This window comes from Schistocerca cancellata, chromosome 3, assembly GCF_023864275.1.
Source record: "Schistocerca cancellata isolate TAMUIC-IGC-003103 chromosome 3, iqSchCanc2.1, whole genome shotgun sequence".
NCBI lineage: Eukaryota > Metazoa > Arthropoda > Insecta > Orthoptera > Acrididae > Schistocerca > Schistocerca cancellata.
The window spans coordinates 480229905-480374083 of record NC_064628.1 but is presented as its reverse complement, the minus strand read 5'-3'; the positions used below and the strand labels follow the sequence as shown (position 1 = coordinate 480374083).

Below are 144179 nucleotides of genomic sequence, written 5' to 3'. Positions count from 1 at the left end.
TAACAGTCGTCAACAGTCCAGTGTCCGTGTCGACGGGCCCTGGCGAGGTGTAAAGCTTTGTGTCGTGCAAGCATCAAGGTTACAAAAGTGGGCCTTCGGCTCATAAGCCCACATCGACGATGTTTCATTGAATGGTTCGCACGCGGACGCTTGTTGATGGCCCAGAATTGAAATCTGCCGCAGGGATTGCACTTGTGTCACGTAGAACTTTTCTCTTCAGTCGTCGTTGATACCGTTCTTGCAGCACCTTTTTACGACCGTAGTGATTGCCGAGATTTGATGTTTTACCGTATTTCTGACATTCACGGTACACTCGTGAAATGGTAGTACGTGAAAATCCCCACTACATCGCTGCCTCGGAGATGCTGTGTCCCATCGCTCGTGCACCGATTATAACACTACGTTCAACCTTAAACCTTGATAACGTGCCATTCTAGCAGCAGTAACCAATCTAACAATTGCGCTAGACACTTGTTGTCTTATATAGGCAGTGCTGACCGCAGCAGTGTAGTCTGCCTGTTTACATATCTCTGTATTTGTATACGCATGCCTATACTAATTTCTTTGGCTCTTCTGTAGTGGACTGACAAGACAGCCAGTCCACAGTGACGGGTAACCGAAAGGCACGCGTTTACACACGCCGGCTGGCGTTAGGTCTGAAACAGGATACGTAATGAATGCTATAAAGAAAAGTACGTAGCTGCTGGAATACTTAACTTTAATCCATCATTTGTATACAGCATTCTTGATGATACAATTGAGACTCTCTCTATAAATGGTTAATGGCGCCTTGCTAGGTCGTAGCCATGGACTTAGCTGAAGGCTATTCTAACTGTCTCTCGGCAAATGAGAGAAAGGCTTCGTCAGTGTAGTCGCTAGCAAAGTCGTCGTACAACTGGGCGAGTCCTAGTACGTCTCTCTAGACCTGCCGTGTGGTGGCGCTCGGTCTGCAATTACTGACAGTGGCGACACGCGGGTCCGACATGTACTAATGGACCGCGGCCGATTTAAAGCTACCACCTAGCAAGTGTGGTGTCTGACGGTGACACCACATCTTCAGTGTATAAGAAGTACAATAGGAGAATAAACAGAAAGACGTAGCAATCTAAGGTCACCTAAGAAAAAAAATGCACATTGTATCAACTTTTTGTAAACGAAGAACGCTGACATAATTCTCAAGAACTGAAATAAATATTCTCCTGTCACGGTGTTAATAATATCTGTGTATGTCGAACACTTTTCCCAACTCCATTTTCAAGCTCTGATTAATATTCTTGAGAGTTGAATGTGATTCAGTTTACCACTGCATGTGCTGGTGGGATAGTTTCGCCGTGATCAGTCACAATTAGTATGTCTCCATCGCTAACAATGTCAGTTCATGTAAAGAAGCACTCTTGATGTAGAATTACCATCCTTGATAACAACTATCTGTTGCAGCGCGTGTTAATAAATGTTCAAAGATGTAGCAGTAAGGTGATGTGAGTCTGTAAAACCATAGAGGACACATACCACACCTTCATGCGTTTGATACTTCATACATGAGAGATCAGAGCTTCATCGACCGTGTAGCTAAGACTAGTAGGTGTCCGTAGCGGAGAGGTGGCTCGGTGCCGGCAGGTCGCGAATGATAATTTTTTTGTGGACGCGTCGGCGGAGAGGACAGTAACTCGACCCGCGGGCCACACACAATGCAGCAGCAGCCAATAAACGCGGGCCTCAGACACACGAGACGGCCACGAGGCGCATACCTGCCGCTCACGTCCCACCGCCGGTAGTCTGCTGGCCCGTGCATCCGGCATAACGCGCTGGGAACACACGGCTGCGCCAGCCGCCGCTTCCAACCGCTACGTTAGAGACCAACGCCGCATAGAGCCACTGAAAGTCAGAGATACAGTAGTCGCAGGCAGAACGTCATTGTCAAAATAACTGGCAGTGGTGCTCAGCAATATTCTATAACTATGATACTTAGATGCCTCGTTTCGTTCGTGAAATCCAGAAGGCAGCAGACAGTTGTAAGTTTCTTCATAGCTTGTCAAAAGTAATCTCGTAGGAGACGGGTGAGGTGATTGGCAAGGTGCTTCGCACATTAAATTAAGAAGCACGTAATTTAATACGCTTTATTAAATCCATAATTAATGCACACTCGACCCAAAACAATACGGGATTAATCAACACGGAAAACTTAAAAATACTACTTTATCAACATGTAAATCTTGGAAGTTATCATTACAGTATATTTTGGCGAATAAGACGACCTTCAGATAAGACGAGGTATAAATTTTCGTCAAAGATACGTTGTTTCACCGTATTCCTCTCTTATAAGACTCTCCCCAAATCATCAAAAAAAAATGGTTCAAATAGCTCTGAGCACTATGGGACTTAACTTCTGAAGACATCAGTCCCCTAGAACTTAGAACTACTTTAACCTAACTAAGGACATCACACACATTCATGCCCGAGGCAGGATTCGAACTTGCGACCGTAGCGGTCGCGCGGTTCCAGACTGTAGCACCTAGAACCGCTCTACCACCCCGGCCGGCCCCAAATTATCAATTGCTTCTAAATTTACTGGTCATCTGGATAATAATATGCGCGCTGATTCGGACAATGACCCTAAGTATTTATAAAACCGCCATTTGGACATACCCGCTGCGTACTATTAAACAATTGGTACGGTTGCACACATCATAAATCAAAAGCCTCCTTCAGCACTGTTACGGTTTTGCCTGTGGAAGAACGTGGCGAATAACGAATGAAATCGGCGTAAAATTTACAAAGCGTGTGCTTCATGACGAAATCAACCAAAAGAAGGGAAAACGAAGGAAGATCCAAGTTAAAGGTCATAAAAGAGGCTAACGAATCGAAAGACTGTTCCACGGCAAGGGCTTTCGATAAAACAGAGAATATGGTAAGAGACTGGCGAAAGAACGAAGATGCTATTTAAAAAATGCCAATGAAAAAGTATCGTCTGAGGAGAACAAGAGCTTGCTAGTCAGATTTAGAAAACAACGTTGCAGAATGGATGCAAGAAGAGAGTCAGAGTTTTTTTTTTGTTACAAGAAATGTGATTAGGGCTTATGCATTGGAGCGGGGAAGAGACAATCCAGAGTACGGCAAAGAATTTAAAACTTCGGTAGCTTGGCGAAATCCTTTCATGAACAGAAAAAAAATCTGGTAATAAGACAAAAAACAAAAATTGCACACAAATTATCAAAAGATCTTGACCATAAAGTTACGAGATTAGATAAGCTTGTTATTCGTATGAGGCAAAAACACAACTTTCCACTATCTCAAATTGGAGATATGGATGAAGCATCGATGAACTTCGATACGATAAACAATAGAACTGTGGAAACAAACGGCGTAAAAACTGTTCAAGCCAGAAGGACAGGCCATGAAATGAACAGATTTACAGTAGTATTAACATGTATGGCAGACGGACCAAAGTTAAAACCTATGGTCATTTTTAAGCGGAAAACCATTCCTAAAATAAAATTTTTACTAGACATTTCTGTGAATTTTCACGAAAGGAGATGGATGGACGAGAATGATGTAAAATTGCGGATGGAAGATGTGTGGCAGCAATGGGGTAATTGGATGACGAGTGGTCAAAGTCGTATACGATAGGTGGAGCTATGTGGGCTGCATCAGTTGATTTTTTGTTTGATTTCGTGATCAGATCACGGGATCAAATGAAAGTGGAAACAGTGATCAAATCTTTCAAGAAGTGTGGCATTTCTAATGCTATGGATGGCACTGAGAACGATTTGTTATGGGATACTGATGATGAGGCGGAAGTCGATTCACGAGGTGCAAAGTGGGACCCATATGAGGAGCTTCTCAACAACGAAAATGAGAATGTCCTCGAGGAACTGCTTTCCTTAGACGATGATTGTGAGGATTTTGCAACGTTTTAAATACACTGGTGAGTGATTTATTTTATTTTATAATGGTTTTTATTTATATGAACTCACCTGTCTTATAAATTATATCTGTCGTATAAGAAGACCTCGCTCGATTTTGGGTGCCTTTATTTGTGCTTCAAATATCATCTTATCTGCCGAAATATACGTCATATAACTCATTAGGCAAAAGGTTAGTTACAGTGTTAAGCTGCAGATATAAGAAAATATTTTTTTCCAACACTCGCGCTCATATAACTCTGTCTCTAGACTGACTGACCTTTAACAAGTTTTGTATACAATACCATAACAGTTGATCCTGTTCAGAACAATACAACAAACGACTCGGCATAATGCAACTACACTGCTGCTGCCACGGCTCCACGGCCCGCAACGAAGGTATCACATTAAAAAATAAAAAATAATTAAGTAGTTCAATTGAGAGGTAATCAAGTTAATCAAGTTCTAGACAAGTCTCACAAGTAGCGGTTAACTATTCTAAGGGTCAGCGGACATTTTTAGAGCCGGAGGGAAGAACTTTCAGGACAAACAACCATCGTTGAGAAAAATCTTGATTTTACTTACGTAATGTAAACCTAAACTGGCATGAGCTTTAAACGTGACGCAAGTCACTTTAAGCAGTCAGTCCAATAGACAGGAAGCAGTAGATGACAGTCACTTTAAATAATGGCCTAAATACTCTTTACACAAGGAGATAAACAATCAATCAGCAAGCTATACCTGTTTATGCTATTTAAGGGAAAGAGTACAGAGTGTTAATTTTTGGAGGCACCAACTAAACGAGGATAATAATACTGGTTACTGAAGCAGAGAGGTGTCAGAGGCAGTTTTAATCATGTAAACCCTTATTCAAAGCAAAGGCCAACAGCCTGTTTTAAGTTTGAGAAAAGTAAGTGACCCAACATAGTAAGTAACAACAGGATCGATTACAGTCATAATGTAATAGCCTACTGCTAATGACGTGGTAATTAAGATGTCAGTAGATAATTGCACCAACACAAAATCAAGAAATCAGACGCGCTATTTACAACGCACAACCTTTGAAATAAAAGGGGCACAATAGTATGTGAACACGTTAAGTGGAGGAAAACGTACGTCAATGCAAGCAAGTAATGGTACCGACAACAACACATTTAATAATAATGGTATGGTATCTGCGCATGAAAACACAAACTCTGTGGGACTTTGGACTATGATCCGTCTGTCAGATGCACGTGTTTAGCTCACTGATTCCTTAAGTGCTATTGGAGATGGCTACTGAAATCGTGGTAGGTGCTCTAGGTTTCCTAGTTTCTCTTATCGTCACTTGGTCATTACGCTCTACAGATCTTTATCTGAGTCATTTATCTAAGTTATACTTAAATCACAAACCACAAATAATGTTCTCGGACAAAAGAGAAAATCCCAATTAAACAGCTCAATCTGTTCTTCGGGTATTCACGATGAATAATGAATGACTTCAGTTTGTGGCACTTGCAGAGAATCACGCAGAAGGGATAGTGTAACCAAAATAAATTTCACGGGTGTAAAGTGCATATGATGCTATTTAAATGATTACAGAATAGAGTCAAAATTACCAAGAACTTGGTAGCATGAGCTCACTTATCAGTGCGACTTCAATCAACTTCTGATTCTTACGTATGCATCGACTGAGCTGGGAAGGGAGTCGTGAAGTCGTCGTATCCTCTCCTGAGGCCAGCTGGATTTCGTGATATCCTGGAGAGTGGCAGTGGGGCAGAGTTGAGTCCGAGCTGGTCCGCGACATGTTCTATCGGAGACAGCCTGTGTACCTTGCTCGTTACATGAATGTTTCGACGTCATCCAGACAGTTCATAGAGACACGTACTGTGTGTGGATGAGCATTGTCCTGTGGAAAAATGCCACCACAATAAGGTCGCATGAGAGGAAACACACGAGGACGCAGGATGTTCGTGACATACCGTTGTACAATCAGAGTCTTTTCAGTTATTACCAGTTGCGATGTGAAGTCATACCCTACGGCACCCCACACCATGACGGAGTGACATCGCTGTTATTCTCCAAATAATTGGAAGAATGCGATCTCTCCCCAGGTCGCTGCCATACGCGCCGACGATGGTCATCTGCGGTAGCGTACAACCGCGATCCATTGCTGACCACAAGGTGTCGCCATGAATCAGCAGTAAATGCTTCGTGGTTGTGCCATCACCCCAGACGCAGTCGCCTCTGTTGTTAAAGATTGTTGAAAACCATGACACTCTATTATTGACCACGTATTGTGTTACGACCGGTTTCGTTAAACATCTTCAGGTGTGCTAAAGTCATGGCACAAATCGTCATGTTGTCGTATGTATTGTTAAGGACCGAATCAAAAAAACACTGCTTATAAGCATTCTGCCGACTGCCGCCGGTAGTTTGACGAGTAGACACAGCACTTCAGTTTACTGTCTGCTAGCAGTCGCCAAAATGTTTATGAGCAATACTTTAAAGATGGACACTTACAGTCTCGACCACAAAAACATTTATTTTGATGATAGCTGGTTATGATCAGTTTTAGAGCATCCTCAGACCCTCATACCATGATGGTAGGCGGTGGCCGGGAATGGAACTCCCGCCGCCGTCAAGGTATGAGGGTCTGAGGATAGTAAAAATTCACCTAAACCGATTATCGTCAACATAAATGTTTTTTCGGCCGAGACTGTTTGTGTCCATTTCTAAAGTACTTTTCTCCAGACCACTGCTCTCCACGAGGCATGTTCTCAAAAATTACTTTTATGATAAGTGTTTTTGGGCTTGGTCTTTAACTTTCCACACGACAACCAAACCATTCGTGTCATGACTTTGGCACTTTTCGCCAGCCTGCAGATGTTCAACGGTTCGTACTGGGAGACAACAAATGTGTAATAATATGCGTGGGTTTTAATTAATCATTAACATTAGTGTCAGCTGTAGTGATCAATATGGTCCCGATTGTTTGTGTTGTGTTAACGACTGCTTCAACGACCGCCTACACAAGGTTCGGTAATTCCCTGGATCGGCTGCTGTTAGTCTCCATAAAACGGTGTGGGATGACACAGAATGTTGCATTGCAAGTTCTCGGATGGTTTGCATACATGTGAAGCGGTTACAACGTGCTTAGAAGACCGTACAGCGATGATGCCTTGTTGTGGTCAGACGTGTTCAACGGGAACCTTGACAACGAGTGTGCCTACCCTCACGTTCCCGTATCGTCTACTATCGGGCCAGTCTCACATCTGAATGCCCCACATATCTCGATTTTCCCCGATTCAAGCAGCAAAATGGAGACATGGAGACCAACAACGCGGCCACTTTCAAATGGTCAGGAACGCCACTTTCATATTGTCACGAACGCTGTGTCACACGAGTACACGACGTTTCTGTGACCTCAGTTATTACTCAACTTTTAACATTGTTCAAACCTTATATAACCTTCCAGGGTTGCTAACAAAACTAAACGCGTACAACTCTAATGTGCTTCGATAGCCATTCTACATGTCACAGAGACTTGCACCTGTTATCATTTACATACTCAATGAAGATGTGTACGTGTAAGAAGTTACACTGACATCCGATCATGTCTTCTGGATGCTTCATTTTCTTTTGTCGGGAAGTGTAGTTTCGGCTATGTAGCCATCATAATCATCATCATCATCATTAAGGACTGATTATGCCTTTCAGCGTTCAGTCTGGAGCATAGCCCCCCTTATACAGTTCCTCCATGATCCCCTATTCAGTGCTAACATTGGTGCCTCTTCTGATGTTAAACCTATTACTCCAAAATCATTCTTAACCGAATCCAGGTACCTTCTCCTCGGTCTGCCCCGACTCCTCCTACCCTCTACTGCTGAATCCATGAGTCTCTTGGGTAACCTTGCTTCTCCCATGCGTGTAACATAACCCCACCATCTAAGCCTGTTCGCCCTGACTGCTACATCTATAGAGTTCATTCCCAGTTTTTCTTTGATTTCCTCATTGTGGACACCCTCCTTCCATTGTTCCCATCTACTAGTACCTGCAATCATCCTAGCTACTTTCATATCCGTAACCTCAACCTTGTTGATAAAGTAACCTGAATCCACCCAGCTTTCGCTCCCATACAACAAAGTTGGTCGAAAGATTGAACGGTGCACAGATAACTTAGTCTTGGTACTGACTTCCTTCTTGCAGAAGAGAGTAGATCGTAGCTGAGCGCTCACTGCATTAGCTTTGCTACACCTCACTTCCAGTTCTTTCGCTATGTTGCCATCCTGTGAGAATATGCATCCTAAGTACTTGAAACCGTCCACCTGTTCTAACTTTGTTCCTCCTATTTGGCACTCAATCCGTTTATATTTCTTTCCCACTGACATTACTTTCGTTTTGGAGATGCTAATCTTCATACCATAGTCCTTACATTTCTGATCTAGCTCTGAAATATTACTTTGCAAACTTTCAATCGAATCTGCCATCACAACTAAGTCATCCGCATATGCAAGACTGTTTATTTTGTGTTCACATATCTTAATCTCACCCAGCCAGTCTATTGTTTTCAACATATGATCCAAAAATAATATGAACAACAGTGGAGACAGGTTGCAGCCTTGTCTTACCTCTGAAACTACTCTGAACCATGAACTCAATTTACCGTAAACTCTAACTGCTGCCTGCTGCCATTCACAATTATAATGTATTACTCGATATTCGTATGTATCGTGGTTACAGTCACCGTACTTGTTTAACTCACACAAGTTAAAATGAAAACGTGGTCGGCTGTAGCGAGCTACACTGACAGTACGCGTGCCAGTACGTCCGTTTCCATAGTCCAGAAACCACTATCGCCACCTACAAGACAGGTTCGTGACTGTTACCGCATACTAAATGTAGAGTTCTCAAACTACAATCTATCCAACAGTGATCGTCGTATACGCGTTATAAATTGAAGAGCCAAAGAAATTAGCACACCTGCCTAATATCGTGTAGGGCCCCCCCCCGCGAGCACACAGAAGTGCTGCAACACGACGTGGCATGGATTCGACTAATGTCTGAAGTGTTGCTGAAGGGAACTGACCCCATGAATCTTGCAGGGCTGTCCATAAATCCCTAGTTGTGAGCACTACGCGACTTAACTTCTGAGGTCATCAGTCGCCTACAACTTAGAACTAATTAAACCTAACTAACCTAAGGACATCACCCACATCCATGCCCGAGGCAGGATTCGAACTTGCGACCGTAGCGGTCGCGCGATTCCAGACTGAAGCGCCTAGAACCGCTCGGCCACACTGGCCGGCGCAAGGGGTGGGTCCGTTATGAATCGCCAGTAGTACGAGCACGTTTGAGAAAATTACTCGCGATACGAATGTGCCGAGGAGTCGGAAATCTTTGACTGCTCTTATTTCTGTGAATCGGGACGGTCATTCACTGCGTCCCTCAAGACATTTAGTTATCGAGCGGCGAAGATGAGCATTTTTGGCTTCAGTTGGAGACCTGGAGTCTGAACGCACTTAAACACGATTCTCGAGAGCTTAGATGTACCTCAAATGTCTTCGAAAAAACGACAGTGCCAACCAGATAGCAAAGACACGTCAACTATTTAAGATGGTGAAGCAAGTTGGCCATCATACATCCGAAGGTGACTGCAGCGTTATATAGTCCAAACGGCATAACTGATCCCATAGAGGCTTTTAGGAATTATAAAGGCATTTCCTGGTCACCTTCGTCAACTTCGGTTTACTGGTAGCTTGGCTGCGTGTTCGCAGTTGAGAAATACTTCGATCTTTTCAATCAGTATATTGTGTTATCAATGAGCAGGAGTGGATAGACATCTTTCTTCATGATTTTGTTCAGTCGCCGGTAGTCGACGCAGAAGCGCCATGCGCCACCGCTCTTCTCACGAGGACCACGGGCAAGGACTAAGTACTCTATCAAGGTTCAAAAATGTCATCTAGCAGCATTTTCTCAACTCCTTCCGTCATTATCCGTTGTTCAACTGGCATTACTGTATATTAGCTGTGGCTGGTTGGTAAATGATCTCCGGTGTCGATACGGTGTTTTACCGTGGGCCACTTGGCCTGTCTTTTCTCCACTACGGATTTGAAAGCGTCTGAAAATTGGTGCAGAATTGCTATCATTCGCCGTTGTTGTTTCTCGGTCAGACCAGAACCTATTGGCAGCTCGATAATAGCTTACTCTCCTGCATTGTCGGTAGCGGAACACTAAACTGCCCTTCCTAGGCTGGTTCAGCTGCCCCTATGCACATACATTTAAGGATGAATTGCAGATGTTCGCGATAGTCATCAAAGTTCTCTTTGACCACTTGCATTGCTTATAATCGCTTCTAGCATGTAGATTTGTTCTATATGCCCGAGCATCTTTTTGCAGTCGACAAAAGCGTAACAGTTTAACTGCGCATCTAGACTGACAACTATAGCTCTTATCATTAATGATGGCAGACAACCACCCAGACCAATATTTGTTATGTGTGCTTGCTGGTATAGCTTCGTTAATCTAGGACTCCACTGTTTATAACAGCTTGTGATGTCTGCAAAAAGTATCATCGGAGAATAAAATTGTGACTACATTGCGTTAAAATGATACATTTGTAGGGTTGAGTTGTGTCTTTGACAGCTATTCTTGCAATACATGTTCCTGGTGGCTGGATGTATTTCCCATCTGCAATCTTCAGCACAATCGTATTCATTCAGTCTTCTTAAGGTGAGTCGAGAAACATCTGACATTACAGCAAAGGAATCCCTTGAGCCCTGAGTCGGCTAGTGCCTGGATAGGTTGGTCGCCGATGAAGAGGTCAATGAGATCTCCTGACGTGTTACTAACTGTCGTCCATGGAATATTTTTATCTGTGGTGATCTCGCTGAGTTATCCTGAATTTGGCGGTTAAGTAAGCGACTCGTATCTCTGTACGGCGACTGGGGAGGGCTATGGTGAGTTGGAGATCGTCTTCAATTGACTGGCGGGGACTGCTACGACCGTTGACATCTTGCGGCTAATGATCTAACACTCGTCTGGTTTTTAATCAGTAGCGCACAACGCGTTCAGTAAGTCCAAAGTGAAAACACTCAGGTTTGTACCCCTCCGTCTTCCAATCTGTTGTTCTGCGGGGCGCTATACTTGGTGGAGGAGTTGGCTGTTCCTCAGCTTGGCGGTCGTTGGATCGCCGTTTGACAACAGTGGCATTGGTTCGAATTGGCCGAGTCATTCTTTACGGCACGTACGGCTGGCGGTAGATATTGGTGCCAGTGAACTGTATAACTCTTCTTCAAGAGCCTGTAATACCTCCTGACGTTGTGGTAGTCCGCCGCTCGTGGTCTCGCGGTAGCGTTCTCGCTTCCCGAGCACGGGGTCCCGGGTTCGATTCCCGGCGGGGTCAGGGATTTTCACCTGCCTCGAGATGACTGGGTGTTTGTGTTGTCCTCATCATTTCATCATCATCCAGATAAGTGGCGAAATTGGACTGAGCGAAGATTGGGTAATTGTACGGGCGCTGATAACCACGCAGTTGAGCGCCCCACAAACCAAACATCATCATCATCACCTCCTGACGTTAGCGGACGACGTTCACGGCCGCTGAGTACTTGGTCCAACATTTCTGGCTGCCACACACTACTGTACCTCCTCATATGAAAGACGATCCAAAGGTGGTCTTCCACAACTGCCACTGCGATCAATTTCAGCAGATGTCCATACTTCTTTCGTTCCATTTTTTTTCTGTGGCATATCCTCGATTCGCTGGGACCACATGACGAGTTGCTGTGTCGTCGTGACATACTTTACCAGAAGAGCTTGGCGCATGTCTTCAGCGACTCCTTTCATCAAGTGAGAAATATGGTCAGCTTGTGTCACATTCGGGTACAGCCTGTGGCAAAGCACCAAAACATTTTGTATTTACGAGTCTCCCGTTTCTCCGCGACGTTGGGCCCATTTCTTCAATTGTTCTTCCTCTAAGTGGTCTTGCTCTTGACTGACGCTAAACATTACGTTCATTTCGGCCTGGAATTTGTTTTGTGCTTCTTTTCATTGCCTTCGAACAACTGCTGGACTCTGCTGTTCAAGCAGAAGTATATATTCGCCAAACGCATCAAGTTATCCCGTCTGTTGTCGAATCGTTTCCGCCATTTCACCTAGCCGTGACCAGCGTCTCCGAATACTCTGGTGGCTACCTGATGTGCGGCTGACTTACTGCAGTTTTGGAATATACTGATATGAGGAAAGATATATTGCTTATATTGCAGTTCCTGTTCATGTGGACGAAGCCTTGTACATTGTCTAATTGGAGCCATGTGATGTAGATGTTCTGCAGCATACTGCGGCTCCACCAGTGTCACGTCGAAACATAAGTCCACATCCACTTGAAACTGAAAATATGTTTTTTACGAACGTCAGTGTATGGATAGAACGGAACTGAACTCATGGACGGAGAGGGCAGATATTTATACAAACATCGAATAGCCCAGAACGCTAGTCTTTATACAGTCACAGAATATTCTAGATATACAAACTTAATGGCATAAACGCATACAGTTGAAAGTAACGATACTAGAAGCAAAAGAGTCTCAGTAAAGATAAGGTCGAAAATGCATACCTTAAGATCTACAAGCAATTTTTCATCTTTGATACTGTGAAACAGATCTCTTCCACTGCAATTTCTTTGCTTTCCATATTTTGGGAACTGGTAGTATGGACCAAAATAAGAAAAGAATGCCAGGCTGACGTACAGATTTGCAATCTTGGTGCGTGGGATAATCACGAGAGAGCTCTTGTTGTCGTGGCATTCATGAACAGAATTCCAGTGGTGTTTTCCAACAGGATAACGCTCGCCCACATACCGCTGTTGAAATCCAACATGCTCTATAGAGCGCTGACATATTGCCTTGGCCTGCTCGATCAGCAGAACCGTCTCCAATCGAGCACATACGGCACCATTAATTGTTCCTGTCTTGAGCTACCAAGTGGAACAGGTACGCAACTCCATCCCACAAAATGACATCCGGCACCTGTACAACACAATGCATGAACGTTTTCATGCCTGCGTTCAACGTTTTGGCGGTCACACAGGTTAATAATGTACCAGAATTTCGCATTTGCAACGGATGTCTCACACTTACATTAACCTGTGATCTTACAATGCTAATCAGTTAATATGTTACCTAGACAAATGTATTCCCGAAATTTCATTACTAAGCATTAATTACTTCTTGGTGTTTCGATCTGCTTCCCGTTAGTGTGTCTAGTGATAACCCGTCTTTACCTATAGTTCACATCCATCGTTATGAGAACTTAGAACATCTTACTTAATTTCACGCAGTCGAACGCTTTTTCTAGATCAACAAATCCATTGTGAGTGTCTCGTTTCCATTACCAAGTGTAACCTTTGCAATGCATCACTAGTGCCTTTACTATTTCTAAAGCCAACTTATAAATTTTCTTTTACAGTATGTATATTATTCATTGAGATGGAAGGGTTGACACAGGAGAGGAATTCGTGGCGGGCCGCATCAAACAAGACGGAAGACTGATGACTCAAGGAAAGAAAGAAAAAAATATTATTCATGTTGTCACCCGTTTTCCGGGGAACCTCATCATCCCTTACTTTATCAGTCCACCTAATTTTCAACCTTCTTCCGTAGCACCACATCACAAATTCTTCGATTCTTTTCTGTCTCGGTTTTCCCACTGCCCATGTTTCACTACCACACAATGTTGTGCTCGAAACGTAAATTCTCAGAAATTTCTTTCATAGATCGAAGCCTATGTATGACACTAGTAAATCCTCTTGGCGAGGAATGCCCTTTTTGCCAGTGCTAGTCTGCTTTTGACGTCATCCTTGCTCCGTCAGTCGTTGGTTATTTTGCTGCCTAGGTTGTAGAATTCATCTGCTTCGTGCTCGTCTTCTCAATCTATTTCCTGTTCGCATTAGAGTGTTCATTTCATTCAGCACATCAAGTAATTCTTCTTCACTTTCACTCAGGATACCAATGACGTCACCGAGTCATATCACTGGTATCCTTTCACCTTGAAATTTAATCCCCCTCCTAAACCTTACTTTTATTTCCGTCATTGCACCTTCGATGTATAGATTGAGCAGTAGGGGTGGAAGTCTACATACCTGTCTTACTCCCTTTTTAGTCCGCACACTAAATTCTTCAATTTTCTTTCTCCATTCTTGTGTACAGGGTGGTCCATTGCACCCGTACCATATTTCTATGCACCAGGAATTGCATGGCGACGACTTTGAACGTCGAGTACAGTTCTGCCACTGGGCACAAGAGAAATTACGGGACGATGACAGATTTTTTGCACGCGTTCTATTTAGCTACGAAGCGTCATTCACCAACAGCGGTAACGTAAACCGGTATAATATGCACTATTGGGCAACGGAAAATCCACGATGGCTGCGACAAGTGGAACATCAGCGACCTTGGAGGGTTAATGTATGGTGCGGCATTGTGGGAGGAATGATAATTGGCCCCCATTTTATCGATGGCAATCTAAATGGTGCAATGTATGGTGCACTGAGGCTAACGGATATCATTTTGAGCATTTATTGCATTAATGTGGTATTTACAGGTAAGCACGCTATAACAGCTTGCGTTCTCAGAAATGATAAGTTCACAAAGGTACATGTATCACATTGGAACAATCGAAATAAAATGTTCAAACGTACCTACGTTCCGTATTTTAATTTAAAAAACGTACCTGTTACCAACTGTTCGTCTAAAACTGTGAGCCATATGTTTGTGACTATTACAGCGCCGCCTATCACAAAAAAGTGGTCCAACTGAAACGTTCATATTTATTTACGTACTACGCGAATACGTAATAAAAAATGGGGGTTCCTATTTAAAAAAAAAAAGCAATTGTTATCCGTTTGACCTGTGGCAGCGCCATCTAGCGGGCCAACCATAGCGCTATCTGGTTTCCCCCTTACAGCTAGACAAGTTTCATTCTTTGTAGTTTTTTCGTTTGATGCTTATTTCGTGATATATTTGGCCCGGTCACGATCAATGGACCACCCTGAATATTATTCTCGTATCAACATGGATGCATGAGCTGTTAAGTTGATGGTGCGGTAATTCTCGCGTTTGTCACCTCTTGCAGTCTCCGGAATTGCATGGATGATATTTTTCGGAACTCAGATGGTATGTCGCCAGACTCATACATTCTACACTCCAACGTGACTAGTCGTTTTGTTGCCACTTCCCCCAATGATTTTATAAATTCTGATGGAATGTGATCTATTTCATCTTAAGTCCTCCAAAGCTCTTTTAAATTCTGATTCTAATACTGAAACCTCTATCTTCTCTAAATCGATTCCTGTTCCTTCCCCTGTCACGTAAGATAAATCTTCCCCCTCACTGCGGTCTTCAATGTACTCTTCCTCCCTATTCGCTCTCTGCTTTGCAGTTAACAGCGTTATTCCCTTTGCTCTCTTAATGTTATCACTCTTGCTTTTGATTTCACTGAAGGTTGTTTCGGCTTTGCTGTATGTCCTTCTCAAAATCATTTCTTTTCCGATTTTTCACATTTTTCATGCAGCCATTTCGTCTTAGCTTCCCTGCACTTTCTATTTATTTCATTCCTCGTCGACTTGTATTTCTGTATTCCTGAATTGAACTTTTTAGAACTTGCTTCTTTCGTAGCTCAACTAGTGCCTTTTCTGGTACGCGTGGTTTCTTCGTACTTATCTATTTTGTACCTATGTCTTTCTCTACAACTTAAGTGATTGTCCTTTTTAGATTTGTCCATTCCTCTTCAACTGAACTGCCTAGCGAGCCATTCCTTAGCACAATATCTATAGCCTTAGAAAACTTCAAGCATATCCCTTCATTCCTTAGTACTTCCGTATTCCAGTTTTTGCACATTGATTCTTCCTGTCTAGTCTCTTTAACTTCAGCCTACTCTTCCTCACTACTACACTGCGATCTGACTCTAAATCTTCTCCTCGGTACGCCTTACAATCCAGGATCTGATTTCGGAATCTCTGCTCGACCATGATGTAATATAATATTGCCATATCTCCCAGCCTTTTCCAAGGTTCCTCCTCTTGTTGTGATTCTTAAACAGAGTATTCCATATTATATTTATTGCAGAACTCAAGTAGTCTTTCTCCTCCCTCACTCAAGCGCAACTGTTCCTTCTGCTCCTTTCCCAACGACATCACTCCAGTCCACCATGACTATTAGATTTTCATCTCCCTTTATGTACTGAATTATCTGTTCACTATCCTTGTATATTCTCTATCTCTTCATCTTGAGCTTGCGAGGTTAGCGTATGTATCTGAACTATCGTTGTCGGTGTTGGTTGACTATCGTTTCTGATGAGAACAACCATTCCCTGCACTGTTCACAGTGACAGGGTCTGCGTCTTATCTTCCTATTCATAACGAATCTCCAATCATAGAAACTGAAAAGAAAAACACAAGTGCAAAGAAGATAACTGCAAAGAAACCACGAGTAACAGAAAAAGGACTTTAGTTGATCGATGAAAGAAGGAAGTACAAAAATGTTCAGGGAAATACAGGAATACAGAACTACAAGTAACTGAGGAATGAAATAAATGGGAAGTGCAGGGAAGCTAAGACAAAATGACTGCCTGAAAAATGTGAAGAAATCGAAACGATTGCGGAAGGACTGACTCAGCATATAGGAAAGGCAAAACAGCGTTCGGGGAATTCCACTGCTAAATGCACAGGAGATAGTAGATAGGTGGAAAGAGTACATTGAAGGCCACTAGGGGGGGGGGGGGGGAGGAAGATATGCTTGATGTGATAGAAGAAGAAACAGGAATCGATTTGGAAGAGATAGGGTATCCAGTATTAGAATCAGAATTTAAAAGAGCTTTGACCGATTTAGGATCACTGGAGGCATGTTACAAAACGCCTTCAGTCACAACTTTCCGTATTTTGTTAAGTACAAGATGCACTTCGGACCCTGTGGGTCCATCACCAGGTGTAATTTGCCTTAACACATGATTTATTTTTTCCCTTGAATGAGGGGAAATGCATATTCCACATAATCCAATAAAAGCGGTCATAAATTTTTAGCTCCAGCATACACTCATTTCTCCATCGTTTACATACATGTCACTTCATTCAAGAGGCACGTTTGAAGCTGTGAAATACATGATAAAATTAGAATTAAATAAGGCAGAAGGGGCAGAAAAAATTCCATCAGAATTTGCACACTGGGAAAAGTGACAACAAAACGAACATGTTGGTGTGTAGAATGTATGAGTCTGGTGATATACCATATGACTTCCGGAAAAATACAATCCACGCAATTCCGAAGACTGCAAGGGCTGAAGGGCTGTCAATTGCGAGAATTATCGTATAACCAGCTTAACAGATCATGCATCCAAGTTGCTTACAAGAATAATTTACAGAAGAATGGAAAAGAAAATTGAGGATAGGCTAAATTACGATCAGTTTGGTTTTAGGAAAGGTAAAAACACCAGAGAGGCAATTCTGACGTTGCGGTTGATAATGGAAGCAAGACTAAACAAAAATAAAAACGCAATCATAGGATTTGTCGACCCGGAAAAAAGATGTGGGAAATTCTGAGAAAAATATGGGTAAGCTATAAGGATAGCCGAGTAATATATAATATTTATAAGAGCCAAGAGGGGGTAATAAGACTGACTGACCAAGAACGAACTGCTTGGATTAAGAAGGGTGTAAGAGAGGGATGTAGTCTTTCAACCCTGCTGTTCAATCTGTACATCGAAGAAGCAGTAACGGAAGTGAAAGAAAGATTTAGGATGAAAGGTTATCAGTGATACAAATCGCTGACGACATTGCTATCCTGTGTGAAAGTAAAGATGAATTACGTGATCGTCTGAATGGAATGAATGTTTTCATGAGTGCAAAATATGGACTGAGAGTAAATCGAAGAAAGACGAAAGTTATGAGAAGCAGCAGGAATGAGAACAGTGAGAAGATTAATAGCAGGATTGATGATCACGAAGTACACTCCTGGAAATTGAAATAAGAACACCGTGAATTCATTGTCCCAGGAAGGGGAAACTTTATTGACACATTCCTGGGGTCAGATACATCACATGATCACACTGACAGAACCACAGGCACATAGACACAGGCAACAGAGCATGCACAATGTCGGCACTAGTACACTGTATATCCACCTTTCGCAGCAATGCAGGCTGCTATTCTCCCATGGAGACGATTGTAGAGATGCTGGATGTAGTCCTGTGGAACGGCTTGCCATGCCATTTCCACCTGGCGCCTCAGTTGGACCAGCGTTCGTGCTGGACGTGCAGACCGCGTGAGACGACGCTTCATCCAGTCCCAAACATGCTCAATGGGGGACAGATCCGGAGATCTTGCTGGCCAGGGTAGTTGACTTACACCTTCTAGAGCACGTTGGGTGGCACGTGATACATGCGGACGTGCATTGTCCTGTTGGAACAGCAAGTTCCCTTGCCGGTCTAGGAATTGTAGAACGATGGGTTCGATGACGGTTTGGATGTACCGTGCACTATTCAGTGTCCCCTCGACGATCACCAGTGGTGTACGGCCAGTGTAGGAGATCGCTCCCCACACCATGATGCCGGGTGTTGGCCCTGTGTGCCTCGGTCGTATGCAGTCCTGATTGTGGCGCTCACCTGCACGGCGCCAAACACGCATACGACCATCATTGGCACCAAGGCAGAAGCGACTCTCATCGCTGAAGACGACACGTCTCCATTCGTCCCTCCATTCACGCCTGTCGCGACACCACTGGAGGCGGGCTGCACGATGTTGGGGCGTGAGCGGAAGACGGCCTAACGGTGTGCGGGACCGTAGCCCAGCTTCATGGAGACGGTTGTGAATGGTTCTCGCCGATACTCCAGGAGCAACAGTGTCCCTAATTTGCTGGGAAGTGGCGGTGCGGTCCCCTACGGCACTGCGTAGGATCCTACGGTCTTGGCGTGCATCCGTGCGTCGCTGCGGTCCGGTCCCAGGTCGACGGGCACGTGCACCTTCCGCCGACCACTGGCGACAACATCGATGTACTGTGGAGACCTCACGCCCCACGTGTTGAGCAATTCGGCGGTACGTCCACCCGGCCTCCCGCATGCCCACTATACGCCCTCGCTCAAAGTCCGTCAACTGCACATACGGTTCACGTCCACGCTGTCGCGGCATGCTACCAGTGTTAAAGACTGCGATGGAGCTCCGTATGCCACGGCAAACTGGCTGACACTGACGGCGGCGGTGCACAAATGCTGCGCAGCTAGCGCCATTCGACGGCCAACACCGCGGTTCCTGGTGTGTCCGCTGTGCCCTGCGTGTGATCATTGCTTGTACAGCCCTCTCGCAGTGTCCGGAGCAAGTATGGTGGGTCTGACACACCGGTGTCAATGTGTTCTTTTTTCCATTTCCAGGAGTGTAGATGAAGTTAAGGAATTCTGCTTCCTAGACAGCAAAATAACGAATGACGGACGGAGCAAGGTGGACATCAAAAGCAAATTAGTGCTGGCAAAAAGGGCATTCCCGGCCCAGAGAAGTCTACTAGTATCAAACATAGGCCTTCATTTGAGGAAGCACAGTATTGTATGGTAGTGAAACACGGACTGTGGGAAAACTGGAAAAGAAAAGTATGGAAGCTTTTGAGATGTGGTGCAACAGACGAACGTTGGAAGTTAGGTGAGCTGATAACGTAAGGAATGAGGAGGTGCTGCGCAGAATCGGAGAGGAAAGGAAGGTTGTCACAGGAGAGGAATTCGTTGCGCACCTCATATAACCAGTCAGAAGACTAAAAAACAAAAAAAAGCGCTAGAGGTATTTGTGAGCTACATGGTTTTGAATTTTTTTCCTTGATTCAACAACCTTCTGACATCGAGACCGTTCGCCACGGATATCTCTCTGTTGCTAGCCTCTTCATCTCAGAGAAGAACTTACACCCAACGTTCTTATGTTTTTGAATGTGCTTTAATTTCTGTCCTCCCTTCAGCACCCACTAGTACCATGGACGTTATTTCCTGATGTCTCAACACTCGTCCTAGCATCCTGTCCTTTCTTCTTGTCAGTGTTTTCCAATATGATCCCTTCTTCGCCGATTCTTCGGAGGATCTCCTCATTACTTATCAGTCCACCTAATTTTCACATCCTTCTGTAGCACCACATCTCGATTCTATTCTTTTCCGGTTTTTCCGCAGTCCATGATTTACGGTACTCCAAACATACATTCTCAGATATTTCTTCTTGAGATTAAGCCAGATGTTCGATACTGGAAAATTTATACTGGTCAGAAATGCCCTCTTTGCCTCTGCTGATCTGCTTTCTATGTTTTCCTTGCTTTGAAAATCTACCGTATTATACAGACACCATCAGCTTGGGAGAAAACGGTATTCATCACTTAATGAAGGAACAAAAAAACAAACAAGCACAGAAATTAAGGATAATTAATTCACTTTCAGGAAAGATATTTTGAGAAGTGCAATTCTAGGCAGCTATGCAAGAAAGAAGATCAAGACAGGAAAGACAGTGCAAGATGAAGTTATACAAATGCTAAGCTTCGCAGCGGACAGAACCCTTCCGTATGAAAGGATGGAGTACTGCTACTGACAGAAAGATCCTGCTTAGCGCTGAATTACGGTTAAGGATAAAAATGAATAGAAAATGAGAATAAATAAATCGAATGCAAAAGGCCCAACAAAAATAGCCTGCTTAACATCACGACTACGAAAAGTATAATAGAAGAAATCCTTAAGGTGGTTATAGTATCGGAAACCCAATGAGAAGGCTGGCATACGTGAGGAAAGGAAAGTTTTCTTCAACTGAAGATAGCTACAGCAGTCAAAACATTAGCAGAAAAGCAGTAAAAAACTGTTGAAAACAATACATTTTTAACACAGCAGTGTAGGGAGGTCAATGTGGAAAATGGCAAAACAGAAAAAGGAGAAACTGAAGGTAGTGGGAAAGGGATGATGCACAATGTTATAGGAAAGAAAATAGGTAAATTACGTAATAAAGATCTATTCCATAATGCACCCTGTTAGAGGAAAGAAAATAGGTAAAGTACGAAATAAAGATCTGTTCCACAAAATAAACGAAGAAAGGAGTCAGTGGCTAATAACGGAAGAGAGGATAGATATGTTAAGTATTTGTAAGACTGCTCAGGTCAAATTAATTCGACGATGGACGTAGCAGTTGTTTCAAATGTGTTGTACAAATAAAAGACTGTAAAGATCTTTGTATGTGTCAGAAGCTATTAGGGGCAACAGGCGCTACAGGAAAGTGGAAAACCAATTATTATCAAATGCAAAAACGACGCATAATGTAACAACACTCTAAATAATGATTTAAAAAATAAGAATGGTATGGATCGTGGGCTGAGCTTTTAGTTCGTCTCTGTTGTGCAGCTATCTCATTCTATTCGTGGCAGCCACGGCGTCACACGCCGACAGTTAAGCTGATTTCCTCTGCCGAGGAGTGACGTAAAGTCAGATTACCTGTAATGCTATTAACCGCTCGGCTGTGACCACTGCCGCAACCAACTACACTGAAGAGGAATGAGCTCTGCAAATCGTCATGGCTGCAGGAAAACATTGACAGTCTGCCATTTTCCTTGAGTGGACCTCATAAAAACTACTCCATCTGAAAAGTTGAGCTCACGAAAAAAATAGTCAGTCTACACAAAACTTGTCTATACAAAACTGGTCTTACATGTCACAAATTCGTGCGCAGAGATGCGTGTCATACCGTCAGCAGGGACAAGCGATTGCAGTTTGTACACCACAATTATTCTCTTCTGGATTTTCTACAAAGAAAAATTTGTATTTGTACGGAGAAGGCTGGGTACAAGTCGAAAAAATCCTTCTCAAGCTTGATCTATAGACGACCAGTTGGGCCTTTCAGGATTTGCTCAATACCGATTTGTTTCCATATGAGGCATGGACGGCATCCTCGTGCAATAGAACCACATCCCCGAGTTTTCGGTCTATCTAACTGTTGTAGGTAAATTCACGTGAACTTCGAAGCACCCATAGTATTTCATTTCCTATCGTATCCAGAAAACTCTTGTAACTTTCTATTTATGGAGAACCAACTTCCACAAATCTATCGGTGCCTTAAGATCCGAGGCGGTAGATTTCAGATTTTCTCCTATAACACTAACTGTGCAGGTGACTGAGAGGTAGCCCTCAGTTGACGACCGAGAGCAGCGGCGTTTGCGTATTTTCGTCAGTGTTAATATACTAGCAACACTTCTTGAAATAATTGCAGAAATCAATGTGGGGCGTAAGAGGAACTTATCCGGTAGGACAGTGCGGCGTAATTTGACATTAATGGAGTATGGCAGCTGACAACCGACGTGAGTGCCTTACCTTTGCTAACAGCATGACATCGCCTGCAGCGCCGCTCCTGGGTTTGTGACCATATTGATTGGACCTTTTTTTTTTGAGGCTTCAGTCTTCTGACTTGTTTGATACGGCCCGCCAGGCATTCTTGTCATGTGCTAATCTTTGTGTCTCTGAGTAGCACTCACAATACATCTACTCAATTATTTGCTAATGCGGTGGAAGTCCTTCCCTTATTTCTTAACAGATGTCCTATTATCCTTCTTCGTGTTAGTGTTTTCCACACATTCTTTTCCTCACCAAATCTGATGGGCACCTCCCCATTCCTTACATTATCAGTCTACCTAAATTTTAGTAATCTTCTGTAGCACCACATATCAAATGCTTCTATTCTCTTCTGGTCCGATTTTCCCACAGTCCATGTCTTACTGCTGTACAATGCTGTGTTCCAAACGTCAATCTCAGAAATTTCATCCTCAATTAAGGCCTATGTTTGATACTAGCAGACCATAAATTCATTTTTTGCCCGTGCTAGTCTAGTTTTTATGCCCTCCTTACTGCATCCGTCATGGGTTATTTTGCTGCCGAGGTAGCAGAATTCCTTAACTTCGTCTAATTTGTGATCACCCTCAGACCGTGGTAGCCGCCGGTTGGACATTACACGATTGGAAAACCGTGGGCTGACCAGGCGAGTCCCACCTTCAGTTAGTATTTGCTGGCAGGGCTCGAGTGTGACGCAGACCCCAAGTATTTACAAGGGATGGACTGGTTCTTCTGATCCAAATGAACAGATCATTGACTGTAAATGGTTATGTTCTACTACTTGGAGACCATTTGCAGCCATTCATGGACTTCATGTTCCCCATCAACGAGGGAATTTTTATGGATGACATGTCACGGGGCCGCAGTTGTTCGCGATTGGTGTGAAGAACATTCTGGGCTATTTAAGTGAATGTTTTGGCCTCCCAGATCACCCACCATGAATCCCATCCAACATTTGGGAGATACAGTCGAGAGATTAGTTCAGGCGCAAAATCCTGCACCGGCAATACTTTCGCAATTACGGACGGTTATACAGGCAACATGGCTCAATATTTCTCTAAGAGACTTCCAACGACATGCTGAGTCCATGCTACGTCGCGTTGCTGCAATACGCTGGGTACAAGGAGATCTGACGCGATATTGGGTGGTATCCCATGATTTTTTGTCACTTCAGTGTACGTAAAGTTATTTAGTAATGTCAAAAATGGGTTTCTTGATGCCTATCGCGATACTTGGCGAGGCACAACTCAAGACGTCTGAAGTACGGAGTGAGGTACACACATTCCAGGCCAACATCAGTAACATTTACGGGGTCATGAAGCTCCACGCATCATTAGGAATATGATGTTAGTTCCTTTTCAGAAGGCACTCTCGAATGTGTGTATCTGCAGGACTAGAGGAGTGAAATAAGTGCGATGGTTATGAGTTACGTGATTTGTGTTACTCGAAGCTCAACAATATTTTTCCAGAAATTTCATGTTGCTTTGTACCCAACTACACTCCTGGAAATTGAAATAAGAACACCGTGAATTCATTGTCCCAGGAAGGGGAAACTTTATTGACACATTCCTGGGGTCAGATACATCACATGATCACACTGACAGAACCACAGGCACATAGACACAGGCAACAGAGCATGCACAACGTCGGCACTAGTACAGTGTATATCCACCTTTCGCAGCAATGCAGGCTGCTATTCTCCCATGGAGACGATCGTAGAGATGCTGGATGTAGTCCTGTGGAACGGCTTGCCATGCCATTTCCACCTGGCGCCTCAGTTGGACCAGCGTTCGTGCTGGACGTGCAGACCGCGTGAGACGACGCTTCGTCCAGTCTCAAACATCCTCAATGGGGGACAGATCCGGAGATCTTGCTGGCCAGGGTAGTTGACTTACACCTTCTAGAGCACGTTGGGTGGCACGGGATACATGCGGACGTGCATTGTCCTGTTCGAACAGCAAGTTCCCTTGCCGGTCTAGGAATGGTAGAACGATGGGTTCGATGACGGTTTGGATGTACCGTGCACTATTCAGTGTCCCCTCGACGATCACCAGTGGTGTACGGCCAGTGTAGGAGATCGCTCCCCACACCATGATGCCGGGTGTTGGCCCTGTGTGCCTCGGTCGTATGCAGTCCTGATTGTGGCGCTCACCTGCACGGCGCCAAACACGCATACGACCATCATTGGCACCAAGGCAGAAGCGACTCTCATCGCTGAAGACGACACGTCTCCATTCGTCCCTCCATTCACGCCTGTCGCGACACCACTGGAGGCGGGCTGCACGATGTTGGGGCGTGAGCGGAAGACGGCCTAACGGTGTGCGGGACCGTAGCCCAGCTTCATGGAGACGGTTGCGAATGGTCCTCGCCGATACCCCAGGAGCAACAGTGTCCCTAATTTGCTGAGAAGTGGCGGTGCGGTCCCCTACGGCACTGCGTAGGATCCTACGGTCTTGGCGTGCATCCGTGCGTCGCTGCGGTCCGGTCCCAGGTCGACGGGCACGTGCACCTTCCGCCGACCACTGGCGACAACATCGATGTAATGTGGAGACCTCACGCCCCACGTGTTGAGCAATTCGGCGGTACGTCCACCCGGTCTCCCGCATGCCCACTATACGCCCTCGCTCAAAGTCCGTCAACTGCACATACGGTTCACGTCCACGCTGTCGCGGCATGCCAACAGTGTTAAAGACTGCGATGGAGCTCCGTATGCCACGGCAAACTGGCTGACACTGACGGCGGCGGTGCACAAATGCTGCGCAGCTAGCGCCATTCGACGGCCAACACCGCGGTTCGTGGTGTGTCCGCTGTGCCGTGCGTGTGATCATTGCTTGTACAGCTCTCTCGCAGTGTCCGGAGCAAGTATGGTGGGTCTGACACACCGGTGTCAATATGTTCTTTTTTCCATTTCCAGGAGTGTATAAACAATGACTGAATCGCTGCATACAGTAGTCTTTAGAAAGTCATGGTAGCTTGGCAGAGACAGCCTTGTACGTCTAAATGATGGCACTGGTTTTGGTTGTTGCATAATAAATTTTTATGACAGCCAGTCTTGCCAAATAGCATGCCAGATGAAATGTGACAATGTCATTGTTTTTCAACTGAAAGTCGGAGAGCTACGATGCCCATTGCGTTACAGTATCATTACAACATCGCACTAATCATACTTGGAGAACTGTGAGCTGTTACAGCGTGTGAAACGTATTTGAGAAATAAGCGCGAGAGAATTTGAGTATTAGCATCACGATTCAATATCTACTTTCAATAAATAATCGAAAATAGCTTCGGCGTAAGGCCTGTCTGATCGGCAAATCTATGACTATCTGATCTCTCTGTTGAGAAGCAAAAGACGAACAAGAACTATGTACAGATGTTGTATTTAGTTGTTATGAACACATGCAAATTGGGAGGTTACAGACACTGAAAATTTCCGCAATTTTTTTTTTCTACAATGTTTTCATAGTATAAGACGAAAGACTGCAGAATCCGATACGTAAGACTACCCCAATACGAAGATACTTTGAGAGTCCTCTTAAGCTGTAGTGGTATGTTCTGTTTCAGTAGCTGCATACGTAGGTGTTGTGATGCTGCACGGTCTCTAATAGAAGCACGCAATACTGTACATTATTTTTGATTAGGCTCAAACTGTGTAAAAATCCACGCTATACGTCGTCCAGTCACATTAATGTTGTCACCTGTGAAAAGCCTGAATAACAACATTTTGCAGCGTGGACTGCTGCGACACGTGCAGGTAGAGAGTCAGTGAGGTTTTGGGAGGTACCGTCAGGGATGTGGAACCATGCCGACTCCAGTGCAATGGCAAGCCGCGCTAGGTTTCTCAGTTGAGGATCCATGGCGCAAACAACAACATCGAGGTAGTCCTAGAGATTCTCGATTGGGCTTAAATCCGGAGAATTTGGTGCCCCGGGGAATAAAGCAAACCCATCCCGATTCTCTTTGAACCATGCACGTACACTGTGAACTGTGTGACTCGTTGCATCGTCCTGCTGGTAGGTGCCATCGTGCCAAGGAGAAAAAAACTGGATGCAGATGTAGACATGGTCCTCAAAAATAGAAGTATACTTGTGTCGATCCGTTGTGCCTTTCAGAATGGCGAGATCAACCAAGGAATGCCACACAGCAACATTTCCCAGACCATAACGCTCCCTCCTCCAGCCGGGATGGTCGCAGGGTGTTTGCTTTTAGACTTTTCACGCCGTACACTCAATGGTTATCTCTCAGATGGAGCACGGTTGCGGTACTGGCGTGCAAATTCCAGCCTTCGTCGATGATGAACAGCAGTAAGCATAGGTGCATAAACCAGGAGCCTGCTGCAGAGACCCAAACGCAGCAACGTTCCTGAATGGCCGTTGACGAGACACTGTTAGCAGCCCCTCGGTTGATCTGCGCGTTTAGTTGCTCAACAGTTGCACATCTGCTCGCCTGTACGTATAACCTCAGCCGCTGTTCACCCCCGTCATCTATGACTCGTGGTTCACCACAGTTGCATGAGTGCCGACTTTCGATGGCGCCAGTTTTAACCATGGCGATACAAGAACAAATCAAAAACTGAGTTATTTCGGAAATACTTCCACCTCTGGCTCGAACACCAATGATTGTTCCCTTTTAGACGTCAGATAAATCGCTCTGTTTCCGCATTACGACAACGATTGCACTGTTTTTCCCGGACACGCTTTAGATACCCAGCACTGCTAGTGCTGCCACGCACCGTGTGCGTTGAGCGTAGGTGTTGGTCATATTAAACGTTTCGTTAACAGCCAGGATCCATGCTAACGTGTTACTTTATGAGCCTGATATAGGTGGTGTATCCCCAGCAGCATTAGTGCGATGGGTGATCTTTTACGTACATTGTACACTTGTTGGTAGCTTCAGGTAAACATCCACTGCAGTTTGGTTAGTGTTACTGAACCATTCTTGCGATGGGTGATTGTGAAATGGCCGTGGTTGGTAACTACCTGGCTAAAGACATCGCTGTTAATGCTACATATGTGAGTATACATACCGACGTCGCAAGCTGAAGATGAAGAGATAGAGAAAGTATATAAGGATATTGAAAGGGTAATACAGTACGTAAAGGGAGTTGAAAATCTAACAAAGGGCTGGAATGCAGTTGTAGGAGAAGGAGTAGAAGAAAACGTTACAGGAGAATATGGGATTGGGAAAAGGAATGAGAGAGAAAAAAGACTAATTAAGTTCTGTAATAAATTTCAGCTAGTAATACCGAATACTCTGTTCAAGAATCACAAGAGGAGGAGGTATACATGGAAAACACCGGATGATACGGGCAAATTTCAGCTAGATTCCATCATAGTCAGACAGTAACACCGTAATCAAATACTGGAGAGTAAGCCGTACCCAGGAGCAGATATAGGCTCAGATCACAAAGCAGAGAGTAGATTGAAGTTTAAGAGATTAGTCAGGAAGAATCAATACGCAAAGAAGCGGGAAACGGAAGTACTAAGGGATGACGAGATACGCTTGAAGTTCTCTAAGGCTATAGATACTGTAATAAGGAACAGTTCAGTAGGCAGTGCAGTTGAAGAGAATGGACATCTTTAAAAAGTACAATCACAGTAATTGTGAAGAAAAACATACACTATGTGATCAAAGGTATCCGGACACATGGCTGACAATGACTTACAAGTTCGTGGCGCCCCCCATCGGAAATGGTTCTAAATGGTTCAAATGGCTCTGAGCACTATGGGACTCAACATCTTAGGTCATAAGTCCCCTAGAACTTAGAACTACTTAAACCTAACTAACCTAAGGACACCACACACACCCATGCCCGAGGCAGGATTCGAACCTGCGGCCGTAGCAGTCCCGCGGTTCCGGACTGCAGCGCCAGAACCGCTAGACCACCGCGGCCGGCATCGGAAATGGTGAAATTCACTCTGGTGTTTGCCCATCCTTAGCCTTTATGGCAGCTTCCACTCACGCAGGCGTACGTTCAATCAAGTGATGGAAGGTTCCTTGGCAAATGGCAGCCCCTTCTTCACGGAGTGGTGCGTTGAGGAGGGTATCGATTTTGGTCGCTGAGGCCTGGCACGAAGTCGGCGTTCCAAAAAATGGCTCTGAGCGCTATGGGACTTAGCGTCTGAGGTTATCAGTCCCCTAGAACTTAGAACTACCTAAACGTAACTAACCTAAGGACATCACACACATCCATGCCCGAGGCAGGATTCGAACCTGCGACCGTAGCGGTGGCGCGCTTCCAGACTGAAGTGCCTAGAACCGCTCGGCCACACCGGCCGTCTCGGCGTTCCAAAACATGCCAAAGGTGTTCTATAGGATTCAGCTCAGGACTCTGTGCAGGCCCGTCAATTACAAGGATGTTATTGACGTGTAACCACTCCGCCACAGGCCGTGCATTATGAACAGGTGCTCGATCGTGTTGAAAGATGCAATCACCATCCCCGAATTGCTCTTCAACAGTGGGAAGCAAGAAGGTGCTTAAAACATCAATGTAGACCTGTGCTGTGACAGTGCCACGCAAAACGACAAGGGTTGCAAGCCCCCTCCATGAAAAACACGACCACACTATAACACCACCACCTCCGAGCTTTACTGTTGGCACTACACTCTCTGGCAGATGATGTTTACTGGACATTCGCCATATCCACAGCCTGACATCGGATTGCCACATTGTGTACCGTGAGTCATCACTCCACACAACGTTCTTCCACTGTTCAATCGTCCAATGTTTACGCTTCTTACACCAAGCGAGGCGTCTTTTGGCATTTAACGGTGTGATGTGTGGCTTATGAGCAGCCGCTCGACCATGAAATCCAAGTTTTCTCACCTCCCGCCTAACTATCATAGTGCTTGCAGTGGATCCTGATGCATTTTGGAATTCCTGTGTGATGATCTGGGTAGATATCTTCCTATTACACATTACCACCCTCTTCAACAGTCGGCGGTCTCTGTCGGTCAGCAGACGAGGTCGGCCTGTACGCTTGTGTGCTGTACGTGTCCTTTCACGTTTCCACTTCACTACCACATCGGAAACAGTGGACCTAGGGATTTTAGGAGTGTGGAAACCTCGCGTACGGACGCATGACACAACTGACACGCAATCACCTGACCACGTTCGAAGTCCGTGAGTTCCGCGGATTGCCCCATTCTGCTCTCTCAAGATGTCTAATGACTACTGAGTTCGGTGACATGGAATACCTGGCAGTAGGTGGCAGCACAATGCACCTAATATAAAAAACGTATGTATTTGGGGGTATCCGGATACTTTTGATCACATTGTGTAGGTACAAAGGAGGTAGCTGCGAAGGAAGCGTAAGTGACAGAAGAAATACTTCAGTTGATCGATGAAAGAAAGAAGTACAAAAATGTTCAGGGAAATTTGGGAATACATAAATGCGTGCAGGGAAGCTAAGACGTAATGTCTGCATGAAAAAAGTGAAGAAATCGAAAAAGAAATGATTGTTGGAAGGACTGACTCAGCCTATAGGAAAGTCAAAATAACCTCCGGTGACATTAAAAACAATGGTGTTAACATTAAGAGTGCAACGAGGGTACTGTGCTAAACATAGAGGAGAGGCCGGATAGGTGGAAAGCGTACATTGCAGGCCTTTATGAGGGGAAGATTTGTCTGATGTGACAGAAGGATCTGTCGACTTGGAAACAGCGTTCGAGAATGTCAAACGGTGCAAGATGTTCAAAATTCTGAGAAAACTAGGGGTAAGCTGTAGGGAGAGACGGATAATATACGGTATATACAAGAGTCAAGAGGGAATAATAAGAGTGAACGACCAAGAATGAAGTTCTCGTATTAAAGAGTGTGTAAGCCAGGGATGTACTCTTTCGCCCCTACTGCTTAATCTATACACTGAAGAAGCAATGACGAAAATAAAAGAAAGGTTCAGGTGTGAAATTAAAATTCAAGATGAAAGGATGTCTATGATACGATTCGCAGATGACATTGCAATTCTAAGTGAGAGTGAAGAAGAGTTGTATGATATGCTGAATGGAATGAACACTCTAATGAGTACAGGAAATAGACTAAGAGTAAATCAAAGAAAGGCGAAAGTAGTGAGAAGTAACAGAAATGAGAACAACAATAAACTTAAAATCAGGATTGATAGTCACGAAGTATTTGAAGTTAAGGAATTCCACTAGCTAGGCAGCAAAGTAGCTAATGACAGACGGAGCAAGGGGAAATAAAAAACAGACGAGTACTGGGAAAAAAGAGCATTCTTGGTGAAGACAATTCTACTAGTATCAAAGATTGGCCTTAAGTTGAGGAAGAAATTTCTGGGAATGTACGTTCGGAGCACAGTATTGTATGGTAGTGAAACATGGACTGTAAGAATACCGGAACACAAGAGAATCGAAGCATTTGGGTTATGGTGCTACAGGTGAATGTTGAAAATTAGATGGACTATGTGGAAAACACTGACAAGGAGAAGGGACAATATGATAGGACATCTTTTAAGGCCTCAGGCTGCGCTGGATAGCCGCGTTGTCTTAGGCACCTTGCTACGGTTAGCGCGGCTGATCCCGTCGGAGGTTCGAGTCCCCCCTGAGTATGGGTGTGTGTGTGTGTTGGTCTTAGCGTAAGTTAGTTTAAGTTAGTCTAAGTAGTGCGTAAGCCTGGGGACCGATGACCTCAGCAGTTTGGTCCTATAGGGACTTATCACAAATTTTCAAGACATCAGGGAATGACTTCCATAGTACTAGGGGAGCTGTACAGGGCAAAGACTGTAGAGGAAGACAGTGACTAGAATATACGAGCAACTAACTGAAGACGTAGGTTGCAAGTGCTACTCTGAGATGAAGTGGTTGGCACAGGAGAGGAATTGAGGAATTCGTGGCGGTCCGCATGAAAGCAGTCAGAAGACTGATGACTCAGAGAAAAAGATGAAAAACACATGAGGCACAGATCTGGTAGTGTTGGATATTGACGCTACTTCTCCCATGTGGCGTCCATTACGTTGTTCCTTGGGGACTGTATACGTTTACATGGTCTTGCCATAAATTAACCTTCAGTGTCTTTGTTCAGTGTAAACAAACAGATGTGATACATACACACATTTGCAATTATAGATCGTCTGAAGATCTTTGCCAAAAACGGGAACAAATCGCGATGGTTGCAAAGAGTGGTAATGCGGAGATCTGATGAGAGTATTTATACCTGCTGTTCCAGATCTTCAGCGTCAAATATGTACAGACTCTTGATGATCCTAAATCATTTTGAGGTGAGGAGCCAATGGCCTGAAATAAATAATGCGAGCAGTAGGAGCTCTTGAATGACCACTGTGTGGTTGTAAACTGCTTTTGTCTGGTAATAAACAACTACCTTCTACATCTACGGTGGTAGTGGTTTCTTAAAAAACCATACAAAATCGCTAGTGACTGATCTTCGATCGAGCGTATCACTGTTTACATTTAACCACGTATTGTCAACCATTAAGCAATAGTCCTTACAGGCATTTCCTGACATGCATTTACCGTTTAATTTAGCACGATGTTGTTGCTGAATAGTTATACGAGTGAAATGAGGGAAATTCGAAACAAGTGTCATTCAGTTAGGAAGAAATTTCGCGTCACGCATGGAAAATTATGAAAAACTGGTTCTTTTAAGAGAAAGAAAGTTGACCAAGGATTTCTCACTGTTGGACTAGAATGAGAGGTCCTGTCCCATGACCAGCGCGATTGCCGGATATCGCTGCTCTGCATTCTTTCCTATTGGTTTACTTGAAATCGTTAGTATATGAAACTCCAACATGAACTGGAGAGCAACTAACTGAGCAGTCAGTAGGGTATTTTTAAGAGTGAGGAATTTTTATGCACCATTATAACGCTTTATTTGAAACTAGCGGTCGTCATTTTGAACAGCTGCTGTGAGTTATTAAAGGGTATAGGTTGAGAACGTAAATATTCATTTCCTACCAGTAGTCCTTTATCTCAAAAAACTCAGTTTAGGGCTCTCTATATAATTTGTGGGACAATCTGTGTAGTGAAGGACTTGGTATTACATTCCAGAACGTCCTGGACAATTTATGACTGTGTATAGATAGTATTGGTTTCACTCTATTTTGGTTGTCTGATGTAGTAACCGCGTATGAATATTTTTGAATATAATACTCTTGGTATCAAAACTGTATTTATTAATAACAATTACGCTTTTCGCCCTTGTAAGGCATTATCACATTATCTGGAAAAAAGAGAACAGAAAATTAATGTGACAAAACAGAAAATAGAATGAGACATCCAGCCAAGCATACGACGGACAGTAACACACGCACATACTAACATAACAACGTGGTAGGACAAGCTTCGTCCGTCAATTGCCGCTGAATAAGAAGCGTCATGATACAGTATGGAGTACTCAATTGTCTTCTCAAATACGTAAGGGATCTAAACTGAAAATAAAAGTAGAAAGTAAAATTAACTAAGATTAATAGTGGGTGGTAGGAGAAATGCTGTTCTACAATAGATAAAATACTAGAAGAATTAAGTACCTTATTTGTAGGAAAGCAGGCTTCACAGCATAGAGCCACGCGTGCAAATACAAAGGAAATGGGCTCGATGGCACAAAGATTCAAACGTAACAGAGTACAGTAATTACATTGCTTAAGGCCAACAATTTAAAAATTATTAAAATATATGCGATATCACATTAAAGAGGGAACAAATCACATTGCACTTACAAAACTCTGAAGAACTAACGGAAACTTACTAATAACTGTTAAACACACACAGGAAGTGTATAGTCCAAGAGGAATCTGTGCGCATCCAAGAATGCTCATAGTATCAAGATAAACGTAAATACAGCAACGTTAGCAAAGCATCCGTAAATGCGCAAGGGAGTCTTATGACTTGGCCGAAGAAACAACCTGTGCGTCGTATGCCTCACAAATGTCGGAAGGTCTTGGACTGTTACACTACAGCATTAACGCCGATTACGGTTTAACATGATTGAGTACACTCCTTAGCTCAGTTTTTATAAATTGACGACGAAATGTTTATTATGACATGATAACAGTGTACTATTCATGGTCTTATCACCTGATGATAACGATTTTATACTTCGTCAACGTAATGCTGTGAATACCTTTATGAACCATGACAGACGAGTGAAAATCGTTGTATAAATACAACTACATCCACATCTACATCCATACTCCGCAAGCCACATGACGGTGTGTGGCCGAGGGAAGTGGCTCTGAGCACTATGGGACTTAACTTCTAAGGTCATCAGTCCCCTAGAACTTAGAACTACTTAAACCTAACTAACCTAAGGACATCACACACATCCATGCCCGAGGCAGGATTCGAACCTGCGACCGTAGCGGTCACGCGGTTCCAGACTGAAGCGCCTAGAACCACACGGCCACATCGGCCGGCCTGAGGGAAGTATGTTTGCAGCAGCTCCGGGTGGTAGTTCTACATTTTTCATGTCTCTTTCTGTTTACCGCTTTCTTCTAGTGTCCCCAGATTATCTGATGATGCCTTACAAGGGCGAAATGAGTAGTTGTTATTAACAAATACAATTTTGTAACCGAGACTGTTTTATTCTAAAGAAGAGACTGTGTATAGTGTTCAGTTAGAAGTAACACTGACAATTGATTACTGACTCTGGTATCCTACAAGTTCACACCGTGAGGCATATTGACTCTTCTTTGGCCCTCGCTGTGACGAGACTGTAGCTGCCTATACAGGAAGTATGACAAGAAACAAATGGAGTTTCTCGCAGTGCTAACGAATTATTGACGTACAATACTGCCTCGTGACTATTTTTCGACGAGGATTGTGCCTTTGCGAAAGTAACTAATCTGGAAATGATTTTACACCACCTGTATATTTGAGGACATGTACTGGCGTAGATTGAAGTAGAGCAGAGAGTAAAAGAATAAGCCTTACGGAAACAAAAGGAGAAATTTTACTGTGAAATAACGGCAATCGTTTGAGAATTGTGCATCTCTACATATCTTGGAAAACACAAGCAGGTGCTGATTAATATCCTGTATCACGACGCACTCTTGTCACGATTGGGTCTCCTTTGGCATGCTGGAAACAGTATTGTGGCTCAAGTGTACTACCTCCCCTATACCTCCCCCCCCCCCTCTCCCTGCCACTCCCCGCCTCCTGCGTTCGTCTATTGTATGTGACAAATATCAGCTAGCCCAAGAATGATTAGTCGGGTTCATGGCAATATATACCCCATTCCGCTCCGTTCGTTTGATTCCTGCAACTAGGAGGAGGTGTACATCAGGTGGTCCCGGTTTCTGGTGTATTGTTTTCTAGAATGACGAATTCACCATCCAAATATTGACTGTAGAGCACGGAAGAAATTTGAAGAATGCAATAACATTACAGCACACTCCTCAAATTATCCTCAGTAGCGATGAGAAGTCCGACATCCGTGCATGATACCGGCCAAAAAGATAACTCACCCTCATCCTTGCTGAACCCATGGGAATGCGTCTTTAAGATTACATCGGTAGATGGCCGTCGTGCATACTTTTCTATGTCGATCATCAGGTGTGAAAAGTTTACTGCACTCGACGCAGGAGTGGAACCGACCTCTAATAACCCAGGTTCCATTCTATGTTCTTCCTTACCCGCATTCCGCTTAGTCCACCATGAAACTGATGGACTGTGCTGTTATTCGTAAAGGACGGCAAGAGCAAAATCCGATTAAGTCCGGAGGTGTCTGTGTAATGTCTCGTTCAGTTCGCCTCTCGCAGTTGCCTCAAAAATTTCGTACGTAGTTGTTTTGCGCACCTACAACACACCGAGGTGAACAGAGTCATGGGTTAACGATACGCACATATGCAGATGGCGGAAGTATCGCGTACACAAGATATAAAACGGCAGTGCATTGGCGGATCTGTCATGTGTACTCAGGCAACTCATGTAAAAAAGTTTCCGACGTGCTTATCTAGATCTAAATCTACATAGATACTACGCAAATCGCACTTAAATGCCTGGCAAAGGCTTCATCGAACTAGTTTCACAATAATTCTCTATTTTTCTAATCTCGAACAGCGCACGGAAAAAACGAACACCTATATCTTTGCGTGCGAGCTCTGGTTTCCCTTATTTTATTATGATATTTGTTTCTCCATATGTAGATCAGCGTCAAAATATTTTCTCGTTTGGAGGAGAAAGTTGGTGCTTGAAATTTCGTGAGAAGATTCCGCCGCAACGAAAAACGCCTATGTTTTAATGACGTTCAACCCAAATCCTGTATCATGTCCGTGACACTCTCTTTTCTGTTTCTCAATAGTACAAAACGTACAGCTCTTCTTCGAACTTTCTCGATGTACTCCGTTAATGCTCTCTGGTAAGGATTCCACACCGGGCAGCAGTATTCTAAAAGAGGACGTACAAGCGTAGTGTAGGCAGTCTCCTCAGTAGATCTGTTAATTTTTCTAAGTGTTCTGCCAATAAAACGCAGTCTTTGGTTTGCCTTCCCCATTTTCTATGTGTTCTTTCCAATTTAAGTTGTTCTGAATTGTAATTCCTAGGTATTTAGCTGAATTTGCGGCCTTTAGATTTGATCATTTATCATGTAACCGAAGTTTAACGGATTCCTTTTAGCACTCATGTGGGTGACCTCACACTTTTCTTTATTTAGGCTCAATTACCAATTTTCGCACCATACAGATATCTTGCCTAAATTGTGTTGCGACTTGTTTTGACCATCTCACGACTTTACTAGAGATAAACGACAGCATCATCTGCAAACAACCTAAGACGGCTGCTCAGATTGTCTCTTAAATCATTTATATAGATAAGAAACAACAGAGGGCCTATAACACTACCTTGGGAACCCCAGAAATCACTTCTGTTTTACTCGATGACTTTCGGTCAGTTACTGCAAACTGTGACAATATTCTATAAGCACGTAATTTCACTTGTACAGTGTCAAAAGTTTTCTGGAAACCTAGAAATACGGAATCAATTTGAAATCCCTTGTCAGTGGCACTCAGCACTTCCTGTGTGTAAAGATCTAGTTGTGTTTCACAAGCACGGAGTTTTCGAAATCCATGTTGACTGTGAGTCAATAGAACGTTATCCGCCCCGATAGCTGAGTGGTCAGCGGGACGGATTGCCGTCCTACGGGCCCGAGTTGATTCCCGGCTGGGTCGGAGATTTTCTCCGCTCAGGGACTGGGTGTTGTGCTGTGTTAACTATCATTTCATCCCCATCCGACGCGCAGGTCGCCCAATGTGGCGTCGAATGTAATAAGACCTGCGCCAAGGCGGCCGTACCTGCCCCGCAAGGGGCCTCCCGGCCAATGACGCCAAACGCTCATTTCCATTTCCAATAGACCGTTCTCTTCGAGGTAATTCATAATGTTTGAACACAACATATGATGTAACATTCTGCTCCATATCGACGTTAATGATACGGGCCTGTAACTTAGTGGATTACTCCGACGATCTTTCTTGAATATTTGCGTGACTTGCGCAGCATTCCAGTCTTTCGGTACGGATCTTTCGTCGAGCGAGTGGTTGTATATGATTGTTAAATATGGAGCTATTGAATCAGCATACGCTGAGAGGAATCTAATTGGAATACAATCTGGACCAGAAGACTTGCTTTTATTAAGTGATTTAAGTTGCTTCACTACTCCGGAAATATCTGCTTCTGAGTTACTCATGGCGGCAGCTGTTCTTTATTCGAATTCTGGAATATTTCCTCCGTCTTCTTTGGTGAAGGAATTTCGGAAAGCTGTGCTTAGTAAATCTGCTTTGGCAGCATTGTTGCGATAGTATTTTTATTGCTATCGCGGACAGAAAGCAGTGATTGTATCTTGCCACTCGCATACTTTACGTATGGCAGAATCTCTTTGGATTTTGTGCCAGGTATCGAGACACAGCTTCCTTGTGGAAACTATTATAGGCATCTCGCATTGAAGTCCGCGCCAAATTTCGAGCTTCTGTGAAAGAACGTGAATTTTGGAGATTTTGCATTGTTTAAATTAGGCGTGCTTTTTCCGTTGTTTCTGCAACAGTCTTCTGACCCATTTTGTGTACCATGGGGGATCAGCTCCGTCGTTTGTTAATATATTTGATATGTATCTCTCAACCGCTGTCGATACTATTTCTTTGAATTCAAGCCACATCTGGTCTACACTTACATTGTTAATCTGGACTGAGTGGAGATTCTCAAGTGAATTTTTATCTGCTTTTTTGAATAGGTATATTTATTACGGTCGCAGGACGTGCCGGAATTACACTCTTTGAATGCGGAATGTGAGATTACATTTCGGAAATCGTTAGGAAATTCAGTATTCCGAGATCTATAGTGTCAAGAGCATGCCAAGAACGCCAAATTTCAGGAATTGCCTGTCACTACGGATAATACACTTGCCGACGGCCTTCACTCAACGACCGAGTGCAGAGGCGTTTGAGTTGTCAGTGTTAACAGACAAGCAACATTGAATGAAATAACCGTAGAAATCAATGTGGAACGTTTGAAAAACGTATCCTTTAGGACAGTGAGACGAAATTTGGCGTTAGTGGGCAGCAGAAGACCGAAGCGAGTGTCTTTCCTAACAGCGTTCCCTGGTCTCGTGACCATATCAAAATGGCTCTTAGCACTATGCGACTTAACTTCTGAGGTCATCAGTCGCCTAGATCTTAGAACTAATTAAACCTAACTAACCTAAAGACGTCACACACATCCATGCCCGAGGCAGGATTCGAACCTGCGACCGTAGCGGTCGCTCGGTTCCAGACTCTAGCGCCTAGAACCGCACGGCCACTCCGGCCGGAGTGACCATATCGGTTGGGCCCTAGAGTACTGGAAAACGGTAACCTGGTCAGATGAGTCCCAGTGACGGTGTTAAGAGATGATGGTAGGGTTGGAGTGTGACCAGACCCCACGAAGTCATGGACCCAGGTTATCAACAAGGCACTGTGAAACCTGGTGGTGGCACCATAATGGTGTTGGCTATGTTTAAGTGGAGTCGACTGGGTCTTCTGGTCCAAATGAACCAGTCGCTGACTGGAAATGGTTATGTCCGGCTGCTCCATTTGCAGCCATTCATGACATTCATGTCCCCAAACAACGACGCACCATGTCACCGCGCAATAGTTGTTCGCGATTATTTTGAAGAACGTCGTGGACAGTTGGAGCGAATGGTTTGGGCCCCCAGATCTCTCAATATGAATCGAATCTGACATTTAAGGGACGTAATCGAGAGCTTATTTCGTGCGTAAAATCATGCATCGGCAACACTTTGCAGTTATGGACGACTATAGAGGCAGCATCGCTCGGTAATTCTGCAGGGGACCTCAAACGACAAGTGACGTCGATTGCCGCATTGCGCGGGCAAAAGGAGGTCCGACAAGATGCTGGGAGGTAGCGCATGACTTTTGTCACCTCAATGTAAAATAACTTTCAATACAGTCGTGTTCACATTAGTTTTATGCTTGAATATGAACGCTTTTGTATAATTCTGATCATCTTCAGAAAACGGTCTCGTTTGTTACGCCTCTCTTATTTGGTAGTGTTACGATAATTACAGTAATGCTTTCCTATATTTACTATGGTAGAATTTTCCTTTATAAAATTTTTATGTCATATACGTCTCATCTGTATACCTTCCAAAATAAAGAGCTATTCCACTGATATAAAATAATGCAAGTAAGAAATCAAATAAGCACTGGATATCAATGATATCGACGATAAAAAAAGATGAGTGCTCTGTCAGTGATTTTAATTTGTGGTGACGATAGCGATGACAGCTATCGGAAGCTCGAGTGTTTTATTCGAAGTAAACCTAGAAGATTTTATCGCAGCATGCCACCGCTGTAGACTTAGACACTACTGAGAATGCATATTCATCATAACGAAACTTACTAGCGCATTGAATACATCGTTTGAAGCCACGCGTAAACAAATTTGTATTATTATTGCCATACAATCATGAGTGTACTACAGTGGAGAATATTCTAAGACAGATGCACAAAAATCGATTGATGTTTAAATTAATTGCGCGTATTTCTAGAAGTTCTGAAGTCTGTATAGTTGCCGGTTTTTTTACTAGTATCCGCTGGTGTAGTTTGCTGGACAAGAAGCAGGAGCGTCAGTGGAAGTCATGCAGTTGGCCAGATGCAAACCAGCGCTGGCTGTCTACCGAAAGTGGGAAAGACCGTTGCCTGTGGCATCTCTGGCTTCAAAAATGCCTCTGGCCTGACTTGACATCGACTTGAAATGGGCGTCGATGACAGATACGGTTACGTCATTTCACGTTGCTTAATTTCTTTTCCAGAGTTCTTCAACCATAGTGGCTGATGAATCGTGCGTGCCAGTTTTCGGCACACAAGCAGAAACATTGCAGAAGAGTAAACCACAGTCTCGACAGGCCTAGATCCTGCACTGTCAAATTCCGACATATGCTGGTACCCGTTTCTCGTTTCTATACTGGGCGTACAATGCTCTTCTTACAAACACATTCAAATCAATTTCTGGATGAGAAAACAGCTTTCTAACCTTTTCACATACACTCCTGGAAATTGAAATAAGTACACCGTGAATTCATTGTCCCAGGAAGGGGAAACTTTATTGACACATTCCTGGGGTCAGATACATCACATGATCACACTGACAGAACCACAGGCACATAGACACAGGCAACAGAGCATGCACAATGTCGGCACTAGTACAGTGTATATCCACCTTTCGCAGCAATGCAGGCTGCTATTCTCCCATGGAGACGATCGTAGAGATGCTGGATGTAGTCCTGTGGAACGGCTTGCCATGCCATTTCCACCTGGCGCCTCAGTTGGACCAGCGTTCGTGCTGGACGTGCAGACCGCGTGAGACGACGCTTCATCCAGTCCCAAACATGCTCAATGGGGGACAGATCCGGAGATCTTGTTGGCCAGGGTAGTTGACTTACACCTTCTAGAACACGTTGGGTGGCACGGGATACATGCGGACGTGCATTGTCCTGTTGGAACAGCAAGTTCCCTTGCCGGTCTAGGAATGGTAGAACGATGGGTTCGATGACGGTTTAGATGTACCGTGCACTATTCAGTGTCCCCTCGACGATCACCAGTGGTGTACGGCCAGTGTAGGAGATCGCTCCCCATACCATGATGCCGGGTGTTGGCCCTGTGTGCCTCGGTCGTATGCAGTCCTGATTGTGGCGCTCACCTGCACGGCGCCAAACACGCATACGACCATCATTGGCACCAAGGCAGAAGCGACTCTCGTCGCTGAAGACGACACGTCTCCATTCGTCCCTCCATTCACGCCTGTCGCGACACCACTGGAGGCGGGCTGCACGATGTTGGGGCGTGAGCGGAAGACGGCCTAACGGTGTGCGGGACCGTAGCCCAGCTTCATGGAGACGGTTGCGAATGGTCCTCGCCGATACCCCAGGAGCAACAGTGTCCCTAATTTGCTGGGAAGTGGCGGTGCGGTCCCCTACGGCACTGCGTAGGATCCTACGGTCTTGGCGTGCATCCGTGCGTCGCTGCGGTCCGGTCCCAGGTCGACGGGCACGTGCACCTTCCGCCGACCACTGGCAACAACATCGATGTACTGTGGAGATCTCACGCCCCACGTGTTGAGCAATTCGGCGGTACGTCCACCCGGCCTCCCGCATGCCCACTATACGCCCTCGCTCAAAGTCCGTCAACTGCACATACGGTTCACGTCCACGCTGTCGCGGCAGGCTACCAGTGTTAAAGACTGCGATGGAGCTCCGTATGCCACGGCAAACTGGCTGACACTGACGGCGGCGGTGCACAAATGCTGCGCAGCTAGCGCCATTCGACGGCCAACACCGCGGTTCCTGGTGTGTCCGCTGTGCCGTGCGTGTGATCATTGCTTGTACAGCCCTCTCGCAGTGTCCGGAGCAAGTATGGTGGGTCTGACACACCGGTGTCAATGTGTTCTTTTTTCCATTTCCAGGAGTGTATATCGGCATTGCAGATAGCATTATTTTTACTCAGTGCGGTTGCATCGGAACTTTCTATCCAGATATATAATACACTTCGTGTCAATTTACGTTCGTCACACGCCACCTTCATGATGTTCCAATGCAGTGATCATTATCCTCTTGTGTTTTCCAGTCTTTTCCATTTATTCAGCTTTATTTATGGAGTTACAGAAAGATGTCTACTACGATTTGTTAAAAGGTACTTTAGTAGCCTAGAAGCCTACACTCTCTACGAACCACTCTACTTTTTCCTTAAGAGAATAAGATGATAATCTTTTTATCACCACCTTCTCGTGATGAAATGCTGTACAACCGTACAGTGGCGTTGGCTTTGATTTCCTTCAAGTCAACTGACCTTTTGTTAGCATCACAACACATTTTGTATCTGCGATTAGTATTCATGAAACATCATTCTCTGATTCTGCACGGTCCATTCACGTTATTGTGATCTCTTGTCGTACGCCTGAATAGCCACCTTTTGCAGCCCAGACGGACATCTGTCCGATGGAGCATAACATGTGATTCATCCGTAAAGACTATCCGTCGCCATTTAGTAGTCATCCAGTTTCGGCGTTGACAGCCTGGATACATGAAGCAGGCACCAGCTGTGGAGGGCCATATGCAGCAACATTCAACGAACGGTCGTTGTGGAGACACTGTTGGTAGCCCCTTGATTCATCTGGACAGTCAGTTGCTCAACAGTTGCCCGTCTATTCGCCCTTACAGATCATCACAGCTGTCGTACACCTCTGTTGTCTATGGCGGGTGGTGCACCACCGTTGGCTCGGCAGCGGATTTCAACAGTGTCATTTCGCTATGCTTAGTCTGCTGTAACCACGGCGGCACGCGAACAGTTTATAAATTTAGCCGTTTCGGAAATGCTTCCACCTTTGGCCTGAAAGCCAATGATTATGTCCTTTTGGACGTCAGATAAATGGCTCAGTTTGCGCATTACGACAACGACTGCACTGTGTTCCACATTTCCCGGACACGATTTACATGTCCTCCACTGCTAGTGCTGGCACCTGCCATCTGTGAGTGGTTGTTGCACTTGCCGTTAAACATAGGCTGTGGTAACATTAATGTGACTAGACCGTGTAGTCGCCGATGCTGTATAACGATTTGGGCAGAACTCTCAGGATCCTGTCACTGTCTTCAGGTACACCAATTCACTAACCCAAATAAGTCCACCTTCTATGTCTCTCTCTCTCTCTCTCTTCACATATTGCAAATGGTTCAAATGGCTCTGAGCACTATGGGATTTAACATCTGTGGTCATCAGTCCCCTAGAACTTAGAACTACTTAAACCTAACTAACCTAAGGACATCACACACATCCATGCCCGAGGCAGGATTCGAAGCTGCGACCGTAGTAGTCGCGCGGTTCCGGACTGAGCGCCTGAACCGCTAGACCACCGCGGCCGGCTCACATATTGCAGTTTAACTAAAAAAGTCACTCTTATAACATTCCACCTGTGTATTAACATCTGGTTAATCTCATTCATTGTCATTCACATAATTTCCACCTATATTATGTTCTTCTGCTGTATACATCGATGTGACTACCGTATATTTAAGTGCATATTTAAATTCATTAGGCCGTCCTCTTGGTGTTTTCGGATCTTCTGGAATACAGTGAAAAACTTTTCGTGTGCCATGTACCATCCGTTTTCCATCTAGCACGCCCATCTGCAGTTTTTTTCTCTCCAGTCATAATCACATCTATCACTGCAGTCTGTTCCCTGACTCATTTGTTTGTTTACCTGTTTCTCCCAGCAATTTCACCACGTATCTCTCCATCTATCAGCAATTCTCTTTTTCTTTCTTTTTTTTTTTTTAGTGTTTCCAAATTAAAAGTCCCCTTTTCACAATCATAACTGGTAATAAACACTGATTTTAAACTTTCTGCGCTTCAGTTTTTTCTGTCTCCATGTACTGAGGTGCGCACTAGTAAGTCCAAACGAGCAGTTATGTTGACGGACGGCCTTATTGTCTTGCAGGGTAATGTGCACCCACATGCTCCCAAGGTTGTTTCTACTGTGCTGCAGAAGTTTTTCTCGGTAGGCGATTTCCATATCTTTGAAGACACGAAGAAAGATAATTATGGTCACGATTTGCTTCATATGAAGAGATGCACGCCTGGGTACGATCAATGCTACGCAGGCAAACGCAAACATTTTTCCGTGACTGCACTGATCGTCGTGTCTCACAGTGGGATAAATGTACTAACAGTCATGGAAATTAAGTTAGAAATTATAAACAGTTTACTTACTTTTTCCGCTTGTATTGTTTTCATTCGACTGCCCCATATAGTTCCGAAAACTTTTTATAATGTACCAAAAAATTGCTGCTTTTCTTTTTGTTGCTTTTGCTGTCCACCCAAGCTTTGTCTTCAACTGCCTCAAGACCAAAAATAAATAGCACTTCCAATCATCTAGTTCTGTAACTTCTTTATTAATTTGTATTGTTTTTCAGAGTGTTGGTTTTACATTATTGTGAGGGTACTACAGATATCTGTCAAGCCTACAGTAAAACTAGCTGTATTTTTCCATTAGTTGGTGAAGTTCGCCTGTCCTAGCAGCAAAAGGTACTGCCTCATCAGAAAAGCAAATGTTGGTTCACATATGTTCCATTGAACATTCAGTCTTTTGAGAATCTGGACATCTTATTGGCTTGTCGAGAAGAGTTTTGTTGGTACGGAATCTCCTTGCACTAATGAATTTCTCACTAACGTGATGAAATCTAATAAAAGTAGTAACACTGACATACCAGTTTCCCTTTACACTATCAATTCACTAAAAGTCAATCGTTTTTACTACGCAGTTGCTGGTAATCTTAACGAATACCTTTATGTATTAAGAAAAAGAGTCAGACAGTTGTCTACGTTTTGTACGTCTCGTCTGACTCCTTTCTTGAGAAATAGAATATACCTTTTTCAGTTCTGATGTTTTATTTACGACCGAAGTTCAGTAAACAATTACGAAAGGTTCTATTGAACTTGTCTCTTATTTTAAAATTCTGTTGAATAGCTATCAACTCTGACCCGTCTTCATTTTCTTTATATTTCTCGTTGTTTCAATCACCTCATCTAGCGTAACGTACTGTAGGTCAGTATTTCTTGTATTAACTATGGTATATAATTTTTTATTCATCTCTCAAGGTACACAAATATTGGAAAAAATTTTGGAATGCTTTTATGATTTTCTGTCTTTTGTTAGTTGCTATGAATTCTCATCTGATGGAAAGAAGAGCCTTCCGAACATAAGTTTCGATTTTATTGACCTCACAGTATTATCGTTATTTTCCTTTCCAAATTTTCATTGACTGTAACTTATCAAATCGTTTGGAAGATTGAGACTATTGTTGTTTATATATCCGAGCATAATATTTCGAGATCATTTTCAGTTTCAACAAAAAGTTTCTTACTTGTAACCATGGCGTTCAGTTGTAATGATACAACACAACGACGCATAGTCGGAAATTTTTTGTTGAGTGGTTTGTGCTGAATATTGTTACTACTCTGGTTGTCAATCATAGGTGTTAAGGCAACTTCTGGAGTACTCCATGGCAGTCTTATAGGGCCATTACTATTTACAACGTCTGTAAATGAGCGATTGGATCACGTAAGAAACTTGAACAGGCTTTTCAATAATACTGCTCATTGGAGGAAGCGCCAAAGCCAGAAGGGTGAAGAGAGATGCAGGAATACTTGCGTAGGATCGATCATCGTTGTGCGGACTGGTAGCTGACCGTGAACATAAAAAAATGTAATATGCTGCAGATAAATAGGCGAAGAGATCCAGCTGCACGTGAAGCGCTATTCTTCAGCGTGATTGACATGATTAAATTGCAAATGGAAAACTATTAACTTTATTTCATATCAATTTTTCCGTTGCTTACGTTTATTCACTATAATTTTAAGGCGTATATATAGTTGTAGAATAAAAATACTAGAATATTGTTAAAATATTTTGAACGTATATGTGCGTGATGTTTATATACACTACTTTCTCATGCTGCTGTTTTTCGAATAGAATAACTTGAATGTTCTCGAACAAGATTTTTTAAAACAAATTGTGCTGATGTATCCACCTCCCACGTTTTCTTCCCTAGCCTTCAAAATCCCACGAATGAGAGGGTTATGATTGTCACTTTAGGTACAGTGCTTAGAGCCTTGGCATTAGGTAGTTATAGCGGAGCGCAGAGACTGATAACTGGTGCGCGAGAAAATTCAAAATCTGTACTTTCAGGAGGTCATAACTGTGTACATTTGAATCATGGCTTAAATTTTCGGGAGGGATCGATATCGGGCGGGACTGGTGTCTTGCTAGTGCATTTTTTTTCCCATGGAAATATGGGGTGAAGTTGGTGATGTTTCCATCTTAGGCTGGTTGGGTATGATTTCTCGACGCGACAGTTGCGCCGTTACGGGTATGCTGAGCTTGTTTAAGATAAAAAATGTGGTATCTTGATAGCCCCTGATGATAGCTCCAGCTTAAAGAGACTACCTCGTAGAGTAGGGGCCTAATCACATTATAACAACAATCTCCAAGGACGTAAATACCGGTCGTAAAAGCATAAGTTGCTTGGCTAGAAAGTTAGAAATTGCTTGGTAAATCGCTCGTTTCTGGTGTGCTCGAAGCGAGCTACCGATTGCAAGTGACAGACGCGAGCGATTTATCGCTCAGATGTGGTTTCCTGAGGAGCAACGAATGGATTGCAGGGGTGCCTACACGCCAGGCGCACAGCCACCCGTGGACCCCTCGCTCGTCCAGATGCAGGTCGGAGGATCCGTCCAGCACGGAATCTCCCGGGAGAAGCCCACCAAGCGGCGTACCATGCGCTCAAATAATTAATAAGAAGCCCCTGTCGGCCGTCGGCGTGCAACCTGTGGCAGCACCAATTAGCCGCCCTGGGTAGACGCCGCTCCCTCGACCACCCTTCCGCCCCCCTTCCCGCCAACTCCCTGGCCCTCACTCTAATAACGAATCAAAAAGCTGCCCGTTTGCCTTTGCAGCAGATCTGATCCTAGTGCTCTGCCGCGCACGGTTTCACCACTTCAGTTGCCTTCTGTGTTCCCTCGATCACAATCTACAGATATGCGTTTGATATCCAAATATAAGGTTAGTAACTACACCGTAACATAGCCTCTTTAAATCCAATATGTCTCTTTACGTTTGATATAATCTTGGGAGGGAGTGAACATTTCGATAAAATAACACCTGAGGCACTTATCCTATGGATTCGTGAAATATAAGTTTCAGATTAATTGCCAAATAATGTTTCTAAACGCGACCAGTATTTCACCAGATAACTCCTATAGCTTCACTGGGGCCGCAGAAAGAATAGCATGCCTTCTCGAACAAGACTGAGCAGATGTGTCCCTTATCACTGGCACTAAAAACTAGAATTGTCAACCGTTAACTGATGCTTTAGCAATGTTTCTACTGTGCCTGATGAATACTGGGTATTTTTCTTTATAAATACGGTGTACTTTGAGCAACATTATTTGAATATCTACACGAAAGCAATAAGAACACTAATAACGGTATCGCCAGTTGTCGCCGCAGTTTGTGAAGACTATGTCTTTGTTTCCGTATCAATTAGGTTGTGCACTATTTTTGAATATCGAAATCTGCTGATTGTTCTACGGATTTAGTACGAAATATGTTGCTACGAGGGCTATTAAGGAATGATTGTGACCCATACACATCATATACATATGTTCGAAAGTAGCTTTGGAAATGTTTGTATGGATAGCAGCACATATATACTCCTATCCATACAAAGCTTTTTTCTAGAGTTTAGTTTACGTTTCTTTTGTTTCTTCCCCTTTCCATTGTTTCTTCCACGTTATATACCACTGAGACTAGTCGCTAAGAATGTTACATTATTAACCTTTGTAGCAACTCTAGGTCGTGGCACCCAAATACTCTACCGTAGCTCTGAAAGGTATATATTAGGAAGCAACCAAACCATGAGGGAGCGAGGAAATAATATTGTGAACTATAAGCTGTTTGTTGCGTCAGTCGAAACTGATTACATACGTTTTCATATAATCCTTTTTATGGCCTACGCGTTGCGCAGCCGGATGCGCAGCGATGTTTTTTTTTTTTTTTGTATGAGTTACTTCACCTATCAGTACCAATCATAATACCGTACAGTAGAACACCACACCAGAGGCTTTAGAAAATATCTGCAAGATAATGATTTACTAAACACTGAAACCGAAATTTAGTTGACACCCGTTAAAATATAGATTTCGTTGTTGCATGTTCTTTTATATCGTATGCTCTGCGTGGAAGTACTATAATTTGCTTCCGATAGGAAATTGTAGTCGATATCCGCCATTAAACAGTCCCTTGCGAATGCTAATTTCAGATTTAATCTTGTAAAACTTTCATCACTTATGTCTTTGGTGGAGAGAATTCGAAAAAGATCCCGTGACAACGCGTAAGTGTGTAGTGGACAATACTTACCGGTATTAATTTATATAGAGCACTGTTTTTGTCATAGAAGGTGTAATAAACGAAAATACACAAAAAATTACCTAGGTACAATTCTGAAATATTAGAGGTAATATGTGAGAATACAATACTGGGTAAGTCTGACGCATAATTTCTAATGTAACGTCTAAGTATTCTGTCTGTGATGCAAGTAATATGCTGTTTCGTTATTTACTGCAGGATTGCAAAAATCAGCAAATTGCCAAAAATTATATTATTTAACATATAATTTTTTTCCTTTTAAACTGATAGGCTAAGCGAATTGTTACTGTTTATTGTTTTTTGTTAGCAGTCTAACGTGTATTTCTCTAACAGATAAGATGCTTTACTTATTTTACCGTTGTTTTTCTTTTAGTTTTAACAAAACATATTTTAAGTGATTATTTCAGACGATTATTTTAGACTGCAGCTATTGTTTGTGCTAGGCCATTTGGACAACCAGTTATCATTACCTCTCCTTTTCCTTCGTTACAGCACTATTTTGGCACCTGTTTTATAAGCTAACATTTCTGACGGGAGTGACATCGTCTGTGTTTATCTATTTTCTCATATCTACATATCTGTCGCATCTTTAATCTTTGAGTTTTTTCTTGACATATTCCAGTCTCCTTACCTTTTAAAATTTACTGTCTCATCCAGTGACAGGTGTCTTTTCTGCCCTTAATTCTTAACATCATTCTACAGCATAACGTTTCAAATTTTCACAGTTCGTACTTTTCATGGTTTATAACCGCTCAATATTTTATCATAACTTGGCGATCCAGACGAACCGATAAACGTCTTTTTCAGTTTTTCAATGTCAGTATCCAACATCTGAAAACATCGCCCGCTCATGAAAACTTTCATTTGTGTAATAATGCTTCTGATGTTTAGCTTTTTCCAATAGGACATGATTTGTACATTTATTTCCCAGGTTGTTCCTCAGTTTTGATGTTATTCGTAATTGTTCTTTCTCTATGTCTGCAGTTCTTTTTTTCCTTCGTAACTCCTTAACGCAAATAACGTGGAAAGTAGATTTCCTCTCCGTTTAACAGTTGCTGTAAGTTTAGCAAGATATAATCGTAATGTTTTCATTATCACCAAGAAAAAACAAAGGTACGAAATTATTATTTTTTTGTTTGAGTTCGGGTATACGTTTGCAATGCTAGTACGTGTTGAAATTCCTACGTCACAATACCATAGCTTGCCGTTGGAAGTATCAAAACAAAATGGTGCAGCACGTTGAAAAGATGCAGTTTCGAGCAACAATTTGTTTTCTGCATTTGAAGAGGAATAACTCATCAACAATGCAAGGTGAGTTCGTGGAAGTGTGTAGACAATATGCGCCGTCATACACTATGTGATCAAAAGTATCCGGACACCCCCAAAAACATATGTTTTTCATATTAGGTGCTTTGTGCTACCACCTACTGTCAGGTATTCCATATTAGCGACCTCAGTAGTCATTATACATCGTGAGAGAGCAGAATGGGGCGCTCTGCAAAACTCACGGACTTCGAACGTGGTCAGGTGACTGGGTGTCACTTGTGTCATGCGTCCGTACGTGAGGTTTCCACACTCCATTGTTTCCGAAGGGACACGTACAGCACAAAAGCGTACAGGCTGACCTCGTCTGTTGACTGACAGAGACCGCCGACAATTGAAGAGGGTCGTGATGTGTAACAGGAAGACATCTATCCAGACCATCACACAGGAATTCCAAACTGCATCAGGATCCACTGCAAGCACTATGACAGTTAGGCGGGAGGTCAGAAAACTTGGATTTCATGGTGGAGCGGCTGCTCATAAGCCACACATCACGCCGGTAAATGTCAAATGACGCCTCGCTTGGTGTAAGAAGCTTAAACATCGGACGATAGAACAGTGGAAAAACGTTGTGTGGAGTGGCGAATCACGGTACACAATGTGGCCATCCGATGGCAGAGTGTGGGTATGGCGAATGGCCGGTGAACGTTATCTGCCAACGTGTGTAGTGCCAACAGTAAAGTTCGTAGGCGGTGGTGTTATGGTATGGTCGTGATTTCCATGGAAGGGGCTTGCACCACTTGTTGTTTTGCGTGCACTACCACAGCAAAGGCCTACATTGATGTTTTAAGCACCTTTTTACTCCCCACGTTTGAAGAGCAATTCGGATATGGTGATTGCATCTTTCAACACGATCGAGCACCTGTTCATAATGTACGGCCTGTGGCGGAGTAGTAGTAGTTGTTGTTGTTGTGGTCTTCAGTCCTGAGACTGGTTTGATGCAGCTCTCCATGCAACTCTATCCTGTGCAAGCTTCTTCATCTCCCAGTACCTACTGCAACCTACATCCTTCTGAATTTGCTTAGTGTATTCATCTCTTGGTCTCCCCCTACGATTTTTACCCTCCACGCTGCCCTCCAATACTAAATTGGTGATCCCTTGATGCCTCAGAACATGTCCTACCAACCGATCCCTTCTTCTGGTCAAGTTGTGCCATAAACTCCTCTTCTCCCCAATCCTATTCAGTACCTCCTCATTTGTTATGTGATCTACCCATCTAATCTTCAGCATTCTTCTATAGCACCACATTTCGAAAGCTTCTATTCTCTTCTTGTCCAAACTATTTATCGTCCATGTTTCACTTCCATACATGGCTACACTCCATACAAATACTTTCAGAAATGACTTCCTGACGCTTAAATCTATACTCGATGTTAACAAATTTCTCTTCTTCAGAAACGCTTTCCTTGCCATTGCCAGTCTACATTTTATATCCTCTCTACTTCGACCATCATCAGTTATCTTGCTCCCCAAATAGCAAAACTCCTTTACTACTTTAAGTGTCTCATTTCCTAATCTAATACCCTCAACATCACCCGAATTAATTCGACTACATCCCATTATCCTCGTTTTGCTTTTGTTGATGTTCGTCTTATATCCTCCCTTCAAGAAACTGTCCATTCCGTTCAACTGCTCTTCCAAGTCCTTTGCTGTCTCTGACAGAATTACAATGTCATCGGCGAACCTCAACGTTTTTATTTCTTCTCCATGGATTTTAATACCTACTCCGAATTTTTCTTTTGTTTCCTTTACTGCTTGCTCAATATACAGATTGAATAACATCGGGGAGAGGCTACAACCCTGTCTCACTCCCTTCCCAACCACTGCTTCCCTTTCATGTCCCTCGACTCTTATAACTGCCATCTGGTTTCTGTACAAATTGTAAATAGCCTTTCGCTCCCTGTACTTTACCCCTGCCACCTTTAGAATTTGAAAGAGAGTATTCCAGTCAACATTGTCAAAAGCTTTCTCTAAGTCTACAAATGCTAGAAACGTAGGTTTCCCTTTCCTTAATCTTTCTTCTAAGATAGGTCGTAAGGTCAGTATTGCCTCACGTGTTCCAGTATTTCTACGGAATCCAAACTGATCTTCCCCGAGGTCGGCTTCTACTAGTTTTTCCATTCGTCTGTAAAGAATTCGTGTTAGTATTTTGCAGCTGTGGCTTATTAAACTGATTGTTCGGTAATTTTCACATCTGTCAACACCTGCTTTCTTTGGGATTGGAATTATTATATTCTTCCTGAAGTCTGAGGGTATTTCGCCTGTTTCATACATCTTGCTCACCAGATGGTAGAGTTTTGTCAGGACTGGCTCTCCCAAGGCCGTCAGTAGTTCCAATGGAATGTTGTCTACTCCGGGGGCCTTGTTTCGACTCAGGTCTTTCAGTGCTCTGTCAAACTCTTCACACAGTATCGTATCTCCCATTTCATCTTCATCTACATCCTCTTCCATTTTCATAATATTGTCCTCAAGTACATCGCCCTTGTATAGACCCTCTATATACTCCTTCCACCTTTCTGCTTTCCCTTCTTTGCTTAGAACTGGGTTTCCATCTGAGCTCTTGATGTTCATGCAAGTGGTTCTCTTATCTCCAAAGGTCTCTTTAATTTTCCTGTAGGCAGTATCTATCCTACCCCTAGTGAGATAAGCCTCTACATCCTTACATTTGTCCTCTAGCAATCCCTGCTTAGCCATTTTGCACTTCCTGTCGATCTCATTTTTGAGACGTTTGTATTCCTTTTTGCCTGGTTCATTTACTGCATTTTTATATTTTCTCCTTTCATCAATTAAATTCAATATTTCTTCTGTTACCCAAGGATTTCTACTAGCCCTCGTCTTTTTACCTATTTGATCCTCTGCTGCCTTCACTACTTCATCCCTCAAAGCTACCCATTCTTCTTCTACTGTATTTCTTTCCCCCATTCCTGTCAATTGTTCCCTTATGCTCTCCCTGAAACTCTGTACAACCTCTGGTTCTTTCAGTTTATCCAGGTCCCATCTCCTTAAATTCCCACCTTTTTGCAGTTTCTTCAGTTTTAATCTACAGGTCATAACCAATAGATTGTGGTCAGAGTCCACATCTGCCCCTGGAAATGTCTTACAATTTAAAACCTGGTTCCTAAATCTCTGTCTTACCATTATATAATCTATCTGATACCTTTTAGTAGTTACACGACAATAATATCCATGTAATGGACTGGCCTGCACAGAGTCCTGAGCTGAATCCTATAGAGCACCTTTGGTGTGTTTTGGAACGTCGACTTCGTGCGAGGCCTCACCGACTTCATGAAGAATGCGCCGCCATTCCCCAAGAAACCTTCCAGCACCTGACTGTACGTATGCTTGCGAGAGTGGAAGTTGTGTTCAAAGCGAAGGGTGGGACAACACCGTACTGAATTCCACCATTACCTATGGAGCGCGCCACGAACTTGTACGTCATTCTCAGCCAGGAGTCAGGATACTTTTGATCACGTAGCGTATGATGGAGTGCTTAGTGGGCAGAGCGATTCCAGTGTGCTCATAGATAAAGTAGAGATTAGATGCACTATTTCGGTTTGACTTCTATACCGGTATGCTACGGTACCGTGCTGCGTGAATTTCAGTGTGTAGCTGGACTGCAGACACGTACCAGGACGTACATTCAGAATTAATTTCATAATTTGTGTTTTCGGTATGATAATTAGTACGTGATGACTACCTCTCGTTGCTCGTTTCCATTTTAAACGATATGTCGTCTACGGACAACGGTACTTGAACCCCTGTCACTATGATTCCTGTTCTGAAATTTAAAAATTCTATTGTTAATGTATAAATGAAGAGTAGAGGAGCTGATAGGAACCACTTATAAAAGGACATGATCTAGTATAGAACTGCAATAATATTCCACAGATGCTGTATCAAATTATTATTAAACCGAAATGAAATCGGTTGTAAAGACGAGCAAATCATTTTGTCACAGAGCTAAACAAGCGTTTTATACGCTGTTGATATTAGTGGTTACAAGTATCAACCATTAATGTAAATCGCGAGGCTTCCGTGGTCGTGTGATTGAAGGTAAAATATTCTGGGTTGAAAGGCCGCATCACGTTGATACATCAAATTTCTTCTTTATTTGTCGACATTTTGAGCCATCTGCTGGAACTTACCGTTGTTTCCAGAAGAGTCTTGAAGAAGATCTCAGCAGATAGGTCAAAACGTTTACTGTTGAAGAAGAAATTTGAAGAGGAGCACGAGGTGGCCTTATAAACCAGATTACTTTACCTTCAGTTATGAAACGTATTCGTTGCGAATTGATCACTGGCTACAATGTTTTTAATGAAGTCATTTCCACCATTTAACTGTAAGTTTTGATCATTCATCTAGCTCACTATCGTGATTTCGGCTGTAGAGCCAGTTTCAGGGGTGAAAGCAAGGCAGTAAACACTCGAAATGTCTGCATGACACTTCGTCGTAGAAATATTGCATCACATATGTTAACACAGATACCAATCATGTGATTCGTATTTTTCCAAAAATGTGTTGCAATATTTAGACGGCGATATAACATTCAGACATGCCGGGTATTTACTGTCTTTCTTTCACCTTTGCACTTGAAATTGGCTCTAGAGACAAAATCAGGATAGTGAACCAAATAAACAATAAAACCTTAGAGTTAAAAGGCGGCAATTATTTCATTAAAAAAGTATTGGCCTGTTATTACTATGCTTCCGAGCCAAGGAAAATACTTCACTGGCTAAAATATTTTTCAAATGGAGAATCATGTCTGAAGAGGAGGGGTCGCCTCGCAGTCTGCGAGATGGCGGCCCGGAAGCGGTGCTGTGTGTACATGTGTGCGTGTGGTTGCGCAGAGGGCCGGCGCGATGGACGGCTGCTACGTGCCCAACAACCCGCAGTTCGGCCTGTCGGAGGCGGCGGCCTGGGGGCTCGACGACATGGGCTCCTTCTCGCTGCCCGCGCTCGACCTCGACCCGCTGCCCAGTCTGCTGCCGTTCAGCCCCGCCGCCTACAAGTGAGTACCCCGCTCTACTGTCCCTAGCGCAGATCTCAACCAACTATACTTTTTTTGTGGCTTGCAGCTAAACCACTTTAGTAGCAGGCAATAAGATCTTTAAGGACGCTACAGAGGTGTTTAGGGATGAAATACGGGCTATCATCTCGTACCTGGCTCGGTGAATCATAACCACCCTCAAGTAAGGCACGTTACATCCTTTACTGGAAGTGTCCTGCAACAATATTTACACCAAAAGTCGCCCTTCAGTAACTGATAATTTGAATCTCACTATATTTATGCTTAAGTTGCAAAATTAAGATACAGAGGGAAAATTTTGGACTCTTTCATTGCTATTTATAAAACAGAAAGTTCTTCTCCCTTGTCAACAAACAGATGTTAATTCGAATCTGTCTGGAGTGGCTGCAACTAAGCTTTACGAGTGTTTCCAAAGGCTTTAGTTTAGGCCATCTACTGAACGATAACAGGTAATTGTCATTTCACATAACGTGTTTCGCAGTGGAACTCTAGGAAAGTTTCATCAGTATAAATCGCAATTTATCCTTTTCTTGTGAAGACATGCTGAACTGAGGATTTCAGAATACAATGATCCTTTGCTTCCTTCTGGGCGCGCACCACTGATTCTATAAACTTGAAAAACAAGATTGTTTCCAGGAGGCTGGTTTAAATGCGTATTTTGTTAATCACTGGGGCCTAGTTTCGAGCGTGAGCTCATTCACAAGTACACCTACAAACCTAATAGCTCACCACAATTAAATGGAAGTCGAAATATAAAAGTCTTTGCAACTGCATGGGATGAAGAGTTTTCACTAAATTATAGTATGATTACTTACAATGGACTTGGGAACTTCATCTTTATAAGTACTGTAAAACAGAAGCCACATGCCGTACACAGTTATATATCGCAATGCCCTTTACAGACACAAACTAAAATATTATACGAATGGAGTAACTGCAGGTGCGAGAAAAGTAGTATAATAGATAATAAGAATCCACGTAAAACAACAAGCAACGAGAAACGATACCTTGGAATAGGTATCCACAAACCACACATAACAGCTATTCGTACTTCAACCATATGTGAACACATGTGCAGACGGGATAGTTTAGAACAGTCTGTCAAATAGTATAAAGTTGAAAGATATTATGGTACTACAGTCATACAGTTTCAAAGTAGGTCGTTCGTCATTTACTTATTGTTACATGTAAGGTATCACTTTAATGTTTATAAACGGTGTCACACATAAGCAACAGTGTTAGATATCCTGAGTGAGGCTTTTATTTATATTTTAGTCACAGTCACATATTATAATCACAATTATAAATGGTTTCGGCCCTGTGTTAACTACCTTCAGATCCTGAACATCAGCGGCATTTTGTGAACAATTCACGACAAACAATGGTGTGAACACCTTGCTTGCCAAATGCCGCCGATGAAGTATAGAACCTGAAGAATGACAGGGTAGGGCTGTAACCGGGTATATTTTGGTATATTTTGTGATCGTGTTTCATATAAAAATAAGTAAATAATACTACAGTTACAGTTTTTCGCGGAACGTCGTTCATTTTCTATGCCATCTTTCTTTTTTAAAATTTTCAGTGGTTGTTTGGACCTTCTGTACACTTTCACAATTTGCAACACCATTGAATTAGTAAATAAAATCAGTAAAATCTTCATCCCGACTGAATACCAGTGTCTAGTAGACAATCAGTTGTCGGATAATGGAAAAGAGCAGAAAATTAATTTACAGCCTGTAAAGGTGTCATAAAAAGGGATATGCTGGCAGGGTTCAGTTCACTGTCCATTCCTTTTGTCAGTGTAGCTATCTGTGTGGTTTACTGTCAAACTATACAGCTGTTCAGAATATTTTTTGCCTATTTCTGACATAAGTTCTTACAGAAAGAGGTGAAATATTATAATAATCGTGGAACGAATAGCACCGTGAGTAATATCATTACGTAGGTTACACAAAAGAGATTTTTAAGTTATTCAAAAAAATTGCAATTTGATAATACAGTATGACAAGACAAGGAAATAATCAGTGAATAGTTCTTCAGGGAGGTGATGAGATGTACTGAAAGTCGAAGCACTGAACACCATGTGCTATAACACAGTGTCTTTCCCGTGAAATAATCGTGACTCTTACTGACATTGACAATTAAAACTGAGTTAACGTTGTATTTTAACATCTTTTTGTAGCATTTAATACTAGTTATTATGAAACAATTACATTCATTACAAAGGAGAAGTATAACCATAAAAAGTTGATGCTTTTCAAAAGCATCTCATGTCTGACTCTTTAAACGCAGTACATACACCCCATCATATGATTTGTGCTTAAGAGGAAATGCTGAATCGCGTGAACACTATAGAGAGAAGGTCCTAAAATATACAGACCTAAAAGAACGGAAGATACCTGTTCTTTATTCAACAGGTTTCATAACTAAAGCCAATTATAATTCAGTTGACATTGTTAAACTTGTTAAGCTGTAGTTTCTTCTATGCTTTATCCGGAGAGTTGCAACAATGCAGGGTATACTACTTCAAACATAACTATACTATGTCTGGTGAGGTCTTGTCGTGTTCTGACTCCATTACTAAAAACGTTTTCAGTCTTCCTTTTACAGTTTTGTATCAAAAATGAAACACGAATTTATGAGTGGTATATTAAAACCCCTCTACTGTTAAATACGTTGAAGGTCTAATACGCAACAGCGCAAGAGACAAGAGAGAAATGAAGTAACATGTAATATTACTAGTCTGTAATAGCTCTTAATCGCGAGACATTTGAGTGTTACCTGGTAATTTGAAGGTAGAGACGTTAAGATTAATAATTTCTAGCATATCATTTACAACAATCTCGGAAAACATTAAAAGTACCATTTTTTACGTGCAAAAGTTGTATGTTGATGAGCTCAGAGAGTTCGTTTAGCACAGATGTCAGTCGCTTACAATAATTATTCACTCTCGATGGTGTCCCTGTAAGGTGGAAATCAACGAATAATACGGATGAAGTTTCGTGGAACATTCATTTTTATCAAATTAGGTGAAATTTTCCTTCAAAGAATGGAGAGAAGTAATTAAAAAAATTTTAAGGCACTAGCGTTGCTATATACGATCCATTTCGTAATGTTCCTTTTGCGACGGAGAATATTCACGAATAGCGTGACAAATATTACTACCAAGTATGATAGTAAAAGCTAACGGATAATAAAGTGCAAGAGACAAAAGAGAAATGCGATAATATATTATAAATAAGAGCTTAAGAATGAAGCAGGGGAAGTACAATGTAACACATGAGAGAATGAATCGGTACCAGTCGCTTTCCATCAGTAAGTTAGATAATATCTTGTGCTTTGACTTCAATAGTCTGACAATAACTCCAGCAGTAAATTAAGAAAGAAAAATATTGCGAGTGGTTTTCAGTAGTATTTTCCGAACTTCTATATGAGTTTATTTCTGCTCAGAATGCTGGCTGTCTACAACTACGAGGTGGCGTTTGTAATTTGTAAACATCTGAACTTCAAGTTACATGTTAAAGGTACGAACTGTTTATGTTTAAGACAGAAAATTTGTCACTAGAGGATTGCTTATTGAGATCAAAAGTAAAATCTAACTCCAATAATCGTGGTAAAAGAAAATTATTGTTCTATCTTAAAAATGCCAATCTTTTGTAAAGAGATTTCACTTCTGATCGATATTCTGTCCAGCCCTCTTGTTCTGTCGAGAAAAGTATCCGCATAATGATTTAGACTACCGTCTCCTACAAGAAATCAGTACTACCACCCCCGAATTCTTTCTGTAAAGCATTATGTAACATGCTCTGCTCCTCTTATAGATTCTAATCACTGTTTAATGTTCTGTTAACTGATTTTCGACGCGAAGAAGTCTTCACCTCACGAATATTGTTTTCGCTTTTCTAACAGTGATACAACGCTGCTTCCTTTTTATTCATTTTTGTAATTTCCATGCTGACAAAATCCTGTAGCTTCGTGTGTTAATGCTTACCTAATATCAGTCATAATAGTACGCTTATTATAACGTCTACCTTCTGATTTTCGGTGAAAACTAGTACTGGAAGTACATTGATCAACAATACAGTCAGAAAATTATTCTTCCAACGAGAAAAAGATGTCATCTGCCAATTCTGTCTTCAGTAGCTCCTTTGACGTTTTTTCTGAAGCTATATATATATATATATATATATATATATATATATATATATATATATATACAGTTTATCATTTAAAAGCGCTAAATGAATTCTTACACTTTTTGCTATCAAATTTGTATCCTGACTAATGAATTTGATTCTTAAAAGGACGAAACACCAACAGCGTATTGTGATGCTGATATCATTTTAGTCTAAATAACGGGATGTCTCTTATGTTTCTCTCTTCTTTTAACTGGTAAATTCTTCTATTAATCGGTAGATAATTCACTGCTTTCCATTTCTAATATTTTTGTAAAGGATGCGTCATAATCTGTTACCTTTCTTGTCCTAGAATTGCAACAACTACCTTTAAAAATTATTCAAATAGATATTTATTGCTCTATCTAGAAAAGCAACAAAATTCCCTTAGTAGTGTAAGGGCGTCAGGATCAGACGAGATAGCTGTAAGAAATTACAAATGTTATGCGAAAGAAGGTGCTTCCCTTCTGTCAGAAGTTAGATCGCTTGAGGAACGAGGGTATCTAGCAACTGGAAAAAACGCAGGTCATGTCCAGTTTGAAGAATGGTCTTAGGACAGATACGCATAATTATACGCCTATATCTTTTAATTATGGAACGTTTTTTAATACTCAACAATATTTTTTTTGAACGCAAATCTCCTCCATGTAAACTAACATGGATTAAGCGAACCGCGAGAGAAACTTAGTTCGCTCTGTTCCTCCATGAAATTCGTTGCGCTGTAGACAACGGCGCTCAGATTGATTCCGTGTTTCTTGATTTCAGGAACGCATTTGACTCTGTCCCATTCTGACGTTTAGTGAAAGAAATACAAGCTTACACAGTCTGGACCAGATTTACGACTAAATTCAAGACTTCCTCTCAGAAATAACTCAACACATCTCTCTTAACACAACAAAATCGAGTAATTTAAAGGTAATTTCGGAAGTACCCCAAGAAACTGTGATATGACCGTTACTGTTTACAGTGTATGTTTGTAAATGATCTAGTAGAAAGTGTGGAAGCTCTAAGACTGTTCACAGGTGATGCGGTTGTCTGCGAGAAAGTGGAAACGCCAGAAGACAGTAACGATTTGCAGAATGACCTCTCGATAAATGATGAATGATGCAGGTACTGGCAATTGACCCAGAATGAAAAACAAATGTAATATATTGCGCAGCTATAGGAAAACAGACTACTGTATAACTACGCTATTAATGACAAATTAACGGATACAGTATCTACGGTAAAATATGTAGGATTAACTATCAAGAGCAAACTTAAGTGGAATGACCACATAAAACAAAGAGCAGGAAAAGCGGAATCCAGACTGAGATTCATAGGAAGATTCTTAAAGAAATATAACGCATCCATGAAGGAAGTGTTTACCAGGCTCTTGTTCGAACGATGCTTGAGTATTGTTCGTCTTTCTGCGACTGTTACCAGATAGCAGAACCAAAGAAGAGTGGCCCGTTTCGCCACGGGATTGTTTAGTCTGCACGAGAATGTTACACAGATGCTGAACTAACTCCGTGGTAGACGTTACAAGAGAGGCGTTTCTCTCCACGGTGAGGTTTACTACTAAAATTTCGAGAGAGAACTTTCCGGGAAGAGTCGTACAACAAATTACTTCTTCCCACATATATTTCGCGAAATGACCGCGACGAGAAAATTGGAGAAATTAGAGCTTACCGACAATCGCTCTTCCCACGCGCCATTCCCGAGTGGAACAAGGAATGGAGGATCAGTAAGTGGTTCCGGAACTACACTCCGCCTTGAGCAGTAGGATGAAGATTTAGATAGACGTAGACCCTATAGACTTACTGCTATTTTTCGTTACGGGATTGTGAATATAACGTGATTGCAGAATTCCTATTACACCACTCACTCGCAGACGTTGACATACTAACTGATCACTCGGAACAAAACTGTAATTATTTGTTAGGTCCACTATCAGTTAATGTTTTATTATCATGCTCTGCTATTAACTCTTATCATTTTTCTAATATTAGGAATTCTTCTACCACTTTTCTTCTACACCACAAAAATATATTTTTTCGTGTCGTTCTTTTCATTCTCTATTCCTTTATTGTATAGTTTCTTGGTTTATCTCATATTTTACACGTTAGTATGGCGGTTTTTGATCTGTTTATTTTACCAATTTCCTCGTCAGCACAGCTTACAGTTTTTCATGAGCTCTTATTCTCTTTATACTTTATGGGATACCTCAATGGATAAATGGTGGAACAACACTTGCAGCAAAGCTACAACGAGATTGATTCGATCTAGATGTTTGTAGACCACTTCTAGAATAATATCCATTGCCCAGGATCCAGAAAATCCGTCACTAATCGTTGAACGTAAATCCAAAACATAGCCCAACAGAAATCTAGTGAACAGCCAGGTCACGAAATTACGGTATAAGTGAGGAAGAGACTTTAACACAGCATGCTCCGAAGTGTCTTGCATATGTGTTGCGGTCGTGTTTTATTTTCTGTTTGAAGTCAGAGATATTGCGTCTCATCTCCTTTAGATACACATAGTGCTGTAATTGTCCGTGCCGTATCACTGTCGTTGTGCTAGTAATGGGGAGGTGTGGATGGGCAAGCCAGTTCAATCTTCACTGTCCGTCTTGACGTTTGGTGTCACTGTGTTCTCTACTTTGGGTGGAGGCATGGTGCTGATCCTAAAGTCGGCTGTAGCGGGTGTTCCAGATTCCGAATCTGCTCTGGAAGTCAGTGGTGCACCAGGTGGGAAAGGGTCTTATTCCATTGGGGTTAGCTCCGATAGTGCTGAACATGGGTAAGTGGGTTTGCCAGGCGTCTAAAGTTGTATCTCTAAGTGCAAACTACTAAAAGTAGGCACAATTAGTCGGCTTGTTATACCAGCATTGCGCCACTGGCGTTGGCTGTTGAGATTTATCATCCCCAGATGGCTTCACGCTAGGACCATTATATTGGTCACAGCCCAAACCTGTGCGCCCAGTGAGTACTGCGAAGTTGGGCTGGCGTGGTCATAAGAGTAGGAAGATCCGAGAGGGTGCGCTATACCGTAGGTGACTATGCAGAAGCTCAAAGAGTACGCCTCTGTAATAGATGTAGCCCTGTAAGAGCCCAGGGAGTGGGACAGGACATCGATCTTGGATTTGGCTATTAGTATCTTCCTAACCTTCACATTAAAGGTGCAGACGGACCGTGCCGTTGTCAGGTGCGTTATGCCATTCAGAAAGCAGATATCCTGAAACATAAAACTGAGGGCCACTGACAGAAAAAATCGTTTCTAGGGCCCTTGTGATTTTTTTCGTCCAAGGTGCTTATTGTCTGTCTTTCTCTGATATTTGACTACAAAGTACAGAAGAAAACATGGAAATGGAATCTATGAGATTGAGCCGCATCGCTATGAGGAAGAGGCAGCCGAAGTTCACAAGGACGCACTCGCAAGAGCGCTGCGCCGTTGGTCAGGCGTGGAAACGTTGCCAGGGTGATGACTAAATCGACGCGAAGGTATTCCTGACGTCCTGCGTGATGGTGTTCATGACACGCTGACGTCATGTAGTCCGGATAACCATACAGCAGTAGTCAGCTGATGTCAGAATCATTTCTCCCTGTACCATCTGGACTCTGTTTTTTTGGAGGACTGGAAGCGAGTGGGAAACGAGACGTTCCGGCCAAACTTGGTGAATGTACACTCCTGGAAATTGAAATAAGAACACCGTGTATTCATTGTCCCAGGAAGGGGAAACTTTATTGACACATTCCTGGGGTCAGATACATCACATGATCACACTGACAGAACCACAGGCACATAGACACAGGCAACAGAGCATGCACAATGTCGGCACTAGTACAGTGTATATCCACCTTTCGCAGCAATGCAGGCTGCTATTCTCCCATGGAGACGATCGTAGAGATGCTGGATGTAGTCCTGTGGAACGGCTTGCCATGCCATTTCCACCTGGCGCCTCAGTTGGACCAGCGTTCGTGCTGGACGTGCGGACCGCGTGAGACGACGCTTCATCCAGTCCCAAACATGCTCAATGGGGGACAGATCCGGAGATCTTGCTGGCCAGGGTAGTTGACTTACACCTTCTAGAGCACGTTGGGTGGCACGGGATACATGCGGACGTGCATTGTCCTGTTGGAACAGCAAGTTCCCTAGCCGGTCTAGGAATGGTAGAACGATGGGTTCGATGACGGTTTGGATGTACCGTGCACTATTCAGTGTCCCCTCGACGATCACCAGTGGTGTACGGCCAGTGTAGGAGATCGCTCCCCACACCATGATGCCGGGTGTTGGCCCTGTGTGCCTCGGTCGTACGCAGTCCTGATTGTGGCGCTCACCTGCACGGCGCCAAACACGCATACGACCATCATTGGCACCAAGGCAGAAGCGACTCTCATCGCTGAAGACGACACGTCTCCATTCGTCCCTCTATTCACGCCTGTCGCGACACCACTGGAGGCGGGCTGCACGATGTTGGGGCGTGAGCGGAAGACGGCCTAACGGTGTGCGGGACCGTAGCCCAGCTTCATGGAGACGGTTGCGAATGGTCCTCGCCGATACCCCAGGAGCAACAGTGTCCCTAGTTTGCTGGGAAGTGGCGGTGCGGTCCCCTACGGCACTGCGTAGGATCCTACGGTCTTGGCGTGCATCCGTGCGTCGCTGCGGTCCGGTCCCAGGTCGACGGGCACGTGCACCTTCCGCCGACCACTGGCGACAACATCGATGTACTGTGGAGACCTCACGCCCCACGTGTTGAGCAATTCGGCGGTACGTCCACCCGGCCTCCCGCATGCCCACTATACGCCCTCGCTCAAAGTCCGTCAACTGCACATGCAGTTCACGTCCACGCTGTCACGGCATGCTACCAGTGTTAAAGACTGCGATGGAGCTCCGTATGCCACGGCAAACTGGCTGACACTGACGGCGGCGGTGCACAAATGCTGCGCAGCTAGCGCCATTCGACGGCCAACACCGCGGTTCCTGGTGTGTCCGCTGTGCCGTGCATGTGATCATTGCTTGTACAGCCCTCTCGCAGTGTCCGGAGCAAGTATGGTGGGTCTGACACACCGGTGTCAATGTGTTCTTTTTTCCATTTCCAGGAGTGTATTTAGCAACTTGTTTTAGAATAAGGTCCTCAGTTATCTCTCTCAATTACGGTTGCAGTGAGAGGGAACTCCTGTAGGTGGTTTTGGAAGGCGTTGTCTACTTGGGAGCACACTGTTTTTCAAGAGTTAAATGTGAGATCTGGCCAGGGCATCGGCATTAGGATGTTGTGCTATCGGCTGATTGTGCGAATCATTGTAACTATTGAGGAAGAAGTGTGTTTAATACCATTTTATTGAAATAAATGTACGTTATTTGACAAAATGACTCTTGGTATTGATTAGAACGTCCATGTGTGATGTCAGTAACTTCATGAAAGACTTCGTATGATACATTAGTTGCCAATATGACTATTGGCTTTCCAGGTTTCTGACTGTAGATATACTAAGCGTGCTGAAAAGTAACACCTCAGGAATTTTTATTTTCTTCTCATTATCGGTTGAGGTATTACATGTTATGCGTAGTACTTGCTCGACTTACTCGCTTCGCTGACGGAAGTTGCAATCCTCTGCGGCTAGGGAGCTCCGAATTTCAGCATGTAACATGGCGGTGTGTAAAGCAACAATGGCGATGCGTGAGAAACCCTCGGAAAACTAGAAGAACGAGTTCGAAGAGTTCATCCAAGCAAATGGAGCACAGTCTCTTTCAGCATGTCAGTGCCACACCACACACAAGCGGTGCGACATTTGGAAAACTCGGACGCACTTAATTCACTGTCATCGATTATCTTCCTTACGGTCCCGACTTGGCCCCATCTGACTTTTATCTGTTTCCGAAACTTAACTTCAGTCCGATAGTAATAAAGCAGTATAAGCGGAGGTGTGGTTGTGGTTCCGTCAACAAAGTCAAACATACTACAGTGACGCTAACTGGTCTCTCATTTGGAGAAACATGTTCGTCGCCATTGTGACTATGCTCAGAAATAGATATGTAGACATGAAGAACAAGTATGTAGAATGTTAAAAACGCTTATTTTATTTAAAAAGCTTTCACACTTAAAAAAATCCGGAGGCATTACTTTTCAGCAAGCCCTTGCACATATAACGTGCATTCAAAAATTAAACGAGCCGGAGGCCAAAAATAAACCACCGAAAAGTGGTGAGGTCGTTTATAAGAGCTCTGAGGTCCAAAACTCGCCGCTAGAAGGACACGGGCGCACACCTACGCCCTAGCTCGCCCACGCGTCGACCGCCCTTTGCTCTCAGTCGTACTGAGAACAGAGTGGAGGCTTCAAAAGAAGTGCAAAAGCATTTAGTGTGTTTCCTGAAGTGGGGGAGAGGAAATTCATCAAAGAATGGTGCAAGTATCCTTTGCAGTACCACCACTCAATTCTACCTAGGTGGCGATGGCCGGTCTTGAATAATGAGGGTATCCACCTGCTGGACAATGGCGTTCCAGGTCGTGCATCATCTGCCAACGACATTGGTCCTTCCCTGAATCGCTTGTGCCACGCCTTAACATCTGCAAAGGGCATGTAGTGATCTCTGTGCACTTTGCGCTCCTTGCGCTCCTTGCACTCCTCGCGTTGTTAGGAAACGCACTGCACCCCTTTGCGTTTCACCTGAGGCCTCCATTTCACCGTTTTCAGCAAGATGAGTGCAGAAGCCCGTCGATGCGTGTGTATTCTTGCTCTGTCATCTCTGGGTGTGCGCCCGCGTCCCTCTATCGCCGAGTCTGGGACCTCATTGCTGTCAAAGTGACCGTACCTCCTTTCGTAACGAGACCCACGGGAAAGATAGGCCGTGGCGCGTACGTCACAACATGTGACACTGCAGGTCTTACGAGAACCAGCAGCCTTTCCGGCGGGGAGGCCAGTAACTATTTCAGACGGGTTTCATATTTCTGGACTGCGTGTTTAACAGCATGCAAGTTCTCGAAAGCATACGATAAAATTAAGACCTTTAGTGGGTACATTTTCAATTAAAGATTGATTTCCTATGGGTCCTATACCGAGCCGAACATTCGCAAAGTGTGTAGGACAAGCCGACTAGTGTGAAGTCACAAGTGCGTTGCAGGGCCCTTGCATATCATTTGCCCCACTTTCGTAGGTAACGAGATAACGATCCTTTCAGCGGTTTTAGTTTTATAGAGTCCACCTTATGTACAGGATGACCCAGATTTCCGGCAGTCTGTAAGTTGTTGTTCATTGACACCTTCTACGTATTTTGGTGTAAATGAAATTTTAATCACCAGCTTTCTCTTCCGATTGCGAAAACATTCTGTTGGCACCCACCTACATAGGGAGAAATGTTCATCACGATAAAATAAGGGAAATCAGGGCTCGTACAGAAAAATTTAAGTGCTCGTTTTTTCCCGCGCGCTGTTCGAGAGTGGAACGGTAGAGAGACAGCTTGAAGGTGGTTCATTGAACCCTCTGCCAGGCACGTTATTGTGAATAGCAGATTAATCACGTAAATGTAGATGTACATGATGGGAACCACAGTCTTCACAGGCCCATTAAAGAATTATTGCATTTCGTTGTTTTATTACCTAATAAGCTTTGTTGTACCTTTAATGCACTGAAAATAGCGCATAGCAGTGCAAATGTCGACGCTGTTCGCTGTCTGTCTAGACTACACATTCGCTGACAAAACCTGTTGCTGACAGTAGTAATGCCTTCCTAACTTTGTTGACCTCGCGACCGTATTCAGTACTGCTCGATTCTGTCTTGGATTTTTTGTTTCCCGGCTGTGCGTTAACAGCGAGGAACAGGAGTGCTGTAGGGAAGTTTACTGATATAAGGCTCGCCGATATACACATCGTGTATGGGTTCATTGAATACAGTGGAAGAGCCGCACAACGGCGCTATGCTGAGCAGTTCGTGCATAGACGTCAACAATGTCACAGTGTACGTGTGGCGCCTGAGGACTGTTGCATTACTCTGTGTTGTAAATTTTGGTTACTGCACTTTACAGGCTCTTCACAGTTGTGAACACGTTTTCACAGAAACAAGGGTGACTGAAGTAATAAGCCGAATAAATCACAATTACGTTCTTACTCTATAACGAGCCGTGTGCCTCTTATACAAGAATATTCAGAAAGTATCTCTGAACAACCTCTGAAAGTATGTCGGTAGAGTTCTGGTTCATGTTGTTAGACTGCAAAATATTGTTAAAGACAAATGTAAAATTTTCTCTAAGAATCTCCAGCCAGCACGAAGTCAGGGCAAACCAGGCCAGTGCAGTCAAAACGGCAAACAGGCACAGAGCAGACGTTGCGGAAAACGGGAGAAACCTAGAAGAATTTACATTTCTCGCTAGCGAGAAGCTCGACTGTGAACACAGCAGCATGACCCAATCGAGCAGAAGACATCACGGCATTATAACAGCTCAGCTTGATTTCGTAAGCCAAAGTAAAAGTTTGACAAGAACACCTATCAGTCTGTTGATAAGGCCGAAAAGCAACAAGCTGAAGCTCTGACAGCCAGTCTTATGAAATAAAGAGTGATGAAGACTACTGATGAGCCCGGAAAAGTAGGCCACATTCATTCGTCACCGGTCGGACGTAAAATCACTGCCTCAGACCATTAGTAACAAATACCCAGGCTTCCAAGACTTTGTGTTCAGTCACCAGCTACGAGAGAGAAACTGTGGAAACTGTGACGCGCTGCCACCGTTCACCAATATGACTTCAACCTCACTGACTGTTACCCGTCTAGTCTACTATACACTGTCACCGTGGGTTTCCAGCCTCGAAAACACCGATGAGAAGACTTGAAGGCTTCCACGTACGGCTTTCTGAGACGAAGTGATGGTGCTTGACGCACTGTACACTTGTTACAGTGTTCGAGAAGCATGGAAACTCCTGCTGTCTGGTATCTGTAAGTAGTTATCGACATCCCCACGCTTCCGTGGTACAAGGGCTATGCTGTGGATCACCTCCACGCCATGCATAGCTTCTGAGATATTACCTGGGCACAAGCCCTTCGACGTCAACGAGAGTGCTCTGATGAAATGAAATGTATGGCTAGGGCCTCCCGCCGGGTAGACCGATCACCTTGTGCAAGTCTTTTTAGTTGACGCCACTTCGGCTACTTGCGTGTCGATAGGTGTGAGATGACGATGAGGATAACTCAACACGCAGTCCTTGAGCAGAGAAAATCTCCGAGCCAGCCGGGAATCGAACCCGGTCCCGTTTGCATGGCATTCTGCCGTGCTGACCACTCAGCTATCGGAGCGGACAGTGCTCTGATAATTCGCAGTCTCTGTCCTGGTCAGCTTCGGCTGTCGTAACGGACTACGCCGTTTGCCTCTGACGTCTGCTACCTGCACGACGCCATGATTACGTGAACCACACGCAGAGGTTTGCGCCAGCCGGAGTTCGATGCGACAGCATCGTCAAATTCCGGGGCCGCAACGCTGCATTCACGCTGAACTGGGCACCTACAAAGAGGAGAAAATACCATCGTAAACATGAATGAGCAAGTTCTTATTTCACTAATGTTGTGCCCTAAGCGCCAGCTCAGCTCCATCACACTCTGCACCCCGTTATCCTGACACTTGTAGAGGTCTCAGCCAGGACCACTACAATTTTCTTGCACGAGATAGTAATGGACAAAACTAGAAGAAATCCTATAAACTCAAGAAACCAATGATTCTTTGGATTTGCCGAGAAATCTTTCCCTCGGTGGTGCAGGCTGATTTCCTGTAGACATTCAGTGCTTATTGCTCGTTTCTTACTGGTCGTATTTATCTCTGCACATATTTGTCTGTCTGGGATGCTGTTCTCAGTTATGTCAGCTACAGCATATACAATTGCCTCTGATATTAGCCATCCTGTAGGCATTAGTTTGAGATTGAAATTTCTCTTAGTTAGAGATAGGATTGATCTGTATTTGCTTTGGAGAAAATTTTAATAGCCGGGATCACATTCTATACCATTTAGAAACGATCTTTTTCAAAATTGGCATAAGTCATCATTTTTACCTTTCAATGTTCTTTCTAATACAGAAGTAGGTCTATCGTTTGTGTTTACAAGGACGCCAGTAAAGCTATTGCTCGGCTTATAACAAGAAAACGAATTTCATACTTACCTTTTAACAAGCGGTTGCCACTCACATATGCCATTTAAAAAATAAACAGCTGGGCATGGAAACAGCTGAAGAGCGAATTGAATTTGTTTGTTATTTTTTGGAGGATATCTAATTATTTTTTGTTCATTTATAAAATTTTACTACCTGAATGTCGGGTGATGGGAGTTCTGCAAGTGAAGCTGAAGTTGTAAGTAGAAAAAGAAAGAGACGATGAAATTTTGTAGCTACAAAAGTAACAAATTAAAGGCAACCACTTTTTGACGTTACTAAGCAACGGTCATACAATATTTTTAAAGGAGCACACTGCCATTTTACTGTTTCATTGTTTATTTAAGTACAACCCAGGTTTCGGACTTTTATGCCATTTTCAAGTAATGGATTTTACGACGTTAACATATATTGCAGGCCGACCTGTTAAGTGTCAAATGGCGGTGTGTTCCTTGAAGAAAAAAACTCAGTTCGATTGAAGGGTTAAGACTATGTTAATCATAGGGGGACCCAACTATAGCTAAAAAAACCTGAAGTCTGTTGAGGGTAAGCTTGCAATTTATTTATGTTCTTTTCATATTGAAATTATTGTCCCAAAAATTAACAAAAAATAAACAGCCTAATATCTTCTGTTTATCGCGAATATAACTTACAATATCATCAGAAAAAAAATAAAATAAAAAATAAAACAGCTGTTATTAATAATCTTTTCATAATTATGAAATCAATTTTATTTGTTTTCATCAGATGTAATAAGAAATGTTCGGAAGCAATTGCAGAGGAAAACTGCTTAGACATGTTTATAAATATTTACAATATTTCTAATAAGAACGAGCAAGACCTATTTCTTCAAGGATTTCTTCAAAGGTCAAGCAGAGGCGATCGAGAAGAAAGGGTAGTGCTGTGGTGATGCATTCTGCTAGTTTTTTTGTTCTGGTTTGTGCAAGACGTGAAGAGGTTTGCACGAAAGCTTTCCTCTCAGTTTTAGACATCAATAAGAAAGGTGTACGAAGAATAAGACAACTTAAGCCGTCTGGGAGAACCTCAGACGACAGGAATGGTGGTGGAGTTACACATAGCCTCGAATATGCTATTCATGAGGCAGCACGCGAATCTCTTCAGTCATTCCCTGTACGAGAAAGTTGTTACACTGCCAGAAAAGAATATTATCTTACTACATATAAATGTATAAACGATGCGGAAATTATTCTTTGAGAAGCACCCAGAGTGTACGGTAACTTCTGACTTTTACTGGATCTTCTATGGGAACAATTTCAATTATCGATTTGGGCTACCACACTGCTTTGCCAGTGAAGAGCTGAAATTAAAACTTTGATCTCCATTTGTCAATAACGTAGCAAAACGAACAGCGCCTACAGAATTGATGGTACAGCAGCATAGAAGTAGAAAATTTTACTCAGCTCTCAAGTATGAAGAATCAGAGGAGGCAAATAAAGAGATAAGTTTGTTGTCCTTATCAGGCTGTCGAAAGTGCCAATACAACAACTGTTTTTTTGAGGTGTCTTAGAGTGAATGTTTTTAGCATTCGTGATATAAAAAAGGATCTAGCTCATATTACGTTTACCATGAAGGAAATGGTAAAAAGGGCCCTAATGAAGTCTGTTCCTTTCTGTCTGATTGTCTGAAGTCTGTACCTTAAAGCATCACAGAGCTGTGATAAATGTTCTGGACAGAACAAGAACCAGTCTTGTGCCGATTCTTATCATCTCTTACAGATTCTGGCCGTTTCCGAAAACGTCGTGATCAATGCCTGTCGCAAGACTGAATGTCGTCTGGAGTCACTGCAGGCACCTGACACCGTAAGGGAAATACGCTGTTCAGTCACATTAACGTCAACAGCCTGAATAGCCACCTTTTGCGGTGCACACCGCTGCGAGATGCTTGGATCCACAGTTTCTCTATTGTGTTTAAATTCGGGGAGTTTCGTGGTCGGAGGAATACTTTAAACTCATCCTGGTGCTGTTCGAAACACGCACATACACGGCGAACTGTGTGACATATTGCATTGTCCTGCTGATAGATATCATCTTGGAGGGGGGGGGGCAGGGGGGGTTGAGGAGGACGGGAAGTAAACTGCATGTAGGGATGGACGTAGTCACCAAAGTACAGAGGCATACTTGTGTTGATTCACTGTGCATTCCAGAAAGACGAGATCACCCAGGGACTGTCACAGACCATTGCCCAGACCATAAAGCTACCTCCTCAGACCCAGACCCTTCCAACGAATGTTGTGATTGTTGCAAATGTGTTTGCTTTCAGACGCTTCACGCTTTACGTGCCAACACTCAACTGTCGAAAGGAAACCACTGAACAACACTCAGCTTAGGTGCATGAACCAAGCGCCTCCTGCGGAGGCGCCCATACCCATCATTGTTCGGTGAATGGTCGTTGAGGAAACACAGTTTGTACCCCTTGGTTCATCTGTGCGGTCAGTTGCTCAACACTTGCACATCTATTTGCAAGTACACATCCCTGTATGCATCGTTCACCCCTGTCATCTATAGCAAGGTGCTGCATCACAGTTGCCTCGCCACCGATTCTGACAGTGACATTTTGCCAAGCATGATATACTCAAACCACAGCGGTGTAAGAAACTGACATGTTTGTTGAGTAACAACTTATATTCAGAAACAATTAGCTTTTCATTTTCAGAACAGAGTACGAATAAAATGGTAAATTTGAAGTTTCTATTCACAATACTGTAAATAAAAGACGCTTTCAAATTCAGAAGTCAAAATTTCGGTACGGTGTCTGATAATAACAATAGATGAACTATACTGTGAAGCCAGGGTCTTTTGCCAGGTATGTGGTATCCTCACTGATAAGTGCCCCTCCCCCCCTACTGCCCCGAGTTAATATGTCTGTTCAAAGATTTTTCTTTTTCCACTTGTCAAATATAAGATTTCAGAGAACAATCTTCAGATTTTTTAGGTAGGGTTTCAATGCTGCAGTGTTTCTCAAACCAAGCAGTTTTTCGGATGTTCGGTAGACCAACAACAAGCATTTTGATTAGGGTTTATCTTCAAAAGGTCCAGTGTAAATATGAAAGAATTACTTTAATTCTGAGTAACTGTCTTTGATCCCTTACATGATTATCAACCTTTACCTGACTCATCTTTACTTAATTCTCAAATCTTTTCTTTCTAGACGTCATAACGTTTTAGGCTATCTCTTCCTTTTTTAGCAGACATAGATGCACAAACAGAAAAATGAAGAAGTTCATTAAAACATTGTAGGCTTCCTGTGACACAATATCTCTAATGGACAGAAATCTGTAGAAGAATGTTGTACACTTTCTATCACATCTTCAAAGTCTCAAACAAGTTCAGTTAGAGATGGGTGTTTCTGCTACAGTAGATTTCACATAACTTTCCTATTTCTCTAATGTACTTCTCTGCTGGATTACCGTATCGGGTTGTAGACTTTCTCAGGATATCCTGTCAATGAAGGTTTTCCAAGTCTTGGAGATAAATTGTGAGCCATTGTCAGATAGGAACACCTTTTGTTTTCCTATCTGTGTAATGTACTTCACTCTTTGACATAATGGCTTAGCTGGTCGCATTCCTTATGGGATAAGTTTTAATAAATTTTGAGAACACATCTGCTATAAATAGGATGAAACTGAATTCACCTTTTGAACTCTGGAGTGGGTCATATAGATGGAAGACGACGAGGCTCGTGGGTTTGATAGGAATTATATTTTACGTTAGACACTGACAAGTTTGGTTCCAGACTTTGACTCTCTGACATTTATAACATTATCAGTGTACTTTGTTATCAGTTTGATAATGCTCTAAAAGTACACATTCTCCAGCAGCTTTCATAAACACTTTCGTATGACACAATGACCGTAACTTTCATGGGTGTAGGTTAAAAGTTATTTTGGTAAACTGCCCTGCCAAACTAGCTTCCAAGAGTCAGTCTAGCTATGTTCTTCTAAACAAGATACTGTATTTTGTTGATTGGCGACTTCATGGAGTGCTGTGTGCACAACGACCATATATTTTAAATTAAAAGGAAGGTCAGCGTTGGTCGTAATATTGATGTTTTATTGATAGCAGAATCGATTTCCGATCGCTTCTCAGTTTTGGTTATTGATAACTTGATACCAGTGTCTGAGTGTAATGTGCATAGCACCGAAGACGATCACTATGTGATCGAAAATCGATTCTGCTATCAATAAAACATAAATATTACGACCAACTCTGACCTTCCTTTTAATTTAAGATATTTTGTGAATTTTATAAAACTAACTACTTCGACTTCACCTGCTGTTAGTGTCATGATTTTGGTTTCTATGAGTGTTATTACAGATTGCCTTACTGGTTTTTTTCTTTTACATGTTTCTTATACATATAGTGAAATTCCTTCTCATCTTGAATCTCAAGTAAACTCTGATCTGCTCCTACAGGTGATTCTGAGAGGGCATTGGCTATCTTGTTTTCAGAACCTTTGACATATTTTGTATCAAATCGAACTGTTGGATGAACATGGCTCACCTTGTTAAGTAATTATGATATAGTCTGCATTGTGGTCAGAATAGACTGTCACCTTATGCCATATCAAATAGCTTTTATACTTATTAAAGATCCAGTGTACAGCAAGTAATTCCTTTTCCATCACTGTGTACATTCTCTCATGTTTCAGTAACATTATACTGGCAAAAGCTATAGAATAATGTTGTGTTCCTCCATTCTCTACACTTAACTGGAATAGACTGGCCCCCAGTCCATCATCAGAAAAGTAGCAACATAAACAGAAAGGTAAACAAAATTATGTCTTGATAGAAAATCACAATTACTTAAAGTTTGTTTTATTTTGTCAGAATATTCTTCACAATTCCAGTCCCACTTCCAGATGACATTCTTTCTTCAAAAATTACTTAAACATGGGACAGTGTCCGTTTACGTATTTTAGGTAGAAACCACTTAATCCGAAAAATGACTTTAACTGTTTTCAGTTTCTCGGAGCAGAGAATTCAGAAATAACGTTACCTTCTTTTGAGACAGGAAGAATATCTTCCAGAGATGTATAGTGTTCCAGAAATTTCATGTTTTACTTCAAATTTAGACTTTTCTAGCAGTAGTAGTCTTCCCAGTTCTGACCACATGCAAGGATATCATCTACATAGATGGTTAATTTAGACAACTCTTGTCGTGACACATAATCCAAGACTCTAATAAACTTGTCTAGTCAAACAGTTAACCCATGTGAAACAGCTTGATACTGGTAACATTTTACATTGTGCATGGAAACTGTACTTTCTTAACTCAGGGTCATCAGTTTAATGTGCAATTCTTTCATCATTTGGTAAAATGCTAGAGTCAGATCTGAACTAATCATTAATTTTATACACCAAAATTTATGAAGTAATTCATCAATGTTTTCATGAGGATCATTTTCTGATTGGATACTCTTATTTAGATGTCTGGAGTCTAACATCAGTCTGCCTCCATCACCACACTTAGTAACTGCAGATACTGGATTGTTATTTTCACTGTTACTTGCTTCTGTAATGCCAAAGTTCTCATGTTTTTTTTCAATTCTTTGGCAACAGCAGGTCTTTCTGCAATAGGTGTTCTGTGTGGTCGAAGAGAGGATGGTTTGTCAGGCCTTAATTTTAGAACACACTCAGAATTTTTCATGATACAAGGAACATTGCTAAATACATACTCATACTTCCACAGTAATGATTTCAAAGTTTTTATTTGTACTTCATCGAGTCCATTAGCTAGAGACACCTTCTTTTCAATTAATTTCTTGAAATTTTCATCTTAACGTCTCATCTACTTACGGTTCTTGATTATGTGATCCCTTTCATTTGCACAGGACAAGTTATTAATTATTTCTTCTAAGTATACACTGTTCCCTTCTAGGAATCTTTGTTGAGTTACATTACCACCTTGGATTATGATGTAAAGAGATTTCTCTTTCCGATTCACCACTGCATTTACTTTTCATAACGAATCAGTACCAGAATGTTCGATGAGCTTAAGAATCATAAGAAAACAATGGTTAAACACGGGCCCACTGACTTCAAATGTTATCATTGCTTGCTGTCAGTTTTTGCCAAAAGAAATTTTTATTGACACTTCTCCTACTCTCATCTAAGTACTGTAAAGAAACCATTCACCTTTCCCCATAGCAACATTTGGTTTTACACATCATGACTTTCGTCTAGTATTCAAATGATTTTCACCCCCATACTCAAGAGCAGAGACAGGTACAGACTTTAGATGACCCAATTCTTCTTTAGGACGCTCCATAACATCTAACAGCGCCACAATACCTGTAACTTCATTTTCTTCATCTCCTATGACTACTTGTCCAGTTAAACTAGCATAATAATCGTCTTCTTCTTCATCTCCAGCCTTCACCTTTTCAACGTCTGTGTGTACCCTACTACCCTTCAGAACATCATCAGTTACCTCATTGTATATTTTGCCCTCACCCTTCTGCTCAAATATATCTAACTCTCCAGTTTCCTTATTTTCTAGTCCACCCTCAAATTCCTGATTGAACATCAGATGTAAATTACGCTCATCCAAGGAAAACATGGTTCTTTACTTTTTTTTTATCTTAGTGTGCTTTTCGAACCTACTCCAAAATTTTTTATCAGTGGTAACTGTATTCGTTTGGAATACCTCTACTATCCTGTTATCATCACACTTCTGCTTAAACATTTGTCATTATTAGTGGTTCCTGCATTAATATCATCATAAGCTCTCACACTCTGAGCTGCCAATTGAGAAGTCATCAGTTTAATGTGCAATTCTTTCATCATTAGGTCTAAAGGGTTACAGTGGCTGATTGCACTCTTTCCATGGTGTGCCTCTATTATCAAATACTTTGTTACCATTTTATCCACATTATAATTCTGGTTTCCTTGAATCTCTTCTTTCTCTCCAAGTAATAATTCATGTAATTATTGTCATTACCTCTCCCTCCTATTCCAGGCAAATGGTTCCTCTGAAAGGGCACGGCCAACTTCCTTCCCTAATTCTATGAGACCGATGACCACGCTGTCTGGTCTCCTTCCCCAAACAACCAACCAACCAACCAATCTCCCTCCATTATTATTATTATTATTATTATTATTATTATTATTATTATTGTTATTATTATTAAGGCTGTTAGTTCCCCAGTTTGGTCTCCTACAGTTAAAGTTCTCTCAAATACCTTATCTAAGTTATCTACATATTTCAGGAATTGGTCAACAGTCATGAAGTCTGTACATCAAGCCCCACTGTATCCTTTCAGATAACGTCTTAATGCATCTGTTTGAGTTAATTCATCAAAACATCGACTCAAATGAATGAACCTTTTTAAATGAGCTCTCCATAATTATTTTGTGGCAACCTTCGGCTTTCTATAATGAGGCCTAGCTAGAAACTCCCTTTTAATCCTGCCTTCTCTGACTCAGAAACAATCTTTTTCAGGAACACTTTCTGAAACTCATCCAATGTCAGAGTTAGCCAACTGATTTTATACTCCCAAGAAAATTATGCAATTAAGCTTATCCTTCAAGAAGTGTTTTCACAGATTTAATTTTTAAGTCATTACTCATGCCAGGAAATAAATTATCCTTGCTACAGCACATGACATCTACCAGGCGGAAGTTTCCATCCATTGGGAAACTTTTCAAAGGCGTGTTAGACCAGTTGTAATACCCAGAATTTAAGAAAATTTTTGAATAAGCACCCTCTTGTAATAATTGTACTTTTTTTTTAACGTTATAAACATTCTTGTCTAATATGGATTCATTAGAGTTTCAATGCTGATCTCAGTTACATCTTTGTTTACCTCTTCTGTTTTACCGTTAAAAGTCTAAATGTAACCAAAATTTTGATTACTATCAGTTTCACTTTCACCCCTACATTTAATTTCTACAATGAGTACTCTCTTTTACAGCTTTCTACTTCAGTCACTTCCATTTCAACCAATTTGGATTCTGGTTCATACACTCTGTCCTCTAAATTTTCCACTGTTTTATCGAAATTTTCTACCTGGTTAGTAATCGCTACTACTTCGTCACCCAACTCTGTTTGAACTTCAGGAATCTGTGTGCTTGAGAACTGTTTGTGTCTATTATTGAAAGTTCGCTATTAATTTCGCTAAGTTATTTGGAAATTAGCTAATCGAGCCTGAAACCATATAATTTATTTACACGTTTGCTCCAATACGTCTTGCAAACTTAGTTCCCTATTACTCTCAATTTGACCTTTTTTGCTTGTTCTGGTCCATCCTGGCTTAATCGTACTTGCTCTACTCATGAGTGATCAAGTACAACAGTTTCTGCTGTTGCATGATATGGTTCTGTCTCATCTTCAATCACAGATCCTGTTTAATGTCTGCTAAAGACACTCATAGATAATCCATCTCAAAATGTTTGAATGATACTAATTTCATAACTTCTGCATAAATATTTACGGTAGCTAATACTGTACACTAATGTAACAAAATGCAACACTGAAACGAAAAATATTATTAGAAGAGTACTTAACTAGTGTCACTCGAAACAGCTGTCTAGAGTCCAATCTTCCTGGAATTACAAACACTATGAATAACTGAACTATGATAACTGAATGGGGCCAAACTGAAATATTAATGCTTATTTTTAGTTGCGTTGTTTTCTTCATAGGTAAAAAGTTATGCAGTTTGTTCCTAGGTGAAAAGTTGTGTTGTTTATTCCTAGGTCCTCGAATTTGCGTAGAAAAGTTTAATTCCCTTCGCTGCCTCGCAAATGAGAACGTAGGCTCTGTAAATTTGGAAATATCTTTATTTATTTAATGGTAGACAAACCTTTACCCTGTGTAGTACGCTGCAAAATCTTCGACAATATTGCAAAGTAAGTAAAACTCAGAGAAATTCACGATTATGCAGTTATGTCCTTACTTTAGGACATCGATATCACGCATAATATTCGCATCAGAAATGACTAAAGTCTTTTACAAACTCCCAGTACTAAAATATCAACTACAATGTGATTTCCTTGTACCAGAGTCTATCAGGAAACAATATTAGTGTTAAAAATAGGACAGATATGAATGATTCTTTTGAATAAAATATATATTGGTGTATTGGCGATTAATTACAGAAATATGTTTTTGCTATTTGTGTTGTTAAAAAAGAGGTAATTTGACTAGATTGTGAATTTGGCATCTCTTCCTCAAAAGATGAATTTTAGAGTCAATTTTCTTAGTTAATTATTTCAACCATTTGAAGATATAATTTTGTTTTTGGTGTTAACATCGGAAAACGTTTGGGGTTTAAAACTGAAAATTACGACGCAGTTTAATTACTTTCAATAAATCCCCAGTCTAGAAAGTCTGACGAAATGCAGAACGTTTTCCGGATTCTCCACCACATAATCTTTCTAGCGAGATATAAGTAATTGAAAAGATACTTTTTGCAATGCGAAATTTAGTAAATTATGCGTTCCATGAATATGTGTTTCTCCCATTATGTGGCAGTTTTGAATGTTATTTACGCGTTGTAGTCAATAAGCGGCACTACTGAAGATCATTGGGCTTTAAATTGTCACGTTATTCGTTAGTATTGCTTTATTGCGCCTTTTCAACTGTGGCAGTAATTTTGCTTGTAACCAATTATTGCTTATCGGAAGAAAATAATTCAACTGATTTGCTGTTGAGTACACGTATCACAGACGAAAGACAGAAGGTTATAATTCCAAGCATAAGGCTTAAATTATAGCGTAAATACGTCTACTGAAATGTTTAATATCCCGCCCCTTACGGTCTGATACTCAGTAACCAATCTGGTGTAAAGTGAATTGACCGATACCATGCGTAAGATGGTATACCCGTCAGCCTAGGATCGTTACCGAGTGCTGTTGGGAGATAGACAAGATACAAGACGAGCAGTAAATTTCGTCGAGGTTGAGGCCATTATCAAGGATAGAGACGGAGATATGCGGTAATAGGGTGAGGTTACTTGAGGGTGAATAATTTCTTGATTAGTCGTTCAAGGTGTACCCTTCACCACACACTGTAAGGCTGCTTTCGGGTTATATAGATGCTAGAGTAGATGTTGGAGGAGTACTCGCCACCCCTACTGAGAGCATTGTGGTTCCGCAGGACGGAGAAGCAGCCGCACGACATGGCGGACGTGCTGCTGTCGCTGAAGCACGCCGTGGTGCACCCGGGCCAGGTGGGCGGCGGCCCGCTGTCGCCGGGGCTGCCCGCGCCGCCCACCTCCACCGCCTCCGCCGCCGCCGCCGCCTACCAGGGCGCCAGTCTCTCCTACACCGTACACCCACACCAGGTAAGTAGCTTGTGTGCTCTATGGCTCAAGTACACTGGCTAGTCTCACTGCTATTAGCACCTCTTTGATCTGTGGTACCCCCAATTATTCTGAGAGCGATTCCCCTGAATGTGGTCACATTTCAACCAATGTCCCCAAACGAATTAAGAAAGAAACACGCCTACATTTAATGTGACGAAAACACTTACAGTTTTCTAGAAATATTGTTACAGGTCCTCATTAATTCTGCCTGTTGTTGTTGTAGTCTTCAGTCCAAAGACTTGTATGAGGCACTCTATCTGTGCTAGCTTCTTCATCTCTGCGTAACGTGTGTGACCTACATCCAGACGAAAACTTTACTCTTGTCAAGTTTTGGTTTCTGTCTGAAATTTTTACATCCAGACGTCTCTCCACTATCAAATAAAACAATTTCCTTATGCCTCGAGACGTGTCCTGTCAACCGATCCACTTTTTAATGAAGTTGTCCCATAAATACCTTTTCGATTCTGTATGTCATTACTTATCCTACCTAGTCATCTAATCTTCATAATTCTTCTGCAATACAACAGTCTAAAAGCTATTCCATTCGGTTCAAAATGGCTGTGAGCACTACGGGACTTAACCTCTGAGGTCATCAGTCCCCTAGAACTTAGAACTACTTAAACTTAACTAACCTAAGAACATCACACACTTCCATGCCCGAGGCAGGATTTGAACCTGCGACCGCAGCGGTCGCGCGGTTCCAGACTGTAGCGCCTAGAACCGCTCGGCCACTCCATCCGGCTATTCCATTCGGGACTGCTTATCGTCCACGTTACAAGTCTGTACAATGCTTTACGCCAAACATATAGTTTCAGAAAGGATTTAGTAGTACTTAATTTCATATTCGATGGCAACAGTTTTCGCTATTGTCAATCGGTATTTTGTGTTCTACCAACATCAGCCATCAGATAATTTTCTGCCCAAATAACAAAAATCATACATCGCTTTTAGTGTCTCTTGTCCTAATCTAATTCCCTCAGCATCACCTCATTTATTTCGCTTGCTTTCCATTACCCTTGTTTTACTTGATATTTCAAGACACAATAAATTCCATTCAGTTGGTCTCCCTGGCCCTTTGGCGACTCTGACCCAATTACAGCGTCATCGGTAAATTTCCAAGTTTTAATTTCTTCACTCTAAAACTCAATTTACTTTCATATTTTCTAATTGGTTTCCTTTATTGCTTGCTCTGTGTACAGATTGAATAACATGAGGGACAGGCTACAACCTTATTTTACTCCTTTCGCAATTGCTGTTTGCCGTTAGTACCCTACGAATTCTATAACTGCGGTCTGGTTTCTGTGCAAGTTGTAAATGTCTTTCGATATTGTCTTTCGTGATCCACAACAAGCGACCGATACATATCGTTAAGTCATACTCCAAGTTCATTCATTTCCTCGCTCATATTTTCATTACTGCAGTGCGCCAAAAATCTTTCATACCTGAAAGTTGTGACGAAATGAATTGAAGATGTTAGGATTTCTCCAATAAAAATTAAATGCTTGTCAGTGACTGCTCTTGCCAGTTCTGTCTTATCAGAATCTGTTTTTAATGTGTTGGCTCGGCGTCAAGGCGTTTGACATTGTTTTCAATTTCACTATCTGAAAATAGCCTTTGTTCACTGAAACTGGTGTCGTGGATCACGAATTTATAGTACTTTTCTAAAACAAGAAAATAGTTGTAAGTAAAAATAATAATTGATTTCGAGTGAAAGCACTTGTCCTGAGTGTAGCCTCGTACGGAAGTGAAACGTGACTAAAGAAGAACAAAAGCTTTTAAAATGTGATGCTTTAGAGGAATGTAAAAGTGTACCTGGGTCGATGGGTCGTGAAAAAGTACTGAATAGGAAAAACAAATCTTGACTAAAAGGCGGAATTCGTTCATACGAAAACGCATCTTGAGGCACTAGGGATTCGTGAATTTGAGAATGGAGGATAAATCTGGAGGTAATTAGAGAGCAGGGCTTTGACCACAGTAAAAAGGTTCAAATGGATCTAGGGTGCACTATTTGTGCAAACATGAAGTGAATTTGCACTTGACTGACTAGCGTGGTTAGCTGCATCAGTTCTGCCATTGGACTGAAGACCACAATAACAAGAGCAGTTACAACATCGTGTATTCAATATTATGATTGCATGGACAGAAAAAAATTAATAATAAAAATGTACTGGGAAACTTTTAGTAAAGTGCATAGGATTTTGGAAACCGAACTTCCAGTGTACCCGAAAAGGTTTATAAACAGTATGTATCAGTAGTTTTAACTGGTGACAGTGAGACATGAACGTTTAAGGCGAAAACCACACGAAAATATTGGTTCTTAGTAAAAATGGTGAGATTCATTTTCGAAGTTACTATTAAAAACAAATGTCTTGGGAACTGACTGCAGTCGAAGACATACTTATGCTCTCACAGGTAATGAAATGGACGAATCTGACACATATAGCCAGACGAATAGAGCGAACATGGACCAAGGAATGTCGTTGATGAATTGCAAGACATAAGAAATGAGCGAGATGACGTCCTGAAGGACATTGACGTTGCTATAGGAAACAGGGAGAGGCGACATAGACGCTTTTAAGTGGTAATGTCTAAAGGAGGCATTTATCCTACAGTAGACAAGAATTTGTTATTTATGATCTTGCAAAGTGTTAGGTTATTAGGAAACTTTTAAATAATGTATTTTAACCCCTCAGAAAATATATTTTCACACTCAGGGGAGTAATTACGGTCACTTTCGGAACCACATCGCAAATCGTAAAGATATTGACAACAGAAGGTAGTTTACGGTATACTTCAATAGAAGACATTGGCCAAAGACGTATCTAAGGGAAGCTACACGAAGGTCATCCCGCATTCCACTTTTGTCTGCCATGGCTAAGGGTCATGATCTAGTCAAATTTCAAAACAGTATTATTACCAGGTTTTCGCCAAGGGCAACGTGGGGCACAGCGCTGATGTCTGGTTGGGCCAGCTATGGTGCTTGGAATGTAGTGGGTTGCCAACTGCAAAATGAACTGTAACTTCTTGTATTCTCACAACCACCCCGCACGTAATGCGAGCAACCTTCTATGTTTTCAAGCTCCCAATGACATATACGGTATGTGATGTGCATTGATGAAACTAATTCATTGTTTGTTGCTGAATGCAGACTGTGTCGTTTTGTAAATTGTGTTGTAGAATCAGAAATTATTCAAGAGCTTAACCAAAATTATCCCTTGGCACCTTAAGGATGGAGACTCCTTGCGTTTCTTCCATGCAATCGACATTTTGATTCCCTTACCGGCCGGAAATAAAAATAAGTCCACGAAGAATATGCATTGATTTTCCATTCTACAATTCGACATATTCTTACCTGAAGAGGCTCTGCAACTATCAACAACAGCTAGACGTTCCAACAAGTGAGTGTGCAGTCGTGACAACTGTCGCAGTCTTTGCTAAACACTTCTGTGTAACCTTCTTTTTGGGTCATCAGTTTCCTGACTGGACTGATGCTGCCCATCGCGAATTCCTCTCATGTGCCAGCCTCTTCACTTGAGAGTAGCACTTCCAACCTTTGCAATATTTTCTGTATGTATTCCAGTCTTTGTCTTCCTCTACAGATTTTATCCTCTACAGCTCCCTCTAGTGCTATGGAAGTTATTCTCTGATGTCTTAACTTATGTCTATCATCCTGTGCCTCCTTTATTTCAGTGTTTCTCATGTATTCGCTTCCCTCGCCGATTGTGCGGAGAACCTCCTCATTCCTTACCTTGACAGTCCACCTAATTTTCAACGTTCTTCTGTAGCGTCACATCTCAAATGCTTCGATTCTCTTCTGTTCCGGTTTTTTCACAGTCCGTGTTTCACAACCATACGATGCTGTGCTCGAAACGTGCGTTCTCAGAAATTTTTTCCTCAGATTATGGCCTATGTTTGATATTAGTAGACATCTCTTGGCCAGGAATAACCTCTTCGCCCTTACTAGTCTGCTTTTTATTTCCTCCTTGCTCGGTCAGTCGTGGGTTATTTTGCTGCATAGGTAACTTCGTCTACTTCGTGATCACCAGGCTTGATATTTCTCATTGTTCTCATTTCTGCTACTTCTCAGTACTTTCGCCTTTATTCGATTTACACTCAATCCGTATTTTGTATTTGTTAGACTGTTCATTCCTTCAGAGGAACCTGCAATTTTTCTTCATTTTCATTGGAGATACCGATGTCATCAGCAAATCTGATCACTGATATCCGTTCACCTTGAATTTCAATTCTACTCTTGAACCTTTCTTTTATTTCCGTCATTATTTCTTCGAGCAGTAAGAGCGGTAGACTACATGCCTGTCCTACGCCCTTTTTAATCCGAGCTCTTTATTCTTGGTCTTCCAGTCGTATTGTTCCCTCTTGGCTCTTATACATATTGCATATTGCCCTTCTTCCCATATAGCTTACCTCTATTTTTCTCATAATTTAGAACATCTTACACCATTTTAGGCTGCCGAACGCTTTTTCCAGGTCGACAAATCCTATGAACGTGTCTTGAGTTTTCTTTAGTCTTGCTTTCATTATCAATCGCAATGTCAGTAATACCTCTCTGGTGCCTTTACCTTCCTTAAAAACAAACTGATTGTCATATGACACATCGATTCTTCTGTATATCTGTATATTATTCTTGTCATAAACTTGGATGCATGAACTGTTAGGTTTATAGTGCGATAATTTTCGCACTTTTTGCCTTTTGCAAGCTTCGAAATTGTGTGGATAATGTTTTTCTGAAAGCCTGGTTGTAGATCTCCTGTCTCTTACAGTCTGCACACCAACGTGAACAGTCGTTTTGTTGCCACTGCTCCCAGTGACTTTAGAAATTCTGATCGGGTGTCATCCATCCCTTCTGCCTTATTTGGTCTTAAGTCAGTCAAAGTTCTGTAAAATTCTGGTTTTAATACTGGATCACCTATCTCCTCGCTGTCGACTCCTGTTATTCCTTCTGTCTCGTCATAAGTCAAGTTGTTTTGCTCATAGAGGCCTTCAGTTTACTCTTCCCACCTTTCCGCTCTCTCTTCTGCATTTGACACTGGAATTCCCGTTGTGCTCTTTGGGTTACGGTCTTTGCTTTTTTTAATTTCACCGAGGTTTGTTTTGACTTTTCTATGTGCTGAGTCAGTCCGTCCAACAAGCATTCGTTTTAGATTTCTTCACATTTTTAATGCAGGTGCTTAGCCTTAGCTTCCCTACGATTCCTATTTATTTCAGACCTAAGCGGCTCGTAGTTCTGTATTCCTGAATTTCCCTGAACATTTATTCTTGCTGAGTAGTTCTTAAACTTAAGCCTACTCTTCATAATTACTAAATTGTGATGTGAGTCTGTATTTGCACCTGGGTACCCCTCACAATACATCTGATTCCGAAATCTCTGATCGCGATGTAACCTAACTGAAATTTTCCCTCATATTTCGTCCTTTTCCAGATATATCTCTTTCTCTTGCGATTACGTAACGAAGTATTTGTTGTGGAACTGATTTAGTCCCTTTCTTTTCTCGTTCCTACTATCAAGTCCATTTTCTTCAGTAACCATTGCTTTTAATCCTTTCCTTGAAACCACTTTCCAGTTCTCCATAACTATTAGATTTTTATCTCCCGTTACACACTTAATTTCTCGTTCAATAGACTCATATACATTCTCTATCTCTTCACCGTCTGCTTGCGACGGTGGCATGCATACCTGAAATATTGTTGCCGGTGATGGTTTGCTGTCAGTTATGATGGGAACAAACATATCATTGAATTTTTCACAGTAACTCTTTGGCCTTCGTTCTCATTCATAACTACTCCCGTTACACCATTTTTTCCTGCTGTTGATATTAGCCTATATTCATCTGACTAGAAATCCTTGTCTCCATTCAATTTAACTTCAGTGACCCTACCGTATCTAGACTGAGCCTTAGCATTTCCCTTTTGAGATTTCTTTCTGACATTCCATGCCCCGACTCGTAGAACGTTATCCTTTCGTTGCTTATTCTGTCCTTCTCTCATGGTCACCTCCCCTTTGGCAGACCACTCCCGGAGTTCCGAACGGAGGACTAGTCAGGAATCTTTTGCGGATGAATAGATCATCATGACACTTTTTCAATTACAGGCACCTGTCTTGTGGATACACATTATGTGTCTTTAATTCAGTGGTTGCAATTTCGCTCTACATCCTCATTCCATTGGTCATTGGTGATTCTCCCTTCTTTTAGGGGCAGATTCCCACGTCAATGGCAATACAGTGCACTGAATTTCTATCCGCTGCTCCGTCCTCGTTGTCAAAGTCATTTTCAGAACAATGGTGACTCTTTACGCTGGAAATCTTCGGCCGCCATTGCTGATGATTTTGATTCACGATTTAATCAGCGGGGAGTTGGGAAGCCGGGACCTTGGACGCTCTGATTAGTAGTGAAAGACGCCAACCGTAGCCCATGGCTGACCTATTTAAGCTCTTTTAAACAAGAGGTGTAGTGAAATAAGTATGTAAAAACGACAATAAAATTGGTGATATTCCCGAGCGTGGAATGAAGAGTTTGGACTCTCGAAACATTTCTATTGGATGCCACTTCTGAGGTAGGACGTACTCATTTACTTCTTAATCCTCCTAAGGGAAGGAATTCCATGGGTGTGTGGTACTGCACATGATGTTATAAATAACGCAACATTAATTAAAAATTAATCACAGACCACCAGCAGGAAGGAAAAATTCAGATCACCTCATGATATCTTACGAAATGATGATAAACGATATGCTCGGCATCGGGCTTTTCAGTGATTAATGGCAAATTACATGAATGGTGTCGGCATTAGTCGATAGAAACATGTTGGAAGAAAATATGGCGAATTGACGTAGCGAAAGACTTTATTACGGGTGGACTAGTAAGGTTTGCAAATTAGAGCCGACCCGAAAGATTTTTACGGTTTTGTTGAGAAATAAGTATCCCCTACATGTGGTGTCCGAGGTGTTGTGATTCTAAGCAATGGTTATCTCGATTTCTGATGATCATTTCCGTGTTTATTTGCTACGACATGCGGAAAATACTTTTCGAATCACTTTTATTTTGAGATCCCTGTATTTTTGAATCTGCAACTTCGGTGAACTCTTGGCATGACTCCGATATTTTTATTTTTGCATATAGAATATAAGATTTAAAAAATTACAAGATAGTATTATGATATTATACTTTTATTCGTTGTCAGATGTGCGTATTATAATAACAAAAATCGTAAAACACACGGAGCAAATAAAATGGAATGCGCAGTGGTAAATTCTACTGCGCGAATAGAATTTATATTAAATTTGAGAAAATGGACCACAATAGAGGGTTCATGCAGTTTCCTGCAAATTAAAAGCTTACAGAATGCTTGTCTGGTGAAGAGTTCGCAATGCTTTGTATGGTCCTTCTGCCGCGTCCTGTCAGCCTTTTGCCTGCCCAGCGTCTTTCTTGTCGTGGCCAACAGAAAATTGTTTCTTGGTGCTCTTAGATTGTTTTGCTCTGTTCGGCAGAACCCAGGAGAATATGGAACTGCTTTCGTCTTCTCCCAGAAAGATTTTATTGATGTGAATAGCCCAGTTGTAAGAATACATTTGTGAAAAACTATTAAGAGAAACTTCCTGGCAGATTAAAACTGTGTGCCCGACCGAGACTCGAACTCGGGACCTTTGCCTTTCGCGGGAAAGTGCTCTACCATCTGAGCTACCGAAGCACGACTCACGCCCGGTACTCACAGCTTTACTTCTGCCAGTATCTCGTCTCCTACCTTCCAAACGTTACAGAAGCTCTCCTGCGAACCTTGCAGAAATTAAGAGAATTTTGAGAACAGGCAATTGCAGCTGACTGAAGAATGATTCTGCTGGCTCCAGCGCACATTTCGAGTAAGAACTCGAAGGCAAGATAATAGGAATTAGGGGTCGTATGGAGGCATAGAGACAACTGTTTTCTGTCGTGCCATTTGCGAATGGAATAGGAAAGAAAATGACTAGTAGTGGCGCATGGCACTCTCGCCATACACTACACGGTGGTTTGCGGAGTGTGTATGTAAATATAGATGTAGAATATCAGAAGGTCCCATTCAGTTGCTGCCATACGCGAAAGTCTCTACAGATGGTAGCTGACGGGAAACTGATCTGCGTAATAGCTCGCAACTCAAATACACGAGGAAGCAAAAGGCCCGATGCTACCGTAACAATTCGATACAGAACATCGATAACCTTGTTCACTGTGTGACTCATATACTACTCAGTTATTAACAATACTGGGAAGCACTAAGAGCAGCATGGCTTAGCTTGCAACTTCAGTATGCTCATGTTTTGCGGTTGTTATGATATCTGTGATTAATTGTAACACTGGTAGAATTTTATTTGTGCGTTTTTTGTACAAATCTTACTCCCAATATCCTTTTTCTATTGTTACAAATATTCACAAATAGCATAAAAAACTTAAGCAAGTATTTTCGTTGAAATGCACGTTATTGTGCATTTGTTTACTTCCCAATACATAGAGGTATATCCATATTTTCTTGCATTAATTGCTCTTGCGAAGTAACATACACATTTTCTGGAGTTATTAATGACACAGTTTTAGTACGTCGTGTCCCACAGCTTGAAGATACACTTTTCAGATTTTCGCCTCTAGCCGGCCTTATAACAGAAGTTTAATGTATTTTCTAATGGTGGCATTCCCTTTTTATGTTCTGCAGTCGTACTCGGGGATAACAAATATTACTCCGGAAAATTCATGTCTTTTTTTTTTTATGGGAAAACATTTTCTAAAGTACAAAATGGTTATGTACCCAGGGACGAACATTCGATTGAAATTTAAAAGCGTTGCAATCGAGAAAATATTGTCATTACTAGGTTTTGTAGTCTATGTGTTACACTGCTGCTCTACTACACACCAATTACCAGTAAGTGAAATCAAATTAAGCAGACGTATTATGAAAACTCAGTTAGAAGTTTAATACTTTTTGAAATGGAAACTATAGGAAACTGACATATAATTAATATTTTTTTAAAAAAAGATAAAATTGTTGAGACATTAAAGAGACGCACATTTTTTCCAAGCTTCACAGGTTCCGTGGTAAAAGACCGTTTTCTGTCTGCAGGTACAAGAGTTGCTAGACAGAAAGTACGGCGTAACTGTCCACGTGTTAAGTAATTACTTCCAATAACTTACAGCAGTTTAGTCAACATAAAATTTTGTGCCTGAAGAGTTAAGAATGTATTCCAAGTAGCTTTAAGGGGACTGGTTCTTGAAAAATTTGTCAGTTTCACGGATAATGTAGTTCAAAGAATAAAATTCGTAAGCCCATGTAATGCTTACCGTCTTTTAAGAGACCTTCTGTGAACAATTTGATGTATGAACCACAGCTTTTCGTCTCACACATTTTTCTGAATTGTATTTTGTGCTGCAAGTGAAATAAAACATGTTAATTGTTTATGTACAGCACAGATGCAGAAATCTAGAAATAAAAACAAAGTAGAAGCTCGACTTTTTCCTGTAAGTTGTTTACACTATTATGTTTAAAACAGGCTTTTAAAAATATGTTGCTGTCGTACATTATGGTTCAAACAAATTTTTAATGATGATTACCAAAATTCCAGTAATTAGCTCATAGTTTTTCTTTAAAAAGTCTTTAATCTTCAAATTTAAGTCATAAGAATAGTCTGCTTTCAGTTAAGTGTTTTAAAACAGTATGCAACATTTCAGGCCTCAGTCTGTAGCAGTTTTTCACCATTGCGTACGAGAACATCGAAAAAGTGAACTTCCGGGAAATTCAAGTTAAAGCTTGTTTCTACACCTTTTCAGCACAAAAATAACGAACTCCCGAAACATATTAATCTTGTTTCTGGTGTTGTCCTCCATCCCTTTTCTTTTTCAGACTACTTCTTCTTATTCTTGCTTCTCCGATGGCTTCCAACTCTAATTTCTCTGCTTTTAAGAGTCTTCAGCGGTCAATGGTAAATGAAGTTCTTTGCATATTTAGTCCACCAAGCGCTCCCATGAATTCCATAACCTTAAACGTTGACACTGACCATCACTGGAATATGGCAGAGCATCCAGCTCATCTATTTCCAAAGTACTTAGTCCTACCAGAACAGGTTTTTGTGTACATTCCCATACATAGTTGTAGAAGTTCTCATTTGGGCTGAGCTGATTTGGGGGAAGAGACCAAACAGCGACGTCATCGGTCTCATTAGAGAATAAAAAGTCGTAAGAAACAAACAAGTGAAAACAAAACCCTTTTTGTAGCAGAGCAGTCAGCGTGACATGGGGCTGTCGTGATGTGTGCAAAAACTTTTAAATTCCTTTAATTTTGGGGCTTTCTTCAGTACAGTCTCCTCGAAATAAACTATTTATTGTTCAGAAAACTAAGGAATTTTTAAGACAAAAATTTAAAAATCGGTTTTTTTGACACTTATTCACGTACTAGTCCACTTAATATATTGTGTAGCACTTAAATGTGTAGAACGCGAAATATTTACAAATTCTGCACAACGAACAACCTCATGTTTAACAAAATGGTGGAAACCGCTTATGGTGGTCCGATGTGCGCTTTCCTTTTTGTGGTTCTAAAATTAGTCACTAGACTGATATATCGACCAAAAAACATCGTGTGTTCTTATATACTCTATCTACTAGGTCCAACACTCTCCCGTACTCATTGAAAGCCTGCTTGTACCGTAAATAGGTACTGTATGTATATCAGTTAACTGACGCAGCTAATTTGAATTATCATCACGCACGAGAAGGATAACTCAGCAGTTATGTTTGAATCACCGTAGCTGCCTTTGGTGGTTAAGTATTTTATCTCAGTAGTGAAAATTTCGTTTCTAAGCTGCTCGTAATAAGATGTCCTCGACCTCATTACGAGAGTCACCTATTTTTAGAATTTTAATGTGTGAATCAGTGAGTCCTAGATGTGAGTTCTTCCTGTTGTTGCAGCGAGACAGTAACGAGAGGCGCGCGCCGTGTGCTCTGTCCTCAGGAAGCGTTTGACAGGTGCTGCCTGTTTTCACCGTCCGATGCAAGCTTTTCCTGCCGCCAGATGCTGTCGCCCGGCGGCGGCTACGGCGGCTCTCAGTTCTGCGAGCAGAACGGCTTCTGCCAGGCCACGCCAGCGCCGCAGCAGCACAACATGTTCCCCAGCATGAGCGTCAACGTCTCCATGAACATGACCATGCACGGCTACCCGCCGCCCGACAACATGGGCTGTTCACAGGTGAGACCGCAGCCTCATCTCCAAACACTACCTAGTTGTGTTGCTTCCATGACGCCTAATGAAGGGGGCATACAGTGTACATTATATTTATTTAGGAGCACACGGACTGTTTTCATTTAGTTCAGTTGTGTTTACAGTTTACATTACTGTTGGTGAAAACTGGAACACCAGGAAGGAGACATATTATTAAAATAGAATTTATTTCACAGATTAGGTACATGAGAATGCACGAATGATCAGAATTACAGAACTATACATGAAATTTGAGAATGACAATTCAGTATGGAATGAGTCGACTCATAATGCAGTCAGAGCCTCTGGAATGTGCCGCTGAGGAGCACGCTGGCATACAGTTTGTAGGCGCATCCACGTATCAACGACAGTGTTTGTAGAAGGACCAAAACGAAGAAATTACCGATCGATCATATCGCAAACATGTTTGATTGGCGATATTTCAGGCGAACGTGCAGGCCAGGGAAGTAACTGTACCAGTCGTTTTTCTAAGGTTTGCACATTCCTTGAGATATGCGGCCAGACATTGTCCTGCTGGAATATGCCGTGTGGAGGAGTAGTGTCTCGGGCTTTAAAACGTACCCAATGCAGCAGTTCCTGTTCAGATTGTCCTCAATACAGAGGAGTAGAGTTCGCGTGTTTTAGCCAAAGGAATCCGAAACCATCAACTTGGCTTGTGTCCGCTATGCCGCTCAAAATGCAGCCTGCCCGACTGTGTTCTCCACGGCAGCGTGTAGTAAGTATGTAGTTACCAATGTAAGATAAGTTGAAGAGTATTCGTTCAAAAGCAATACAGTTTGACACCCAGCACGCCAGCGATGGCATTGACGTGCCCAGGATCGCCTGAAGGGTTACTGGTTTTTGTTCTTTGGAAGCCGACGCAGTGGCTTGTTTGTCTTCACACCAGCCTCAACGTACGGCGTTGAACCATCAACGCAGACATGTCGACACGTGTTTCAGTGCGCCAACGTTAGGCTAATATTCTGGACGTAGCTGTTTTGTTGTTTACGATTGCGCGGTCGAAGCGGCGGTCATCCATCGCGGTGATCACGTTACTTTGTCCAGTACCTGCCCATCGCTGTCTATCACCTCTTCCTAACCACTGATTCCACACATGCGTCACGGTTGCACCAGAGTGCCGCGTTAGAACCGCGCCGTCACGGTACTAAAAACCCGTTTCCCGGGGACGAGTCATTCTGCCTCGTTCGAACTCAACCACATGCAGACACTGCACCCTTTGCTATTAACGAAAATTCTGTCACCAACTTTCTCTTCCGAATGCGAAAATATTATGTTGAGCCCAACCTACATAGGTAGGAATGATCATCAAAATAAAATAAGAGAAGCCAGAGTTCGAACAGAAAGGTTTAGGTGTTCATTTTTCCCGGGAATGGAATGGTAGAGATAGTATGATTGTGGTCCGATGAACCCTCTGCGAAGCACTTAAATGTGAATTGCAGAGTAATCATGTAGGTGTAGATGTAGATGTAGATGTAGATGTAGAAGGCACACTGGCACATGCTTGGACGTTTCCACTTGGTTTGATGGCTCTACACCGAATGTGACCAGGCTGGTCACACAAATGAAAGCTCAGCTGCGCCTACTTGCACGCCATCTCTCTACAGTCTTAATCACTTGTTATGGTTCCCCTGTTCTTCATATCCTTCGATTCTGGAGTGATTCAGACCATTCCTCCTGGGTGTTGCAATTTTCACAAACAGTAGGGTACTTTATTTGGAATCGATTTCGAAGCCTTTTAGGCGGTCATCTTCAGACACTTAGGCAAAGTTAACGAAATGAAATATACATGAAAAGGTATCTTCCCGCTCTACCACAGAATCCTCTAACGTAGTATACCGTGCATGCCATTTATCACGACGAGCCGAAATAACCTTTCGTCCGCAAGCAAAAGAAAATACTTATGAAACAAACGTTCTTTGGTTACGAAGATGTGAGCAGAGGCACTCTGTTTATAAATATCATCCTGTATTTTTTATTCGGTAATCGGCTTTCTCTCCTCAAGAACCACTCAAGAATATATCACAATGTCCCGTAAACACGATGCAGGTAAACATAACATAACTGACTTTGACCATTAAACTTACAAGATATCTTTGCTACTCGAATAACGTTCATTCATTACTAAGTAAAGCAGCCTGTCTCAAGTTATTAGTGACAAATAAAAAAATTAATTTTAATTTCATTATGGAAAGCCGTTGTAAAAATGACGAGAAATTTAGTGCGGTCTGCAGTAGACAAAACTGCGAATTAATAGGGACCACATTAAAATAATCGTTTGTGAAAATATCATTTCAGTATAAATAGAGAATTACTCAGCGAGTGAGTTGAATATATGCAGTAAACTGAAATAAAGGGGCGCTCAAATTTTGTAAAAAAGAAAAGAGTGTTCAAACACTGCAATTATCAACATTGTGTTCGTAAGAATTCCGTAATATCATTTCGCAATTGTAACATTTTGTCTAACAGAGCAGAGAAGGTGTAAATAAATTGTTGGTGGTGTAACACCCCTTTAGTTGTCTAGACTGATATTGGAAAAATCAAGAAGAAAAGAGGAAAGGTCTGTGATTACCATCGCTTCCGCGCGTTGCTCAATTGCAGGTTGTGTGGCAAGCAAAGAGAGTGTACCCTGACTGGATTTATTGCTGCTGTTGGTTCAAAAATGGTTCAAATGGCTCTGAGCACTATGGGACTTAACATCTCAGGTCATCAGTCACCTAGAACTTAGAACTACTTAAACCTAACTAACCTAAGGACATCACACACATCCATGCCCGAGGCAGGATTCGAACCTGCGACCGTAGCGGACGCGTGGTTCCAGACTGTAGCGCCTAGAACCGCTCGGCCACTCCGGCCGGCCACAGTTTGCACGAACGGTAACCATTTTCGAATAAAAAATTAGTACGCAGACCCAATGGTTTTGGGCTATTAGTGCCTTATTTATAAACGCAGAGAGCAAACTGATCTTATTTATAAATGTCTGATGAAACCATGAAACTAAATGTGTACTTAACGTGGGACTGAACTTCAGCTATGGCGACTAAAAGACGTTCTGTATAAAATAAGACATCAGAGGAGCAGAATGTGATATTTCGTAAGTAATCTTACGCTGCTTAGTTTGCAAACTGTTCAGTCGTTCTATTAATCTATAGTCGTCACATTAATGACGCAAAATTAATAATATACTAACACCTATATAATGAATAATTTGTTCACATTATATTCGAATGTAGGAGCAGAGGTATATTCTGAGGTTGTTTTGAAGGATTTTACCTCTGAGACAGAAAATACCATTTTATACTGTCGCATTCCTCATGTTGTTACTTAATCTCTATACCAGAGAAATACATGTTTCATTGGAGGAGCCTCAACATTAATTACCACTACCCATCGTCTATGTAATAATGAGAAGAAATGAGTTTTTCAATTTTTTATTAGCATTGGCATTTGTCAGGCAACTATTATTAATATGTATCTCGCCAAGCAGTCCATTTACGAAAAATATACATAGGGATAAATGATTAACAAATGGTACCTCTACGAAAGAGAATTGAATAATAAATAAATAAAAATACAGTATTCTGAAAGAGAGGGTCACTTGCCATAGAACGATAGACAGACTACGAGTAATGTGACAAGAGGAAACCTCGTCTTAACAAATGCAAAGAGCACAAAAAAAATTGATCTATTGTGACAAGTACATGAATTTGACAAGTTGAATCTCTTCCCTCGTTGCGAAAATGGCATATTTATTGTTTCTTCAGTCCTATGGAGAACAGATGACTTGAAAATTTACCATTATTTTATTGCATTGACTTAATCGTTGTCATTCGTTGCCTGATTATACCCAAAAAAGTAAACCATAACAATGGCGACATTTCTTAAAGCACTCCACTGTAATTATTTTCATGGCAGAGTTCTATTTCATCTTCCAGTTTTTCGCTTAAGAAATTAAAATGAGCATGTGCTGATGTTTCGATATGAGAAATGCTGATGTTCCCCGGAATCCTCTTTATTTTTACTTAATTTTCGTAATTATGTCTTTATTTACTGGCGAGGCGTTTTAGTGCCATTTTGGGTTTTGAGACTCTCCGCTACCTTCATGGAATCGGTTAAATTCACCATAATGTTCGGTGTTGGATTTGTTATATTTAACTGCGCTTTTCTAGTTGTGATGTCTTCTACATAACGCGTTGTTGGTTCATAACCAGACAATGTTCAACTGTAAATTTTCTGCAGGTTTATATTCTGCACGTCCAATTTTCCCGTGAGCTATGGTCTTCGAACCGCCAGCGAAAATGTGCATACATTCTGAAAACTCTTTTTTCAAATTTAAAGTTATTCGAATTTTTGTGTTGGGTGATATTGTCGAAATCTGAGAATTTTCATTCAAAGGTCACTGTGGGAATGAATTCCGTTAGTCTGAAACAATTTTTCTTTAAATTAACCTTGTTATATTAATGGCACATATCATTTCCAAAGAACGTAGCACAAAGAGGTAGATATGTTTCGTACATGAGTCGAAGAATTGGCGCGCGACGGTATTTACGAGTGGTGGCTTAGTCGGAAACTGTTGGGGTGATCAATACAGCAGCTTTCACGAAGTTACACTGCTTGTGACGTGTGCTGCTGCCATAGCAACGTTTGCAAGATGGCCGCCGGTACAATATGTCGGGGAGTCAGACAAAATTCTATGACTAAAGACTTAATAAATATAACTAGACCGCTCACTGGTACTACTATAACTTTCCCATACAGAATGCCGCCATCTGCATGGTAACTTCGTAAAAGATGTGAAATATCTGATGAAACATTATATACACGTTCACTTAACGGACGCAAACGTTTATAACGACTCCGTATCCCTGGTAGAAAGAAGTGTGAAAATGAAACCGGTATTTCAAGTTATATCGAAGATTCCAGTTATTAAAGTTCAAGCTACTAAAAATAGGATAAAATTGTGGAAAGGAAGGTAGATAAAATCGTGCCGTAAAAATATAAATTAAGCACTTGAAAATAAGCTCGAGAGACAAACCTAGGGGATGTGCCAGCAAATATTAAACGAGAACTGAAAGTGAGAGTATTAGTAGTAAATGACAAAAGAATTTCACTGTCTGCTGCCTCGTAAGTTTCAAACAACTTTGTTGAATCAATAACTTGCCTCATTTTCGCTTCTACTTTTAAGAAAAGAAACGCACACTCTTGAATAGATATCTACGACTTTCCATCTTTTGATGCAGTCCTAATGTAGAAAACTAGCAATTACATTCATTTAAGGCAAACGTGACTGGTCAGTAGGAGTTGTGAAGTAACGTTATTTTATTTTCTTCTTCTGTTTCCTTGTCTTGTCTGTCATACCCTTCAAATCACTAGACCACTATTCGTATTTTTCCCTGTAAATGACAGCTTCAGTTCGGGAAAACTTGTCTCCTTTCTCCGCTGCGTCGTGATCTTCAATAGTCCCACACCGAAAGTTCACTCTATATTGCCTCTAATGTTCAACCTCACCGAGCCTGTGCGTATTCTCAACCATTCAATAAAGCGAACTTCTTACATTCAGCTCTCATGATTTATAAATGTAGATCCACCAGTAATGAGAATTCTTTGGAAAAAAACCTATTGTTCTCACGTCGCCCGACAACCAGGCGACGGAATTAAATGCATCTACACTCCCGCTGGTTAATATGCTGATGTGGATGGAAGTTGTCTGCGCGTAAAATATGCTCGGCTGTCAGAAGATCAATTTCGTTCGCTCCGCTCGTTGCAGGTTTGCGTAGTATATTGTCTTCCCAGCAAGAGTCATATGCAAATCCGCTGAACTTTCTCGTTGCACAACAAAGGTCCGTACAACTCATCTGCTCTCTTTGTGTTTCTTTTTTTATTTTCTATAAAGAAATAAAAAAAATTTGTTTCTCTTCATCTGCATATACATCTAGATAGATACTCTGTAAATCACCCTAAGCGCCTGGCAGAGGGTTCACTGTACCACCTTCACAACAATTCTCTACTTTTCCACTCTCGAACAGATCGGGGAAGAAACGAAGACCTATATCTTTCCGTGCGAGCTCTGATTTCGCCGTATTTTATCATGATGGTCTTTTCTCCCTATGTAGGCGGGTATCAAAAAAATATTTTCGAATTCGAGGGAGGTAGTGGTGTTTGAAATTTCGTGAGAAGATCCCATTACTACGAGAAACGCCTTTGTTTGAACGATGTCCACCCCAAATCCTATATCATGTCCGTAATACTCTCTCCCCTATTTCTCGATAATACAAAACGCACTGCCCTTCTTTGACATTTCTCGATGTACTCAATCAACCCTATCTGCTAAGGATCCCATATCCCACAGCAGTACTGCCAATGAAACGAAGTCTTCCCCACAAATAATTTGTGTGTTCTTTCGAATGTCTGTTGTTCGTAACTGTAATTCCTGAGTACTTAGTTAAATTTACGGCCTTTATATTTGATTGATTCACCACGTAACCGTAGTTTAATGGATTCCTTTTAGCACTCATGTGGATGACATCACACTTTGAATTATTTAAAGTCGATTGCCAATTTTCGCAATTTGTTTTGATATTCTTATGACTTTACTATACGATAAACGACAGCAACCTCTGGGAACAACCTAAGACGGCTGCTCAGATTGTCTCCTAAATCGTTTATATAGATGAGAAACAGCAAGGGCCTATAACACTACCTTGGTTTAGGGAAGACTTATTTTTTCAAACCAACTAGCACTCGACACCCACATGTAATAAAAGCTACATTTCCTCTCTATTACATTTCGTCTGTGCCTGTTTCATGCTAGTATCGCGACAGAGCAACATGTGATGTACTTCCTTCATTAAAATCACGACTTTTCACATGTGACAGCAATCGATTACTCGTTCAAAATAAACACATCCCATATTTTAAGTATTATAACTACATCTAAAGTAGTAATGGGATTTCAAAGAGTGAAATGCCATTGAATTCGTCATTTAGAAATACTATGTTAGCAGCAGAAATTACGTTTCGTTTGGGAAAGCGAAGCTGGTATCTACATCTCTTTAATTGCACTGAAGAGCCAAAGGAACTGATACACCTGCCTAATATCGTGTAGGGCGCCCGCGGGCACGCAGAAGTGGCGCAGTACGACGTGTCATGGACTCGACTAAAGTCTGAAGTAGTGCTGGAGGGAACTATCACAATGAATCTTGCAGGGCTGTCCTTAAATCCGTAAGAGTACGATGGGATGGAGGTCTCTTCTGAACAGCACTTTGCAAGGCACCCCAGATATGGCCAACGGAAGTGTTTAAACTCAAAACAACGGAAGTGTTTAAAGTCAAAAGAGTGTTCCTCGAGCCAATTCTGTTCGTTTGGGGTGTCGCATTGTCCTGCTGGAATTGCCCAAGTCCGTCGGGATGCACAATGGACATGAATGGATGCAGGTGATCAGACAGGATGCTTACGTATGTGTCACCTGTCAGAGTCGTATCTAAATGCATCAGGTATCTCATATCACTCCAAATGCAAACGCCCCACACCATTGCAGAGCCTTCACCAAACGTCTCCTGCTGACATGCAAGGTGCATGGATTCATAAGGCTGTCTCCATATACGTACACGTCCATCCGCTCGATACAATTTGAAACGAGACTCGTCCGACCAGGCAGCATGTTTCCAGCCATCAACAGTCCTATGTCGGTGCTGATGTGTGAGGCGAAGCGTAAAGCTTTGTCTCGTGCAGTCGTCAAGGGTACACTAGTGGACCTACGGCTTCGAAAGCCCATCTCGTTGAATGGTTCACACGCTGATACTTGTTGATGGCCCAACATTGAAATCTGCAGCAATTTGAGGAAGGTTGCACTTCCGTCACGTTGAAAGATACCTTTTAGTTATCGTTTGTCACGTTCTTGCAGGACCTTCTTCCAGTCGGAGATTTGATGTTTTACCGGATTCCTGATATTCACGGTACACTCGAGAAATGGTCGTACGGGGTAATTCCCACTTCACCGCCGCCTTAGAGATGCTGTGTCCCATCGCTCATGCCGCGCGGGATAGCCGAGTGGTCTGAGGCGTCTTGTCACGGCCCGCGGGGCTTCCCCAGTCGGAGATTCGAGTCCTTCCTCGGGCATGGATGAGTGTCGTCCTTACCGTAAATTAGTTTAAGTTAGATTAAGTGATGTGTAAGCTTAGACCTTACCACAAATTTCAAAAATTTTTTTTCCATCGCTCGTGCGCCGACTATAACACCACGTTCAAACTCACTTGAATCTTGATAACCTGCCATTGTAGCAGCAGTAACCGAGCTAACAACTGTGCCAGACACTTGTATCTTGTATAGGCGTTGCCGACTGCAGCGTCGTGTTCTGCCTGTTTACATATATCTGTATTTGAATACGCATGCCTATACCTGTTTCTGTTGTTGTTGACTCATTGTAGACGGCACCACATTTTATGAGGCCTTTCTCACAGGTTAGCTGAAATCCTCTATTTGCGGATGATCGTCCGCAAAATCGTTTCCACAGTGTGAGGTGTCAGTTGAGCTGTTTTGCATACACTTAATATACTGCCGATCTGAACTCATCTATAAAGGAGATAGCATATCGAACGCCAGTGCGACCCATTATTGGGTAGCGTTCGAGTATCTGGGATTCCTATCAGGTCGAATTAATGAAAGACATCGAAGCAGTTGAGAGGTGTGCTTCTAGATTTGTTACCTGTAGGTTTGATGAGCATGAAAATGTTATGAATATGCTTCGTGATATTAAATAGGAATGTCTGGAGGGGAGATGACGTTCTTTTTACGAGACAGTGTTGTGGAAATTTAGAGAATCGGCATTTGAGGCTGACTGCGGAACAATTCTACTGTCGCCAATGTACATTTTGTGTAAGGACCACGAAGATAAGAAGCGAGAAATTGGGGCTCGTTTACTTTTTGACAGTCGTTCTTTCCTCCTTCTATTTTCGAGTGGAACAGGAAAGGGAATGACTGTTAGGGGTATCTGGTAGCCTCCGCTACACATCGCGCGGTGGCTTGCTGAATATCTACAAGTACATAGATGTAGAACCTCGGTGACCTACAGGGAAGGCAGGCTCCCTGCAAGGACATGCAAAATTAAGAGAAACAATGTCGTGCAAGAGATAACGTCTTAATAAAAGAAAATTACTAGGATGATTCAATTAAACACGGAAATACGGATACTACACCTCGCACAGATAAATTAGTAAAGAGACTCAGCAAACCAGAAAAGCAAACAGGTGGTCACTATTGCAATTTGGTTGACTCCCATGAGACATGTTATAATATGATTTACCCATTGAAGCAAGCATTTAAACATTTAATGAATGGATAAGAGTTTGCAGATTCCAACTATAGCCTCGGCAAAGGTGGATAGACACATAAGAGGATAATATAAAACTACATCGTGGATATGGCCAATGAGTACAAGAAAGGTTAGTGATTTAAAGAATGATCGCTGGAAAAGAAAAAGCGAACACCAACGCTTTCTCAAAATTGTATGATGGGTGCAGCTAGCTGTCTGTGAATATTAAATCTGCGCAATGAAACCCTGATGCAAACTGGCTAGATTCACGTCCCCCTCACCTCGGTCGCAGCATCGATGACATATAGTGCTAGTATGAAAGACATATGCAGGAAATTTTGAGTCCTGATCGGCCTCCGCACATCTCTCTAAGTAGGAGATATGATCTCGCTCCCACAAGTATATTCTTCAGCGTCCCTGAAGCAAGTGCACTCTTCGATGTCCTGCCTCAAGTGTGTTCTAACGCTGCGAAACTTAGCTCATTCTGCCAGCATCGGAATCTCACAGGCCTATTGCAGTAGACCATATGAGTTCCGATCAATAATAACTTAACAAACTTAACAATTTCATACTCTCACGGATTTTGTCGTGGTTAACTAATAATGGTATGGCGTGGGATAAAAAGCAGAAAAAATGTCCCCTTACATGACAGATTTCCAGCTATGGCCAGCCAAAGGCCTTCCATTTAGGCACGTGTGGGAAATCTCGTCTTCCTCTGAAATAATTACTTTAGTCCAATCACTGAACCTCTTACTCATATCTGAAAAAACATTCCTACGTGGCACAGTAACGTCTTACAGCTGGTCCCATGGTGTGAAACTCTGTGTTTGCACCTGCTATTCAGCTCATACGTAGCCAAACGGATTTGTTTTAGTGTCTCGATCAATGCAGTTTTTACGGAAAGCAGTCCAACCTCTTGAATGCTCCTGTTGTGTGGACATGGGAGACTGCCATTTCCCTGTTTTATACGTACTCAGAGGCAACTTTCAGCAGTGTTATGTTCCCTGTGGTGAGCCGTCTAAAGAAAGCCCCCAAGGCTGCAGAAATAACAAGTCATCCACACTACATTAGTTAGTTAGTTACTTTCATGTTCCATTTTTCATTTTGCACGATAAATCGTCATGATGTGGAACGAGTCAATTTACATTCATATTGCAGATTAATTTGTACATCTATTTGTACTCTAAAAATCACCATATTGTATTTTATTATTATTATTATTTCCCGAAAAGATATATAGATTGAGTTAGCAATTCCTGCCCACCACCTTTTACACATTACAAACACAGAAATTCTTCTGCGGAGTAGAAGCAGTTGCCAAGGAGAAACCTTTTCAATTTATTTTCAAATTTTATCTTTCTGGGTAAGTGGTCAAAAATGTTTGTTACAGCGTTGTGCACCCACTTTCTGTGCTTAAGAGAACCTTAATGTTGAATAATGAATGTCATTTTTTCTTCTAGTATTGTAATTATGTGCCTCATTGTTCCTTTTGAACTGTAGTGGATTAGGTACAACAAACTTCATGAGGGAATAAATATACTGTGAAGCAGTAGTCAGAATACTGAACTTCTTAAACGTATGTCTACAAGATAATCGCGGGTGAGCACCACATATTATTCTTAAAGCACGGTTTTGGATAATGAAAACCTTCTTTCTTAAAGATGAGTTACCTCAGAACATTACTCTGTATGATATTAGCGAATGAAAATAAGCAAAATGTGTAAGCTTACTGATTTATTTCTCTCCAAAATTTCCTGTGATCCTAAGTGCAAATGTGGCTGCATTAACTTGTTTTAGGAGTTCCAAAACGTGTTTTTTTTTCAATATAAATTCTCATCAATATGGACACCTAAGAATTTTGAACTTTCCACCCATTGTATTATTTTATCACCATGTGTTACACTCATCACTGGTGCAGTACCCCTGAACGTGCAGAACTGAACACGACATTATGAGGTTTTCACTCTGCAGCGGAGTATGCGCTGAGATGAAACTTCCTGGCAGATTAAAACTGTGTGCCGGATCGAGACTCGAACTCGGGACCTTCGCCTTTCGTGGGCAAGTGCTCTACCAACTGAGCTACCCAAGCACGACTCATGCCCCGTCCCCACAGCTTTACTTCCGCCAGTACCTCGTCTCCTACCTCCCAAACGTTACAGAACCTCTCCTGCGAACCTTGCAGAACTAGCACTCCTGAAAGAAAGGATATTGCGGAGACATGGCTTAGCCACAGCCTGGGGGATGTTACCAGAATGAGAAGTTTGGAAGGTAGGAGACGAGGTACTGGTGGAAGTAAAGCAGTGGGGACGGGGCGTGAGTCGTGCTTGGGTGGCTCAGTTGGTACAGCACTTGCCCGCGAAAGGCAAAGGTGCCGAGTTCGAGTCTCGGTCCGGCACAAGGAAGTTTCATATCAGCGGCCACTCCGCTGCAGAGTGAAAATCTCATTCTGGAAACATCCCCCAGGCTGTGTACTCTATTGTACTCTATCGGAAACATCATCAAAACAGAAGAGCTTTTATTCTTGTATTCTTGAGAAAATGTATGACTTAATTTCAAAAGTACAAGTTGGTGGTACATTCATATGATGTAATGTTATGAGAGTTACTTCTTCAGCATATTGATGTGATCTTTCTCTTGAACAATTGGTCCATATGCTTTCTACTGTATTGTAAAATGATTGTTAAACACATTTGCTACCTGTGACTGTCATTTATAAACCTTCCATTCAGTTCAGTAGTAACGTTATCCTCTTGCTTCACTATATTACATGTTGCATTAACTCTGTTGTCAGACGTACTGATTTCTGACATTATGTGTACGTTTCATGATTTTTCATAACGTTTCTTAATAATAGTGAGTAATTTTTGTAGTGCACAACTACTGCAGGGTCTCTACTTGTTCTTCCCAAAGTAGGTATTTCCTTTTTCGTTTCACAAGATATTTCAATCCCCTTAGTGATCTGTGGTTTTTTACATGGCTGATTAATGCCCATCTTATTAAATTATGCAGAAAACTATTTTCAAATACTGATGTGAATTTATGATGGAATATATTAAATTTTATATTGGCATTTAGGTCTTTATAAATTTCATTCCAGGTTGGTTGTTGTAAACTAATCTTAAAAACATTTGCCCTGTAGTCATTAATGATTCAGACTGACTTCCACCGAGGGGTACTCACACTGTAAGGCACTATGTCATTTATCCTGACTAACTGTGCATCATGATCAGAGAGAGCATTTTTTACTGGGTAAACAGTTATTTTCTTGCTTTGTGCCTCATGAAAGAAAACATTATCAATTAGGGACCTATTGTCTTTATCCACCCATGTTGGAAAGTTAACTACTGAGAGCAAATTGTAGAATCCAAATAAGGTTTCCATATCATTTTTCCTATCAGAATCCTTTAGAAAATCTGCACTGAAATCACCACAGACTATTAACTGCTTGCTGATGTGTGACAGACAGCACAGTAAGGTTCCTCATAAATAATTCGAAATTTCCCAGTGTGGATCTATATACAGTTACAATTAAAAGTGATCTGTTTTCCAGCATTAATTCACAAGCACACAGTTCTATGTGCTGATCTTTACAAAATCTACTTGTGTCAATGGTTTTAAACTTGTGTTCTGTCTTAATATATGCAACAACTCCTCATTTTCCCATATTAGTTCTGCATGAGTAAGCTGCTAGACTGTAATCTTTTATATGTAACCCTGTGGTTATGTGGTGCTCAAACAGACACATGATGCTTATGTTTCCCTCTGAATTTTGCGAGCAGTCAAGAAGCTCTTCTGTCTTATTACTCAATCTTGTGAAATAAGCTAACCTCACTTTTCTGTGCGTTCTTGTGGCGCTCTTCTGTTATAGTGACTTCTTTCAAAATAGGGTGCCTGAAACTTGATTATGACCTAAAAAAGGTGCCCATCTGACACCAGTAACCACAGGGATCTTGCATTGTGTGATGGTGGCCCCCCGTACATTTCCTGCAAGAGGTTGAGGTTCAGCCAACCTATCCTTTCCTTTCCTATTCAGGTGCACGCCATGTCTAGTATAACCCCATATCTCAATTGTAGCTACGGCCACTGCATTCACATGAGAATTCACTTCAGTCAGCAGTAACCTGGTCAGCTCAGAGTCAAAACGGCTCACAGCAGTATTAACCCCAGGCTGGTTATGGCACTGCAGGACCTCCGTGAAACTCGCATATGTCCGTGTAGTTGCTACTCTTATTTTATTCAGCTCACCCCTAATGCCGTAATTACTATTCTTAGCCTGGGTGTTTCCTGCTCCACCTACTATAATGACCTGATCCTCTTTGCCAAAGCCTTTGCACAATTTTCCTATGTCGTCTGTTACCTGGGAAGCGAAGGAGAAGAAGTACGTAATTAGCAGTGTAGTCATAGGCAGAAGTCAATACTGTCGGCAGTTTTCATGTAGCGTTTAAAAATTCACTATGCTTACTAATGGGACACGCGTATTAAAAAAGATTCTGAGAAAGTTTGGGCACAATCTATCACGTCACGTCAGGAAACTACCCTTGTCACAGCCACAGATGCATTTTACTTTTCCCAGTGGAAAATTTAATTGCACGAAATGATTCACATTGTCTTCCAAGTAAAACACCATTGAGGAAGAAACAAAGAAGAATCAGAAACAACAAAATGTTAAACCAAGATTGAATGATATGTAAGTTTACACCTACCGTGTATTAATATTGTCACGTGTTAACCAGAATCTAGTCCAAATCCGAAAGCAGGCTCGACAGTGAAATACAACACTTAGCACTGAAAACACCAACTTACACAGCCAGAACGGAACTGACCTCCAGGCCGTAGAGAGCAGGTATTTATACAAACATGGAGTATTCCAGAACGCTGGTACTCATAAAGACATCGAATATTCCAGGATACACAAACAGAAGAAGTTTTATAAGAGCTTTCCAAAACTCATTAATAGTAACCAACAATTAATTTCTGGTGCTCGGGGCAGAAATGGTGACGCGCAGCACGGCAGCTGCCGACGCCAGCCATTACGGTACGCTGCACTGACCCAGCTCGCCACAATGGCGTAGTAACAGCAGATATCTAGCTTGTCCTTTCTACCATCCCAGTTTATTTTTGTCTCCTTCAACTTTTATGTTAGTTAATGCTTTCTGTAGAATGAAACAAGCGACTCTTTCATTAGTATGAATTACTGTCGAAAAATATTAAATGTTAAAGAAGTGGCAAATTTCACCCAAATAATTCAGTCTACACATTACTAAATGTCGAGGAACACCGCTACTTATTAACATGTGATAATAACAAGAAAACGAAGAATTACAATACAGTCCGTTTCTACGGGACGTGCACTTTCGAAGTACAATGCCGTACATGGCTATTGCCTTATTCAGCTGCACTTGTAATAAACCATAGGCATAATTACTATTAAGTGCACGATATTCTTTCCACTGAAATTGGTTCTACTGAATGTCGGTCGTGACCGATAATAAATCCTGGCGCATTCGGCTACACTGGAGTAATTGTAGGGGTAAGCTGTGCAACGGACAAACATCAAACCCAACCCAAATTAGAGGAAAATATAGACCACACAGTATCTAATCACAGTTACTGAGTGTACCAATGTCCTCCATCACACACGTCGAACCTAAGTAAGACTTACAATTATTTTTCTAAACATCTACACTTTTAAGGTTTTTAGCTGATGCACACTTTGTTTACAAGATCAGCCGGCAGGGGTGGCCGAACGGTTCTAAGCGCTACAGTCTGGAACCGCGCGACCGCTCCGGTCGCAGGTTTGAATCCTGCCTCGGGCATGGATGTGCGTGATGTCTTTAGGTTAGTTAGGTTTAAGTAGTTCTAAGTTCTAGGGGACTGATGACCTCAGTAGTTGAGTCCCATAGTGCTCAGAGCCATTTGAACCATTTTTCAATGTTGATCCGAGCCAGGACTCATTACCCTGCCTGGCCACTGCTGGAAACATCATTGCTTGTTCAGCATCTGATAGAAAGTTGTGTTCTGCTCCAGTTTCACAGGAAAACGGTTTGTCTTCTGCTTTTGCCGGTAACATAAATAATACGAAAAAGTAATATTAATAAATGCTACATCATTAATAACAGGACTAAAAATACGCTTATGATCCAAAACTGCCCACTGTCCACGACGAGGCTGAATGTCTCCTGACCTTGTTGCGGGTATGAGAGGCAGCAAGGAAAGAATGGAAGCGGGAGAGAGGCGAATGGGCAGGCATTGTAGCGAATCCACTGATATAATTCGTTTTGTCAAATGGCACATTTTTGTGGCGCTACGGCTGGAAACGAGAATCTATGAAACGGCGAAGCCCGTCGCTTGTTGGGGCACTACTTTCTTGAGTACGTGTTTCCAAATGAACCTGTAATGGGTGGAACGTACTGCTCTTGTTTATGTCTTCTATATTTCCTCTGTCGATTCTATCAGGTACGGATCCTAGACTGACAGCAGTATTGGGATGGTGGTTCAACGAGGTTTTGGTAGCCTACCTCCTTTGTGGTTGTATCACACGTCTTCAGGATTCTTCAAATTAATCTCATTCTGACACCTTCCTTACCAGCGATTAGGTTTTTGTGGTCGTTCCACTTCAAATCGCTCCAGGTTGATGTCCTGTTCCTTGACTACCAGCAGCATTCGATACGGATCTACATTGCCACCTAATGAACAAATTATGAGTACGGAATATCAGACCAGTTGTGTAATCAGATTAAAGAGTCCCTGGTAAACAGAACACAGAGAAATATTTAACCGCAAAAATAATTTCGTGCGATCTTATAGGAAGTGTTATAGGACTATTACTATTCCAATACACTTAAATATCTTTGTGGTTTAAGGCGTAAGTTCAATGTGCTACTGAGTACGTGACATTCATAAAAAAGAAGAAAATTACGACAAATATTTCATCTGACGTTTGAAATTCTTGAAGCAGTAATGATAGCACATGATATGACAACAACTATTTTCTAGCGTAGACCTATAATCGTAGATAATCTGCAATGATTGTGGAAATTTGTGGGGAATTAAAAAAAAACTGTTATTGAATGAGGGCAAATGATTTATTTGACTGCTGGATAGTAAACAGGTGGGTTGTTATTGCGGACCATTTTATTCGAGAGGTGAATATCAACAAGTGACTTAATTTGTTAGCTGAAGTGACGTGCGTTCGATTGTGACGGTAGCTGCAGGTGTGTTTGCTGCGCGGGTTGCAGATGCAGTGGGCGCCCGGGCCGACGGCGTCGCCGGTGTACCCGATGCAGACCGCGCAGGCGCAGGCGCTGCTGAGTCCGCAGGGCTACGGCGGCGGCGCCACCTACTCCTTCACGGCCGACTTCCGACCGCCGGCCCAGCAGCAGCAGCCGCAGGTCCCCGCTGCCGCACCCACCCAGCCCACGCACCAGGTACCACACGCATACGAACCTCGTACAGGCACACATTTGCCAGTTTCGTGGCACTAGTGGGGCATTAGCAACTACCGTCCTGCAGCAGTAGACCGCTTACCCCCACCCCACACCTCGCGGCCCCACGAACTAGGATCCAGTTGAGGTAGGATGGCTCACGTATATTTACGACACATACAGTCGTACTGTAAGTGCAACCACATTAGCGGGGCAACTGTGAAGAGGCCAGATAAACATGTGGTTCCTGAAGAGGGATCTTTGCCTTTTGAGTGATCTGGCCCTGTAACATTAGCTAACACGACCTTGCTATGTTGATATTGAAAACGGCTGAAAACAAGAAGAACCTAAAACCATTATATTTCCTGAATACATGCAGCTCCACTGTATGGCTCAACGACGATAGAATTCTCTTGGATAAATTATTCCCAAGCTGAAATAGTCAATTGGATATCCAGGAAGGAGCTAATCAGGAAGTTTTTGTCATCTGGAAAAACAAAACTGGCGTTTTGCGGGCTGGAATGTGCAATGTTAGATCCATTAGTTTGCTGATGCTATTGTAATTCAGTCAGAGACGAAAAGGGGCTTGCAAGAGCATTTGAATGGAGTGGATAATGTCTTAAAAAGAGATCATAAGAGGAATACAACAAAATTAAAACCGTTGAAACAGGTATCACTGATATAAATAAATTGTAATATGGGACGCTAAAGGTTGTCGATGAGTTTTGATACAGGGGCAGGCTGTGAGGTATTAAAACAGAATAGCTGGCTCCTGAAGGGAATGAACTAATATCGCGTCCCTATGGATTTGCCGATCACATCTAATCCGTACCTTATCATATTCTTGGCATAATGCTGAAGGCAGCATCGATGGACTCTGGATACTCAGAGTTCAGCTTGTTTTCTGTCCTCGGAACTCGAAAAGAAACAAAGTTTTTTGCGCCCGCAAGGCTTCCCTCGTCACTTGTCTTTTCCGACATTTGGCGTCGAAGTTTACTCCTCCATCTACTAACATAAAATCTTTACTTTTTCATCGCCTAGTGTGAAGTGTTATCTTCCTGACGCTCTGTAACCTGGCTGCTTTTCGCCAGAGCAGGAACGCGTTGGTCAGTGGTGGCAGACATTGTGAGTTACGTCCAATGAAACTCAAGTAAAGTTGTTAAACAATCTCCTCTTTCTGATTTGCTGTTTCCTGCTAATAGTGCTCTGAGGTGGGGAGGCAGACAGAAAATCTCTCCTACTTCGTGATATAATTTCCAAACTAATCTATGAGATGGCTAACAGGTAGGCACAACTGTATGTACTATGGAAAATAACTCTGTATTATGAAAATTTAAACCAAACGCTATTTCGCGACGTCGCTTCTGAGGTAACGATGATTCACATGCTGAGCTCTGGGAGGCGACACCTGGAGAGACATCTCTTATCTTGCCGAAAGGTTTTACGAGCAATACTGCGCTTTTCCCACAGAAAGAGGCCGTCGCATGTCCTGTTCGCAGAGCGTGGCATGAGGGAACTGAATACCAGTCTGTATCTCTGAGGATGCGACTCCGCCTCTGATTCTGAACTTTTTATGGTAGCCAGATCTTCTTAAAGGGATACTTATCTTTTGATAGCCAGCCTTTAGGTTCCCAACTGCGCAGTCCCTTCACTGTACCTAAAAGATGCAAGAGTCACTGGAAGCACTGAATCTCGATGCAGCGTCAGTGATAGACTACTTGATCACGGTAAATGAGTTTAAAAATATTCCAAAATGTGCTAGGTGACAGTTTCAGAGAAAACAGGTCACCTAACACCAGCCATGCCGATAAGAAAGACAAGCACGGCCGATGCGCCTGACAGTTCGATGTCGGAGCCACCGCCCTGGACTCCAAATGCTATCGCCTGCCCGCAGCCGACTCCAGCCGTCTGCCCAAATTCACCTGCCTGGTGGCTGTCAGAGCCAGTCACTGCAAGAGGTAAACAAGACCTTGCGTCACACTCTGCATGACCCGGTACTGCACGCAAAGCTTGTCCGCCACTTCTGCCCATGGGATCCGGAGCTGCCTTGAAACTGTTTCTGCTTTCAAGTCGTACCACAAGACTACCAATCGCCATGTCGCGTTGTCACAGCGAGACTCGGCGTGGCACTGCCTCCTCCAATAAGCCGACAACAGCTCCCACTCGTGGGAATTGAGCGCCTAAAGCCTGTCTCTGCCATGTGAGTCTGGTGATTTATATTGCAGTGCTGCTCTTTGAACTCACTTAAAATGGAAATCAAGCGTTCGGCTGTTAAGCTGCGACGTAAGCCATGCTCGACGAGTGAGAACTGGAGTTAAAATATTCAGTTTCCAACTGTCTTACAATGGGTATTCATCGACGAAAGTACACTGTGTTTCAGGATTGACTGTCAGTTCAACGCATTAATGCTAAGGGGATTGGTTTAACATAGGACTTTAATGGAGAAACTTTTCTAAAACTCCCCAACTTGGCTGAAAGGCTTCAACTGATGTCTGTGCACAGCATATATAACGCCAACTCTCTTTTATTTTCACCTCCTTGGGAGCGATTAGCTGGGCAGGAGGGAATACAACTGTGTCGCGAAATTTCAAATTTACGACACATATTCCATACATGCTCATTCGGGCACAAGTCCGATGAAGTGCTGCTCAAGGGAGTCAACGAAGACCTCTTTGAATGAATAGCACAGTTATTGTCCTGCCTAAAGAGCACATCGTAATCACTGATGGGATAAAAGGTAGTTGAAGAACAGCCAAGCCATCGAAAAAGTACAGTAACAAGTCCAGCCAGAATCAATAGCATATACTTGAGGAATTCCGGAGGAAATACACTCGTGGTCCATTGTTGGACACCGGTGTCGGCGACGGGCGCTGATCCATAGTCTAACTTTGGTCGTCGGCTGCTGCGTGAGATCGGATATGCTCTCCACGTGCACTACAGTCAGCTGCTCGCAGACCACCATCATTCCCTGGACACGGTAGAGGAGATGTCTTGCCTTACATATGGCACGTTACCACGGGACGAGCAAATGGAATTATTAGAGGACTTGATGGAGGAGGAGGAGGTTACTGCAGCTATACTTGCCTGTGTGCCCCACAGGTCGCCAAGATCCGACGGGAGGGAACACAAGAAGTTCTCCAGGACCTACTGACAGTTACTGACGCAGGCCTGGACTGACGTATGCCGTGACCTGATGTCCCCTGCGGTACAGCTTTCTGGTACCTTCGTCGAGGGGCTGCTCGTTCCTGTCCATAAACCAAACGGTGGAACCTGCAACAGTGACGTCACTCCCTCCTTAACTCTGGCTTGAAGATCTTTACGGGGCTTTTGGTGGCACGTCTCTGAAGTGTCCCCCGTTTCGTGGTCTCCCACGATCAGGCGTCTTTAGGAGGCGATCACTACATCTAGACTGCCTTGCGTCAATACCGTGACACGATCGCTCTTGCGCGGACACAGCGCATGGCGGGATTTTGGCCTCCCTAGATTTTAGCTAGGCTTTCGATAGAGTTGATCACTCCTATCTGGCAGAAGTGATGCGGTATGCGTTATTCCTAGACAGCTTCCTGGAGGTAATAATGCGTCTGCTACTGTGTGCAACATCTTGGATCCTGTACAAAGGTCGTGTTACGCCGCTTGTCCTGATACAATGATCAGTGCGGCAAGGATGCCCTCTTTTTGCGTTCGCCGGGCTTGGTGGCCGAGCGCTTCTAGGCGCTACAGTCTGGTACCGCGCGACCGCTACGGTCGCAGGTTCGAATCCTGCCTCGGATATGGATGTGTGTGATGTCCTTAGGTTAGTTAGGTTTGAGTAGTTCTAATTTCTAGGGGACTGATGACCTCAGAAGTTAATTCCCATAGTGCTCAGAGCCATTTGAACTTTTTTTTTTTTTTTTTTTTTTTTTTTTTAGCGTTCCTGTACGCTTTCTCCGTGGGACCGCTACTTTACAGCTCCCGGGATGAGTGGTGTCCTACGGCTCTGCTTCAGGTAGCGTCATTAACATCCGCAAATCTCTTGCGCTGCCTATAGGATGTGGACCGCCCGATGAATGCACCGCTCCCCAAGGATCTACGATGTGATAAGATGTCAATTTTACGGTGACTTTATGTGACCTGTGACAACAGTAGGCGCATTTACGCCGAATTCAGGCGGAGCTCCTTGACCATCGGCTCCGAAACTTGGATATGCTGGAAAGGATACGGTATGCAAACGTTTATGTCGCGTCGCGAATATCGCAAGTGGCCCAGAACTTTCCCATCCCACCGTCAATAGCCAGGTGCATGTTAGTCTCATTGGCTTTCTTTGTCAGTCATGTTATTTAAAGTCAGCTATGGGTCTTTCACCCTCCTGAGGATCAAAGGAGGCCTCGATCTCTACCATGTCCGGCACCGAGCTACAACCCTCTTTCTAAGAACGCCTGTCAAGATGTGGCGTACTCCGACTTGTCTCACTGGCCTCACTCGTGGCCCCAGAGTCGCTGACAGACGTCGCAGCGCCCGTTTTCTACGTCAGCAATTTATTTCTTGAACACAGCTGCATCCGGACCATGCTTCTCGCTCCACGTCTACGGACGGCCAAGGTAGCGTATGCCTCGCTGCAATCGCAGCTTCCACCGAATGTGGCTAAAGGAAAACACCTCCTCGTCCCTACTCTTGCGTCCACCTGGTACGTGACAATCTGGAATGCTAGTCGCGTCTTTACCGGATGGAACTGGCGGCTTCGCCATTATGTACCACGCTTGGCGTGCAAGACGACGATGGCCACAGACTTGCCTAACGCGAGACGAACGAAGTTTGACGTTTGGTCCGTTAGATGCTGACGTTCATCATAGGCACAACTCCTGACAACGTCGTCGTACAAATGCTTCTCTTCCTGGACACTCAGTGATTGGAGTAGCGGGCATGTTGTCCACTACCTGTTTGGGGCTGGCGCCAAACCAGCCCTCGATTTCTGTCAAAATCTTAATGACTGACATTGTGAAGTTGTCAAGAACGATAAATATCAACAATATTTTAAGAACTTTCTCCGGAGTGCTTTCCACAACTCCCCTCGCAGCTGAATCATACATGCTAGGAGCAGCTGACACATGCACCTTCTTCCATTTTACACGTTGATCCCCTCAATGGTTATTCATACACCCTTGCGAGAAGCCGTACAACGACGGTCTACTGATGCGTCGTCAGCATGCAGGGTTTCTGCCGCTGCTGTTGAAAGCGATCGCTAGTCTTTTCGAGGATGTGCTGGTGAGGGGGAGACGGATTAATAATATAATGCAAATGAGTAAAAAAAATTATAAAACAAAAAATAATAAAAGACGTTAAGGCCTTCCTTCTATCCTTTTCTGTTTTTGGTAGACGTCTTGGGGTCTTAATGATAGGGGCCAACGCCTGAAGTGGTGCATTATTTTTTTTGTTTTTTGAGTGACGCGTGGGGGGGGGGGGGTGCGGCTCATTTTTAAATTTAGGGAAACGTGGTGGTGGCATTAGTTTTTCGTAGAAAATGGGAAAAATCCTATTATACAACGTAAATAAAATACACTCCTGGAAATTGAAATAAGAACACCGTGAATTCATTGTCCCAGGAAGGGGAAACTTTATTGACACATTCCGGGGGTCAGATACATCACATGATCACACTGACAGAACCACAGGCACATAGACACAGGCAACAGAGCATGCACAATGTCGGCACTAGTACAGTGTATATCCACCTTTCGCAGCAATGCAGGCTGCTATTCTCCCATGGAGACGATCGTAGAGATGCTGGATGTAGTCCTGTGGAACGACTTGCAATGCCATTTCCACCTGGCGCCTCAGTTGGACCAGCGTTCGTGCTGGACGTGCAGACCGCGTGGGACGACGCTTCATCCAGTCCCAAACATGCTCAATGGGGGACAGATCCGGAGATCTTGCTGGCCAGGGTAGTTGACTTACACCTTCTAGAGCACGTTGGGTGGCACGGGATACATGCGGACGTGCATTGTCCTGTTGGAACAGCAAGTTCCCTTGCCGGTCTAGGAATGGTAGAACGATAGGTTCGATGACGGTTTGGATGTACCGTGTACTATTCAGTGTCCCCTCGACGATCACCAGTGGTGTACGGCCAGTGTAGGAGATCGCTCCCCACACCATGATGCCGGGTGTTGGCCCTGTGTGCCTCGGTCGTATGCAGTCCTGATTGTGGCGCTCACCTGCACGGCGCCAAACACGCATACGACCATCATTGGCACCAAGGCAGAAGCGACTCTCATCGCTGAAGACGACACGTCTCCATTCGTCCCTCCATTCACGCCCGTCGTGACACCACTGGAGGCGGGCTGCACGATGTTGGGGCGTGAGCGGAAGACGGCGTAACGGTGTGCGGGACCGTAGCCCAGCTTCATGGAGACGGTTGCGAATGGTCCTCGCCGATACCCCAGGAGCAACAGTGTCCCTAATTTGCTGGGAAGTGGCGGTGCGGTCCCCTACGGCACTGCGTAGGATCCTACGGTCTTGGCGTGCATCCGTGCGTCGCTGCGGTCCGGTCCCAGGTCGACGGGCACATGCACCTTCCGCCGACCACTGGCGACAACATCGATGTACTGTGGAGACCTCACGCCCCACGTGTTGAGCAATTCGGCGGTACGTCCACCCGGCCTCCCGCATGCCCACTATACGCCCTCGCTCAAAGTCCGTCAACTGCACATACGGTTCACGTCCACGCTGTCGCGGCATGCTACCAGTGTTAAAGACTGCGATGGAGCTCCGTATGCCACGGCAAACTGGCTGACACTGACGGCGGCGGTGCACAAATGCTGCGCAGCTAGCGCCATTCGACGGCCAACACCGCGGTTCCTGGTGTGTCCGCTGTGCCGTGCGTGTGATCATTGCTTGTACAGCCCTCTCGCAGTGTCCGGAGCAAGTATGGTGGGTCTGACACACCGGTGTCAATGTGTTCTTTTTTCCATTTCCAGGAGTGTATTTCGGCACGAAGGACAATAAAGCATCTGCGAATGCTGTTGGGAAAAAATAGGGTAGCGTCTATGATTAGTAATCAAAATGTCCTCGGTACGGGGTTCGAACGCCGCCATCGCTTAAATTTTGAATAAAGCCCTTCAGCAGCGGTGGTCGAAGACTTCCAGCATAAGAAGTCACAGTCATTCAGCCAACGGCATGGTGAAAAGGGGCCGAGGAGTGGGCAGAGCTTCAGGGCATTCTCTTGCCCCTGGGGTGGGAAACTGCCCCTAAAGGCGGAAGAGGCAGCAACGTTCAACAACTTGTGGATGCGGAAGCCAATGGAAACCACTGAAGTAAAGACACACACAATTTGTATACACAGGAAATGTGGTCTGCAATCCAAAAAGTGTCATGATGATCTTTTCATTGGCAAAATATTCTGGTCTATCCCACTTTCGGGCCCTCGGGAGGGGACTGCCAATGGAGAGGAGACCATGAGAAGTAAATTGAATTGCAAACGGAAGATAACGCTCTACGAGTTGTCGCGTGGAAGTCAGAAGTTTGAATGTGGTGGGGAGCTAGAAAATCTGAACAGGGATAAGCAATGGCTCAATCTAAATATAGTGGGAGTCAGTAAGGTGAAATGGAAAGAAGACAAGGAATTATAGTCAGGTGAACATAAGATAATATCAACAGCAGGAGGAAAAGGAATAACATGAATAGGATTTCTTATGAATGAACTGCAGTGAAAGGTTCAGTAAAAGGGTTGTTCTCATCAGAATCGACAGCAAACCAATATCGGCAACGATATTTCAGGTATGCTAACCGACGTTGCAAGCAAAAGATGAGGAGATAGAGAAAGTATATGAGGATACTGAACAGGTAATTCTGTACATAAAGGGAGATGAAAATCTAATAGTCATGGGGGATAGGAATGCGGCTGTAGGGAGAGAAGCACACGAAAGGGTCACGGTTGAATATGGACTTGCTAGAATGAATGAGAGAGTAGAAAGACTAATTGAGTTCTGCAATCAATTATAGCTAGTAGAGCGGTTCTAGGCGCTTCAGTCTGGACCCGCGCGACCGCTACGGTCGCAGTTTCGAATCCTGCCTCGGGCATGGATGTGTGTGATGTCCTTAGGTTAGTTAGGTTTAAGTAGTTTTAAGTTCTAGGAGACTCATGACCTCAGCAGTTAATGGATAGTCTACTGAGTGCAGAATATGGATTGGAAGTAATTCAAAGAAAGACGAAAGTAATGAGAAGCAGCAGAAATGAGAACAGTGAGAAACTAAATATCATAATTGATTATCACGAAATAGACGAAGTTAAAGAGATATGCTTTGTAGGCAGCAAAATACCCATGACGGATGGAGCAAGGTGGACGTAAAAAGCAGACTATCACTGGCAAACGGGCATTTCTGCCCAAGAGAAGTCTACTAGTGCCAAACATAGGACTTAAGCTGCGGAAGAAATTTCTGAGAATTTATGTTTGGAGCACAGCATTGTGCGGTGGTGAAACATGGACTGTGGGAAAACCGGAGCTGAAGAGAATCGAAACGTTTGAGATGTGGTGCTACAGAAGAATGTTAAAATTAGGTGGTCTGATAAGGTAAAGAAAGAAGAGGTTCTCAGGACAATCGGCGAGTAAAGGAGTATATGGGAAACAGTACCACGAAGGGACAGGATGGTAGGGCATCTGCTAAAACATCACGGAATAACTTCCATGGTACTAGAGGGACCTAGAGAGGGTAAATACTGTAAAGGAAGGCAGAAATTGGAATACGTCGAACAAATAATTGATGATGTACGTTGTAAGTGCTACTTTGAGATGAAGAGGTTGGTACAGGAGAGGAATTCGTGGCGAGCCGCATTAAACAAGTTAGAAGGGGGGAAAAAGTGAGAGAATGGCTCCTACATCTCATGGGAATGACATGTTGATGACAGAAAGAGACCGATGCTGCTGCTGCGGTATCTTCTTTTTTCTCTTTTCTGTTACTTCTCTTCCCCAACAGGATGTAATACTCGCAGCGGAGAAAATCGCCAGCGATTCAACGACGTTTTAATTATATGAAACAGAGAAAAAATTCTGTTAAAGAATATACAGGTCACTAGCCGTTAAAACTGTAACGCCAGGAAGGATGGAACTTTATGTTAGTTTACATACTGTGCTTAAACAGTACAGTGGAAAATATAGATGACTGAATTTTCAGATGTTATAGTGGTATACAGGATGCGAGACATAGTTCATGGGACTGCCACGTCGGGCAGCAGCAATGGTTCTCATTCGACTGGACATCGAGTCGAACTGAATTGCGACGATAGATATGGGTTAATCATTCACTGATGTTTCAACTCACAAATGCATCGCACCTACTCGCCATCACAGATTTCACCTAAATTTACGAAATATGCAGAGTTTGGTCAAAAATGAAAGTGACGGAACTGGCGGTTTCAGATGGCCAAGTGTTTAGAAAAAATAGCGTTTTTGGTGCGAGCCGGACGAGGCGCCAGTCACTTATGTTCGCAGTATCCAGGCAGCGATTGGTGCAGCGGAAAGAGTGCACGACAGTAATCACAGGGTCGTGTGGTCGAGTCCATGTGCAGAAATATCTTTTTTCACTTTTTATGTTACTTACTTGCAAATAAACCTCTGTAATATTCAGTATGTTGTATTTATTAATATACTCATAAAGGGTATGAAAAGGAAAGGCAAAGGTAAATTTGGAATTAGGACAGCTTTACTTCCGTCAGTAACTCGCGCCCTACCTTCCAAACTTCAAGAAGCTCTCCTGTGAACCTTGGAAAACTAGAAAGGATATTGCGGAGACATGGCTTAGCCACAGCCTGAGGGATATTTTCGAAATGAAACTTTCATTCTAGAGCGGAGTGTGCGCTGATATGAAACTTCCTGGCAGGTAAAACTGTGTGCCGGACCGAGACTCGAACTCGGGGCCTTTGGCTTTAGCGGGTAAGACCTCGACCAACTGAGTGCCGACTGTTCACTTGCGTGCTTGGGTAGCTCAATAGGTAGAGCACTTGCAAGCGAAAGGCAATGGTCCCGAGTTCGAGTCTGTGTCCGGCGTATAGAAGTTTCACATGAGCTCACGCTCCGCTGCAGGGTGAAAATTTCATTCTGGAACCCGAAGGTTCGTTTGAACACAAGTATGCCTTACTAGGCTGCTGACTTCCTCCGATCTCCGATCCATGGTGGAACTCGGAATTTTCCACATTAACAATTTCAGACGTAAAATAAATGATAAGTGACAAATAAAAGTTCCACGACTACCCAGGGTTCGAAACCAAGACTTCTGAATTGATAGCATGGAACATTACAACTGATCCACCAAGTCACATTCTTAAGCTTTACAGCCGTACAAAACACGAGGATCTCGATAAAACAGCCGTGAGCAAGGGCTAAAATATGTTGCACATGGAACAAAATATAAACAACAAACTGTTGATAACGTGTTTAAAATCTTAATAACAGTTTCAGGCTTGATAATAACCTTCAACTACTGTTACGCACTGGATTCATAATTCACATTCAAATGCCTTTGCAGATCATTCTAATCTCTGGCTGTTGCTTTACATGTTAAGTGAATACAAAAGTGAAGCTGGCAGTACTAGTTCTACGTTTTGGAAGTTATCGTGAAAACCTTAACGGTGTTGAGGAGGAAACACATTCTATAGCAAGAAGGTTCAAAAATGGTTCAAATGGCTCTGAGCACTATGCGACCTAACTTTTGAGGTCATCAGTCGCCTAGAACTTAGACTAATTAAGCCTAACTAACCTCACACGCATCCATGCCCGAAAGGATGTTCGAAACGTTTCGTCCGTTATATATCATTCAGTTGATAACAGCGATTTTGACACAGATATGAAGACTTCAATACAGTAATGGATAGTAACACAGCAAAAGGAATGCTTATCAAAAATTTTCTGCTGGAGGAAAACAAACGTGTGCCACTGATGATGAGTACTAAGTCACTCTCTTTAACTGTTGGTTAGCAACTAATACTACGTAATGCACCAAATGTTTCCAACCTTCTCGATGTAGAACATTTTTCTTCAATCCGCCTTGGGATTTCATCTTAATCTGCAAGACCAGTGGTTGAAGAAACAATCGACCGAAAGACACTTTTATCGACGTAGGGCATATTGGGCAATCAAGGACAGCACCTAATAAAGAAAGTAAGTTGTCTATTTGCTGCCCAGTGGTACAGAATCGAAATAAAATGCAAATATTCCGGTATTTCGCGATCCGACGGATTGTACACAAAGACCACGTGAAACTACGCAGTCTGCATTTATTAGTCGAAATAAGAAATTACAATGCTGAAATACAAAGTTCGAGATCAGTTCAGAACTCATCATAAATTATCTACTAAACGCATAAAGTAATGTTTAGACTATCGTCACAGTTAAATCTGCATAGCTCTATTTGGCGACACTTGCAAAACCCACAAAGTGCGTTGCGACAAGAAGTTTGTGAAACAGACAGATATGTTTGGGAAGCAGCATCATCTTGCTGTATAAGCAGGCCGTACTGTATTGTTGGTGACCCCCGCTGCAAATGTATAGAAGATTGAACCATGATGGTGTTTTCATCTAAGGATTATACAACATCTAACCACTATAAAATCAGCAGCAAGTTCACTTAATATTACTCCAATGAGTTTGGCCTGTGGAATGTGCTTAGAGATAAAGGAAACAAAAGATCCCGCAATGTTTTCGAAAGACAAAGTCGCTCACTAAGGACGTCTTCAGCAGTTTTGATACTAGAACTGGTCTGTATCTTCATATGTGTAATAATGTTCCAGACAGACGACAGCACACTCACATTTCGTTGTGGTATTCAGTTCCATCAGCAATTCTCTTTTCATCTCATCAATAGTGGCAAAACGGACGTCTTTTCATGGTTTTCTTCAGCCTCCGGAATAGAAAGAAGTCGCAGGGGACCATGTCCATCAAATATGTTGAGGCAACATAATGGTTTTGTTTTTTGCCAAAAAATCACGAATAAGCATCGAGGTATGAGTGGGATCATTATCTTGATGCAATTTTGACGAATGGTTTTGTCACAGTGCTGGTCGTTTTCTTCAGATTGTTTCAAGCAAACGGCGCATAACTTCCAGGAAGTACTCCTCGCTGACCGTACGACCATAAGACAGAAGTACTCCTCGCTGACCGTACGACCATGAGACACGAACTTATGATGCACTGTCTCGTTGTAATGGAAGAAAACGGTAAGAAAAGCCTTCTCGAATTTTTCCACTCTTGGCTCTTCAGACAGTTTCCATTGGGACGACTGGGCACTTGTTTCGACCTAATACCAGTGTACCCAGCTTTCGTCGTTTGTTAGAACCATGTTTATAAGTTGTGGACCGATGTCGACGTCATTCAGCAATTAATGAGCGATGTCTATGCAACGTCGTTTTTGGTCGACATTGAAAAATTCCGGAGCAAAGTTTGCTGCAACACGTTTCATGCCCAAAACACGTGAAAAATTGATTAGCATGAGCCACAGGCTATGCCGACATCATCAGCATCCCTCTGATGGTGATAGGGCGATTTTCCAGACACGTTTTCTATGCTTCTTCCGTATTGTCGTTAGAAACTGATGTGCTACAGCGTACAGGACAGTCGTCGTCTTCAACGTCTTCTCGACCCTCTTCCTAACTTTCATGCCACTCGCAAACTCTTGTCTTGCTTTCAGATGGCTCTAAGCACTATGGGACTTAACATCTGAGGTCATCAGTCCCTTAGACTTAGGACATCACACACATCCAAGGCCGAGGCAGGATTCGAACCTGCGACCGTAGCCTGCGCTCGGTTCCGGACTGAAGCGCCTAGAACCGCTCGGTCACATAGGCCGGCTCTTGTCTTGCTCATAGTAGATTCGCCAAAGGCCACGGTCAACATTTCGAATGCAGTGCTGCACTTCTTTCCATTTTTCAAGCAATATTTAACTCAAATTCTTTGAGCCATCATTTTTGAAAGTAAAAATTCATCGAGCACTTGAAAACATGTATAGTCTCTTCGACTGCCAACAATAAGGTAAATATTCCAAACAGCTTAAAATGCAAACATACATCAGGGCCATGTGTAACAACAAGATAAAACGAAGCGGAAATCGGATGTATAAAGCTCACGAAATTTAAAATAATGTCCCGTTACTTTTTGATCGTAACTCGTAGATGTTGTGTTGGCATAAGAGCCAACACCGTGTTACTAGTGGAGGCCGAAATGCACGCGTTTTAGCTCACGCAGGCTGGCGTGAGGAGGGAAGAACTATACTGACGTGAGGTCTGGAGCATGACAAGGAATTAGAATTCGGAAAGCGGACGTAATTAGTTTGATACTTAACTTTAATCCATTAATGATGAACGTCGCTCTTGACGGTACATGATTCACAATATTATCTGTTCGGAATTCATTCTAATTACTGAATATGGCGCCTTGCTAGGTCGTAGCAAATGATGTAGCTGAAGGCTATGCTGAACTGTCGTCTCTGCAAATGAGAGCGTATATAGTCAATGAACCATCCCTAGCAAAGTCAGCTGTCAACTGGGGCGAGTGCTAAGGAGTCCCTCTAGACTAGACCTGCCGTGTGGCGGCGCTCGGTCTGCAATCACTGATAATGGCGACACGCGTGTCCGACGTATACTAACGGACTGCGGCCGATTTAAAGGCTACCTCCTAGCAAGTGTGGTGTCTGGCGGTGACACCACAGTAGACGTGGAAAGAATGAATGAAACCATGTAAAATAGATAAAATGCTTTTCTTAAACACGAAATCTCATGTCTATCACCTGATTAGTGTAAAGCGACGATTTCGTAACCCTGTTGCCAATAATACGGAGTTCTTGAGCGAAATGGTTCAAATGGCTCTGAGCACTATGGGACTTAACATCTGAGGTCATCAGTCCCTTAGAACTACTTAAACCTAACTAACCTAAGGACATCAAACACATCCATGCTCGAGGCAGGATTCGAACCAACGACCGTTGCAGCAGCGCGGTTTCAGACTGAAGTGCCTAGAACCGCTCGGCCACAGCGGGCGGCTGTTGAGAGAGATAATGGTGTGTTGTCTCATCTTATTTATGTTTGAAATGGTAGGAGCTAAATCAATGGGCTTTCTGACAAGTAAAGCGGTGATTTTTATTTTCCAAGTGTGCAGTGAAGTTAGCGCCAGCCTCTTTCCCATCAAGAAGGTGGAGTCCTTAGAGTGTGTTGTCACGTTACGTCTGACCCAGAGAGCTGCTACAGTGAGGGCGTCGTGTGTTGCGAGGTGGTGGGAGCGGCGCCGACGCTGCCGGTGCTGACTGCCGACATGGCGTCGCCGGCGTCGCGGGCGTCGGTGGGCGTGGCCCCGCGCGCCTCCCCTCGCCGCTTCCCGCCCCCGCCGGGCAAGATGGCCGCCACCATGACGCTGTCCGCCTCTGTATCCCCTCCGCCGCCTCCGCCGACCCACGTTCTTGATGAGGTAAGAGGGCAAGCGGTCTATAGTGAGAATACAAAGCTTTGCATGTATCTGCCTATTACGAGGGCGTGCTGAAAAGTATCGCCTCCGAATTTTTTATGTGAAAACTTATACACCTTTTTAAATAAAACAAACATTATTTTCTACATCTTTATTTTTCTTGTCTACATATTTGAACCCCTCTGCCTCCAGAAGGCACCGAATTGTAGCGTGAACACGGCGGTGTGTTACTTAACTATGTAGGTGCCTGAGAAACAGCATCCTGTAATCGACTTTCGAATTCTAAGAGTTCGTCCACACATAGAGCACCCTCTTCTTCAGCATGACAGTTCCAAATAATACTCGAGCATTTGACATCTATAAGTATCTGACACCTTGAGTTTACTGTCATCGATCATCTTCTATACAGTTCCGACTTCTCCCCATCCGATTTTCATCTGTTTCCAAAACTTCGAAAATAACTTCGACGACTGCACTTTGATAGTGATGAAGCAGTGCAATCAGAGGTGAGGTTGTGGCTTCGCCAACAAAGTCAAACTTCTACAGTGAAGGTGTCAACAAACTGGTTCCTCATTGGGAGAAATCTATTCGACGCCAAGGTGACTATGTTGAGAAATAAACACGTAGACACGAGTAATAAGGATGTAGAATGTTAACACCGTTTGTTTTATTTAAAGGGCCTTAAGAATTTTCACATAAAAAAATTCGGATGCATTATTTTTCACCATGTCCTCGTCCGTACACTATTCATTAACATTGCGAAAGACCACAAAGCTGCATCGATTATAAATATATATTACTGATATGCGTCCTGAAACCTACTGTCGCCTCGCTGAACTCTTTGGTCCACTATGACCTCTAGATGGTGAACGATTCAGACATATCCAGGGCGATAGTGGTGGAGACTGAAATGTTCGTCACTACCTTATAACAACAATAAAAAACTGAAGTAACACTGTCATGTGCCAATTGCATTTACTCTGCAGTATCTTATTGGCACGCTGACTTTTAACCTGACCTGCAGCCCGTCTAACAAATTCACAGGGGAAGAGTTTCCGTTACGTACAGCAACTAGAGCAATGTACTAGATCCTCAAGCAGGAGTGAAAAATAAACAGTCAATTTTTACATTGATGATCAGAGGTTAATAAAGGGAATGTAAACGAGCAGACGGACCGGGAAGATCTAAAATTTAGAACCGATAAATGAAAAAATATATTGCGCACCAAGGATGTACGTTTTGTTCAACGTACAAATATTTTTTACTCAAATTGCAGGAAAAGAGTGGACTAGTATTGACCATTCACATTCACTGCTTAACAAAGACAGTAACTGAAAAAAGAAATATTTTTTCTCTTTGTCAGCAGTCTTCTGACTGATTTGATGGACTCTCCTTTGTCAACCTCCTCATCCCTGAGAAACATTTGCGCCCATCGTCCTCGATGATTTCTTGCACATACTCCAATCTCTGTGTTCGAGTACAATTTTTACTTAAAGTATCAGCCCACCTAATCTTCAACATACTTCTACAGAACCACATCCCAGACGCTTCGGTTCTCATTTTCTCCGGTATTCCCACAGTCTATTCTTCACCTCCATAAAACGTTCTCCTCCAAACGTATATTTTCAGAAATTTTTCCTAATAAGGTCGATATTTCAAAATATTAGTAGACTTCTTTTGGCCAGGAATGCTGTGCTAGTGTGCTTTTTATTCTCTTCTTACTCTTCCATGCTGTGTAGTACAACTGCTTTGCCTCGTACATTTCTTGGAGCCCAATTTTGATCTTAGGTTTATCCCTAGTCTTATATTTCCTCTACTCCTTACTTTCATCTATATTCGAGTTACCCTCAGTACATCTCTTAATCATTTTCACTGAGAATAGGAATTTCATCACCGAATCTTATCACTGATGGCCTTTCACTCTGAATGTTAATGCCGCTGGTGTTTGACACATTTCTCTGAGACAGAACACGAGTTCATTGTCCTCAGCGGCAGCAGCAATTTTGCACAAACAGGCTATCCACCCTGTACCCCAGAGGCACGCCAAAGAGAAAAAGTATAGTTTTTCAGAGGTGTATGAGATTGCACAGTGATTGGGCAGGTGCACTCCTACCGCATGTCCGCTTCCCCTCAATTCCTTTCCAACAACTGACATGCCTTCTCGGTTCGGTTGGTACCGTCAAATGGCGGAGAAATTTGTCCTCTCACAACCCTTTTTCATGGTAACTACTTGAATTATATTTTGTTGTTGTTACTAAACTAAGTGGGCAAAAGTCGCGAGGTGGGTTCTCCCATTGAAGATGTACCTGGTATGATGCTGGAATGTTGGCGTGGGGCGCGATATCTCAAGATTCTGTTGCAGAAAATTATGTATTGTACCTGACAGTACGTCAGTAGTTAACTGATGTTGCACGTGGGATTATCGATGCAAGACACAATATCAACAGACCGGAGATTACACGAGAATTCGGGCTACCGCGGTCGACGATGTCTCGGGCACGTCTTCAATGCCACAAATAAAAATTTTTCCCACACTCGTTAAATGTCGCACAGGAGGGCCCAAACTGTTTGCCAGAAGATCGTTACGTCCTCTCCAAAAAACCAGACTGCGCGAACGACCATTATTGTGGCCCAGATCGCCGCCGACTTGAATGTGCGGCCTTAGGAAAGTTTTTTTAATCAGGGATGTGCGGAGAAAAATGTTTCGCAAAGCAGTCACGAGCCGACGACCGACATCACGTCGGTTGCCTCCCAAAGACTTCTGGCCACTCACTGCAACATGCACATTAAGATTCAGTTGATAGTATTAAGATTAAATGGATCAAGGTCTACCTCCCGTCCAGTGATATCCAGCACTCTGCAGTCTGAGGTCAACTAGTCTTGCCGTCTGCTTCCTGGTCTTCCAGAGGGTCTTGAGCTTTCTATCTTCTTGTCATATATCTGAAGGCCTATTCCCCATGGTCCATTATGACCACAAGGCCTGCCCATTGAAAACGTCTCGCTTTGTCAACGTTCACTTCCGAGGGTTAGTCGATTAGCTTTGCTAGTTCTTCGTTGGTTGGATCTCCAAACCCAGCGTCTGTAGTTCTTGGTCAATTTTTTGCAAAGACTTTTCTGTACACTTTGTTTCCGAAGACAGAGTTATTGCTGGTCTTTTTCGGTCAGGCTCCACACTTCGACTCTGTGTAGCAGTAATAAATAGCCTGGTGACTTTGTTGTAAAGCTTCCGCTTGGTTTCCTGGCCAAGATTTTGGAGGTGAAATGTAATAATTACGGTCTCTTAATTCAGCCAGGTAGCAAAACCGGAAAGGGCTGGACCAGCGGGGATTTTACACACTTCATTCACTGGGAGAACACAAACTTATTTTACACAGTTTCAATCACATAACAGCCAGTTAAGGCTTTTTTAAAATAATTAAATGCCCGAGTAATGAGACTCATTTAAAATTCAATCCCAATTTAAATAATTTACAGAAAATTTAAAATTAACTTTAAGCCAGTATGACTTAACATTCATTAAGGCGAGGCACCCCTTGCATAGTTTGATTGCTTAGCTGGGTGGTAACGTGCTCGCCTCCCATGGAAGCGGGCCTGGGTTCGATATCCGGCCGGGTTGGAGATTTTCTCCGTTTGGGGACTGGGTGTTGTGTTGTCTTCACCACCGGCGCGCAAGTCCCCCAATGTGGCGTCGACTGAAGTAAGGCTTGGCGGGCGAACTTACCCGGATGGGACCTCCCGGCCAACGATGCCATATGCTCATTTCCATTTTTTACCCCTTGCGTAAGACACAGAATGAAATAAAGGTTAAAGTTGTAATAAAGACAGACGTAAATCTAAACAACACTACCAGAACAGATCAGAAGGGCCTTAATTACCAAATGCAAACATAAAACATGATTTAAACTCGACTAATATAGAACTAAAACAATGAAAAGCAATTTATCTCCAGTATCTAAGCAACATAATTTTGACCCCAGAAACATACATCTGTTGAAGATTTAACACTTTTCCAGTAACACAAGAGTAATTAAGTTACAACAGAATGAGGTACATGTTAGGATTCCGACGCACATCAAAGTCTGCTTAAGGTGAAGGCCACACGCTAACGGATACAAGTTCAGAATTATTCCAAGTACAAAAGTAATTTCCACAGGTACATTAAGTAGTGCGACTGCGGTTGGAGGAAACAGCTCGAAAGACAGACAGCGGGGAGAGTTTCCGAGTGTATGCGCTTCAAATGAGGTAAACTCCAGCTAAGCAAGCATCCGTGGTAATTGGTAATACGAAACATTTCATTGCGACTCCAATTGAAAACTACATGACTAATCGTTTACTTTAAAAATCAGGAGAATTAATGGGAGGCAGACAAGAACAGGTAACGCATACGCTAATGCACACCACCAACCTTCCAAATAAGCTTTATTCTGCAACACTTCGCTTTACACTGGCTACAGGTTCACAATCACCACGGTTACATAAGGACAACACATGAAAGAAATTATAATATCAGCCAATAACTCACTCTGAAACGTCTACAGATCTTGGACTCTCATTGTCCTTCAATTACCTTGGAGACACGGGCGTCCGTATCCGACAAACAGAAGCAAGACAGATCAAAATAACAGTGAACACTCCCCTGACAGCTCAGTGTCCTTCTGATAAACCACAGCACAAGCCATTCGGTACTTAGTAGCCTATACGGGATAACATGACCCCAATGTATTCGCCCGCCAACGACAAACGCCACGGCGAAGAGGCCCCACGTGAAGCTCGTTACAGCTCCGTTCCTCAGCTCATACTGCCCACCAAACAGGCCACGATGCCCGGAGCCGCCACAGCAGAGGGCGCTGCACTCCTACAGCAACGTGTTAGTCAAAGATCATTAGAATAGTGATATAGATACACTGCGAGAAAGCCACCATGGCTCAGAGGACATGTTTTTGAAGGGAAAAGTAAACTTTGTTTGCGTTCTGTAGTCTTTTTTGGTATTCGACTTGCTTCTATTGCAATCATTTACATTAATGTGAAGTTAGGAGTATTCTTCAGAGTATAGTTTTCTACCTGAAGGTCGTCACGTTGTCCTGTAGTTATATTTTGCTCAAAATGTTCAAATGACTCTGAGCACTATGGGACTCAACTTCTGAGGTCACCTAAGTAACCTTAGGGAAAAATATTTGTTTTGATGTCCCCTACAACCTCCCACAGTTTGTCGGTTTAAATACTTTTCACCCTGTATGTCTTGGGGAATTGCAACTAAATCGTCGTTATTTCTGCTGGGTGACAAATTATGATTGTCTAGTGGATACGCGAGAAACTGAAGTAAAAAACAACAACAAAACGCTGCTAGTTAAAGAAGAAGTTTCATAAATTCTATGAGATTACACATGGAGAAAACAGCTGATAACTCCCATATTGGCTCACGCACCGCAAATTTTACGCTGAAATTTAATCTACTGTAGCTTTCATCTGTTACAGGAAAAATTACTTTAAATATAGGGAAGAAGTTAGTGCCATCATTCCTAGGGCTCGGTAATCTGATGGTTCTACAGATTTCTGATCCATGCCGCCATTTATGTCATGTCTCAGACTAATGTCTCCCACATTCTAATGTAAGTACGAGAGCCTCCGCGGTCCTTATCGGTCCACGTCGACACGGTAGAAGGTCTCTACAACCGTGGGCTAAACGTCAGTTTTATTCAGTGATGCTTATTTTACAATTGGATCCGGCTATATATTCAGAAAGCTTTTATGTTAACTTAATACATTCTAGTTTCGAAGTACTCTCTAGTCTTTCATGCAGATTGTTGGCAAAGTGAAAAGTGGGGTATTCATAGAGTGAATTCACACTCTGTAACGGAGTGTGCACTGATTTGAAATTTCCTGGCAGATAAAAATTGTCGTGTTGGACCGGGACATGAACCTGGGACGTTTGCCTGCCGTAGTCATTGAGGGCATCACATGAGTCGTACTTCGATAGTTTAGTGGCCACTCCCCATCTTAGATGTTTACCCTCGTCCTCCGTTAAGTTATATAAAACAATCAATTGCAGGAAATCCAACAGGTAGGAAGATATAAAATGAAATATGCCAACAGTAATCGCGCAGTTCCATACAGTTTCGGGACTACAGCCGGATGGCGTCGACTTCTTGGCACGGTATTTCGGATGACCGCCGTTCAGCCTTCTTCAAATGAGTTTTTAGCGCTGGAAATTGCTAGTCGAGATCGCTAACTTTTCCGTCCCCGGTAGCTGAGTGGTCAGAGCGACAGAATGTCAATCCTAAGGGCCCGGGTTCGATTCCCAACTGGGTCGTAGATTTTCTCCGCTCAGGGATTGGGCGTTGTGTTTTCCTTAATCATCATCATTTTATCGCCATCGACGAGTAAATCGCCGAAATGGCGTCAAATAGAAAGACTTGCACCCGGCGAACGGTCTACCCGACGGGAGGCCCTAGTCACACGACATTTACATGTTATCGCTAACTTTATACCAGAAAATTGTCGCGGACCGCGGAGATGCATGCGGAAAGACAGCCGCACTACATAAACGACCTTTGCCGACTTTTGCACCCTCTTTGAATACTGCTCCATCTAAGACGCCCAGGCAATGCATAATGGTGGTATATCGTCCGCGCACTCCGTCGGAATGTGGACTTGCAGATTTAAAATTAAGATGTAAAATTAAGAAAACTAACTGTCGTTAAACGTGTCAGTAGTCATAAAATGTTTCCTTTCCGTAGCTACTAAAGAAATCACCGGTTCCCACGCCTTACCCAGTTGACAGCCGCCATCACGATTCATATCCTCCGCCAAATGTATCTCCACCGATTTCTTAATAACTGAATCCCAGAAGGATCTCGCTGAGGACAAGATCTGCGTGGCAGGCTAACCCATGGAATGACCTATGGACTACAATGCCCTGCTGTGGCTGACCTACTGTCTGTGAAAGGCGAGTATGGAGATCATGTTCAACGCAATATGCGCGTTCTTTGACGAATTTAGGCTTTGTCACACTGCCGAGGTGTTCTGTAGATTCCAACTCTCCACCACCCCAGATTGTCATCTGCCGAACCGACAAGAGCACAAGTCTCTGAACGGAAGATTATTTTGACATGATGTTTTCTTAGTGGTTCATGGTGTGGGTTCCTGTAGTCATGTCCTAGTTCATGAACCACGGGCAACGTATGAGTGGCCAAGTAAGTGGTCCCGACAGTTGGGATACCAGTTACTTTGGAATAAGGCTGGGCATCTCGGACATATTCTGAGTCGTGGTCACATTTGTGCTCATACGGCAAAGACTACCAAATCCACCGGTTAGTCCCTCAGCCGTTAGGGGTAAAACCCAATGGGACTCGGGGCAAGTAAGGCTAGCAACCTGCTTCCCTGGTACTTTAAATATGATGCTGGCAACAATCAGAGCAAAATGCCTCTGACTTTTGGAGGTGACGGAGTCCCACATCTAACTGACAAACCAGGGACACCTAAGATAGGACTTGGTAAACAAATGGTAATGAGATGGGGAGCTATTAATATCAATGGGGGCTACTCTGGGAAGAAGGTAGAGCTGGCAGAGGCTGCAAGTAAGATGGGGCTGGACGTTTTAGCTGTTAGTGACATTCGGGTAAAGGGTGAGAAAGAAGAGGAAGTGGGAGAACACAAGGTCTACCTGTCAGGAGTCAAATCAGGAATAGCACAATGGGGTGTAGGGCTTTACATGAGGAAAGAAATGGAACACAGCGTAGTTGCAATAAAGTATGTAAACGAACGACTGATGTGGATAGATTTGACAGTGTCTAGCAAGAAAATTAGGATTGTATCAGTATATTCGCATTGTGAAGGGACAGATCAAGATAAGATGGGTAGTTTTTATGAGGCACTCAGTGATGTAGTTGTTAGAGTAAAGGACAAGGACAGTGTTCTGCTCATGGGTGATTTAACGCCAGGATTGAAAATCGAACAGAAGGGTATGAAAAGGTTATGGGTAAATTTGGAGAGGATATGGAGGCCAACAGGAACGGGAAACAACTCTTGGATTTCTGTGCCAGTATGGGCTTAATAATCACAAACTCCTTTTTTAAACATTAGAACATTCACCGGTATACTTGGGAAGGCAGGGGAACCAGATCTGTCATTGACTATATAATAACAGATCAGGAATTCAGGAAGGCTGTGAGGGACAAACGTGTATTCAGTGGATTCTTTGATGACACTGATCATTATTTAATCTGCAGCGAAATTGGGATTGTGAGGCCGAAAGTGCAGGAGGTCAGGTCCATATGTAGAAGGATAAGAGTGGAGAAACTTCAGGATAAGGAAATCAGGCACAAGTTCTGGAGTGTAATTAGCAGTCTTCGAAAGGGAGGTAAGAAGGAAATGACAGTATTTTGGACAGGTCAGGAAAACTGCTGGTGAATCCTGAGGATGCCTTGGGCAGATGGAGGGAATATTTTGAAGAGTTGCTCAATGTATGTGAAAATGCGACCAGTAATGTTTCAGATTTCGAGGTAGAATGGGATAGGAATGATGATGGAAGTAGGATCACATTTGAGGAAGTGGAAAAATGGTCAATAGATTGCAGTGCAATAAAGCAGCTGGGGTGGATGAAATTAAGTCGGAACTCATCAAATACAGTGGAATGTCAGGTCTTAAATGGCTACACAGGATAATTGAAATGGCCTGGGAGTTGGGACAGGTTCCATCAGACTGGACAAAAGCAGTAATCACACCAATCTTTAAACATGGAAACAGAAAAGATTGTAACAACTACAGAGGTATCACTTTAATCAGCGTTGTGGGTAAAATCTTCTCAGGTATTGTTGAAAGGAAAGTGCGAGTATTAGTTGAGGACCAATTGGATGAAAATCAGTGTGGGTTTAGGCCTCTTAGAGGTTGTCAGGACCAGATCTTTAGCTTACGGCAAATAATGGAGAAGTGTTATGAGTGGAACAGGGAATTGTATCTATGCTTTATAGATCTAGAAAAGGCATATGACTGGGTTCCTAGGAGGAAATTATTGTCTGTTCTACAAGATTATGGAATAGGAGGCAAACTTTTGCAAGCAATTAAAGGTCTTTACATGGATAGTCAGGCAGCAGTTAGAGTTGACGGTAAATTGAGTTCATGGTTCAGAGTAGTTTCAGGGGTAAGACAAGGCTGCAACCTGTCTCCACTGTTGTTCATATTATTTATGGATCATATGTTGAAAACAATAGACTGGCTGGATGAGATTAAGATATGTGGACACAAAATAAGCAGTCTTGCATATGCGGATAACTTAGTTGTGATGGCAGATTCGATTGAAAGTTTGCAAAGTAATATTTCAGAGCTAGATCAGAAATGTAAGGACTATGGTATGAAGATTAGCATCTCCAAAACGAAAGTAATGTCAGTGGGAAAGAAATATAAACGGATTGAGTGCCAAATAGGAGGAACAAAGTTACAACAGGTGGACGGTTTCAAGTACTTAGGATGCATATTCTCACAGGATGGCAACATAGTGAAAGAACTGGAAGCGGGGTGTAGCAAAGCTAATGCAGTGAGCGCTCAGCTACGATCTACTCTCTTCTGCAAGAAGGAAGTCAGTACCAAGACTAAGTTATCTGTGCACCGTTCAATCTTTCGACCAACTTTGTTGTATGGGAGCGAAAGCTGGGTGGATTCAGGTTACCTTATCAACAAGGTTGAGGTTATGGATATGAAAGTAGCTAGGATGATTGCAGGTACTAGTAGATGGGAACAATGGCAGGAGGGTGTCCACAATGAGGAAATCAAAGAAAAACTGGGAATGAACTCTATAGATGTAGCAGTCAGGGCGAACAGGCTTAGATGGTGGGGTCATGTTACACGCATGGGAGAAGCAAGGTTACCCAAGAGACTCATGGATTCAGCAGTAGAGGGTAGGAGGAGTCGGGGCAGACCGAGGAGAAGGTACCTGGATTCGGTTAAGATGATAATGCAGTAATAGGTATAACATCAGAAGAGGCACCAATGTTAGCACTGAAGGAACTGTATAAGGGGGGTTATGCTCCAGACTGAACGCTGAAAGGCATAATCAGTCTTAAATGATGATGATGATGATGTTTTCTTAAGATTTTTCTAGAAGATTTGAGAACAAAACACTTGAATTAGCAGAACTTAAACCAAAAGTCTTCTGACCTATATTTAGATGATAATTTTGTAGTGCGTTCCCATGGCGAAGAAGAACTGTTGCGCTTTCTGCGGCACATGAACTAAGCCACGAGAATAACAAATTTACGCTGGAAGTGGAGAAGGACGATTGTCTGCAGTTTCTGGATGTCTTGGTCAGTCACAAAATGGATGGATTACTGGGGCATTCCGTTTACTGGAAGCCCACATAGACAGACCTGCATTCGGAGGCGTCTAGCTGCCACCAAGCATCAGGAACTATGGGCGTCCTTCGAACGTTGCCTCACCAGGCACATGTATCTGATCCAAACAACCTTGCAAAGGAGCTGGAACACCTACAATCTGTCTTCAAAGAGAATGGACATTTTCCACATCAGATCTGCACAACCTTGAGGAGGAAGAAACATGACCACCCACAAAATCATGAGAAGAAGGAACGGTACAACTCAGTTGTTCCTCCCACATGCTGACAATATTTCGTCGAAATTGGGCGAAATCTTAAGGAAACATCATGTCAAAACAATATTCCCATCTACAAAGACTTGTGCTCTTCTCTTTTCGGCAAAGGACGATCTGGGATTTGGGAGAGCTGGGATCTACAGAAAGCCTTGCCAGTGTGGCAAAGCCCACATTGGTCAGACAACGTGCACTGGGCGTGAAAGGTTTGCTGACATGGTCGCCATACTCGCCTTTAGCAGCCCCGTAAGTCAGCCGTAGCTGAGCTTTGTACCTCTACAGCACATTCCGTGGATTATTCTGCGGAATTCACTTTTCACGGAAAACTTGGCCTCGACGAGATCCTCCTGGGATTCAGTTATCACGAAATAAGAGGAAATACATTTATCGGAAGATCTTATTAATGGTGATGGCGGCTTTCAGTTGGATAACGGCGGGACTGCGTGATTTCTTTAATATCTACGGAGAGGAAACTTTATGAGTAGGGACACATCTAACGACAGTTAATTTTGCTACTCTGACATCTGAATTTTAGCTCCGCAAGCCCGAATTCCGATAGAGAGCACGCATGTAATATCACCATTACGCATGCACCTGCTCACCATAGTTACAGCAATATTCGAAGAGAGTGCCAATTTCGACAGAGGTCGTTCATGGAGCGGCTGCCTTTGCGTATGCGTCTCCTCGTCATTTTCTTGGTACAAAGTTATCGGCGTGGACCAGCAATTTCCAGTGCTAAACACTCACTTGAACATGACTGACTAGTTGTCAAGCGAAATGTCATGGCAAAAAGTCGACGTCATCTATCTGCAATCCCGCAATTTCACGAAATACTCTTAACGCCTTGAAAATTTCAAGAGTCACAATAAACGAGTAAAATTAAAACTGAGTATAATTTGCAAGGTCCGGAAAAAGATGTGGGCAAATTTTAATTACTCTCTGATCAATTCAAATTCACGATCTCTTTGGCACAAGGGTATCCACCATAAGAGTTCCAGAAACAGCGAAATGCAGAGGGCTTAGCGCCTCGTCAATGTGTGCTCACTGCAACTTAGAGGATAAGATACCTCACCGCCTAATATGCTATCAGAAGGCTTAAAAATGTCAAGGGGCGACACAAAAACTTGCAATCATAGTACGTACTTCGCCATCGACGTAAATTCAGAAGAGATTATATTTCTGGACAAGTCCTTTTATCCAAAATGCAACGCAATAAATTTATCTGGATGCTAACCAGTGATAGCTACTACTTAATCAGCAAGAAAACTGAAATGAGTATGGAAGATTGCTCCTATTACCAGACAAAGGAGCACAACAAACTGCTACACTGTACGAAAAACGAAGATAACTTTGCCTGATATTTGACCGCTGTACTACCATACTGACCCATGCAACTGGACAGAGGTTTTGGTTAAGTCTCCATTTTTTTGAAAGAACTGTTGGCAAGCTTTTCTTATCTGTTTTCCTCGCTAGATAGCAGATGCACAACGGCAGAGGAGCCAGGATTTATTTGTTCATACGAGACAAATTTTAATTTCAAGAAGTACGCCTTTTCTACGAGTAGAAATTATGTCTCTGTTTTAAGAAAGGAAGAACTTTTAGTTTCACAGAAGACTTTTACCTTCAAGTTTAAAGAAAAAAAAATTCGGTAGGGCCCTTTCCGGCGAAAGGGAAAGTTCGAGTCCTTGTCCAGCACACAGCTTTAATCTACTAGCAAGTTTCAAAAGTGAGGTATCACTGTTATATTTCAACATGCTGCTTTTTTCGTTTTGTCAAGGAAGAAACCGAGAATTCGATTGCTGGTTGGCAGCTGATAAGATGAAGAAGAACAGTCGCTGTAATTAATTTTGAGATGAATCCTCCCTGCCCCATTCTGACCTGTACTGTGCCACAGGTGTCGGCTGTATGTACTTTTCACTGATGACATTTTCCTCATGATAAAAGACTGATGGACGTAGATGAATCAGAAAAATCCTCAAACTTTGGATCCAGTCGCTTGCAACTACGGTGAAATCTCTCTGACGGAATGCAAGTTCTCGTCCGCCTGCAAACAGTACGCTTTTTCAACTAGTCATGACAGAAAGCACAACTTGACAATGTGGAATAGGAGGTAAGTTGTACCAGAAAAAAAAAATAGTGTGATGTTTACGACTTTCTTGCTCGAGCAGACGATCAATTCGTTTCAGTCAAGCGTAATTATTTGTTTTGTGGTGGCACTTTTTATTTATTTTTCCTGTTAGCTGGTAGGTGCATATTTGACCACTGAAACTGCATTCGTAGCTCTGTAGATTTGTTGTTAAATTATATTCTCAATTAATCTCCTTCTTTATTATGGTACTTTAAACACTGGAGTATGTCTTCTTATTGCTGGATTCCCTTGAACTTGTGTACTCCCAGGTATATTATTTGTATCGCTCGTGCAATAGTATTTGGTGGATAAGGAGGTTTACGTCTTGGAAAATTAAGTTTCATTGGTGGTTATTTTAATAGCTGTGTTGTTATCTTACTGTGTTGTTAATGTTGATATTACATAGTTTGCTGTCAATGGTATCAGTATTCCTCTCCAATGGCCGTATACCGGCTAAATTATGCAGTTCTCCTCTACTGGTGCTTGCAATAGTTCTTACAGCTATTCGTAACATTCTTCTTCCCATGCTCAAAATTTTTGGTGCATGACTCTTTGATGTCATCCATATTGGTGCAACGTATTCCAGGGTTGGTCTTATAAAACTGCAGTAGGGGTAAATTAGTGCTGGGTCGTTGCACCATTAAATAATCCTTTTATCAGTTTTTAAATTCCTAATCTTTTCCTTGATTTCATAAATAATATAGTAATGGCTTTTCTGTTCAACCGTCGTCCAAGACATATTACAGAATTTTTTTGACGCTATTTGCTTTCCCCATATCTTCGTATTTTGTGGCCTATATTGAGTTAAGCTTTTGTGATGGAAAACTATAAACTGGCTTTTTCAGAGTTGGGACGTATTCTCCATTTAGCTACACAAGGTTTCGTAAGTTAAATATACTGAGAGGTAAGTCGGTGTAGACTTTCTGCCGTGGGTGTATGACACTAGTAGGCAGTGTCATCTGCGTACAAAGCCAGATATTCCTTCCATTTTATTGGAATGGATCTGCTGCGTACAGTGAGGTGACAAAAGTCATGGGATATCTCCTAATACAATAGCGTAGTGCAGCAACTCGACGTGGCATGGACTCTGAAGACATGGAGTCTACAGACATGTTGAGCCAGACTGCCTCTATAGGCGTCCATAATTCCAAAAGTGTTGGCGGCGTAGTATTTTGTGCACGAACTGACCTCTCGATTATGTCCCATGAATGTTCGATGGGATTCATGTCGGGCGATCCGGGTGGGCAAGCCAATCGCTCGAAATGTCTAGAATGTCACGAATAGTCGTGGCCTGGTGGCATGACGTATTGTCATATATAAAAATTGTTCAGGAACATGAAGTCGATGAGTGGCTGCAAATGGTCTCCAAGTAGCCGAAGATAACCATTTACAGCGAACGATAGGTTCAGTTGGACCAGCAAGACCAGGTTCATCCCGTCTAAACATCGCCCACACCACTATGGAGCCAGCATCAGCTTGCACAGTGCCTTGTTAACAATTTCGGTGCATGGCTTCGTGGGGTCTTTGCCTTCGTGGGGTCTGTGCCACACTACAACCCTACCATCAGCTTTTACCAATTGATATTCATCTGAACAGGCCGTGGTTTTCCAGTCGCCTAGGGTCCAACCGATACGGCCGCGGTCAAGGACAAGTGCTGCAGGCGCTGTTGTGCTGCTAGCAAAGACATTCGTTTCGGTTTCTTGCTGTCATAGCCCACTAATGCCACGTTACGCTGAATTTTAGTAACATAAACGTTCGTCTTATGTCCCACATTGATTTCTGCGGTTATTTTACTCTGTGAGTGTCTCTTGTTTGTCAGCATTGACAACTCTAGGCAATGGCCACTGCTCTCGGTCGTTAAGTGAAGGCCGTCATCCACTGCGTTGCTCGTGGTGAGATGTAATGCTTCAGATATGGTATTGTCGGCACACACTCTTGAAACTGTGGATCTCAGAATACTGAATTCCCTAGCGATTTCCGAATGGAATGTCCAGTGTGTCTAGCTCCAACTATCATTCCGCATTCAGAGTTGGTTAATTCCCGTCGTGCAGCCATTATAACATTGGAAACATTTTCACAATAATCATCCTGAATACAAATAACAGCTTCGTCAGTGCAGTTCACTCTTATACGAGTACATCGTGTACGCAGTACGACCGCCATCTGCGCCATCTGTATATATGTATATCGCTGTCCTCTGACTCGTCACCTGAGTGTATGTAACCCATAGTTGGGTTAGTTTGCTGTTAGTATGAGTAGTTTACTTGGAGAGCCCATATATACCAATTTGTGACGTATTGCAGAGTGCCACACTTTTATCAAATGAGCATTCTGTATCTAACATTAACGTCAGTGCGCAAAGTCCAAAATTTAATGTCTGGGTGGTATTGCTGGCAATACTGAGTCCATGGTGGAATGTCCTTTGCGCAAACCTGCTTGTATTAATGGAATTAGGTCTTTCTTACCGACAAATTTGTTGATTCAGGCACGTTTTTACTGGAACAATCATAACCGATTCTATGTACTTTTTGTCGCGCTTTCAGTCGCAGCGGCCGAACCTGTGCCGCATCTGCGGCAAGACGTACGCGCGGCCGAGCACGCTGAAGACGCACCTGCGCACGCACTCCGGGGAGAAGCCGTACCGCTGCGGCGACTGCCACAAGTCGTTCAGCCAGGCGGCCAACCTGACGGCGCACGTGCGCACGCACTCGGGCGAGAAGCCGTTCCGCTGCGCCATCTGCGACCGCCGCTTCTCGCAGTCGTCGTCCGTCACCACGCACATGCGCACGCACTCTGGCGAGCGGCCGTACCGCTGCCGCCTCTGCCGCAAGGCCTTCTCCGACTCGAGCACGCTCACCAAGCACCTGCGGATACACTCCGGCGAGAAGCCTTACCAGTGCAAGCTGTGCCTGCTGCGCTTCTCGCAGTCCGGCAACCTCAACCGCCACATGAGGGTCCACGGCGGGGGCGGCGGCGGCGGCGGCGGGGGCGGCATCGCGGCCGGCGCCGGCGGGGGCGGCGTGCCCGCCTGACGGTTGGCCTCCTGGTGAGGCTTGGCCCTGGGCGCTGCCACGCCCCCGCCTCCCGCCCCCGTGCCGTCTGCCGCCCCCGCGACGCTGCGCCGTCCTTGCAAGTGCGCCCTGTGTTCCAGAGCCGACGAGGAGCTGCTGTACACGCCGCAGCCGCCTCCTCCACGCTTCCAGTTCTTCGACGACACTGACGACCGATTCCGTGCAGCGTTGCCCGAATACCTCGTGGAAGTGTCGATGGACGAAAGTGTGTAGATTCACCTGCATTCACTGCACGCAGCCTCAAGTACTCTTCTACTGCCACCCATATGCACCTCTTCTAATGAAAGGAAGAGAACGCCTATACAAGAAAAGAAAAAAAAAATATTGATCAGAAAGTAAGGACGACACTAAAGACGACTATTCTACCGGTTTCAACTTAGTTCACATCTCTTCACGAGCGCCAGTGCTGGGTTGCGGGTAGCGGAAGAGACAAGCTCCGCGCGTTGACTGTGGCAAGGAAAGAGGCGGCCTGGTGAGCGAAAACTGCGATTTCCTCATGCAGGGCGGCCATCGTGTGTTCAGCGATTTACCCAGCAAATATTAGAGCTGTGATAGCCGAGTTACCTTCTCAAGGAGGAGTTATGAGTGGAACCTGGGATGAACCAGGAATTGCTTCATTATTTATTTCACCGTAAAGAAACCGGAGCAAAATAACGCGGTCACATATTGCTGCTACAGCTTGATGGGTTACAGTCTGATGTGATATCTCCAGTTAACAGTGGCAGGAGAAACACCTGATGATGAAACACTCCGACTTCTGCAGTTTCCAAACTAGTGAGGCGATCACTAAAGAATAAGTTCATATATGCTAAAATGGGCTGTACTGATGTAAAACTACCATCAATAAGCTATAGATGAAGAGTATATGTGAAATTCGGATTCCCTTTTGATGTTCCTCACCGCTCGATTCAGAGACAAAAAGTGATGGAATAGTGACCTATACAGGGATTCACTGTGATAGTTCATACAGTAATTTAAGCCAAACTACTACAATATTTCGCATTACGACCTCGGATACTACAACAAACAGAAGGAAAGCATCTCTCTCTCTGTCTCTCTCTTTCACACACACACACACACACACACACACACATACACACACAGATTTCACGTCCGGCTCACAATAAGTAATATTTCAGAACATTTCTCGTGAACAATTAGCGATTTGGCTTAAAGTAGTTTGAAAATGGGTTTCCAACAGTTTCGACCCCAAAAACATTTATTTCGATGGTATCAGGTTTGGGTCAGCATTTGACCATCCTCAGACCCTCATACCATGGTGGTAGGTGGTGACGATCAATGTAGGGGTTGTTGTGACTCCACGAACGTCAACTGTTCAACTGTTGACATTCGTGCAATCACAACACCCGCTCCATTCACCGCCACCGTCAACCATCGTGGTACGAGAGTCTGAGGGTGGTCAAATACTGACCGCACCCGGTTACCATCGAAATAAATATTTTTTCGGTCGAGACTGTTTGTAATCAATTTTTAAAGTGTTTCATAATACTACAAACGTTGATGACTCGTCAAAAACTGTTGATACAATCTCCCAACAAACCAAAGAGCTCTCAAATTACCGCAAAAATTTATGTCTTAGTTACCACATAACAAATAAGTGCTGTCCCAATAAGGATATGGAGTATTTAATCTGAATATTGCTGACTTAATAATTTAATTAGTTGGTAACAGAAGACCATTTCTTTTTTGAAGCAGAACAGCCTCGTTCCTTTTCCATCTAATCTTATTGCATGTATTCTGGTAGAATCTACAATTGCACATTAAAAATGTCGCAGATCTTATCCAAACTTACAAGGTAGGCGTAAACTTTACCGACAGATTATTCTGAAACTGATAACGGACTGTACTTGAATTTTGCTGGAGAACTCACGATCTGCGATGCAATGTTAGTGAATATCATACAGATGTTGCATTAGATGTATGCGATTTCCTATTGACTTTAATAGCGTGGCTCTAATGGGCTATAAACTCGAATTCTTCAAATTCAAAATTCTGTAAAATACACTGCAACACCATAAATAACGGAGCTTCTCTACAGGACAAACAACAGAAGAAAAGAAATGGCTTATACGTTGTGTGTTACACAAGCAAACATCAGAAGTTAAAGTTCACATTATCGTACACATGCTAACATCGCTGATGTCCAGCTAGCACCTTCGGCATCTGAATTGAAACTACAAATACGCCTTTCACACAATCCCAACATGATTATGCTTTATCTGATGAACTAAGTCGCCGTGGAATGATAACGGATAGGTCGATTGAGCTTTCACAAATGCTTTCAGGACAGTATTCATCTTTTGATTAAGTCCTCTCTCGATCATACATATAAGAAGTTCATAAACTAAAGAATAAAATTCAGTTTTTCAGTAATGTCAACGGAATTTTTTCACATATGCGGCTTTTGAAGAACTGCGGTGAGTTCAGTGGAATTATCTTTGATTTTGCATAGTTTGATCACGTCCGAAAGAAAAACCTTTTTGTGAGCGTCTAATTCAAATGAAAAAGTAAAGGTATAATACAGATGTTTTTGATGTAATTGAAAATAACTAAATCTTTTGATTTATATACTTCATATCACAGATATGTTGTTGCTATCCACCAAGATGTGCATTAATCTTAAATTGAGAACTCGGAAAATGATTATGAACAGTTGTGCTCGCGAAATGATTAATAACTATTGCGGTCTTAAGATAATGTAGCAGCTTTCTAATAATATTTTTCTTCGGTGACCTAGCTAAATTCTGTATGCACTGTAACTGTAAAAAGGTCTTTCTCTGATACCAGTTAACCAAGTATCTGTCACTGCTCTAAACATAATTGTGGCTGTTATTGGATCATGTGGAATTTTTTTCCTAGGCCTTCTCGTGGTTCGAATGCCGCTGCTACAGGAAAATCAAGCAGAGTGTGAATCATCTGGAAACAGGAATAATTCAGAAATATGAAACGGTGGTACATGTTATAAAATACTAAGAGAATTTAGTTTTCATAGTATTAGCTGCGTCGGTAACATGAAAACGGCATTTTCTTCATTTGCACTCTGTTTACTGGCATGTTGTCTCTGAAGCGTCTTAGTCTTGTGGGGTGCAAATTTATGATAAATGTCGACCTTAGAGTGATGACTCGTTGGTTACACTTAGTAAATCTAACATGATATAATCAGAGGCTATTTCTATATTTATAGCAAGAAGAATGTATTCATATTATCAAACAAAATGCCAAAATCAAAAATCTTAAATTTTAACTTGATGACGTAATATATTTGTCACCCTCTTTCCAATTTCTCTTCAGAATAAAAGGAACTCTGAAGTACTTACACTGACAGCCATTTGCATTTCAGAGCATATAGCATTACGTGTATTCACAACGGAATTAAAGTGTATTATGTTCATTATGAATAGGTGACAAGTGCACAAAGCGTCTCCTACTAGATGTGAAATCCACTGTGAGTAGATCTGAGGAGGTCTGATTGCTGGAAGATTGGATCAGTTGGTAATATCGCGTACGTTTCCATTATCCACTCACTTCCTGAAACAGAAAATTACCCACAATTTTTCATAACCATTGCCTAGCAGCTGCTTTTGAAGTGGTGTCAGTCACGCCTTCGTCAACAATTGCTACTTCTCTTTTTATGGATCAGTAAGCCAAGTCTGTTTGCTTCAACCGCTTTACTCGCACCATCAATTGTTCCATGTACCCACCAAAACTACTTTTATTACAGTAGCCCCTTGAAAACATACCTGTAGCAAATTAGGGCCTCTTTCGCTGTCTGACAAGGGAAAAAAATAACTGCAGAAACCTAAAGCAGCAGGTTTTACTAAATACAACCTGTTGTCTGACTGTTTAAATCCATAGAAGCTACATATTAATACAGGATGCAGTCAACTATAAATTTGGCAACTTTATGTTCAAAGTTTTATCGCAAATATAATTGTTAAGAACTAATTTCTGCCTGTTAAAACTACAACCATTTTCCGGTTGTGGGAAGGATAATGACAACCGCACTGCGTCTCAGTTCCTAGTAAGGATATGAAAAGTCAGAGTTCGTTTGCAGCAAAGAAGATTCAATACGTCATCTTCATTTCCAGATAAACTTCAGCTACTTACTCCAGAGAACTATGAACTGTACCTTAAATGAAATTTTTAATCTCCCTGCTCTTCAACATTGTTTTGACACTAGATTATGCTTAGAAGTACATAATTAACAATGCACACTACATTTTCGCCTCACATTATTTATAGGAAGCAAAGAAGGTGGAAATGGTTTCTTAATTGAATACTAATGAAATTGGCAAGCTGTAAATGTTCATAAGTAAATAAGAATTATACACATGTTATTTAATATGCAAATCAAAGAGTCTCAAAAGGAGTACAAGAAGGCGCTTTACATAAACATCGAATCTCAGACAATGACGTTTTTAATGTTATTAATTTGGATATCGAATCACAGACGCTGACGTTACTAACGTTATAAATTTAGAAATGAAGATCCCTTGTCGCGACTGCGAAGTATTATAGTGTGTTATATCTATCTTATATCTATCTGCACATGTACAAATATGTAAATTCTCGAATAATATGTGATATTATGCCAGGGCAGTGAAGTATAATTCAGTATCTGAATTTTAAGTTATTCCAAAGACTTACTATATAGGATTGTGCTGTATATAGAATTCTTTTTATATTTTTGGAGGGTGGACTATGGATGAAGAAAGACAAACAACACCAAATGAAAATTACCAAAGTGAAAAAATGTGTGACTTGTTTAGGCACATTGATAGCAGAAAATAAACAGTTTCTATTGTAGGCTACGAATTGTATTTTGAATCTTATTATATGCAGTTTTGATAAATGTTTAATTACATTAAGCCATAGGTATTCAAGGTAAATAGATGTTATTCCTGTTGTTACATCGCATTGAGAATAAATCTTTGTGCGATGCTTGTGTCAGATATAGTGCACGTATTATGGACATTAGAAACGTTACATGTATGTTGTTGTTTGGCATGTACATCGAAATTCACAGTTTTGAGCTATAATTCGATTATATAAATTTAGAATATATTTTTATAGGGCAATGCAAGCCTGCTGGAAAATTCATGTACGTCACACACACTCTCGTTGTTGTCCATTACAACTATCAAACGATTGTACTTAATTCGAACCAAAGACGGTTGAGTCTTGCCAAAGAATGTTGTAATTAAATACGATTAACAGTATCATCAGTGTATAATCTAGTCATACTCATATCTCTTATATGTATAATTTGATCTTTTATAAAATATACAAATGTAAAACAAAAATATAAAATTCATTTAATACCATACCTTACTACCTACATGTGTTATCGTAAGCATTTTCAATACTACAATTGACATTTATTTTCAGTGCTGCACCTACCTAATCAAACAAACACAATGCTATCGTGTTACGGTAAGATAGCTCATCTGAAAGGTGCAACTTATAAGACGATTTAGAACTGCTCAAGGAAGCGAGACAGAAAAGAAAAAAGTACAGATTTTACAGAATAATAGCGGAATAGAGACAGTGTAATCATTTCGACACGAGATGTTGATAGCATGTAACCTGAGAATGAGTAGTGTTTTAAGAAGAATATAGTTACATAGTATGTTGGAACAGAGGCACTCTCCAAGACGATAATCTACACATTTGTATTTTGAGGGAGAGGTATATTTGGTGCCTTATAAATGTTACATCACAGCAGCCCTGTGGCTGCTCAGATGTCTTCAAGTTAATTGTACTGTTAACTCGCAGTAAAAAAGACGAACGTGTTCTAAGTCTGCTACCAGTAATATTTTTCAGAAATTGTACTTGAAGTAACGTATCTGATATGATAAATACAAAAGAAACTAGCTCAATATCACGTAACGATTATTGGGAAAATAGGTTATTTTGTGTTGACTCTAGCATCACTCTCATACTCTACAGAATGACAACGTGTTTTGAACCATAATGGTTTTCCGACTATTTTAGACATTAAGGCTTTAAAATAAGTCAAGGAAACCACTTACTTTTTGAGACACAGTTGGGTAACTCAACTGGAACTGACTACTGACAGGAATCTAAATGGAATTCTCTAGAAATAATTGTTAAAATATTTCTGAACGTTTAGGATACAGGCATCGTTCCCAGAAATGAGAGTAATACCTTGCGACAAGTGGTGCTGAAAATAAGAATATTTTTACAGAGCTTAATCAATCCGTCACGAAATTGCGACAGTCTCATATCCTAGAAGATATTACAAACGTTGTTATTCAGTGTGATAGGTTTATCAATGCAGACATTTCTATTGATGACCGAGGACAGTGTACTTCAAAACGTTACAATGCTATTTACTTCATTTGCAGACTAATAGTTACAGCGATTGCGATTAGTTGTTTTAGATTGGTTGCCACCTCCAAGTGCACGTGGCACAAGCAAGCCATTAATGTTTCTGTATCCTCTGGAGAGCAAGTCAGATACTGAAGTGTGGACTCTTGGACACAAAACGGATTGTGTATGTCGACAGGCGTAGTCCACTTCACAGTACAGTTACGTTCGTGCAGAAAACATGTAATTATGCGATGTGTTTGCAGAAAGACTGCTAGATTCAGAGAAAAAACAGCTAAAACGCCGAGGCGGGTACATTTTAAGGTACAATAATCATAATATCCGTACTTATACCACTAACATCCTCTGTTACAAATATGATATAAGGAAACCCACTACAAAACTCAGCAGCTGCAAAAGATCTGTATCTGATACATCTGTCGTGGAATATATTTAAGAGGAATGTTCGCTTATGATACGATTAGCTAAACTCGAGAGGGTAGACGTGCACAAAGTAGATGCAGGAAGGAACCGAGGAGTATCCGTAACGCTTTGGATCAGCGATCGTCCTTGTTTTCAAACATCTCTAGACCAGAGGGGACATCAGCTCCTCAATTTTACCACTGCAACGAGATAGCATAGCAAGGCAGTGCCGATTGCGACGCATCATATGCGGTTCTCATCACCAGCAAATGATAGAACGGTGCTACGTCAACGAGTCAATAAGAGTTACAGTCTGGCAGCGTATAGTGATTAAGAACGAATTCCGCCTATATGCAGACAGGTATCACCAGAAAATGATATTGAGGGTTGGTAGTAGGAACGATTGATTACTGGGTAAATAAATGCGGAATAACTAATTAATATTTATTAACAAAGAATACAATTTCAGAGAATGAAAATTTTAACACTTTAATGCCAGAACAATGATAATAATAGACGGATGCTTCAAAAACAGTGAACAGTCACTTTCACTTTTTGGGC

General features: G+C 42.5%; 1 protein-coding gene across 1 annotated transcript; it reads left to right on the top strand.

Moving 5' to 3' along the window:
• Positions 1–27196: 27196 nt before the first annotated feature.
• LOC126176372 (protein glass-like) lies at positions 27197–136805 on the top strand. The gene is made up of 8 exons (XM_049923528.1): positions 27197–27265; positions 53858–54018; positions 78435–78542; positions 89589–89865; positions 106444–106632; positions 108392–108587; positions 120820–121049; positions 136317–136805. Exons 1-8 carry the CDS (start codon positions 27197–27199, stop codon positions 136803–136805), a joined length of 1719 nt encoding a protein of 572 aa, XP_049779485.1.
• The last annotated feature ends 7374 nt before the right edge of the window (positions 136806–144179 follow it).

Coding starts and splice junctions, on each gene's coding strand:
- LOC126176372 (XM_049923528.1), top strand. CDS start 27,197: ATGGGTGATTGTGAAATGGCCGTGGTTGGTAACTACCTGGCTAAAGAC. Junction 27,266..53,857: donor TCGCTGTTAATGCTACATAT/GTGAGTATACAT, acceptor GTGGTTGCGCAG/AGGGCCGGCGCGATGGACGG. Junction 108,588..120,819: donor AGAGCCAGTCACTGCAAGAG/GTAAACAAGACC, acceptor CGTCTGACCCAG/AGAGCTGCTACAGTGAGGGC.